At 42.6% G+C, this 144,179-nt stretch overlaps 1 protein-coding gene across 1 annotated transcript; it reads right to left on the reverse strand.

The window, feature by feature from the left end:
- Positions 1–4,532: 4,532 nt before the first annotated feature.
- On the reverse strand, positions 4,533–114,598 carry LOC147725571 (T-cell surface glycoprotein CD8 alpha chain-like). The gene is made up of 6 exons (XM_086964547.1): positions 114,528–114,598; positions 98,952–99,308; positions 70,711–70,809; positions 61,820–61,942; positions 59,067–59,109; positions 4,533–5,899 (listed from the first exon to the last, which is right to left on the reverse strand). The coding sequence occupies exons 1-6, from the start codon at positions 114,571–114,573 to the stop codon at positions 5,848–5,850; spliced, it is 720 nt and encodes a 239-aa protein (XP_086820673.1). The 5' UTR covers positions 114,574–114,598; the 3' UTR covers positions 4,533–5,847.
- Between the last annotated feature and the right edge of the window lie 29,581 nt (positions 114,599–144,179).

Below are 144,179 nucleotides of genomic sequence, written 5' to 3' on the forward strand. Positions count from 1 at the left end.
TTTTGAGATGATGCACCTCTTGTTTGTGTTGGGGTATGGTGTCTGTGCATTGGCCGTGAGTGACAATGTTTGTGTACTCCTGAACTGTCTGGGGTCTCATTGCCTTTCCACTGTTTGGCGGGCCATATGTGGGCGTGTTGTACTTCTGTGTATATTGTTTGTGTTTGGCTATAGATGTTGTGCCAGCATTGGTTCAGGCATCCCTGAATGTGTGTGTGTGTGTGATGTTTGTGGATGCACCCCAGGAAGTGTGATTGTTTGTCAGTGTACTCCCAGGACATGATTTGCACCATTCTGTGTGTTTAACACTGGTGTTGAGTGGTGCAGGTGTGAGGTGGGTGGAGGAGTGGTATGTGTGAAGGATCCCACTTGTGTTTGACAGTCATGGGTTGTGACAATGAGCATTGTGTGTTGTGCTGATGACATACACATATAAAGTAAGTTGAGACAGATGTGTGGCTGATCAGTGTTTGACTTCAGTCACTTCCTATCATCCCTGCACCTATGTATGGCTTGCTTTGCTGTCCCCCAGAGTTGTTGCACAGAGGTCACTGTTGTTAAATTTCACTCACTGTGCCAGCCATGTCTGATGTGATGGCTTTAGGATGTTGTGATATGTACCTTCTCTTGCATGTGTTGCACACATGCTTTGTGGCTTGCTCCATGGCTTTCCATTACTGTCCACCTCACTTTTGGCTATCCCATTTATTGTCCTCCATTGCTGCTGGCATCTGGTATGGGTATGTAGCTGTGTGTCAGTGTGGGGTGTGTCTGAGTGACTTGAAATGCAGTGTGGACATTTCAGTGCATGTTCGTATGCAGTGTGAGTGTTCATTTTGTGATTGGACTCAGTTTGCTTGACATAAGTGGAGGTTAGTTTGGGGAGGCGGGTTGCCCTGGCCATGAACTTCTGTCCGGGTGTTCCTCTTCAGCCCCACCTTCTTAGACAGGCTACCTGGTTGTTTGGTGTGTGGTGCAGTGTCTGGGTACACCTGGATGGTTAAATGTGCAGGAAGGACACACAGGAAGGACACACAGCATATTCCCTAATGGGTTTGGGGGGGTCTAGTGTGTGAAGGGCGGAGGTGTGGCCCTATGATCTTTGGGGACTGCCTATGCATGGCGCTGGATCTGCCTACTACATTGAGCACATGTTTTCCCACGTCTGCACCACTGCGGTGACGTGACCTGAGATTGCTGTGAATTCGTGGTTGATGGGTGACCAGGATGTGGAGGGGTTATTTTCTGACAGGTAGGACATGTGTGGGTACACTTGTGGATGTGTTCCTGTTCCCGCCAGTGTGTCTGGTGTGGACAGGAACCGTATTTCAGTCCATGTGTTGTGTGTTGTAGTTGTGTGCGGAGTTGTGTGATTGCGTAGCTGTGGCGTTGTCTGCGACGGTGTATTACTTGCTGGTAGTGGATTAGGTACAGTACCGGAAAGACGTGTAAGGCTGGATCCATTGCGGTCGGGACCGGGTGGAGGGGACCGGGAGTCTGGTTTGGCGCTCCGCCATCATGCTTCCGCCGTCTCCGGTTGGGTGGTTTCTCTTCTACGGTGTGACAGGCTGTTTGGGGCATCGTAATTTCTATGGCGGTCGGGACGTCATTCCGCATGCCAGTGGGTCTCTATTGGCTCCCACCGCCGTGGTGGCAGGCGCATTTTAATGGCGGTTCACGTCGCATTACGGCGGACAGGAAATGGGCTGTGTTTGCCCATTGTAATATGGTGGACGTGAGGACCGTTGCTGGCGTGCAGCAAATTACATTTTCCACTACCGCGAGGGGCTTCCGTCCGCAATCATAAAGTTTGGAATTAGGCCCTGCAGATATTGTTACAAAGATGCAGTATTGCATTTTTTTAGGCCCTCTTACAATTTATATGATTGAGGGGACGATGTATTAAAACACAGTGTGCTGGGTGAGCTTTCTAAAGATATTACCCACAATATTTATTTGAATTGATTGATGGCAGGATAAACCTAAAGAGAGAGGAACAACATTGTTCAGAGAATGGTTACAACTAGAGGTAGACAATGTTAAAAAAGAATAAAAAAGCAATTTTCCATTTATGCTATGCTGGTGCCTAAGGCCATTCGAATCCCTTTGGATTTTATATTAAAGGACAATCTAGGACAAAACGCATTTCTAAATTCTGATACCTGTGCAAATGTGTTTTTAGAGGGATCGGTATTGCGAGTTGTGTCACACCTCACAATTATCACACGCTCTCAGTTTTCCGACCTAATGAATTCTGGCAGGTCAATCCTGCCAAAATTTACAGGGATAACACCGGTGAAAACGGTGTGTTAAATAACAATTCCTCATGTTATACCTCGTTTTCCTCCACAAAAGTTTTTACTGCACGTGGTAAATACCTCACCCCAGGGTAATGGTATTTACCTCTCGTAGTAAATAGCCCACCTATTCCGAAAAAACTGTAATGAGGACCTAATCGAATAATTTTTGCATTCATTTGTAATCATTGATTCTTTTATGGGGGGGGGGTCAAAACTTTTAATATATATATGGTTCAGTTAACAATTCTTTTTGTATGATAACCCCACAGCAAATATGATACCTTATTGTGTATGCATTTTGTGAAATAACTAATTAAAATACTTGTTTAACTACAAAAAACTTGTATGTCGAGCTTACAACACTTATGAGAAGCAGAGTCTCTCTAAAGTTCATTCCCAGTATGACACATACCAGAACTACAATGTATATAGCTGTTTAGTTGTAGTACTACCTTACTGAAACACATAAATATAATTGTTAACATGGAGAAACACATTTGCACCTAAAGCATAACATTTGTACTCTTCAAGGAACACTAATAATTGGTTTGTGAATAACTTGGGAACATGTTTAGAGTTAGGACTTATATTATACTCCATCAAGTTTACAGCTCAGAGTATCTTTTCCCGGCTCCGCTCAGAATTGGTGGAACCACCAAGTTCCGGCCAGCAGAATCCTTTGAGAGAGCGCAGGACTAACATTGAGCCATCGATCAAAGGGGCTGATTACGATGGCGGGCGGACTTGGTCTGCCCGCCACCGTAGCAGTGATTTGGACCACCCGCCATACAAGCGGGGGTCCCTCCACTGCAATTAGGATGCGCCCGCCATACTGGCTGGCCCTTCCTGAGCTTTAGACATGTAAATGTAAATGTAAATTGATACTTGTATAGCGCACTACTCACCCGCAAGGGTCTCAAGGCGCTTGTACGAATACCGCTGTGGAACCCATCCTGGCTTTCCCTGTGAGGCGTCCACTCCTGGGCACCCCCAAGGTGGAGGCCAGGCATCCTTAGCGTTGTGGGGGCCGCTGTGGAGATTAAGCAAGCTATTGGCCAGAGTTGCAGAGTGGGACTCTATGATTAGAATTGGCACTGAGGCGAGAATTATCAGGTCTGTGGAATTTTGAGCCCAAGACCCGCCGAGGCGGGGAATTGAACCCTGGTCCCGGGCTAGACCTCAGCATCAGGGTCTGCCGCTCTAACCATTGAGCCACACTTCTCCACTGCAGGCGGTGCTGCTAGATGCAGCACCGTCCTCAATTTTGAAAGTGCTTGCACTGCATTTCCCTGCACCACGTGGAATGCACCACGCGGTGCCTGCCACTTGGTGCATGGAAATCCAAGGGGGTACCATGGGTACCCCCCAGTGCAGCAACACCCCCCCTCCCAAACAAGGGGGGCCCGCAACGGGCCTCCAAACCCAATACCCGCCAGCCTTTCCATGGCGGCATCGACGCCATGGCAAGGCACCTGGCCACACACATCCTAATTTGGCGGACAGTGCTTTCTAGGCTCCGCCACCATATTAGTGGCCCTGAACTGCCCGCCAGGCAATCGGTGCTATTGCCACCGGTGGAAAAGCGGTGGACAGATTTTGCGTCCGCCGCGATACCCACCGTCATCCTAATATGTCAGTGGGTAAATCGCAATGTGATGCGGAATGATGCGATCGTTCCGCCATTGTAATGAGCCCCCAAGTACCTCATACCATAAATGCGACAGATGTTCGGACCTAATTATTTCTTGCACTGGAACGCCAGGGAAAACCTTTCAGGGTGTCAGGGTTTGGGGGTTTTGATTTTGGTTTTGAAAAAAAAAAGGTTCACTTTTCAAGATGGTGTCCACATGCAAAGCTTCAATGCCATGAGAGCAGCTGCGGTCGCTCCTCTGTAGGTACAGGGATTTTCGCTTTCTTGGTGGAGAACTTCAAAGATGGAGAGCTGTAGTCCTCTAGGGCAGCGGAGTACCCCCCTCCTCTGACTTGTTGCAATGAAGTGTAGCCCAACACACACTTAATTAGTCCCTTCGTTTTTTAAACAAATCACTTTGCTCTACATTGTTTATATGTACAATCAGACATACATTTTAGATATTATTTCGCATTTACATATCAAGATAACTCATTACCCTTAACATGACTTTCCAATGGCAACTACAGTTTATATGCAGTGTCAAAGAAATTCATTCTCATAAAGTCAAAAGTTGAATGACGAGCCAGAGAAGACACAATGAGGTTATAATTTATTTGCCTCACACCACACAAAAAAAGCCAAAAGAACAGTGAACAAAAAACAAAAGAGTATTTAAAAAAAATCTGAAAAACTCGAGGTTGAAAACAGAAAAACAACGGCAAAAATCAGCAAGGCCATGGTGATGTGGGTTATAGAGCACTGAGCTAGTGGGGAGTTGGTTTGCGCTCCTCCGCTCTATCCATTGAGACTGAAACACGTGTCAGGGGTTGCGCTCTATCCATTGAGACTGAAACACGTGTCAGGAGTTGCGCTCTATCCATTGAGACTGAAACACGTGTCAGGAGTTGCTCTGGCAACGCAGGTTAGGATTGTCTTTGACCAGTCTTGAAGATGAAAATATGTTTCTTTGACTTGTATTTACTGAACTAATTTCTTTTTCAGTGACATTACCAGTATTTTACATATTTAAATGCTGAATATTAGCTTGAGGTAAAAGCTTTGTTGCCTTTATTCAAAGATAATTGGTTTTGATGAACTCCAACAAGAACAAAACACATGTCAAGTTTCTGTCTTCTTGGCAGGCATGGGAGGTATTTTGCCAGTATTTATACTGAAAATTGCTTTTCTGAATTTTTTGCAGCACCTTTCTGGTAAGTATGGGTAAAACTTAACTAATGCATATGTCTATGACTCAGCTAGAAAACATATTTGGTTTTACAATTTAGAGTGAGGCAGAGTCAATATTGGTGAACACTCTCTATCTAAATTGGGATTTTCACAGAGCTCAGTTCTCTGATTTATCCTAAGGTCGAAGGAGGCAAGCAATCCTTACTGAGAATATGTGTTGTGCTCCTTCCAGTTATCACTCATGCGAAGACTAGCTTATTTTGAAGCTTAGAACTTTACTTTACTGTGTCCCATCCCGTTTTGAAAGATTTGCTATGATCCTCTCCTCTTCGCCAAGATGTCAAATGTGCTGTTTTGTGAAGCTAATTCCGGAGCAGAGGCTGCACCAGCAGTGGTGGATGCATTCTCAGGAATGTGTTTGTTGTTCCCCTCTCAGTATTCCTATCAATGGCCTTACACACATCAGTGTCTTTATTTCTTGAGTTTAATGCAATCACCAAATGTCATGTGGTTTGTAATCGGATAATGAAACGGAATACCCAAATCACATTACATAAATATGTACATGCACATTATACAGCTGCAATGAGATTTACAATTGGTGGAATATTAAAGCTTTAAGACTTTGCGGCTGTCCTTGAAGAATATTGGATCTCTTCTTTGTTCCTTCTTTGCAGAAGGTCTACTGCTGTCGGACATCTCTGTCGCCTGCTGTCTTCATGATTATCACACATATCTGTTGGGGACGTTGGGCCTCGCGTTGTTCTCAATTATAGGTCTAAAATGCAGAACAGAGAAGAGTGCATGAAGTACCATGAAAAGAAACACAATCAATCAATCGTGTGATCCATGTAGAATTGAGTGGTGGCCAGGTCACAGTAGGAAACACAGGAAGCCCTGGAAACTCGCCACAGCAACCCCTATACTAAGATGAGGAAGCCTGACCACTGCGAGGGTAGTTCTGGGGTGGATCTTGACCCAAACAATGTTTTGACATTTTTTTTATAAATAGGTGCATTTTACATCACATTTTGCATGATAAACTGCCTTTTTCACATCTCCTTTCCTCATTTATTATGCTCCCTCTTCCTTTCTCTTGATTCCTCTACTCCTATATTCGCTGACCATAATATCACTACATTTGGTCTGGCTCATCTGTTGGCGTGGCCCTGTTGGACGCCGAAAAAGCGTTCGACAGGGTCACGTTGACCTTTTTGTGGTCTGTTTTGGCGATAAAAGGCCTCCCGGAAGAACTGGTTAAGGCTGTAAAGGCACTGTATTTACAGACATCTGCCGTGATTCGGATTGCAGGGAAGACCTCTGGTGGGGTGCGGATAGCAAGGGGGACGAGGCAGGGTTGCCCCTGCTCGCCCTTGCTGTTCGCACTGTACATTGACCCGTTCATTAACAAGTTGGAAATAAACCCGGCAATAAAACCAGTACAGATAAATAACTTGGATTTTAAAGCTTGCGCATATGCAGATGATATAGCCATAGTATCGTCGGAGATCGCTGGTGCATTACCCATCATAGTGGACTCTGCAGAGGAATTTGGCCAACATTCTGGATATAAATTAAATATCAATCAGACACAGCTTACCCATTCGGTGGCAGGCCGTCCAGAGAGTACAAAATTTGATAAAGAGGCCACCTATTTAGGTATTAAGATCACGGCAAATACGGAACATTTTATTCCTATTAATTTAGATCCTATAATAGACTCTTCTAATAAAATACTTGAACGGATCAACAACTTAAAGCTCTCCCTTTTAGGACGCAGTCATTTGTTAAAAATGCAAATTTTTCCCACATTTCTGTATATCTTTCGTGCTATTCCTTTTTTAATTTCTTCCGGTTATTTTGTTCGTATAGATAGAATGTGCTCAAGGTTTCTTTGGGGGTACCACCGGGCTAGAAGAGCACTTAAGTATTGTGCATTACCCAGAGAGAGAGGGAGATGGGGCATCCCATATTTCCAGTTTTACCATTGGAGTGCACTACTGCAGTATATGGGGTTCTTAATGTTTTCAGAAGACCCCACAGAGGATTTTATGAGGCCATCTATATATGAAATGCTCTTGAGCACTGAGGCAAAGCAGTGTCTAACCAGGTTATTGAACCTAGTTACTACAAAAAAAAATTAAGATTTTTGTAACGGTTTACTATATATGGAGAAATTTAAAAAAGAGGTTTTCTTTCGGCCCGAATATTAATATTTATACTCCGCTGAGGGGCTGCACTTTTTTACCGGAATTATTTCAAGATGGGGGGATGTTCAGATGGTATAACCTTGGGATTTGTAAGTTTCAGGATGTTTTTCAGGGGAATGAGTTTGTTTCCTTTAAGTATTTAATGAAAGAATATCAGGTACCCCCTATGGATTTTTTCAAGTATCTCCAGGTTCGAAGTTTCTGTATGCAGAAAATGTCAAAATCCATGATAGGATTAGAGAAGATTGGGTTGTTAGAAGCAGTTAAAAGCCAGCAGAAAATTGGGTCTCTATATCGATTATTTGTGCAGATGTTGGAAGACGATTTAGCAATTAGAGCTGTTAAGTAGCAAAACAAATTGGGTATAGAATGTGTTAATTTAGAGAAAAGCATTGAGATAGCTGGTAAAGCACTGCTGAATGGACCCCTGATAAGTTAGCATTTTATGCCACTATTTGAGCTTTACTATACACCTAGCAAGCTAGCAAAATGGAATTCTGGGCGGGGGATGATGTGCAACCGCTGTAGCCTCTATGTAGCTGATGCTGTTCACATGTTTTTCGTATGTCCTAAATTGGGTCAGTTTATTGCCGATATAGAATATTTTGTGTTGAGGAATATATGTATCCCAATTAAAATAACGACACCACTAGCTATCCTTGGTTATGATGAGGGGTTGAACCAGCAAAGATCTGAGGAAGAAGAAGGCTTTATCTTTATCTGCATGTCAACATATCGTTAATGTATTACATCTCACTGGCTTGACGTGGACTCACCCAACTTTATAATGTGGCAAACAAAGCTCTTATCTATGTTTTATTTAGAAACTGCATTATATAAAATGAAGGGCATAAGAAGGAAAACTTTTGGTCGAAAGCTCTGGTCTCCATTTGTCAGCTGGTTAGGTTTATGAGTTTTCATTCTAACAATTCGATTTGACAAGGACGGCTGGAACCGTAATCTTTTGTACAGTTTTTGTATATGCCTCTTTCTGATGTATGTTTGCATTTTGTCTGTCTGCTGCCAAGAAAAACTCAATAAATAAAAACAAAATAAAAAAACATTTTGGCTCTCTTCCCATCCAAATGATATATCTCTCCTGTTTTTTCCTGAGACTTACTCCCAATTCTCTATCCCAACTCTTTTCCCTTCACTTCCTTCCCTTTTCCTACCCTGTTTAGTTCTCTCTCCACCTTACTCTCATCCTGATGGCCATGGATGACAATCAGGCCACCATTCTGGACACCAGAGGTTAGTCCAGAGGATTTGGGGCTGGTTGATGAAGGGGCTATGATTTTGTGTGGCGTTTTAAGCTCCGAGTGAATTTTCCCGATTCATACCCTTGTATAGGTACAATTCACATTACCCCTATATAGGCATAGAAAACAAGCCCTTATTTAGGCATAACCCATGCTACCCAAATACAGGCATGGCTACTTCCACCCGTACCAAATTTCACAACGAATTCTTGGAAAACCAGCTTAAGCAGTCAGGGACTTCCCCTTGCTTGAATATTGATTCCTCCAAGAACTCAGTTACTTTACATTGAACAACTATTCCCCAGTGGTTCATTCATGACGTTCACATGCCCGACTTTACGTCAAACTATGGCATTCCTAAACACCTTCAAGGTATAAATATACCTTCTCTTACTCTAGCAGGATACGGTGGTTCGGAGCAGTTCGAAGACCTACTTGCCCGACCCATCTCGCTACAGCAAGTGCAGAAGGAAGCCAACTCTCCAGCTGACGCACTGATCAGGAAGCTGCCTTTCTCCTGCCGAGAATCCAGCTCCAGTGTTTCTGACTCCCTTTGTCGAGTGTTGGGAAATCGAGTCCCGAGACAGAGATACGAGACCTCTTCATTCTTATAAGGTATGAAGCTGATTAGAACCTAGAGAAACCTTTGGTAGATTCTTGGCACAAACTAAAACCTATGCTACACAATACTTACTCCTTCCCTCGTACTAGACTTAGGTTAGGTACATTGGGGTAGTTGTATTTTAGAAGCACTAGTTGAGCATTTTAGTCTATATTATTTATGTATGTATTTTTATGTGGCTTAGAAACCATACAATGCTCTTACAGTATTATTTTATAATACTATTCTCGCTGTACGCATTATACTTTGCATTCTGTCTAACGATTGTAGCAGTTCACCTCTCTTGCATGAGAAAGAAGACTGTTCAATAAACCTTTTATTGATAACGCCCATCTCACTATTTCTCTGCAACTCTGTAGAAACGAAGCATGCACGATTGACTGAGTGAAATACTTATCTATTGCTTTAGCGACTCCGAGAGATATATTCTTATTCTTGCGAAACAAAGTTGTCATGTTTATGCGGTTGTCAGAAATGAATCCCTTCTTGTGTATTCGAGAAAATTTCTAGTGACCTCTGAGTTAGTTGGCACACACACAATTAAGTTTAGTATATGGGGGCGTGGCTTGGCCGCTGAGCGGAATGGCTGCTTGATACTGCAGCTCTGCCGGCCGGGCCGTCTATCCTCGAAAATATCCGTTAAACACACGTTGCTCCTCGGCTCCACCAAAAGGATATAGATGTGGGCATCACCCGACGGCCTCCGACTGCTTCATCGGGGTGAAACGAGACGACCAGAGAGAGTGGCGGCGGATGTGACCCTGAGCTGAGAAGTTGGCCTGTGCACTCAGGTGCAGCCGGGGACTCGAGTTTCGGAGCCGGCGGATACTGAGAAGGGGCACGCCTCTGTCTGAGAGGGACCGAAGAAGCGTGGCTGCAGCGGGGAGTGAGGTGGTGCCCGCCGCAAACAACGCTGGCTAGCGGAGGGTCAGACGAATGCCAGAATATTGACGGGCCAGCTAGACTGACCAAAATAACGCCGGATTCTTCAACGCGGTAGGCAGACATGACGGGACACGAGGTGGGGTAATGGCGGCGCCGCGTGTCTGCATATAGATTGCCCAGACTACATGAGCTAAGTTGAGAGCTGATGTCATTAGCACTGTGCGGCAAAAGACCCGTGAGACTCGAGCTGTGAAGCCGGGGGACGAAGGGTACACATTAGAGGGTCCTGGATGCAATTTGTACAAGGAGCGGCCGCCATTTTGGGACCCCATCGAATTGGTATGACTGGGCCCTGCAGTAGCGGCTAGGAAGAATCTGTGAAGCGTGCATGGAGGAGAGGCATTTTGAGGCTGGCAGGTGCGAGTGTAATTGGAGGCACGTGAAAAGTGCTGGACTTGCACAGGCAAACTGCAAGCTGCGCTGGGGTGAACTGCTGCGAGGCGAGCTTGGAGAGGAGCCATTGGTCATTGCCTTCTGGACTGGCCGCGAAGTGGGGTTGATACTAGGCAGTATATTAAGCATTTTGTTAGGAGCCGACGCCTAGGTGGCCGGATAGTGCGCACTGCCCTTCGAGTGTGGTCGGCGTCAAAGGCAAATTGGGCAACGAGTGGTCTGAAGGCGCCACAATTTTTAGGCTGGCATGATCTGAGCTGAGTGGCTAAAGACGATTGTGGAAACATCGGCGAGGAGGAAAGGACACTGCCGTGCGCTGCTTTCAGTTTTTTGTGAACTATAGGGCTGGCCCCGAGATAGCCTTGATAGCAGTGTGACTTAGCTAGCCTGGTGGCTGTGTGGGAGAAGGCTGGTCTCTGGTCAAGATGGGGGAACCCGAAACCAGACAACCAAAGATTACATTTGAGAAGAAAACAAATAAGCAGCAAGATGGGGGAACATTGTAGCAGGAGCATGGAGATAATGGGGCTCGAGATCAATTGCCAGCTGACGATGTGAAGAACATGTTTCAGGAACTTAAGGTGGGCTGCAATGTATAGATGCTGAAAATGGACACCCTAGCTGACCGCATGGACAGGATCACACAGCGTAGGGACAAACAGGAAGGGAGAGTCAGTGTCCTGGAGACAAGAATCACTGAAACGGAAGAAGGTCAGACAGAGCTAGAGAGGAAGGTGAAAGGTATGGACAAAGTCCTGGCCCTGATCCAACAGAAGAATGAGGATTTTGAAGCCAGATTGAGGCGCAGCAATATTCGCATAACGGGGATTGCGGAGTCATCGGACATTCAGAATATGGCGCTCTACGTGGAGAACATGTTCAAAGCCCTGTTTGAAACTGATCTCTCGTCCATGTTTCTCATAGAAAGGGCACACAGATCACTGGGCCCGAGATCCAACCCTGGCACGCCGGCAAGGCCTGTACTGGCGCGGGTGCTCAACTACAGGGACCGTGACACGATATTGAGGCTCGCCAGAGAGAAAGGATCCATACAATACGAAGGCCATAATGTAGAGTTCTATCCAGATTTCACCCAACAGGTGCAAGCTGCTCGCAGAGAATTCATACCGGCGAAAAAGATTTTCCAACAGATAGGCACGAAATACGCCTTGATATACCCGGCCAAGCTGAGGGTTCAGGGTCCAGGCAAGCCAACCTTTTTTGTGGATCCTGGAGCTGCGCTTGCATACACCAAACAACAGACGAAAGAACACCGAAATCGGGCCCGCTCGGAAGAGGCCACTCCCGAAAACAGATTGAGTAATATTGAATAGCGCGCAGGGACCCAAATCATGCATCAAACCGTGAGTTTATATATACATTATGGCCGGAGAATAGGGTCGAGTCCAGTCTCACAATCAATACTTTATACTTGAGCTGGAGGGATTGTCGCTCACGATGGTCCAATATTCACTTGCTCTACTGGTAGATACAGGTGGAGACACTTATGATGTAGCTTTGAGGGGTATATGTGGTATTTGCAGCTCGGCCACCCCGTCAAGAGTACGGGGTAGTTAGGCGGTCATGCTGCATGCCCCAAGGGATGATTCCCATACACCGATGTCTGCTACTTTGGCATGTGTTAATTGGAATTGTCGGGGAGGGGACAACACAACCTGATTGGGGGGTTGGTGTGGGTGGGGGGGAAGGTCTGGGGGACATTGTTTTTTAGAGATGTTGGGAGTAGGGGGGGCATGCTCGGACTGGTTGGGAGGTTGGAGCGGGAGGGAGGGGTTCTAGATTGTTTGAGTTAAAATATTGCTCACAATTGTACTGCTCTCCTGTTCAAACTTGTTTCCTTTTCCAAATGTAATCTTCCTGAGAAGTGTATGCCCGCACTGGCCGAGGTTATGTGCTATAGCAAATGAATGCATGCAGCAGAGGAAGACTGGGATGAGAGGGTCAATTAGAGTCAGGCTTATGACGTAATGATGCCACCGGGTCAGACGGTGAACTGCTTATCTTGGAACATTTGTGGGTTAAACGATAGAAGAAAGTCGAGACTGATACATTCATATCTGGTACGCCATTCAATTGACATATGTTTATTGCAAGAGACTCACCTGGCAACTGCAAACACCCCTGCGATCAGACACCACAGATGGGGTGAGATTGTGGAGGCACCGTTTTCAAACTATGCTAGGGGGGTAGCTGTCCTTCTCCGCAGAGGCTTACAGTGGTCTACTCATAAACCATTATAGATAGGGAGGGTAAATATATCTTGCTGTCCGGGACACAGTGCGATGCGCAGATACTAATTGTAAATGTGTATGGTCCTAACGTAGATGACCCAAACTTCTTTGGTGAGTTATGGCAGAAAATCCAGTCATTTGACACAGCAGCGATATTGTGGGAGGGGGGGGACTTTAATGTTGCCCTATCCGCGGAAGCAGACAGGCAGGGGGCAGCGCGGGAACACCACTCCAGAGCTGCGGAATTCCTGAGAGATTTGATGCATAAAGAGTGCCTGGTTGATACTTGGAGGACTTTACACCTGGACAGCCGGGAAGGCACGTGCGTTACTACCCATAGAAATGCATGGTCTAGAATTGATTATTGGCTGTTGACAAGAGATATGCATGCACGTGTGAATGGTTCAGATCATTTACCACGCTCATTTTCGGATCATGCGCCTGTGTGTGTGCGATTGTCGATCCCACCTCAATACGTCCGTCCCTTCAGCTGGCGTTTTCCATCGAAGGCGCTTCTGGATCAAGTGTTTAAGGAAGAACTGAGATCATTGCTGTCCGAATATTTTGAACTAAATGAGGGCACGGTTGACTCGCTGGGTGTTTTGTGGGAAGCATTTAAGGTGGTGACACGCGGCAGCTGTTTATTCCTTACATTGGGTGTGCTGAGCTCCATCAGGAATACACTGAGAGGCCTTGAGCAGGACCTTGCGATTCTAGAGAGGAGAAATAGGGAATCACTGTCTCCGCAAAGTCAAGCAGAGATTCGGCCGAAGCTTACTGCCTTTCAGGAAGAAGCTGAAAGGGAAACGGCATACCTGGGCAAATATGCTCAAGCCAGGAGATACGGTGAGGGGGATAGAGCAGGTCGGACGTTAGCCTCACTACTAAGAGCACCACGAGGGGCAGACTACACACTGAGCTACAAGGACCAGATGGCGTGTTGGTGAGGGAACCGCAGGCCATATTACACACACTGACTGAATATTACACAGATCTATACACTATGTGCACGAACCCTAGAGAGAGGGACATAGAAGACTATCTGGACACGATTGCGCTGCCCTGGTTCAACGATGGCGCTAGACAATATATGGCATTACTGTTCACGGTAGGGGATATTAGGGAAGTGATTGCTAGTATGAAATTGGATAAAGCGCCAGGACCGGATGGGCTAACAGCTGCGTTCTACAAAGAATATCTAGATATAGTCGCCCCTAGGTTGCATCAGGTATATATGGAGGCGATGGAAACGGGTATTCTGCCTCCTACACTTAGAGAAGCTATGATTATCACCCTCCTAAAACCAGATAAAGATCCTCTGCACCCGGGGTCCTACCGGCCCCTTTCCTTGATAAACATGGATGCGAAAATATATGCTAAGCTGTTGGCGGAGAGATTACGGCCTATGCTTCTGCAGATAGCGCTTTCTGACCAGTCGGGATTTGTCCCCGGACGGTCAACGGCACATAACCTTAGAGTCCTGTTCGGTCTTCTACACTATCTAGACCCTAGTGTAAGTGCAGCTGCGGCCCTGTTGGATGCAACTAAAGCATTTGACTCCCTGGAGTGAAAATTCTTGTTTGCACTGTTCACCCGTATGGGGTTTAGCCCGTTCTTCATACAGCAGATCCAACTTCTATATGTGTCTCCTGTGGCTAGGTTGGCAGTCAATGGTCAAATCTCGGAACCGTTTGCAATAACGAGGGGTACTCGGCAGGGGTGCCCCCTCTCACCACTGCTGTTTGCCATAGAGACAGAGCCGCTAGCGGCGAGACTAAGACAACATCACACCCAGCGCAGTATAGGTTTCACCTCCAGAGGCCTGCTTGTCTCAATGTATGCAGACGACATGACCATCTATGTAATGAACCCGGAGGAGAATTTTGATCCCCTAATGCGTGAATTTGTACGTTATGGCGGTCTCACGGGCATACATGTAAATTGGGCCAAATCAGTGATGCTGCCCCTAACAGATGGCACAACTAGATGTGATACAGAATTCCCTATAGCCTGGACGGACGCTAATGTTAAATATTTAAATGTGTGGTTCAGTAGATCGGTGCAGGAGATATGGTTGGCGAATTATGGTAAGTTTGTGGATTGGATGGAGGGAAAGGTCCAGAAATGGAAGAGCCTGCCCTTTTCCCTGACAGGTCGCATAGCTATCAGTAAAATGGTCATTTTTCCCAAGTTGTTATATTTGTTTGCAAATATCCCTTTACCACTTAATACGCACTTCTTTAGAAGGATCCGTTCCGCATTCCTTGAGCTGGCCTGGGCGGGACGCCAACCTAGAGTTTCATGGAAATTCTTACTCTTCCCTTTATTCAGGGTGGCCTAGCGGAGACAGATTTCGAACTGTATGCGTACAGCGCCTAGGCGCAGTATCTTCACTATTGGCAACATCCCATCCCATACCAACCGCACGTGGCGATTGAAATTGATATAGCTTCCCCGACTCCACTCAACGTGACAATCTATCACCCCTAAAAACGACCTGTATCCAAAATTAACACAGTTGAAGCGACGAGATGGGCCTGGTCGCGGATTGCTCACAGAGCGGGGGTCTTGGAACTTTATGCGCCATCAATGCCACTGGGCGGTAATCCTTTGATAGGACCACTGGTAGATAGGGCAGTGACAGAGAGGGCACACAGTCACGGTTTGCGCATGGCAGGGGACCTATACCCAGAGGATGAATTCCTGACGTTGCAACAGATGTGTCCGGATACTGACCCGACGGCTTCAGACATGCTGCTGTACTATCAGTTGAGAGCTGCTTGGAAAGCTAGATACGCGGACTTTCCGAAGGCGCCTCCTCAATTGCAGGTGTTAGAAGACGTTCTGAATAATAGCTCTCCGCGCAAACTGATCACCCGAATCTATAGAAACACACAAGAGCATTCTCCGATACTTAAATGCTTGTCTAAGAACGAGTGGGAAAGAGAGTCAGGTATGACCATCAGCGACAAGCAGTGGACTTTTTGCTGCTCACAGCTTGAGAATCTATCCCCCAATTACAGGCTAAAGCTAATACACTTCAACTTCCTGCATAGGACGTATCGCACGCCTAAACAGCTTCATAGAATGGGACTACGGGCTGATGCTAGTTGTTGGAAGTGTTATGCTACTGAGGCAAGCTTCTTCCATCTGACTTGGGAGTGTGGTCAGATCGCGCGGTACTGGCAGGAGATATTTGATTGCATAGAACAGATTACAGAACTGGATCTGAGCCCAGACCCGATGCTGGCGCTGTTGGGTTTTGTCTTGGGGATCCCGAGCGGTATGCGTAAACTAATTGCTATGCTACTATTGGTAATCAGACAAAATATCGAAAAAAAAATATCGTAAAGACAAAATATCGAAGTAAAAATATCGAATGTCAAAAATATAGGGAATCAAAAATATCGGATACAAAAATATCGTAATAGGTAAGTAAGTGAAAATATCGAAAACAATAATATCGTATGACAAAATATCGACTATACAAAATATCGTGTAGTAATGTAAATAATCAATAGTATAGGAAAAAGTTAAATAATTGTACATAAAATGTTGTTAAAAAGGTGTCACCTTAAAAAAAAAAAAGTAAAAAAAAAAAATTATTTAAAAAACATATCTAGGTTTAGGATCGGGTAATTGGGTTTATAGGGGATAAGGGTGGGGAGTGTATTAAAACGTATGTAAAATAACCTAAAATATTAAAAATATGTTAAATAAATTATGTTAAAAAAATTTTTTAAAATAATATAAAAAAATAAATAATAGATATCTAGTTCTGGGAGCGGGTTATTGGGTTTATAGGGGATAAGGGTGGGAAGTAATTTAATAATAATTAATTAATATATGTTAGTCAATATTTCTAATGTATACCTAATTGGTAATTAAATAAAATTAATTAGTTAATTAATGAAGATCATATAGTACTTCTAATTAATTACTAATTAATTGGTAATTAATTAATATTAATTAGTTAATTATATTAATTAGGTTAATTTTTAAAAAATATATATTTTATTTTTGTGTTAATTAAATGGTTAAAATAATAATAATTATTTAAATTCTTTAATTTCAGCTAATGAGTTCATATAATAACGTTATTGTTAATTAATCATTAATTGGTAATTAAATAATAATAATTACATTTGGGAAAAGGATTTTTTTGAGGGTTCTTGGTCAGTTTTCAGTTTTTGGGTAAAGGGGTATTTGTTGGGTTCAGGGTCAGTTTTCAGTTTTTGGGTAAAGGAGTATTTTTTGGGTTCAGGGTCAGTTTTCAGTTTTTGGGTAAAGGGGTCTTTGTTGTGTTCAGGGTTAGTTTTCAGTTTTTAGGTAAAGGGGTATTTTTTGGGTTCAGGGTCAGTTTTCAGTTTTTGGGTAAAGGGGTATTTTTTGGGTTCAGGGTCAGTTTTCAGTTTTTGGGTAAAGGGGTATTTTTGGGGTTCAGGGTCAGTTTTCAGTTTTTGGGTAAAGCGGTATTTGTTGGGTTCAGGGTCAGTTTTCAGTTTTTGGGTAAAGGGGTATTTGTTGGGTTCAGGGTCAGTTTTCAGTTTTTGGGTAAAGGGGTATTTCTGGTGTTCAGGGTCAGTTTTCAGTTTTTGGGTAAAGGGGTATTTGTTGGGTTCAGGGTCAGTTTTCAGTTTTTGGGTAAAGGGGTATTTGTTGGGTTCAGGGTCAGTTTTCAGTTTTTGGGTAAAGGGGTCTTTGCTGTGTTCTGGGTCAGTTTTCAGTTTTTAGGTAAAGGGGTATTTTTTGGGTTCAGGGTCAGTTTTTAGTTTTTGGGTAAAGGGGTATTTCTCGGGTTCAGGGTCAGTTTTCAGTTTTTGGGTAAAGGGGTATTTGTTGGATTCAGGGTCAGTTTTCAGTTTTTGGGTAAAGGGGTATTTTTTGGGTTGAGGGTCAGTTTTCAGTTTTTGGGTAAAGGGGTATTTGTTGGGTTCAGGGTCAGTTTTCAGTTTTTGGGTAAAGGGGTATTTGTTGTGTTCAGGGTCAGTTTTCAGTTTTTGGGTAAAGGGGTATTTCTGGTGTTCAGGGTCAGTTTTCAGTTTTTGGGTAAAGGGGTATTTGTTGGGTTCAGGGTCAGTTTTCAGTTTTTGGGTAAAGGGGTATTTGTTGGGTTCATGGTCAGTTTTCAGTTTTTGGGTAAAGGGGTATTTGTTGGGTTCAGGGTCAGTTTTCAGTTTTTGGGTAAAGGGGTATTTTTTGGGTTAGGGTCAGTTTTCTGTTTTTGGGTAAAAGGGTTTTTCTGGGGTTCAGGGTCAGTTTTCAGTTTTTGGGTAAAGGGGTATTTGTTGGATTCAGGGTCAGTTTTCAGTTTTTGGGTAAAGGGGTATTTGTTGGGTCAGGGTAAGTTTTCAGTTTTTGGGTAAAGGGGTATTTTTAGTGCTCAGGGTCAGTTTTCAGTTTTTGGGTAAAGGGGTATTTGTAGGGTTCAGGGTCAGTTTTGGGTTTTTGGTGTACAGTTGTACAGGGTAAAAATATAATTAATTTACATTCAATTAATTAAAGGACATTACAAATATATAATATTACACCAACTCTAATTTACTGTAGACTGCAGTTGGAATATTATTTAATAATTAATTAGTGTCCAGCACATATTAAAATTTAATGTAGACTGGAGTAGGAATATTAATTTTTATATAATTAGTGTGCAGCACCTACTGTAATTTAATGTACACTGGATTTGGTATATGAATAATTACATTATTAGAGTCCAACATATACTCACATTTAATATACAGTGAAAAATTAATAATAAGATTGTTACTTTCTAGTAAGATAATGATACAAATAGTTCAACATGATTGTAGAAACATTTTTTTTATTTATGTTTCAAAAATAATATTTTTTTTCATACAATAAAATTTTTATTTACATTTGCTTTTACAAAAAATTATTATAAACACAATCATAAACAAATATACAGAAGCATTATTATTTTGTGAACGTTTTTTACAAAAATTAACATTCTTTATTATCTCTTTTACATATTGTTATTTCAGAAAAAAATGTAGAAATATAAGAAGTTTTTTTCTATTAAGCTTTTTTAAACTTCATTTGTGAAGAACAAATATTTATAACATAAGTCACAAATTTTTAACACTTTTTGACATTATTTTATTTTGTGACAATGTAGTTATATTTCTATACATTGTTAACATAAACATTATTGTTTTCATAATATTTAATTATTACATTCATGTACATATTTGTTAATGAAATAATTGTAGGATTAAATAAAATATTTTTTAACAATAATATAAACATACTTTTTTTTCCCCATTTTGTAAAGTATAGATATTATATTTTAAACTTGGGACTATTTTATTGAATTTGGGTGCTTTATTTTGTAACCGGGTTAGGTCGTTTTAGGTTATTTGGAAGAAGGGCTGATCGCGGTTGGGAGACACTTCACGTCGCTTGAGGTAAGGTTGATTTTATATGTTTTATGTGTATTTTTATGATGTTTTTTGACTAGTGACCTTATATTTAGTGTTGTTGAATGTGAGGGAGTTATGTTTTAGATTTTGAAAACAGATATTTACTTATGGTTTCTACACGTAGTGTTAGTTAGTTAACTATTTATTTATAGAGTGAATGTAAGTCTTTTAGGGTATATCTAAAAGTTAAATCATCTATGTTAATATGTTGGTATCTAATTACTAGCTAAGTAATGTGGGTGGGAATGTCTGTTTTCTATGTTTTTGTCGTAGGTGTACGCTACATCGGAAGTTCCGTTTTTTTTTCAAGGAAGTGTATGTTTGTTTAATTCAACACTGATTTACAAACACTTCTTTACATTTTTCGGGTTTCCAGGAGCGATTCTTTCTATTTTTCTAATTTTTCGGGTTTTTTATGGTTATTCGATGGCTCAGGACCACGGGGATTTCTTATTTGTGGAACAGTTGTATTTTTACATTTTTTTTTGGGTTAATTTTGCACTACATGGATTACTTTGGTGGAGAAGGACGTTATTGGATTGACAACATAATTGGTAAGTCATTGCTTTCTATTTTTGTGTGGGTGGGTAATGTCATATTTATTATGGAATTGTTTTTTACTTGTTATTTAGTTTTAATGTGTGCATATATTATAATAATATATTTATATATTGCATACATTAAATACTTTAGAAGCTCACGTTACATATTTTTGCATACTTAGGTGATACTTTTAGTGTTTTATAACAGTTTGAGAATTATTTACAGCAGTGTTTTGGCTATGATGTTTAGGTATTCTATGCCTTTTGTATTAGGGTACAGTTTGACTTGCTCTTCCAGGTACTTGTGCATTTGTTTATTTTGCTTGGATGTTTTTGGGACAAGTTCTGTTACAGATTGGTCCATTCTAAATTCTTGATAGCTCTGTTCTTTCTGTAGGCATTAATGAAATTTTCTAGAGTAGGTTTGGTTCTGCCAGTTGATTGTACAAATGCATTGTGCCAACCTTCCACTGCATTGTTTGTTTTTGATTCTCCGTTAAGGGTACTATTGTACACGTTCCACCAGGGTATGAGGAATTTTGGATTTCGTCTGTGGCCAGATCTGTGGAGTCTGCCTACCCAGGTGTCTTCAAAGTAATCGAGAAAAGGACTTAATCTAGCTTCATTTTGTTTGTAAAATGGACTGTCTATAATAATGTTGTAATGTTCAGCTACATCTGTTACAGGGACATAGGCAAGTGCAATGAGTTTTTTGATTTGGAAAGCAAATGATGAATTTGTAGCATATTCGACACTTAGGGTAGTTTTTTGAAGGTGTCTCCATAAACACTGGTTGAAATGATAATAGCAGCCTTGAATGGAGTTATGGGGGTGGATTTTGAGAATAGTTGAGAGCATTGCATGCTCAAAATCAAAAATGATTTTTTCTGGAGAAAAATCATTCGTTTTTTGTTTTATTATATTTAATAATTCCATATATGTTGAATTATTTTTGTTTGGCAATAGTGCATATAGCAAAGGGATGTTGCAGTTGTGGTAGAGGCCATGTATTGTGTATAATTGGAAAAATGGTTTGGGACAGATGTTAAATGTTCCATCCATCATCCAATATTGGCTTTGCTGCAGTTTAACTAAATTCATATTGGTACCAAAAATTATAAGCCTTTTGTCATTGTTTTCGTTGTCATAAACTATAAATGGTTGTTTATTTAAAGTTATTATTTGGTTTGCAGTTAAATTTATATCCTGATATGTTCTGGGAGATGGTGTTGTAGCAGTTGTAGCTTTTTTAGTGCGTGCTATAGTTCTTTTTAAGGATAGGATATTTGGCATTTGGGTTGTGGCTGTTTTTGGGATTTTAGGAATGGCTTCTTTTAAAATGACATTTGTTTGCTTTTGGGAACCTGTACTAGCTTCTTTTATATTTTCCAAAGCTGTTCTAACTTCTATTTCAGTAACATTAGGTGGATGATTGTGTTCCCTAGTATACAGTACTGTAGCTTCTCTAGTTGTTGCTCTTCCATAGCACTTGTTCGAATAATATTTACAACATTTCCAATTAACTTTCATGCCATATTGCTTTTCTGTGTATACGTGTAACCCATGTAGCATAGTAATAGTTTTCCTTTTTGGCTGGTCACAAATTCGGCTCCTTCGGTCATTTTGTACTTTGTATATCTATAAAATATATATATAATAGTTAATGTCAAATTAAATGTGATAAATAATCTATGTTAGTGATAAGTAGGAATGTTTATACTTACGTGTTTTAGAATTTACAGCTAAACTTAGGAGTTCCTTGCTTCTTGAGTTGGGGATAAATGGTTGTGATGTTGTTGTAGCTGTTATGAGAAACAGGAAAGTAGTATATTATTAATTAATGTTTAGGTACATTTGCAATGTTAGAGGTCATTTCTACTACAAAAGTGTATCTTCATGATTCATATTGTGAAGATACTTACATATTTGTTTAGGTTGGTATTTCGCAGTATAATTGGTTCTTCAGCTTCTGGAGAGTAGTTTGTAGTGTTATCTTAAAAAAATAAGGAACATATGTGTTAGAATAATCACCATGTTGGTACGTTTTTTAATACATTATCTGGTAATTATGTTCTTTAATATACTTACTTTGTGATTAGTATCAGTATTATTTAGAATGTGGAGTTCTGTATTATGTCTGTATATCTATTCGCCGTGTTTGCTCTGTAAATAAACAATATATATTAGAAAATAATTAGAACAGTTATAAATGTTTGTATGGTTTTTCCACATTTATTTCAGTTGCATAATACTTACTTAGTAAAATGTATTCTAGAAATAGTAGTGATGCCCTTTGTTCATTAGTAGTGCAGTTTTCAGTAGTAGAATCTACAGAAAAAAAGAAATATGTGGGGCACAACTGATTATTTCTGTGTGTTTAGATTTATGTGCACATAATGAAACAATGTGAAATTACTTACATAGTTTTTAGAATCTGTATTACTATGCTTTGTTCACAGTTAGTTTGAGTAGAATATTCAGTAGTCGTAGTATCTAAAAAAATAGTTTTATATAATTTTTTAGCATGTTAAGTAGTATGAATACCAAAGGGGCACTGGGTATTGAGCAGGTAAATAAGTAGTAGTAGCAAATAATGCAGTTTGTATTTTATGTACTTACTTAGGAAAAAGTATTGTAGAAATAGTTTTGATGTCCTTAGTTCAGTAGTAGTGCAGTTTTCAGTAGTAGAATCTACAGAAAAAAATAAATATGTGGGGCACAACTGATTATTTCTGTGTGTTTAGATTTATGTGCACATAATGAAACAATGTGAAATAACTTACATAGTTTTTGGAATCTGCATTCCTATGCTTTGTTCACAGTTATTTTGAGTAGAATATTCAGTAGTCGTAGTCTCTTAAAAAAATAGTTGTATATAATTATTTAGCATGTTAAGTACTATGAATAGCAAAGGGGTACTGGGTATTTAGCAGGTAATTAAGTAGTAGTAGCAAATAAAGCAGTTTCTGTTTTATTTACTTACTTAGTAAAAAGTATTGTAGAAATAGTACTGATGTCCTTAGTTCAGTAGTAGTGCAGTTTTCAGTAGTAGAATCTACAGAAAAATAGAAATATGGTGTGCAACAGTCATTATTTCTGTGTGTTTAGATTTATGTGCACATAATGAAACAATGTGAAATTACTTACATAGTTTTTAGAATCTGTATTCCTATGCTTTGTTCACAGTTATTTTGAGTAGAATATTCAGTAGTGGTAGTATCTAAAAAAAATATTTTTAGAGCATTATTTAGCATGTTAATTACTATGAATAACAAAGGGGCACTGGGTATTTAGCAGGTAAGTAAGTAGTATTGGCAAATAATGCAGTTTCTATTTTATTTACTTACTTAGAAGATGTAATAGTAGGTTGATAGTCTGGTTCTTCTAGTTGTTGTGCAGCAATTCGGATAGAGATGAATCTCCTTCAGTGACTTTTGGCAAGTAGTTTGTGCTTACATTTTCATTGCTTATATAGGGGAGTGTCAGTAGTAATTAGTTTGCTATTGGTTCATTTAAAAAATGAGGTTTGTGATTGGTTAGTTAGTATATTTGAATTTCAGTTGTGATTACTTTGTATTAGAACTGAAAAACCAAAAATAATTCTAAAAGTATACAAACTAGCATACAATATTTTTATATGTGTAGGTGATATAATTATACCAATAGGAAATATTTGATGAATTAATAGTGTGTCTATAGTATTAATGAAAGTATTGTATGTTTATTTTGATGTGAAAACATATAAAACGTTAATTAATTATGTTAACAGATGCTTATAAAAAGTCGATATAGTTTATAATCCGATATTTATGTGCACGATATTTTTGAAGTCGATAATATAGTTAATGTCATTATTTTTTGTAGAAAGCGATATTTTTGTATTCCGATATTAATGTAGTCGATATCACAGTAAACGATGTTTTTGTATATCGATATTAAAAAATCGATATTAGTGTATATATGTAGTTAAGTATAGGAAGCCGATATTTTTGATTTCGATAAATTTGTTCTGATATTTTTGTACATCGATATTGTGGATTTCGATATTTTGTCAGACATTCGCTACTATTGTTAGCTAAATAGCAGATAGCCTTACATTGGAAAAAGAACTCTCCTCCTACGGTGACGGGGTGGACACGTTCGGTGACATATTGTAAGGACCAACTGACTACCTATTGGGAACTTCTGCCGAGCGGGTCGAGGCCGGTGGATATCTGGGAATCATTCGTAATTTGGCTAGGCCGGGGAGGAGCGGAGCAGTGAGTGTGTTGCAAAGGAGGGATATACCTGAGGGTGCATGCTGATGACTGGAAAGGGCGGTAGAGATCTAACATTGGTAAGACAGATAAGGAGGTATTGTGGGTAGGGTATGGGCAGGAGAGAGTAGGGACTGGTGCTGTGGTATAGATTGAGTCAAGGACTTGTCTGGATAGAGGGGTAATCCATCGGGGCGGGAGGCGGGGAATGTTACACACAGGTCTGCATATGATGAATAGTGGCAATGCACTGCTTTGAACGTATAATATGGAATTAGGTCCGCACTTGATATGGAATCACTCATGGGTTCACCATTACATTCGCCACCGGACCGCACTGGTTGTCGGTATTATGGCTGTGTTAAAAATGACGAACTGCTATGGAGGTTTCCTGCTGCCGGCCTCCGGGTTGTAGGCATTGACAGCTGTGTAAATGAGATAATGGCAATAAAGGTGTTTTAAATTTAAAAAAAAGGTGGACAGCATGGAAGTCCAAAGAAAATGGACTCCCAAGCTGATCAGTGAATGAGTACTAGTGGCACAATTACATGTGGCGACTGAATCCATGGTTAGGTCAGGCATCGGAATGAACACGATCTCTTGTCCTTTTGATGCCTTGACAATGCCAATCCAACTACGAATTCCAGCGACTGGAAACGGATCTCAAACAAGACACTGGAGTAGAACTAGTGCCTTCTTTACAAAAGGTGAATTCAGGGGCGGATGTGTGTTCTTTAAATGCTACTGAACAGTCTTTTGTAAAGGCCTCGAGTCTCTGTGAACTTTCAGAAATTCAAAAATATGTAGCACTCAGGGTCAGTAGAGTAACAAGTGAAATCAACCATGCAAATCATGTTGAAGTGACGCGTGAAAGGATTAGAAACCAAACCAATGGTAGCGTGACTCTCCTTAAATAACCCACCTGTGGTCAACAGTAAACACTACACAGAGTGATCATTGGCATTTGGGGCGCATACATTTGTTTTGGAGTTTATGTTATGTAATGTTCGATGCCAGCCCCTGTATTTAACGTTTTTTCTAACAGATGAGCCCCTGAAGAAGGGTATAGTTCCTGAAATGTATTGGGCGTGATGATCAGTTATTGTTTTATGATCTAATATTGTATTTGCACAGAAAAAAGCAGAATATTTGTACTTGGTGCACACAGTTGGACTTACATCAGTGAATGTTAATATTGGTATTGTTTGTGAAAATTAAACACATGATGGTAAAAAAAATAAAAAATAAAAAATAAAAAAAAGTTTAGTATATTCAATAGAGACCTAGTTGACCTCAGTCCTACGTCAAATCTATAGGATATATTATACCAATACGCAGAGCCTATTGGGAATATAGGAACTACACTACAATGAGAGCACCGGTCGAGAAAGGGTGGCGCCTGTTTTTGCACTCCTCAGTAACTGCACGATTGCTATGGAGAGCTTCTAATAGACAGAGTACAGAAATGCCCCCATAACTGCAAATCCAGGATTTCCTTACTTCGACACCTAAAGTATTCACTGAGAGTGGGAAATTTCAGACCCGGAAGAAAACAGAGTTATTTTTAATGATATGATGAATGGGACGGAATAGGAAGCTAGATAATTTGTTTCTGCACAGGAATCATAATTTGCAAAAATCAAAGCTGGCATCAGGGATTTGGGAGTTAAGGAACATGACACCTGGACTGGAACAGTGAGGGAGACAAGACTAACCTAAGGGATATTTTTGTGGAGAGGCATGGCACAACTCATCAGATTATGTAATATTGAACCGATGCAATGTAATTTTGCACCAATAATATTTGTAGCAACCACTGCAAACACATTTTTTAGTACTGATCAGTCATTGAAAATATCATCTTTTTGTGTGGGCTGGTCATTGCAAATGTTACTTTTATACTGGTCGATCAGTGGAAAACTGTCCTGCAGCAATGCAAAAGTTCTGGTCATAGTCTGGAAGGATTGTTCAAGCAGAGGGGAGTATGGTGTAATCGTTGGTGATTTTTTCATCCTTTGCAGCTGGTCCCAGGGGGTAGGGGGGCCTCTAGCCTCTGGACGTAGAATATTCTGTCTGAAAAGCATCTCAGCCATTCTTATTTCTTTTTTGTGAAAGGAGATCAGATAATCTTGTCAGTCCTCCCCTGCTCCAGCTTTATAAAGACATTTTCAGGTCTCAGACTGCTGCCGCTTGTACCAGGTAAGTGCACAATTGCAGTGGGGGTGTTCCAGAGAAGATGGGGCCACTTTTTCAAAGGAGAGTAGCCTCCCTGTGAAGTGTAAGCTGTACATATAAAGAACAGAAAGGTGATGTGTCTAGGGGTCACCCAGAAACAATTAAATGCACTCCAAACACCAACTACAGCTCTAGCATACTCTGGCCAGATTTGCTAAGGCTGTGTGCTGTAGTAAAGTGATGCAGTTCAAACTATTGGTATTTACTGTCTAACACAAAAAGCTTTATGTGCTCTTTTGCAATAAGGAGGCATTGCTGGAGAGTCTCTTGAGAGGATCAGTGCAAAAACCCACAGCTTGTGATAAAATCCCGATCTACTTCCATGGCAAGACCAACCCTTGAATCAAAAACTATAACCTCCTAGAAGCAGTCATTAAGAAGGGGAAATGTTTTTTCAATTTTTTTTTCACTCGTTCCATGTGTGCTGTGGTGCATTGCACGCACTCATTGTGTGAGATCCTTCTCAAGTCTGTCTAGATGAAAGAGTGACAGCTCTGCACTATGCCAGAGGCGCGCCACAGGCAAGCCCGTCTGTGCCCGTCCGCGCCCCGGACGCGCTCAGCGCCAGCCATGCTGCCCTTTTTAATGGCGACCAAGGGCGCCTGACTTACTCCAGGGAACAGCTTATGAATCTTGATAAGACAGACCGCAAAGCTATTCACCCTACGGCTATTATGAGAACTGTGGAAAAGCCCCTCATTTGTGGACTGATCAACTGCCGGTTACTAGTTAAGCACTATGCGGAGGCTTCGGGTCTGATTGAAGATCTGAGGCTAGACGCACTGTTCTTGACAGAGACGTGGACCAGCGCTGAGTCGGTGGTGGAAATAGGACTTGCCTGCCCTAATGGTTACAAAATCCTTCATAAGCCTAGAGCAACAGGCAGAGGTGGAGGAGTGAGAGTGAGAGTGATTTTTAAGGAGGAGCTGAATTTTACGTCTCTGATGATAGATGAGGTGGTGGGGATAGAACTTATGGGTTTTTCTCTGCAGGCACCTAGAGGTAGCCTACTCACAGGATTGCTATGCTATAGGCCCCCAGGATGTACTACACAATACCAAACTCTCTTGGACACTATCACTAATTTAAATCTGGCACATTCCAGAATGATCATACTAGGAGATTTTAATCTTAGGGAGGATGGGAATTTTAGCAGCCATTTGAGAGATTTGAGGCACACATGCGCTAACTTAAATCTTTCACAGCTGGTGGAACATTCCACCTATCAAGGGGGGCACACTCTTGACTTACTGTGCGCCAACCAATCTATACCTTAGGTCCTAATTATAATACCTCAGAATTGGACTGACCATTATCTAATTCATTTTAATATTAGAGTGTCCTGTCCAGAGGACTGTACCAGTCAGCCAAGGATTTATTGGAGAGGCAGGGCAAAATTAGGCAAAACCAGAGCCAGAACCCATATGTCCGCCCCTGAGGCTAATCATTTCATTCCCACTGTGACAGTAGAGGAAAATTATAAAATCTATACTAGCTATATAACGGATATTTTGGATTAGGCAATTCCAGTAACAAAGCTGAAAACAGTAATAAAATCATGGCTCTCTGGTATAATGAAGATCTGAGACACCTGTGTATGATCCGTAAGAAGGCAGAAAGAGAAAGAGCTATCTTGAGGAAGATAAAAAAAGACTTGAGACCAGCACAGCTGAAATACAAAGAGCTCATCCTTAAGTCTAAGGCGGACTTCTAGGCCACATCGATTACACAAGCGCTGAATGAGACAAAAGCTCTCTTTAATATCGTTAAGGACCTTTCCTCCCCAACTTGTCTGAATAATAAAGTTGCAGCTTCACAAAAGCAATGTGATGAGATTGCCTCTCACTTTCAAGACAAGATTGCCAAAATTGTTGGTACTCTCCATCTTAATAATACCAATGATCAAGATAACTCAGATACAATGATAGAGGAAGACCCACAACAGCAAATGACCTTGGATAATTTTCAGACCTCACTGATGCTGCTTTTAATAGTCTGGCGCACAGTGTGTCCTCGGGCTCCCCTTTTGACCTCCTCCCCCATAAAATCTGGAAGTCATTTGGCCGAGAAACCTTTCCCTTGGCTGAGGCAGATTTGCAATAAGTTTTTAGAAGAATGAATTGTCCCGGAGTGCTGGAAGCAAGCGGGGGTGACTCTACTGATTAAAAAGCCCTCCCTGGACCCGTCAATCCCGGCAAGGTTTAGACCCATCTCTCTCCTGCCATATCCGGTTAAAATCTTGGAAAAAGCAGTGAGTAGGACACTATTGTGTTTTCTGGAGGATAATCACTTGCTTGATAGAGACCAATTTAGGTTCCGCCCAGGCCATGGTACTGAGACAGCTCTGGCCACCATGCTGGATAATTTGCGCATGCGAGCCGACAACGGGAATGCCACTGTCTTCGTGCTTCTCGATATGTTGGCCGTATTCGACATGGTGAGCCACTCCATCTTACTGGAGAGACTTAAGAAGATAGGATTTGGAGAACAGGCGTTGCAATGGCTTCAATCCTACCTAGCAGGGAGACAGCAGGTAGCAACCTTGGCACAGTTTTCTTCCAGCAAATTCCCTGTAGTCCATGGGGTGCCTCAGTGCTCTGCGATCAGTCCTATTCTTTTGTTGTCAATGTATCTAGGACCCTAATTAGATATTCCCGATTTATGCCCTTATGTGGTTATAACAAATCATATCCTTATAAAGGCATAAGAATCATATCCATATTAAGTCATAGCCAAAGCAGTCCAAATACGGCAAGGCTACTCCCATAGACTCCTAGAAAGTACAACACGTTCTTAAACAAACCAAGCCTCCAGCAGCCCGGGAATTCCCCCTGCTTCTGTTTTGATTTGTCCTAGAACTCCTGAGAGTCCTGAAAGAACAGCCAGTTCTTAGTGACATTTTATGTCCAACCTTATGTCAAACTCGGCACCTTCCAGGTATAAATATACCAACATCTGCCTTAAGCAACACACGGTGGTTTGGAGCAGATCGGCTATCTACTTGCCCGATGCCCAGCTGATACGAGTGCCGAAGGAAGCCGACCCTCCCTGCTGACGCACTGAGAGAGACGCTGTCTTTTCTCCTGCCGAGAAATCCAGCTCCAGTGTTTCCCTGCTACCCTCGCGGGTTACTGGGAGATCGAGTCCTGAGAGAGAGATACAAGACCTCCTTCATTCTATACCAAGGTACAGAGCTGATTAGACCCTTAGAGAATTCTTGATTCATATTCTTGGCAAAAACTGTAACTCATCTACTCCATCCCTGTACTAGGCTCAGGTTAGGTACATTGGGGTAGGCGTATCTTAGAAACACCAGTTGAGTATGTTTAGTCATCATTTTATCATTGTATGTATTTTATCCATTTTAAGTATCTTATGGCTTAGAAACCATATAAATGCTTTTACAGTATTATTTCATAATACTCATTTTACTGTACGCACTTTACTTTATGACAAGTATTGCAATTGTGGCAATCCACTTCTCTTGCATGAGAAAGAAGACTGCTCAATAAATAACCCTTTTATTGAAAACGCCCGTCTCTCTATTTCTCTGCATTTCTGGTGAAACGAAGCATGCACGATTGACTGAGTAAAATAGTTATCTATTGTTTCCGCGACTCTGGAGATATTCCTTATTTCAGGGGGAACAAAGTTGTCATGTTATATGGTTGTCAGAAGCTAATCCCTTCTTGTCTATTCAGGAAGTTGACACCTTCTTGTTTACTCGAGAAAGTTTCTAGTGACCTCTGAGCTAGCTGGCACACACAATTAAGTCTAACATATTCAATAGAGACCTAGTCGACCTCAGTCCAACGTCTAAATTATCATTTATGTTATTCCAATGCGCAGAGCCTATTGGGAATATAGGAACTACACTACATGGCGCCCAATGTTTGGTAAGGCGATTTTTTAATGCTAGATGCTAGAGTAACTCAGTCGTGCTTTTCACACAGACCCCTTTTCCCGTAAAAACTCCAATAGACGTCTGGAGTGGGTAAAAGGTTAATATCCACCAAAACTTAGTAGGAAGAGATTCCTATGTATTAGTTTTTGGTTTAGTCAACGTTGAAGGATACAGTGTTCCAAAATGTTGTGTACCTAATCTTTGTTTCCTTGAAACTTGCTCTGCAAACTTTCAGTCAGTAAAATGACGGAAAGTGACGAAGAAAGAGAAAGAGCTAGAACAGCAGCTCAAGTGGTCTTAGATGACACAGCACTCCAACAAATGACCCGGGTGCTATAATCATCCTGGTAAATGAAAGGAAAACCATAACTATAAAACTTATAGAAAATAGAGTATCATCAAGAGGTGGTACAGTCATATTTGTTGTTGAGGCACATGAATATCGGCAGACAGAGGTATTCTATTCATGGATAAATTTTCCAGCAGCGAATGCTGTGACACATGAGTTCCACTTCTACAAAATAGAGGAATCTCCAGAGGAATACGCCCCTTTCGAGGACGTTGAAATTCCACTAACTTACCTAGAGCATGAGCTCTGGTTTAATGGTGCCCTAAAACATCAAAATCACATTACCAGGCTCGGTCCACTAGGTAGACCAGGAGCCACATGGCCGGTTCTAGCCAGCTATACACCATATCCTGACATTGAAAAAATATCAGACAGAGAACTTCTAGTTCAACTAAAACAATTAATTAAAATACATAGTCATGTGGACTCTACCAGTCCAACCAGCAATAAAAATTCCACAACACACCCCTCACCAGTGGAACACAAATAAAATTACACCGCAGAATATACAATCATGCATTGGTAAAATACCTGCAAAACGGGAACAAATTCCATTCTGGTTAGCTCAAAAAATTACTCAGATAGAGGCAGTATTTCCTGATACTACCCCTCACGAAAAACACAGAATTCTGACAATCTGCCTACTAATGGGGTTTACACCACATGTGGAGGACTGTGACACTTGGGGAACAGTTTTTGCTTCAATCTACACAAAAACACATGGTGTTCCGTCTATGGCGGTTATACCAGACGTACTAAGACAGATTCAAAATGAATACGGTCCAGAGCCTGCTTTAACTCTAGGTATGAAATTACTGAAAGACTTTAAGCAAGTCTCGGCTATACTACTAGCCAACATAAAAGGAGAAGCAGCATACGTGGCGATCCACCAAAAATTGAAAGAAACAGAGATAGCAGAACAACCTTTTGAACTTGCCAGAATAATTGAAACATCCTATGAAGAATTAGGTAGAGATAGTTTGGGTGGGAAACCACTAAAACCCCAAATATCTGAAAATCCTGAAAAGACTTTTATTAAAAATAATCTCAATTCTCAAAAGAAGAAGTGGGAGGGTAATAAGCAAACCACTCCCAGAGAAAAACATTTTCAGACCAGAGGAAGGTCTCCCCAATGAAGAGATAGATCTCCAGAAAGGGGGGGCAAGTCTCCACAACGGGAGCCCTCTGAAAAAAGATATAACCTTAGAAATAGGGACAATTTGAGAAAACCTGACAGATATCAAGATATTGATACACGTCCCTCTCGATCTTTTCAGACTTCCTCACGGAAATCGGAAAGAAGAGGACGGTCAGAACATAAAGAAGAGCGCGTCAAGTCCAAAGAAAAAGAACCTGCTCATCAAAGTAAAAAATTACAATTTCCCAAAAAGAAGGTAGCCAGTATTAAAGTAAAACATGCTGAGGATCCTGAGGACACAACTCAAGAACGGAGAGTGGGCCCAAACAATGTTAGACAGCGCAGCAGAAGTGACCATAGCTCGCAAGATCCTGATGAATCTTCTGGAGACAGTGGACACGAATGAATACATTCAAGTGGAAACTGCAGACACCAGAGTTAGTGTGCCCCATAAATTATATGAAATAACATTGCGTATAGAGGGGGACTAAACTAGGAAAATAAGAGGTCTCTTTTGGGAGAATCTATCTAAAGGCTATGATATCCTTCTAGCAGAGAAAGACTGGCCACCAGAGTTTGTTAGGGAGTGCCCACATGGCGAAGAAATGATTATGCCTGCCTTCTCAAATCACATTCCAATTCATAAAAAAATACGCATATGCAAGAAAATGGGCAGTGGCCCAAGCCCCTGCATTATATAAAAACCATTTAGGATGGGATGAGGATTCTCCTCACCATAAAATCCAGCTAAAAAAACAACCTACTGCACAAAGACAGTATCCTGTTAAGCAAGAAGCTAAAAACAAGTCATAGAGATCTTAGATCAACTTGAATACCAGGGGGGGATTGAAATATGCACCTCACAAATGAACAATCCTTTGTTTCCTGTCTCCAAACAAGACAATTCATATTGTCTAGTATTGGACTACAGACACCTAAACACTTGTTGCAAAACATTTGCAGTACAAAACTCACTCAGTGCAGCACTAATGAATAATATTGTGCGCAAAAAATATAAAACGACATTAGATATTTCAAATGTTTTTTTCTGTCAAAACATTGCACCAGAAAGCAGGTATTTGACCGCTTTCTCCAGCAAGGGGGCCCAAAAGCAATTTTGTCGTCTCCCACAGGGATTCAAGAATAGCCCAGGATTATTTTCAGCCAGGGTAACAGAGTTACTACAAATGTATGATAATGAGGCATTCTCTTAGTCTTTTTTTTAATAAAGTTTTTATTGAACAGAAAGAGGTTAAGATACATTTCATGAATGAGGAGTTTTAAACAATGGAATTAAAACAGGTTTAGAAAAGATGCTTCTTCTATAAATTGAAATACATGAAGATAAAACATGATTCAGGAGTGGATTAAAAAAGGGGGTAAAAATGTAAAATATACAAAACCATAAAGCCGGCATTAATGTACTCCTTATTTCACAGCATATTGATTAATTTTCAAATACAGTCAGTGTTCAGCGATCGCAAACTTTGGTCATAAAGTGCAAGTGCAATACAGTACAGTCCAACATGATAGAATCAATGTGCAAAATCCGCAAATTTAAGTGTAAAGTGCAAATGCATAGATAGTGCAATCAGACCTGAAATAAAGTGCTTGAACAGAACAGTTTGCTTATTTAGTTTAGTCTGACAACATTTCATGCCTGCTTTTCAAATCATTTTGATCTACTTTTAGCATTCGATCTAGTTTTTAATTTAACCCCCTTTTTATCGTCTCCAAATTCTCGAAGTATTTCCATTTTTTTTTCAAAACTTCTGATTGCTCCCACTCTACAGGCATAAGCTTTTTCAAAGTTCCGGGACATCCTCATTTTCTTAAGCATTTTAAATGGGATGGAGGTTCCTTTGATTTCCAATTTTGGAGTATTAGGGAACGAGCAACTGTACATGAAATAAACAAAAAAATTTCCTCGTTTTCATTGAACGAACCTCTAACTTTAGATTTGCCGAAAAGGGCCAGTTCAGCTGAAGGTGTTAGTGTTTTCCCTGTTGCCTCCTTGATGTCTATGAATATAGCTTCCCAAAAGGATTTCAATTGAGGACAAGAGAAAAAGGTAAAGCCAACCTCCCTGTCCGGCTGCTAGACATCTAAAACATTTATTCTCAGTCTCCAGGAACCTTTTTTCAAGTGCTTCCGGAGTCCAGTATGCTAGCCAGCGGGACAAGAAGACCATCCTTTTAAAATTAGCGGCACGTAACGATTTATAGCCTAACAAGCTTATAGTTTCCCAATCCTTGTGTGTTATATTACATTGGGTTTGATCAAATATTTTCTCTAAATGGCTATACACCGTATTTAAATGACCACCACAATGGAGCATTTTGTACCAATTTCCTATGCCGATGATTTTGGCCTCATAAAGAAATGTAACTAGCTCACCCACTATGGGAAGATGTCCATCAATAGTTTTTCTTAAAAAGTGGGAAATTTGTAGATATTCAAAAAAAGTTGGTTGCATGGGAGTAGTTGTTCTAGCCTGGACTTCTTGCCAAAATATTATTCTGTTTTGGACAAAGAAGTGTCTGAATTCCCGAAATCCCAACTTCTCCCAATTTAAAATTCGGCTACTACTAATTTGGAGGCCCAAACAAGAGCACTCACGTAGACTTAAAAACTGGGAAGCTGAAGAGCTCTGATTTTTCTTAAAAAAGGACTGTAATCTAGATAAATGCTCTTTTATGGTCTTATATCTTGTCCTTTTGGGAAGTTTTGCGGTCTTTAAAAATACCTGAGTTTGGGAATCAGACTCTTGTACCATTTTTACTAAAAAGAAGCTATCTCGTTTGTTTTTTAATCCTATCAGACCTGCCATCGAATCCAGAAAGGCTGCCTCATAATATGTTTTTATGTGCGGGAGAGCCAATCCCCCCTGATCAACTGGGAGTGGAATCACAGAAAGCTTTACTCGGGGGGTTTTACCCCCCCAAACAAGGCCTCTGATCATAGATTCGATGTCTTTAAAAAAAGTAGAATTTAACTTAATAGGTATATTGCTAAATAAAAATATTAGTAAAGGTAAAATCGACATCTTGATCAGAGATACCCTACCAATCAAGGATAGAGGAATTAAAAGCCATTGAGAGAGAAGATTTTTTATTTTATTCTTCATTCTCGCATAGTTAAGGAGATAAAGCTGATGATAATCACAGGTCACATAGATGCCTAAGTATCTAATTGGGTCTCGACTTATGGCCTGGACATGCAAACAAGATGGAAGATGACTGAGACTTGTGTTTAGGGCTGGAACCTCTGTTTTTTTTTTATTGATTTTGTAGCCTCCTATTCGTTCATATGCATTGAATTCTTTTAATATGCTTTCAATATTCTCCTTGTTTGGCTTTGCGTAGAGGATAATATCATCGGCGAATAATTTAAACTTCGCCATCCCAGTAATAGGGGGGAGGATATCGGGATTGTTTCTAATTTTGATAGCCATGGGTTCAATAAAAAAAGTAAAAAGGAGGGGGGATAAAGGGCAGCCCTGCCTGGTCCCTCGTTTAATTGCGATTGAGCCAGCTTTTTCTGCATTTATTATAATCTGGGCAGAGGCACCTTGATAGATGTTCTGGAGCATTTTAATCACCTGTTCGGGGAACCCGAATTTATTAAGAGAGTAAAACAGGGTTGCCCAATTAACTAGGTCGAACGCTTTTTCAGCATCGACCATGAGGATACAGGCAGGGGTTGAATTCACATTAAAATAGCCTAAAGACTGTATTAAAAATTCAGTGTTAGAAGCCATAATACGACCTGCTATAAATCCTGACTAATCACTATGTATGACTTCTTGTGCCGCATGCATAAAACGCTGGGCCCAGATTTTCATAAGGATTTTATAGTCAGAATTTAAAAGACTTATTGGCCTATAAGAGTTGATATCTTCTGGGTTTTTGTCTTTTTTTTTACAAAAGATATTATTATTGCTTCTTTAAAAGACGCGGGTACCATTCCTCCTGCCTTGATGTCATTAAATACATTCATGAGTGGAGTGACTAGTTCTTTTAAGAAAGTTCTATAAAATTCAATTGGGAACCCGTCTTGCCCACAGGCTTTCGCCCCTGGTGTTGCCTTTATAGCTTCTACTATTTCTCCTGTATTAATTTCTAACCCTAGTTGTAAAACCAGATTGTTGGTGATCTTTGGGATATCTAAGTTCATAAAATATTCCTGAATCTGACCCTCCTCTCCTTGGTATTCGGTAGAATAGATGCGATTGAAATGCTCCAGAAAAGCCCTTTGAATTAACCTATTATCCATTATCTCTTGGTTGTTTAATGGATTTCTGATTTTAACTATTGTAGCAGATTCTTGTTTTTTCCTCACAGAATTAGCTAGGAGCTTTCCAGCCAGTTGGCTATCCTCATATATTCTTTGTTGGAAGGTTCTTGAACTGTTGATTTCTTCCAGAACAAAGAAATCCCTTAATTCTGCCTTTGCTTTCTCCAAGGTATTCGGGCAAGGAATGAGCTGTAGAGCATATTCTATATCTACGGCTTTTTGGAGCGTCACTATCTTTTCTCTCCTCTCCTTGGCCTGGGCGGAAGTAAAAGATAATATCTGTCCAAGTGCTGCCGCCTTAAATCCCTCCCAGACCGAGAATGGTTCTGCTAAATTATTATTAATAGTAAAGTATTCTGAGATCCATTCTCTGAAACCAGCAACCCAGTCGGGGTTCTGAAGCAGGGTCGGATCCAGCTGCCACCTGGACTGTTCCCTGCCCCCACCACCTAGATTAACTTTCAATTCTATTTTCCCTTGGTCGGAAAAGGGATTACACCCGATGGTTGAGGATAAAATCTGAATTGATCTTGATATCAAGAAGAAATCATTTCTTGACGCTGTCTGAAAACGGTGTGAAACGCAAGTGAAGGATACCACTTCTGGGTTTAATGTACGCCATGGATCTATAAGCTGGTATTCTGAGATAAGAGCATCCACAGCTTTTTTTGAGTTAGGTTTTAGTTGTTTCTTGTTTTTATTAGAGGTGTCTTTTTTTAAGTTTTGTAAGTAGTTGAAATCCCCTCCCATGATGATCTGTCCAGGAACCCCCCTAAGAAGATTGTTAATTTCTAAAATACTAGACACCTCATCAAATATTGCCCAAAATAATTTACAAAGTTCATTATTTTCCCTTGGATTTTGATTGCTACCCAAAGCCATCTCCCTTTAGGATCCCTTCTTATTTTTAGTTCTGTGCCACCCCTGCTGAAGCAAAAAACACATTGGAGAAATATTTTGGGATAGATAAATTGGGGGTGTTGGTTTTTAAATGGGTTTCTTGAAGAAATATCACGTGGGGACTTAGAGAGACTTCCCATTTTATGAGAGCGCCATATTTTTGTTTATTTAAAACTCCATTGGCGTTGACTGATAGGATATAACATTTATTCATTTCCATAGATAAGTTTTTACATCAATAATTCCCTCATTCAAATTTTGATATACGTCCTTCCTACAATTTCTGCTCTTTTTTACTGCTTTCAACCCTACCCTCCCTCTCCCTCTCCCTCTCCCTCTCCGTCTGAACTCCTCCCTACCCTGGGAAGTGGCCCCTTTCGTACCTCCCACGCTGACCACATTCCCCCTCCCTTCGGATGAACTGGGTGTCTTCTTGTTACACCCTTGGTGACCCTTTTAAGCCCGGTGCCCCCCCTCGACATCCAAAAGTTTGTATCCTATTCTATTTGTTACTGAGAAAAAAAAATGGAAAACTGGAGAAAAAAAAAGAGATATTTCCTTCAAGCTCTACCCTGATTACTCGGTGGGCTTGATTTAATTGCTCAAACATTTGTTTCTGGGGATATCTCTTTTAGTAGAGATTGAGCTTCTTCAAGATTGGAAAACATGTAGAACTTTCCTTTTACAAGAACTTTTAACTTTGACTGCTGAGCGATTGAGGCTTGGGCGCCGTTCATTTTAAACAAGTGGAGGATTTTAACAAATTCTTTCCTACGGCGTGCGGCTGCAGCAGTCATGTCTGAAAAAATTCTACATTTAGTTGTTTCGTTAACGGAAAATTGTCTTTGTTGAAAGGCTTTTGACAAGATCTCTTCCTTTATCCTAAAATCAGCAAAGTTCATTAGGATAGTTCTGGGGAAGGCTGAATTAGTGAACCTCTGAGCCGGGACCCGATGTGCTCTCATAATGGACAAATCACCTTCAAACTCAGGCAAAACGTTTTGATGAATAAAAGAGTTGACCCATTGGAGCACATTTGAGCCTTCCAATCCTTCAGGAACCCCCACTATCCTAAGACTGGATCTTCGGGAATGGTTTTCAAGCTCCTCGAGCATGTTCTCAAGTTTGCTTTCCATGAGGCTCTTCTTAGTTGCAGTCTTTTCAGTCTCTATTCTTGCCTTATTGATGAGGTCCTCGAGAGCCGAGATTCTTTCCTCCGCCTCGTTTAATCTTGTGGGGAGACCTTGCATTGATTCTTCAAATTTTTCCAATCTGAAATGTAAAGCAGCTATCTCCACTTGCTGATTCGATTTTATCTCTCGTATTTCATCTAAAATCAGGTTTAGCATCTCCCGGATGTCCATTTGATAGCTCACTTCCTTCTCGGGGCTGATCTTTTCCCCCTTTTGAAATAGTTGGGGTGCCGTGGTTGAAATTACTGATGTTAAACCTTTTGGGTTCTCTACTTGCTGTACTCCGACATAAGAGCAAGAAGGAGATTGAGGAGATTGAGGAGCTGTAACAGATGGTGAATTTTGCTCAGGGAGAGTCTCTAGATTAGAATCTTCGCTAATCAAAATCGGACTCACTTCCGTTTCACTTGTCATACTGTTTGTTTGAGGCTTTTCTGCCATCGTAGGGCTGCTTGACTTTGGTGGAGAAGGAGCCTCACATATTGTTGGTGGGACGATCTCGGGCAGTTGTGAGGGATATACATCCCCTGCCATTGTTACTGTAGTTGAGGCTAGAGTTTCAATTCCTGTTTCTGGATTTTTCTCAAGCGGAACAACTGAAGTTTGGGGAGTATGACCATTTCTCTTTTCAAATAAGGAAAAGTCTCTTTTCTTCTTCACTAGGTTTACAGTTTTCTCGCTAGAGGGAGACTCGACCCTTGTTCCATTTTTGGCTAGTGTTCCATTTTTATTTGATGCTGGAGTTTTCTCCATCACTTCCTCCATGAGGCTTTCTCCTCCATCTTTTCCTCCTGCTTCTCCTAATTCTCCTGAATTTTCGTTGGGAGGAGAGGCTAAAGTAATCTGGAGTTCGTCCTCAGAGCTATCAACCACAGAGTCTTTCCCTACCACGGGCGAGGTGGCGCTTCCCTCTTCTTTCCTAGCCTTTTCCTTTTCTTTGGCTGCAAGCCGAGCTGCTTTTCTAGCGAGGGCTAGACGTGTTTTACTTTTTAGACGAGCTGTTAGCTCCATTTTCGCATTTTTACTAGCTTCCTCGCTATCTTCATTATCTTTTAATTGTCTCCCCATGCTGCCCCACGGGGTCAAAAAAAGATTTTAAAGTAAAGCGGATACTGTGAATAGCAATTATTTCAGCATGCAGCAGGCAGCAAACAGTTCTTTCTATATAAACTTAATGTGCAGTCTTAAATTCTCCCCCTCCTTTTTTTTTCTTTTTCTTTTAAAACGCTACCCCTCACCTCACCTTTGACTTGAGGGGGGCGCGCAGGAGGTGTGGAGATCGTGATGCTGGTCACAGAAGGCAAAAATGAGGAAAGGCTGCCTCGCTGCTTGTCCTTCCAATGTGAGAAAGCCTTCCTCCTTCCCTCCTTCAGGTGGCTGCGCAGAAGTGAAGTGGTCCTCTCACCCTGCGTGGTTGCGTGGTTTCAATCCCCAATCCCAAATTCAGCAAGCGATACAACATGGCGTAGTTGCAGTCCCAAACTCAGCAAAACCCCACAGTGAGACTCCACAGCATTACAACAGGGGGAGAAATCCAACCGATGTTGGGAATGAGGCAAGGGAAGCGAGGGAAGCATCTCTCCTCCCAATACTTTTCTTACGATTTCCTGGAAGCTCTGGTCCGGTCCGAGAAAAGCCATGAACCGCGGTGCTCTAGCAGTTCAAAAACGCCGAATTGCCATTACCGCAGCTGCTGCAGCTGCTGTGATTCTCCGCCGTGCTGCCGAGGTGGGCGGGGCCAAGAGTCGTGACGGCTATCCGGAGGCGTGGAACTCCGGAGCCGTCCCCGCATTATCTTATGTCGATGACATCTATCTTACAGACAATGACCTGGAGACACACTTGAAAAGAGTGAACACCATCATACTTCGGTTCGCATCTGAAGGGTACAAATTTAACTTTAAAAATTCACAAATTGCCCACCAGACTGTCCTATTTTTAGGATATGAATTATCAAGTGAAGGCAAAAGCCTAGCAGACAACTTCTTAGAGAAGTGTGCAGTACTTCAAGCTCCAAAAACGCTGAAAAACTTACAATCAATTCTAGGTTTTCTGAACTTCGGAAGAACTTACATTCTAAATTATGCAGAGAGGGTTAAACCACTCTACGAATTAATTAAACCTGATTAAAAACCAATTAAATGGACTCAGAAACACACAGAAATTTTAAGATCATTACAAACAGATATGTTAACTAAAACAAAACTGCAAACACGCGCAAACGAACGCAACCTTGTAATCCGAGTCATCCCAGGAAGATGCGGATTTACATACCTGACCTCTAATGAGTGAGAAACGGTACCAATAGCTTACAAATCACACTTGTACACACAAGCTTACAGGAAATTCAGTTCTACTGAAAAAATTCTAACTGCGGTTCAAACGGCTGTAGCAAAAGAAAAAGCCCTAGCTCATGGAAGGAGGATATCTGTTTTAACAGCAGTATTAGCCCTTGAAGCAGTAACAAGACCAAGCATTACAAATGCAATGGCATTAGATCCAAAATGGATACAATGGGTTAATTCTCTTGATACAACTGACGTGATACACGCATTTGATCCCAAAATGAAAAAGCTAGAACATCTAGAATATGAAAAAGAATCTCCTCTGCCGATCGAAATTCTACCTCTTGAACAATACACCTGTGTAATCTACACAGACAGATTAGCACAACACTACGTTGTGGATAAAAAAGTTTACAATGCAGCGTGCGTGGTTGTAAAAGGTGGCTGGCGCTTAGGTAAATTCAGACCGATGGTCACTAAAACTGAATCACTCAAAAACGGTACAGCTCAGCTAGCTGAACTACAAAATTTGAAGATGGCGCTTGAAAATGCCGATCGCGAATTCCCCACACTAATAGTGTGCGATTCGCATTACTGCATCAAATCTTACAAGAATTCCATGCAGACCTGTATTGAAAACGGTTGCAAAGATGAGACAGGTGGCACAATAAAATATAAAAAACTATGGGAACAAGTAGTTCTTTTACAGAAAGAACTACGAAAGACTCACGTGATACATACGCAGAGTCTTCAAAGTGATGGCGTTCACGTTGCAGGGAATTCATTGGCTAACCGAGCCACAGCGGCAGATGGTCAACCGGCTTCCGTAGCTACAAAAAAGCGTTTTAAAAAACAAATAGATGGAGAAACGCTACTAGCAGTAAGAGCCTCAATGGAAGGCAATTATGCGGCGTTACCTCTAAACTATCCACTCGGAAATACATACATATTTGATGCGAACTCCGTTCCGTTTGCTCAAATCCCTGGAGTGGTGGACAGAGTAATTCCAAACACGAACCGGAGGGCTTTCTTGATTTAAGAAGCACACATGGGAATGGGTCTGAGGCACCAAGAGATCCTGAAATCTCTAAAAGAATTGCAATCAGAATACTGGTGGCTGGGAATGAGCGTGCAAGTTTATAACTTTGCAATGGATTGTCAGGACTGCAACAGAGATCGCAGTTATGAGCCAAACCAGATATCTGACCTTAGCACAATAAGACCTGCCCAGACACCTCTATTAGACAGCATTAGACTATCTACACGCAGGCATCCGATCGGACAAATGCGATCCCATAAATATTAAGACAATATTTATTTAGATGTGGCCCCAGCGCTCGGCTGATGCCAGAACTGTTATAAAAGATTTGCGAGTCTTTATCGGCACATACGCAATTGGCATGCTACACTCTGACCAGGGTCCTGCGTTTAGCTGTCGAGCTTACAAGGAGGCCAAGGCCAGCATGGGCATTGCATTGCGGTACTCTAGTCCATTCCATCCTGAGGGAAATGCGGTAGTGGAGAGAAAAAACTGTGACATAAAGCAATCTATAACAGCGAGGCTATTAGGTTCGGGTGATGGGTGGGTCAAACATCTAATAAGTGTCCAACGTAGTCTTAACAATCTGCCAAGAAATTCTCTGGGGAGAATCAGTCCGTATGAACATTTGTTTGGTACAAGAAGGATAATCGAAGATCTCGATTGTCCGACTTCCGTGGAGGAACAAAAAGCTTTTGATATCAAAGATCGTTTGGCTGTTTTACAGGACTTAAATGAAAAAAGAAGACATCTAAGTAACACAAAACAAAAGCCAACGGCCACTGAAGAAAAACCACCTGTCCCAGCAAGACCTGTCTGGATTCCAAAGATTGGGGATCTGGTCAGAGAAAATATCGTGGTAAAGAAGGAATTTGGGCCTTCTTACAGAAAAGCAGTACCTGTCTTAGCTATCAGTAGAACAAGATCAGTAGTACTACCGCCCCTTGCTGGTAAAAAGGAGAACCGAGTTGTGTCAATCGACCTGCTAAAACCACAACCATGTGGCCAATAATAAGTAGTAGGCCCAGTGGACTCCCAAGAAGAAGCAGAAGACCAAACCTTGCTACAATCAAAGAGGTTCAAACTGAAAGACTAATCACATTTGATAAACCTGCAGTGAATAAAAAAGGACTATGCAACAAAGCCATGGAACTTGTGCCTCTTGAAACCCAAATTGCAACAGTTCGTCAAGAACCACCTGTCTACAATGATGTAGCCTCAGACTATTGTAATAAAACAAAGGAAGAAGCAAACCCAAAGGTAATGAAAATTCCAACAATTGACAGAACTGCATCTGGCTACTTTATCAATTTCGATGACTTTTCTGATGATCCAAGTGAACACAGAGACAAGCCAGCAAACAAAAAAACTTTCAAAGACAAGATTACAGAACTCTTTCATCAACTTGGAGAAACATATCTAATTTCACCATGGATTTAACTGTGGATGGTGTTAGGTGTACTTTTCCTCCTGCTCTGGCTCATCTTAGTTTTAAGCTTGGGAAGAATGATTGATGGAAAATACAGTACAATGGACACAGCAAGTCAGAACATCAACTTGGTTCTAAAACCTCACAGATCCTCTCACGTTAAAAAAAGAGAACTTTCATCAGTGAACTTCACAGCCATTCCTATACCTGGTGGTGTAGCATGGGACAATACTGATTACGAAAACTATGGCCCAGTTGAGCTCTTGAAATATCCACATCAGTTCAAGATTTCTTTAAGTGACTTTATATCACCTAGTACTTTCTCTGATGATTGGGACTTTGAAAATAATAATATGATGTCAGATTTAGAAATGTCAGCAAAATTTACAGAACATGATTATTTACAGGGTTCATCGAAATATGAAGAAATGTATTGCTTCAATCATTTTGGGCATCATAAATTGCAGAAATCTGCTAAACCTAGAAATGTTTTCAGTTATAATCAGTGGGAACATATGATAGCGCTTTTTAGACACTTTTCATTTTAAACTACTTGTGCACGATTTTAGCGAGAGAGTGCAACTCTTAATTGTTTAATACTTTTTTAAAACATCCTAAATATCACCGGAGTGCTGGTCTCGATCACTGTGCCTGCCCGCCTCGGTCCGACTCGGTAATTCATTACCGTTGTGCGGAGGGCGGACAGGTGAGGGCCAGGCACTTCCAGGAGCGGTCAGCGCTCTAGCTCGCAACAGGGGGCTATTTAGGCGGAGCCTCTCGACAGCGCAGCTGCGGTAGAAGACGGTGGCAGTGTCTTCATACCGCTAGCTTGCTGTACGAGGAGAATTTCATTGAATGACTGGCTGAGCAGAGCGTTTTCATATGATAGCGCTTTTTAGACACTTTTCATTTTAAACTACTTGTGCACGATTTTAGCGAGAGAGTGCAACTCTTAATTGTTTAATACTTTTTTAAAACATCCTAAATATCACCGGAGTGCTGGTCTCGATCACTGTGCCTGCCCGCCTCGCTCCGACTCGGTAATTCATTACCGTTGTGCGGAGGGCGGACAGGTGAGGGCCAGGCACTTCCGGGAGCGGTCAGCGCTCTAGCTCGCAACAGGGGGCTATTTAGGCGGAGCCTCTCGACAGCGCAGCTGCGGTAGAAGATGGTGGCAGTGTCTTCATACCGCTAGCTTGCTGTACGAGGAGAATTTCATTGAATGACTGGCTGAGCAGAGCGTTTTCATATGATAGCGCTTTTTAGACACTTTTCATTTTAAACTATTTGTGCACGATTTTAGCGAGAGAGTGCAACTCTTAATTGTTTAATACTTTTTTAAAACATCCTAAATATCACCGGAGTGCTGGTCTCGATCACTGTGCCTGCCCGCCTCGGTCCGACTCGGTAATTCATTACCGTTGTGCGGAGGGCGGACAGGTGAGGGCCAGGCACTTCCGGGAGCGGTCAGCGCTCTAGCTCGCAACAGGGGGCTATTTAGGCGGAGCCTCTCGACAGCGCAGCTGCGGTAGAAGACGGTGGCAGTGTCTTCATACCGCTAGCTTGCTGTACGAGGAGAATTTCATTGAATGACTGGCTGAGCAGAGCGTTTTCATATGATAGCGCTTTTTAGACACTTTTCATTTTAAACTACTTGTGCACGATTTTAGCGAGAGAGTGCAACTCTTAATTGTTTAATACTTTTTTAAAACATCCTAAATATCACCGGAGTGCTGGTCTCGATCACTGTGCCTGCCCGCCTCGGTCCGACTCGGTAATTCATTACCGTTGTGCGGAGGGCGGACAGGTGAGGGCCAGGCACTTCCGGGAGCGGTCAGCGCTCTAGCTCGCAACAGGGGGCTATTTAGCCATCGCCTCACAGGAAGCGCGCAGCGATTGCGCGCAGCCTCATCACAACCGAAGAGCAGCCAAAGAGCTGCCCGTCTGCGCCCGTCCGCGACAGGACGCATCGACGTGGCGGCGGTTCTTGCACCATGCCGCCTATATGCGCCGCAACACGCATCAGGTATGAGGCTTCTTCCATATTACAATTAAGACAGCCCACTTCCCCTTGCTACACGGATGATAAGAGGCCCTGCTTTGACGGACCCTTCTCATGTCGAAAATGCCATTACTCCTCCATGAAACTCACTTACTCACACAAACCGAGTATGACTCCTGATGATCTGCATTGTATCCTCATTAATGTGCGATCTATGCCCAAACATCAAATAGAGATCTGGGATTTGATACACTCCCTGACTCCAGACATCTGTTTTATCACCGAAACCTGGCTAAAGCCCCACACGATATCCGCCATTTCCCTTGGAGTGCCAATGGGATATAAACTCCACCATTCAGACCGCCCTGATAAAACAGGCGGTGGTATCGCTATTATTTATAAAGACTACCTCAAATTGGATATCTTAGATAAACAATGCTGTAAAGACTTGGAAATAATGGTCTATAGAATCAATTTTCCTAACAGAAAAACCAGTAAGGGAGCACTTATATACAGACCTCCATTTACATGCCCTACATTTTCTATATCTCTTTTAGAGATTTTAGGCCCTCACATACGAGCCAACGAGGACTTTCTTCTCCTTGGAGATTTTAATATACACACAGACCAACCGGAATCCACGGGGGCCAAAAGTTTGTCTGTTGACCTGACAACCATTGGCCTCACACAAATGAACCAGGGTCCCACACATGAAGGTGGACACTGTATTGACCTGATATACACCAACTTTGACAATATATCCTGTCATGAACCTACCCAATTAGATTGGTCCGATCACTTTTTAATACAGTTCACCATTTTTAAAGTCAATAAAGGCCCCTATAAAAAATCCTCACCCCCTACTATGCGCAGACAGTGGCACAAGCTTACACTGGAGGCATTACAAAAGGTATGGGAAAAACCTAATATTAAAGACACTGAGGAAGTAGAACATAGTCTAACTATGTTCCAGCAATCTCTCACGGTAGCCATTGACAAAATTGCTCCTTTGAAAACTCTTAAACAATTCCCTGTAGCCAAGCAGGAAAAATGGTATACCGAGGCTCTCAGAAAAGAGAAGCAAGAATGTAGGAGGATAGAGAAGAGATGGAGAAAATTACACTCAGAGGATAACAAGAAGGCACACCGTGCAGCTCAAACAAATTACTACAAACATATCAAAGCTGCCCGCAAAAATAACATTGCCCAACAGCTCACGGAAGCCGGCAATTCCGCTAAGGAACTCTATAGGATCCTTGAAACATTTGTCAAGCCCACAGCTTGCGTAAGTCCAGATGACTTCTCACAAAGTCTATGCGAAGAAGTTTCTTTATACTTCGAAAATAAAATAGAGTCCATCTATGACAAAATCTTAGCATCCCAAATAGGCAATGATACTCTGACTGTTCTCCCCTCCACCAACAACACTAACCTCACGCTGACCACATTCCCTCCTATCAATAATGAAGAGCTATTCACACTAATGACCCATGTAAAATCCGGGTCCCCGGACAACCTCATCCCTGTTAAAACCCTAACCTCCCTCAGCACCCTGTTAGGTCCACACATCCAAGATGTAATTAATCAGTCTCTGAAGAAGGGACATGTTCCAACTGAATGGAAAAGAGCGGTGGTGAACCCCATCCGCAAGAACGCGGCTCTCCCTTGGACGGAGCTTTCCAACCTCCGGCCCATCTCCCTCCTACCATAGCTCAGCAAGCTGGCCGAGAAACATGTCAACTCACACCTGTCCAGCTACATCGAGGCAGCGGGCGGCCTAGACCACTCACAATCTGGTTTTAGGCCCAACCATAGCACCGAATCAGCCCTCTTGTCAGTGACAGATAACGTCAGAATGTCGCTTGACAAGGGGAGCTCAGTGATTCTGGTGCTATTGGATTTGTCCGCTGCCTTCGACACGGTGTCGCACAAAATTCTTCTCGACCGCTTGAAAGGAGTGGGAGTAAAAGGGACCGCCCTTGCGTGGCTTGAAAGCTTTCTTGCAGATAGACAACAGGGTGTCAAATTAGGCTCCCACAAATCTATCTGTAGGCAGCTCACTAAGGGTGTGCCACAAGGCTCATGCCTGAGCCCCACGTTATTCAACGTATATGTGGCCCCCTTAGCGGAGATTATAAGATCCTACGGGTTCTCCCCAATCTCCTACGCTGACGACACTCAGCTGTTATTTCCCTTCCAAACTATCACACCTGCAGTCATGCAATCCTTTCAAAATGGCATGAGAGCTGTGGCAGGTTGGATGGCCCAGAACTTCCTCCAATGCAACGTGACTAAAACCGAAGTCATGTTGTTTGGAGGGGCCACCCTGCTCTGGTCTCCGGATTGGTGGCCACTTGAGCTAGGACCTGTTCCTGCGTACAAACAAACCATCAAAAATCTGGGAGTACGCCTGGACCAAACACTGATTTTAAAAGACCATGTCAGTCAAGTCACGGGAACATGTTTCCGAATAATTGGTCTCCTACGGCGCATTTTCCCCTTCCTGCCAGACATCCACAGGAAAACGCTGGTACATGCACTCGTACTCGGGCGGGTAGACTATTGTAATGGTCTACTCATTTCCGCCAATCAAGAGCAACTATGCAGACTGCAGGTGGTGCAGAACACCGCTGCTAGACTCATCTTGAATGCCCCCTCCGTACCCCGTCACGCCCTTTCCCACCTTCACTGGCTTCCAGTGCAACAACGGGTAAATTTCAAACTTTGCTGCATAATGCATAAATGCATTTATGGGTCCGGTCCCAAATACCTAAAAGACATTTTTGTCCCCTACTCTCCTGGACGCACTTTACGCTCCAGCAACACCATGCTGTTGCATGTACCAAAAGTCACCAGAGCGAGACAGGGTGGCCGAGCACCCTCTCTCAAAGGCCCCCTGCTATGGAACTCCCTCCCACCTCAACTGAGACACATCTCCAATCTATGTTCTTTTAGGAAAAAATTAAAAACATACCTATTTACCCAAGACTAATTCACCTTGCTCCTACACTGCCATTCCCCTCAATAAGTAATTCGACTCACGCAGAAGCTACGCGCGGAGATACCCCTTCGGGGCTGATTCAGGCGCGCTACAAGCATATAAATAAATAAATAAATAAACATTGTCCAACTCCGCCAAAAGGCAGTTCGAGAACATTTTATGAGAAATTCCAATACTTCTCAGGGTTTAATATCACTGATCCAGAAACGTTTTATTTTTAAATTATGAGTGGAAAACATGTTGACAAATACTAAATTGATTTATTCCTGAACAAAATACAGGGGTTCAAACAGAATAGGTCAGACCCAAGATATTCCCAGAGACAACATCCAGGGATAATAACAACATTGTGTAGGAAAACTTTGCCTAGAATGGCTACAGAAATCCACACTACCTGAAAGTAAGCAACCCTTGACTTTGCTTAAAGAAGGTGCTGACTTGCAAGATTTCTTACTGGGACCTCGCAAACAGCGTCAAAAACGTTTCATATACACCGGTATATACGCAGCTTACAATGAAGCTTGGAAAATAACACAAATTGAAACTGCTGAAAAAATACGAGAAATTGATCCTATTAATTTGGAAAAATCACTGTCTGTAGTGGGCAATGGGTTGACGACTCTGTCCTCCAGAATTTATTCACTGGACAGCATTGTATCATCTGCTATTGATATAATAAAACAGGATATGCTAATGTTATAACATGGCCAATCCCAATTACGTTCTATTGTACAGTTAGGCTGGACGTTACAAAATCTGCGTTGAGGCAACGTGCCATGGCGTCTAATCAACACAACGTCATTATTTTCTATCTATAGCCTTACTGATAGACAAATCTCTTTGGCACAAAGAGGGACAGACTATACGGTGCTTAGCATTGAAAAACTAGAAAAATTACCATTGACAATGTCAGAACGACCGGTCATTGAATGGATAATACATGGCACCATTACAATCCCGATAACAACTTTTCAGTTTTAATACTGCCAAAAGTATATACCAGCAGGCCTGTATGAAAGGTTGGGTAAAGGATACATCAAGTCAACCTGGAATTTGCCTTATACACATAGATGTTGGAGTGGGGGCAAGAAAGAGGTATTTCTTAGTGGTAACAACTGTAAAAATTCACTAAGCGGTACACTTCTGTGTCAACGAATTAACTTGCATGGAGCCTGCGAAGGTTCATGTCACCAGCACGGCACCCCTGATACACAGATAGAGCCTTTTTTCAGACAACTTTCCAACAGCAGCTACGTTATAATAAGTGACCACAGCTGTTGTGGCATGGTGCCAGGAAAAGCCTATCTCGTGAGCGTTACTTCCATGGTCACTTGTTGTATACAAGTATTGTATCCAAACAGCAATACAGACATGGAGGCGGTAACATGGCCTTCTTTGAATATCTCTTCTATTCGAATTGATAATATAAGCAGAATGAAGTCTATTCTTTTACAAACAACTGTGCCTTTAAACTCGTCTAAAGAAACATATGCTCTGCAAGTTGCAAGGACAGCAGCAGAGATACATGCATTATTATCAACAAATTGCCCCGTACATTTCGTAGAAATGTTAAGTCAAATCTTAAACATGTCAGATACCAGTGGCATCGCACATGTATTTAAGACAATTTTTTCGGGACTGTTAGCACCCTTTGCAGCAGTTCTTGGCATCTTTCCGAATTTCGTGCATTCTGGGTTCGGTGGCCTGCCTCTGATCTTGGGACTCGTAGCAGGAATCTTATTTTTGTTCCTTCTGCTTCGATATGGCAAGTCAAGTCGCAGACAAAACTCAGGCTACAATGGAAGACACAATCCTAGCTATGCAATACCGAGAGCGGATTACTAAAGTCCTCGGCTTGGCTCGGCTAAGAGATCTGAATAAGACCTGGTTTCTTTCATTCAGACCAATCTGGCAAGATTGCATCCTACCTGTTCTACGATGCTTGCTTTGCGGAGAAGAATGCGTGTTAGACATCTGTCTCACACTCCCATCTCAGTACCTATGGATGTCGATACTTTGCTTGGTTTTGTAACGGCTCATGCAACGTGTTGTCCCCAGCGGCTACCCATTCTGATGAAGGCATTCATTGAGACCTCACCATTACGATTAGGTGGCGGTGAGGTACGAGATGAAAGCGGCACACAGGTGCAACCTTCCGTGACCATTGCTGATCAAAACACCGATGATGGCAATGCTACGCACATATGCACTATTTCTACTTTTTCGGACCTGGTCCAACTTTCACCTACTGTTGTAGACGAATTTTTTACCAGCCTATCTGAGTTAATGTTCTCTCCTAACAACGAGAATAACTTTTGAAATAGCGAGCACACAGCGTTCCCTGAACTTTGAATTCGCCCTTCAGTTTTGATAAAAAGAACTTCTAAAAAACATTGGAACTATTTTTTTTCTCTTCCCGAGAGCAAAATTATTTTTTCTCCAGTTCCCAAAATATTTACCCTTTTTTGGCACATGATACTCTGCTTAAAGTAGAACTATTCTTAGAGATCAAGATTTCTATTTTTAAAATATCTAGAGACAATATTTTGACTTAGCCTCTAGCACATGTACAGTCTTGTATAAATATGTGATGAAATGGTCTCGACCTTCTCTTCTGTATTAAGAGCCATTTCATAAATGTAAATTTCGTGATTCATTCAGTCAATATTCTAAATGTACAAAATATGCATTATCTGAATGACACCACTGCTTACAAAAATCGTACAGTATTATACTCATTTTCGTGTATACACCATTTCAAATGCTTACAATGTATTTTGGGGTGGACTGGAAAACACATGCACCGTTATATGTTTAGTATTGCTTAGTATTTAGTAATGATGGACATTATACGTGGAGTGGGTGTTGTGAATGTATCTAGGACCCTAATTAGATATTCCCTTATGTGGTTATAACAGATCATATCCTTATAAAGGCATAAGAATCATATCCATATTAAGTCATAGCCAATGCAGTCCAAATACGGCAAGGCTACTCCCATAGACTCCTAGAAAGTACAACGCGTTCTTAAACAAACCAAGCCTCCAGCAGCCCGGGAATTCCCCCTGCTTCTGTTTTGATTTGTCCTAGAACTCCTGAGAGCCCTGAAAGAACTGCCAGTTCTTAGTGACGTCTTATGTCCAACCTTACGTCAAACTCGGCACCTTCCAGTTATAAATATACCAACATCTGCCTTAAGCAACACACGGTGGTTTGGAGCAGATCGGCTATCTACTTGCCCGACGCCCAGCTGATACGAGTGCCGAAGGAAGCCGACCCTCCCTGCTGACGCACTGAGAGAGACGCTGTCTTTTCTCCTGCCGAGAAATCCAGTGTTTCCCTGCTACCCTCGCGGGTTACTGGGAGATCGAGTCCTGAGAGAGAGATACAAGACCTCATTCATTCTATACCAAGGTACGGAGCTGATTAGACCCTTAGAGAATTCTTGATTCAGATTCTTGGCAAAAACTGTAACTCATCTACTCCTTCCCTGTACTAGGCTTAGGTTAGGTACATTGGGGTAGGCATATCTTAGAAACACCAGTTGAGTACGTTTAGTCATCATTTTATCATTGTATGTATTTTATCCATTTTAAGTATCTTATGGCTTAGAAACCATATAAATGCTTTTACAATATTATTTCATAATACTCATTTTACTGTACGCACTTTACTTTATGACAAGTATTGCAATTGTGGCAATCCACTTCTCTTGCATGAGAAAGAAGACTGCTCGATAAATAACCCTTTTATTGAAAACGCCCGTCTCTCTATTTCTCTGCATTTCTGGTGAAACGAAGCATGCACGATTGACTGAGTAAAATAGTTATCTATTGTTTCCGCGACTCTGGAGATATTCCTTATTTCAGGGGGAACAAAGTTGTCATATTATATGGTTGTCAGAAGCTAATCCCTTCTTGTCTATTCAGGAAGTTAACACCTTCTTATTTACTCGAGAAAGTTTCTAGTGACCTCTGAGCTAACTGGCACAAACAATTAAGTCTAACATATTCAATGGAGACCTAGTCGACCTCAGTCCTACGTCTAAACTATTGTTTATGTTATTCCAATGCGCAGAGCCTATTGCGAATATAGGAACTACAGTACACTTTTTAATGTATATCTGCAGCCACTGCTCCCCATTATTAAATCTTTTGGAGTCAGCCTAGTCAATTACGCTGATGAAACACAATTGGCATTAGAAGGAGAACATGCAGTATCTCTGGACATGTTTCTGTATGCGTCGGAAGGCTGGCTGGCTCAGAAGAAACTCCCTACAATTTAACGCCGGGAAGACTGAGGGGGTGTACTGCTCCTCTGCCAGGATGTCTAAACATCTACCATTTGAGTTTAGACTTACTCCTGAGAAGGAACCACTGACTCCGATCAGCAAGGTATGCAATTTGGGGGTTCTGATCGACGATAACCTTCAGATGGAGTCACAGGCAAATAAGACCGCCAGTGTGTGCGTCTCCTTACTACCCATGTTACGTAAGATACTCCCACTACTACCAAAAGAGTCGCGCTCCTTGGTGGTAAGAAGTACAGTGATAAACAGGCTGGACTACTGCAATTCCCTGTATCTGGGGGCTCCACAATACATCATTCAGGAATTGCAGAGAGTCCAGTCTGCAGCAGCAAAACTGGTGCTTAATAGGCAGCGGCGCTCATCTACCACCCTGGCCCTGAGAGACCTACATTGGCTGCCTATTAAGGAAAGGGTCCACTTTAAGTCACTTTGCCTGGTATATTGAGAGGTGCACGAGCTGGGTCTAGTTCCACTGCAGGAAAAATGTACATGGTACCAGCACAAGAGGCTGCTTCGCTCCTCTAGTGAAAGCCTATTGACGGTTCCCAGGTTCAAATGCTCTAGGTCGGGAGGGAGGGCATTTGATGTGGCTGGTGCCCGCCTATCGAACAAGCTACCCCAGAATCTTAGACAAATTGATTCTTTGACTGAATTTTGAAAGAGTCTTAAAACCTGGCTCTTTCCCAGGGTTTAACCTATTCTCTCCCTGTTTTTCTGCCATGACCTATTCTATTCTGGTCAATTCTTCCTAGTCTGAAGCGCCAGGATACCCGTAGGGTGACAGCACGCGCTATATAAGTATTATATTCATTCATTCATATTAATTTGTTTGTAAGTCTGTAATAAATCAAATTAACCTTCTTGAGTAGTCCTGGATTTTTTGTTTGGCCAAAGGCGTTACACTGTTAATTGATATTGTAAATTGATGACTAACTCCCTCTTACCTCTTAAGCTATGACAAGATTGATCGACCAAAGAAGCATTAGTCATCCCGCGGGTGGATTATGGAAATATCTCTCTATGTGGCTTGCCTAAAGCAACAACAGCACCCCTTAGAGCCTCCATCAATGCAGCAGCGAGACTCATCACAGGCTCTAAAAGAAGGGCCCACATCTCACCAGACCTAAAATCCCAATCCCTGAACTGGCTACCATTTGAAGCCAGAATCCACCCGATAATTGCGTGCATGACGCATAAGGCTTTACACCACAATGCGCCAAAATACCTCTCACAGAAACTCACAATCTCTGGTGGCATAAGATCCACAAGAAGCGCAGAACATCTACTCCTGAAGCCACAAAGATTCAACAAGAAAAAAACATATACACGATCCTTCTCAGGGATGGCACCCAGGATTTGGAATGCTCTACCGCCGGAAACCAGACGCAATCCCTCCACTGTTTCTTTCAAAAAGGAAGTAAAATCGATCCTCATGGCTAAATTCACAGGAACATAGACATATGAATCTCTGATGTTCTTTCTTACCCTCACCGTATTCCTCCTACTACAAATGTCCATTCGACTACCTAGTGACTATATTATTCCTCCTTTGACATCTGTCATATGACATCCCCAATCGACTACCTAGTCATTATAGTTGCCTTGGCTTTGACTCAACGTAACCTTACTCGTTAGCATCTACTTTGCGCACCTTGCACAAGCTGTTTTGTATACCTGATTGATGTATTGTATGTAGTGGATAACCATCTACCTTGAAATAATTAACCTCACTTAGTTGTAAATCGCTCTGATATCCGCAAGGGTCTTGTTCGCGCTCTATAAAACGTTCAAAATAAATAAATAAATAAATAAACAGGAAGAAGAAACAGAGACAGGGTGAGGGAAAGGTAATAAAAAATGGAAGTGCTATGATGCGGGCAGCGTTGACTGCATCATAGCTCTTTTTTCAGAACAAATAGTACGTGAGCCACAGCACGAGCAGATTATGGCCAGCGGTGGAACACTAATCTTTCTAATCTGTGCTTGGTCAACGCACAACGGAAAGAAAAGAAAGTGATGTATTGAAAGCGCTTCCCAATTAGAAGGCGGCAAAGAAGAGTGGCAATGATGCAAACAAATGGTATGCAATGGGTGGGCTCTAACCCCAACACAAGAGTCTTGAAGCAAGTTAGCATGCACTAGCACATGCTTATGCAGGCAGGACTTAAAAATGGAGCAAATTCTGCTGGTGCTGGGACGCGTTTTTAAAGTTTTTACATGTGTGTACCTGCCTTGGGAAAATCTTAGAATTTCCAACGAGTCACACAATCCTGGTGTTATTTTTCTATGAACACCGGCAGATCAAGGTGCACAGCAACAGTAGACAAAAGTGAGGCAGTCCCAAGTCTAGTTTCCAGCAATGAAATGTGCGCATTGAATTGCGCTGCACCGTTTGACTTGCATCACCCTCCAGTGTTACAAGGATTGATCTGCTCAGTTCATGGTCGTCAGCACATGTACAGTGTTATTGACAGTGCGCGGGCAATTCAAACCCTGCGCCGTTCAATCTTGCTGCATCTGTGACACTCCCACTTTGTTTTTTTACTTTTGCCTGCGTTTCATCTGTCGGTATTAAGCTGTGTCCTGCTCAGCTTTAGACCCTCACACTCATAGGGAAATAAAGACAGCTAGTGCTTAATATTGAGGAGAGAAAAAAATAAGTGTCCGGCCCTTCATCAAGAGGTCATTGTAGCTGGCACTATCAACGGCCACTGTCAGCGCTGCCAATGAGAGTACCTATACAACTACTAACCATCACACTGCAACAAGTTTGACAATTCAGACTTTTCAAGGCCCCCAAAGCTATGAGAATGGCTTTGGCGGCATGTATTAGTTGTTTTTAATGTATATTGAATGAATACACACCTGTTGTTCTGTTCATCTCTAAACTATACAAACAGGGCCACCATTTGGCAGCTATCATAAGATCTGGTGTTTACAATTAAGTGCCGGTGCCGAGCACAGGAAATCACTGCTCAAATTAACCACTGGCCCCTGCAGCACTGGCTGCCACTGAGTGGCGTAGAGGCTAAAGAGAGTGACAACTGCCACAGGCATTTTAAACACCAGTGTTCAGTGCACCAGCTAGCTTGGAGAAATGCCAAATGTACATTATGGACATTCTGAGCTTGCCATAATTGTTGGGTTGTTTTAGGGTTCATATGGCAGCGGAGGTACACTAATCTCTAGAATCTGTGCTTGGTAAACGCACAACGGAAAGAAAAGGAACTGACGTATTGAAAGCACTTCCCAATTAGAAGGCAGCAGAGAAGAGTGGCAATGATGCGAACGAATGGTAAGCAATGGGTGGGTTCTGGCCCCAACACAAGAGTCTCGCAAGCAAGAGAGCATGCGCATGCTTATGCAGGCAAGTCCTATAAATGCGATAAAGCAGAAGGGTATGGCTGGTTGGGGGAGGGCGGGTGGGCGGGTCGGGGAGGAGTGGCTTGCCCAATGCTGTGGGCCCTGACTGTTTGGTCAGCCCTCTGGGGCCGACCAAACTAGTTTTGTGCATGCTGCATTTTCTCTATGTAGGCTGCATGCAGCTACATAGGGAAAACGGCCTATCCATAGTCGCCAGGCTGGGAGCTGTCTCTGCCAATCACAACGCTGCCATTGCAGTGTTGTGATTGGCTGAGGGGAGGGAGGCTGCCTGCTTCCTGTTCCTGCTGGAGGCAGGAGAGCAGGAAAGCAGCAGGAAAACTCCGGACCCTGCCAGGAGCGGGGGCGGTGTGGGATCCGGTTAGTTACTTTTTTAATCCCCCCGTGCGAACCCCTGCGCGTCTCCCGCCACCCACCTTCCCCCACCTGCCTTCCCACCCGTGAGTCATGCGAGCCATGACTGATATCCAGACCCTACTTAATGCAAGTTTTTTACATGACTGTCACATTCTCAGGAATAGTAAGGGGTATATAAATACAATGATAATTAAAAGCAAGCACTTAACAGCTCAGTAAACTCTGTGCACTAGCTCTGAAAAAGCTTATAGTGATTTGATCAATTAACTGCAACAGCACTCTCCTGTCCTGAGAAATCAAAGCCAGGCAGACAACTAAATACACCTTTCTGCCAGTGTGCTGCTAGCCTGAAAGAAATGCAAATATGAACAACGAGTTAATCTTTAAATCCTTTACAATTGCAGATTAACTCGATGTGCACATTTGCGTTTCTTTCATTCCAGAAACACACTAGTAGAAAGGCGTGGCTTCGATTTCCTAGCACAGGAGAGTCCCTGAATAACACCTCAGGGAAAGCATTTTAACTACCAGTGACCGTCTGGAACGTTTTCTTTTAGCAATTGAAGAGCGCGACCCCCTTCCCATGCCTCCTCGGTCCCCCTGTGGGTCGCCCCCCACAGATTAAAGACCTCTGGGCTAAAGAGAGAGACAACTGCCCTAGGCATTTTAAACACCAGTGTTCAGTGCACCCGCTAGCTAGAGGAAATGCCTAATGCCCGTTATGGAGTCTGCCCTTGCCATAATTGTTGGGTTGTGTTAGGGTTCTCAGAGCGGAACTACCATTTTCTCCAAACATAAGGAACTGCATTTTGGAGCTGTTAAACTGTGGCATCTCGTACTGTACCCTCAGCAGCAATTGTTTATGATCCTTAACGGCAGTCAGGACAGGGGACACTTTGATGTATACCTGTTATCAGCATATGATCAATCCATGAAAAGTGGACATAGGTGTTACTGGATCAGGCTTGTTAGAGCAAAGATGTAACATATTCCGCCTTTGTGGCAAAATATTTGAGAAATGTAACATAGTATCGTTAGTGTATGAGGTAATATTACAATTGCGTTCTGATAAGAATCTACCTTTCCCACAGTGATGTTACATTTAAACAGTGCTTAATTTGAGTGGGTGGTTTCCGATGTTCAGCACAGCACTTAATTATCAAAATCGACACATATGACGGTCTGCCACATGGTGGCGCTCCTTGTCTAATTTAGAGATAAGCACAAACATAATTGTTTATTGATTCAATTTACATTAAAAATGACTAATAACTGCAGCCACAGAGATCTGTATAGCTTTGGGGCCTGGGATAGTCAGAATTTAGGGGCCCAAAGCTGTACAAGCAGTTGTATTTTTACTGTAGTTGGCAGAGCTAGCAGCATAAATGGGTGGGTCAAGCAGAAGAGGCCTCCTAGTAGGACCCTGACGCTTATTTTTGGCAAATCAAGCACTGCATTCCTATCACATTGTGAAATTCATATTTCTCCGTCCTTATTGCGGTTTATCTTATTTATAAGACACCTTGGCTATGATTACTTCTTGTTCCCATGTGTCTTTTATTAAATTCTAAATATCATCTTAAAAGGTAACATCTCTGGCGACATATTTAAGCAGATTGTGTAGGACGCTTTGAAAAACATATACCAAAACCGTCAATCAAAAAAGGTAACTGAAAAGACTGAAACACACCATCAGGACTAACCAATGTTGTGATAGTGCAAAATTACGTCATCAATATTTTATAAAAGATGATAATCCACACAGAAAGCCTGGATTACATTTTAAAAGAAGGTTGACTGGGAGCATGTAGATGTTTTTGTTAATATTGATAAGCCCGATGTTGATATACGCCATTTCTGATAGATATTCATTGCTGAAATTTGTTGTTTAAGATTGGAATTCTGTTTTGGAATTGATTTTGAAATTATTGTTTGAAAAGAGGGAGATGTGTTGATGTCTCTGTCAAGTGGAATTTTGGGGGTTGTTGTCAGGCCGTTTATGCTATGTGGAACAGATGTAGGTGCACAACAACTGTTTAGATAGATCCCTTTCTTCGTCATTTACTGGTTTTACTCCCTTGCTTTCTGTGTGGCTCATTTCTCTTAAGGGAATAACCATTAACTTACTAGTACCACTTGAATGATCCATCATTTCAGGTTGGCTATAAGACAATTTTCACAGCACATCATGTAAAATATTCGAACACTACACATTTTTAAGGCAAAATTTAGAGGTATGTCCTTTGCAGAACCAGTGCTTCTAAAAGGCAGCATCATTACGTCAGACCTAGTGTTTTGTTACAGTTTGTTAGTAGTCAAGCACACATACTAAGCCCTACACAACACTGGACCAGAATACCTGAACAGCTGCATACACTTTCACCAACCCAACAGACACCTCTGCTCTGCTTTACTTTCATTTGCACACATTCCCCAAATCTGCACTGGAGGTCGCTCATTCTCCTACATCACATGGAACAACCTCCCTCAACACATCAGAGCCTCCTCCTCACTTGTTGAGTTCAGCGTAAAGCTGAAGACCTGGCTCTTCGTATTAACCACCTTGGGGACCACAAACCTGCCCAAGCGCCTGGATACACTCTTGAGTGATTAGTGCGCTATACAAATCAATGCAACATAACATAACATAGGGAGTGCTCTAGGGGTTGAATATTATTATGAATAAAGCACCCGACATCCTTGCACTGTTCATTGCCCTTGAAAAGTGTCTTCTTATTCGGTCAAATTTTTCAAGTGCTGCCCCTATGTTGAGAAACCTTCAAAAGGGCTTCTTTGAGATATATGGGGAGCTTGTTGACAGATAAATGTGATTTATTTATTTAACTGGGTGCCTTATTTCTAATTGCAGCCTAACTGGTAAGTACAATATGCAAAGCTGGTGAATTACTTACGTCCACACTTACGGAGTAGTGTTGCTGACCTTGTCTTGTACAAGACTTAGCATAAAAGGCCATACAAGTGTATTATGCAGCATGGGTTTTGCAAGTTTGTGTCTGGTGGGTAGTAGATCCTCTTTAAATAAAAAAAAAGCCTCACATAATCATCCTGTACATAAGGGGTTATTTCCCCTATAGCTATTTCAAAATGTAATGGATTAAGAAAAATATAATCCAAATTCTCCACAGCACCCGGCCATCTTATATAACCACTTAATAAAACAAAGGGGAAAAAAGTATTGTATACTGACCTCTTTGCATTGTGATGTTTGCACCGTTTTCTTCTTATTAAAACTAAATGAAAATCAAAAGAAAAAATCCAGTGAGTTACAAAATTAAATATTATGCAAACAGTGCTCACAAAGGGCCAAATGTACAAAGTGTTATAGCGTTTGCAAACCCTCTGACTTAGAAAAACAGAGGGTTTTCGAACCTTAAAGCCCTTTTTGAAATTATACTAAGCCCACGTTTTCTGAATGCGTTAAATGGGTTTAGGACAGCATACTAAATTGTTATATGGAAGGGGTGCATTAAAGATACTATACCGAATTGTTATTTGGAAAGGGCTTTTTAGGCACCCTTTCCAAATGTCGATTATTTATGGTATGTATAAATGTTTTGCAACTGAAATCTAGTTGCTAAGCATTCATATTTTACTGACAGATCACAATGGCTGATAACCCGTTCACAAATGGGAAGGGATTCCCAAGAAACCCCGGCCACCTGTGTGAAAGTTGAAAAAAACATGTTTAGGAGAATTGTGTTTATTCCAATAAAATTTATTTTTTAAAATGCACCCTTTTTTTATATAGAAATGGGGTACCATTAAAAGAATGTATAGCTTTATTTAAAACCAATCACATATCTGATGGTCTGCTACTCAGGAGGCCACCATCCCTATGATAGCAATGAATGGAAGAGGGCCTCAATGTATGCCCTGCCTCGTAAATATTTATGAGGTGTGTTGAATTGAGAACCACTAAAATTCGGTATTTTGTGAACCGACCTATTAGCACAGAGGTCGGTTAGAAACATATGGATGAGATTGGTAAAAGTTGACGAGCAAATTGTGACCACTTTTACCACATGCATTCTTAGTACAGAAGGCCCAACATTCTTTCTGTACTATATGGAACATTGTAGTCCAAGTGACATGCAACATGGCTATTGACATAAGTGCACGAAGTATTTTGTGAGGGGCTGAATTCCTGCAACTCACTCTTGCCAATCAATATTGACACCTTGATTCTTTAAGCGACTTCAGCTTATTGTCTCTGAATCAATCAAACACTCACACCCAGTCAAAAGATCTGGGTTTAATCCATCACCATTCTTTAGCCCACTCTGCCACCCCAGTTCAGATATGGCTATATGCAAATCAGTCTGACCCTGTGCCTCATGGGAACAGTCCAGCCTGAACTGCCACGCCGTGAGTCCCTTGCTCACTTTGCCACTGGATTCAAGCAAGCCGGGCTGAAGACGGCTGGAATGCCAGAAACCGGTACTCGGAAGCTTGTTTCCAGTCCAGGGAAGACATGGCTTGGCAGTTCGGGCTGGACTGTTCCCATGAGACACAGGGTCAGACTAATTTGCATATAGCCATGTCTGAACTGGGGTGGCAGAGTGGGCTAAAGAACGGTGATGGATTAAACCCAGATCTTTTGACTGGGTGTGAGTGTTTGATTGGTTCAGATGATCCGTCCATCACCACCCCCTTTTGTACCGAAACTGCAGCTAAAGCGGCAATAATGGGCTTGATAATACGCCGTAGAGAATTCCCATAGAAGCCCATGTTAACACCAGAACATGGGCTTCTATGGGAATTCACAAGGGCGTATTATCAAGCCCATTATCGCCACTTTAGCAGCAGTTTTCTGCCACTAAAGCAGCGATAATGTTAACGCTGTTTCTTGATAATATGCCCCATGGTGAATTGTCCACCCCATGTGTTGCACAAGTATTTTCTCAACCAGGCTAGTGGATTGCTATGTTGACGGCTAAACCTTAAATTAGGTAATTATTTTTTCTCCAACAGATTCTACGTTTAATATACTTTTACTGACATCAACAATTACATCTTTTAAAATTGCAAACGTTTTTTAACATTTACAAGCTACTTATAAAAAAAATTTAACATTTCACTCCCCTGGCGACCATTTTTTTTTTAAAGGAACAACAAAACAATGCTGACTAGGTCATATGCTGAATATGGTAATAACATCCTCAACATCAGGGTCAGTCTCTTTGGGTACTCTGGCATTTCCCTTGTGGGCTGTAGCACAGGGGGCTGATTTCAAGGCTGGATGGCCTGCCATGACAGTGCTTGGCTAATATTTTGAAAAACTAAGATTTCACCTCTTGCACCATTTTCCTTTAAATATGTTTTTCGGGAAGGAAAAATCACACAGACCGCCCATCCGAACCCCCACCCCACCCCACCCAACACCACAGACACAACTCATGCCGTCTCTCTCACCCCGACGCAATGTGAGGCAAATTTTGGTAGTGCTGAGTTGAGTTCCCAGTTTAGCTCCACTCAAAGTAGAGTGATAATTTAGATGGAGCAAAGCTACTCATTATGTAAATGTGTTCCTATTGGGAATTCTAGTTGACCGGTTGAGAACGGTTTCAATGATTCTTGTTGGTGGGATATAAGTTTTTAGCTAGCAGCTGAACTGCTATGGACAAAATTTCAGTTGCAACATGTATCTTGCTGCTAATGGTGTGTAGCTGTTGCTATTTTGTATTTAGGAAGTTGAGTTTTTTCTGTCCAACAACCCACATATACAGCTGGCTCTGCTAGAAACCGTTTGGAACTGGAATTTACCCAAAGGCCTGCATTGACTAAGGAAAGGACAACTGGGACACCAGAAATCGGATAGTTCAGATAGCACACTTATTTTAATTCAGCATAAATGCACACTCGGATGGATTCAGATCTTTGATTTTACCTCGTATCGCAACTGACTGTATTGAAATGAGGAAGTGAGCATGGATGTCTTACTTTTGCAGAGGCAGGTGATGGTGACCAAAAAGGCGATTAGAAAGATGAGGGCCACTGCTCCCAATGGAACCAAGATGTACAAGGAACAGGAGAAGTCCAATGATTCCTTCTTCTGGGTCTTATCTGCAAGATAAATGGCTCAGTTAGAGGCACAATCACTAGGCATTTCATCAGATAAGTCATGGCAATACACATAGCAGATGGTAGCTGTGCAACATATGGGCAATTTATTTAAATGAAATGTATATTAGATATATAATTCCGGTTGTTAAAAGTATTTGCATGAACAGGTTCCATTAACAAACCAAACGTCAGAAGAAAGGTACAGTGTTCAACAACCATTGCTGGCACGCAGTGAATGGTTTGATCCATCCATCATATGCCATTTGCTTCACAGTGATAGATAATAATTTTGAGTGTTAAATTATTTGACATTTTATAAACTGTATTGTTATTTTTTCTGTTGTTGTCTAACTTATTTTTGTCGCTGTTGGCATTGTAGGGTAATAGGATGGGAAGTATTTTAAATCTCTTTTTTATAACTTTTAATTGCTATATTTGTATATCCCCTTCCGTGCTCATGACGGAGCGGTTCCGTCATGAGCGCCGGTTGGGCTGTGCTTATGACGGAACCGTTCCGTCATGACCACGCCCCTTCTTAAGAACGTTCAGCACAGCGCGAAAATTTGCGCCGCGCTGAACGGGTTAAATAATTTTATGTATGATTATTTGTATTAATTTTCAGTTTTTAGTTACAAATATTGTCACAAATATTGTTTATTTGTTTATGGAAATATAATTTATGTTTATTTTTATTTATGTTTATTTGTTCATATTCAAATTATTTTGTATTACTTTAGGAATTGAATCATTAAATCTGAGCTTTTTAAAGTTTAATATTTTCCCTACTGTTGCTTACACTGAGGTGGGGAATAGTAAACCTGACCCGTCTAAAGTCTAACACTTTTACTACTGTTGAGTATGTTGGAGTGGAAATAGTAAATCTGACCCCTCCAAAGTCCAGCACTTTCTCTACTGTTGCTCAGGTGGAGTGGGAGTAGTAAATTTGATTTTTTTTAGCTGATTTTTTAAAAATAGTTTTCATATATTCTTTGTTTTTATTTTAAAAGTTAATTTAATAAAAAATATTTTTGTTATTTGTAGTCATATGTTTTTATTAACTTATTTTATGTTTCAAGGTTGTTATTGCATATTTTTGGCAAGCCTTTGTTGGCTAGTATGTAAATATCATTTATTTTTTATTATTCATGTTTAAAGAATTTTGTTTTACATTGTTTAATTTTTGCAATTTAAAGTTTATTTTACTATTTTATGTTTTTTATAATCTGTAAATATGTTTTTAAATTAGGAGTATATTAATGTAATATTATTTTTAAAGTGAATATATGTTTTAAAGTTAGTATAGTGTATAATAGTACAGATTAACTATATTTACTGATTTAATGACCATACTGCGGTCTTCTATATCTTTGTTGTTCATATTTTTTACTTCACATACACAGTAAGATAAATCGATAATTGTGTCATCAATATTTTTTTGACAATATATTTGATGCCAATATTTTTATCAGCGAAATTTTGTCATACATCCTGCAGCACAGTGGGGTCAGTTCGTGTTAGAAAACTTGCTGTTCTTACGTTATGCTGGTCGAAGGAGCTGAAGTACTTAAGGTACGATACTGATGAATACCAATCATAACTTTAGGACATTTTGTTTCCACAGGCATTTCGTCCGCTATGATACTTCCTGAATTATGCTAAAACATACATTATGCAAGAGCATATATAGCTAAATCTTTCTTCTGGCAGGTTTTTAAAAAAGTGACCCATAATACAGCTTCTGTGCCCAGGCTAGCACTGCAATTAGTGGTGCCTTCTCCAGAACCTTTCAATATTTCCACAGCATCTTTATGTAGAAATAGCGAATTCCTTGTTTAATTTGAAGTTATTGAAAAGATGCTAACTTTTCATGAGCCACGTTATTGTTAACAGCTAAATATTTAACCGGGATGGGCATCAAAAATATTAAGACACGTCAGGCTGTGAACTTTAGAATGTACATTAGTTGATTAGAGAAAGGGCGATTGAATCATTATAAGAATTGTTTTGATTGCCAACTGATGCTGGTGTATAACAAAATATTTGAAACTGCCTGGTAACCAAGGCAATCTGTTCCTATGGCTAATGGTTAAATAAAGCATGTCAAACAGGAACTATAACAACCAAAACAACATGAAGGCTATACAAAATGTGATATCTACAGAGCAAAGGTCACATTTCATTGCCAGAGTACAATATAATTGACATGGGAAAATCACTAATTACCTTTTAACTGTTAGAATATAAATATAGTTTTTTTTCTTCGGAGTTTTATATCGCTTGACCCAAAGGTTTCAGGTATCAGAGCGCTTTACATAAGCACCGGTTGCGTTACACAAGGACACATTCATTTTTTTAGGCACAAGGCGATTAAGTGAATTGCCCAGAATCACAGGCTGTTGAGCGTCGTTGCCAAGACTCAAACCCGATTCAGAGGTTGACCGCCTTAGCCGTTAGGCTACCTCCTCCCTATTACAATGGCAATACACGAAAAATGACTTATAATAGCCACAGTGTGATTTTACCGTGATGCACAAATCTAAATCTCTATAGCTATACTGCGGTTAAATAATTTTAAAAAAAAGTACATATGAAGAATGGAATACACCAAAGATGAAGATATACTGAGTGTAGTACGATATTTATTATTGTTGGTGTGGGGGTTTTTATTACGAGTAGGGTCACACTACACAGTGTTTGCATATATGCTGTATACAAATTGTCTGTGTAATAAAATATGTGAACACTTATAAAAAATCCATTATAAGTAACCTAATTTTTTATTCAGACAAGCAACATTGTGTCTTGATATGTGCATTGTCCATTTTTGCAAAGCTACTCTAAGAAGTGGAAGACCAAGACTTTTTAATAAAATATAGATAACTATGTACATGGGATTTCATGCTAGAAACTTTCCCGTCCTCTCTCCCTGCTCTTATAGGGCATAGTCATATGTGAGAGTCAGTGCCCAACTGAACGCAGCACCCTGAAAACCACTGTAGCCCAAAGAGGAAAACAAATCTTGGAACTTTGTTCAGCTGAAGTCTAAATACTCAAGATATTGATATCTTTTATTGGACTTAATGCATATATTATGTTAAAATGCTACTGTGCCTAAGCTTTTGGAGCCCTACAGAATTCTACTGGCAGTATCAAATTAGCTACCAGAATAATTATTATATTTAGATAGGGACACAGGAATTGTGCAATTCTACTGCTGTGGCATTTTCATAATAGGAATGGATGTACCACACTGGTCACATAATTCATCATCTGCTGCGTACTTTGCAGGTTTCAACAAAACGTTATGGCATTATTTATGAGAAGTGACGCATTGCTGCGTGAAAACAGCGATGCATCACTATTCAGTGCAACCTCTTTGCAACATGATGGATGCATCATATTTACTGTATAACGCATCATGTTGCAGGAATGACAGATATGTCAGTATTACTGAAGTATCTGCGCAAAACTGACGCATTGCTGGAGTTGTGTTAGAAGCGTGACGCAACTCCAGCAATGTTCCTTTCTCATGGGGCAAGCCCCATCTGAAAGGTCCTGTGCCAGTCTCAAGCGTAAGATATTGACGCATAAGTGTCCTAGAAGAGGCGCACAGAAATCTTAAAGATTTCAATGCACCACTTCTACGAGGCTTGGATGCAGGGGAACGCCCACCCTGCATACATTATACCTGACCCAGGTATAATGTGGTGCAGGGGTTTACAAAGTGGCGCATCTGCCTAGATGCGTCACTTTGTAAATAGGGTGTGACATGGCACATTTTTTACGGCGCCGGTGCATCACAAAAAGTGACGCACCCACTGTGTAAAAGTGACCCAAGGCCTCATAAATAAGGCCCTTACTTTCTAGCTCAAACGTTAGCTGGTCTCCTTTCAGTTTTTGTACTTCAGGTGTTCAACTTGTACCTTTGCCCAAACAGTATTTATTTGTGTTAAAAGTACTGAAATTGTACTACAACATAATGTGCTGCATTGTGCTGTACATTCGACCTTTTCTTGACCAATAATTTAGCCAGCTGTGCTATATAATTTGGCCCTCCATTGTGGCATAATCCCCGTAATCTTTTACTTATTTTTTTACAGGGTGTGTAAAAGTTGCAAAGATAATTTTGTCCACATTTGTCACAAAATGGTAAAAAAACGTAATCGACTTCTCAAAGTTGTCAGACTTTCTGCTTTTACTGCACCCAGTAAGACTGTGTGAAACGTTTGAACGTGCCGGTGTAACACTTAAAGCTCGAATACGGTGTTGGTCAGAAACATTCCAACCAAATCGATCTCGGAATGGTTTCCAACCGAATCGGATACAGGGATTCTGACGGACAGTGGTTCCAGATACCATTCGGTCTGACTCCCATTGACTTCAATGGGAGCCTGTCTTCCAACTGAATACTCAGGCTCCTATTGAAGAAAAGAGTGGCTATGGAAAATCGTGTACCCTGTGCATGATGAATGAATGAAACTGCACTTGTATAGCGCTATCTACCCGGAGGCCTCGTAGCGCTTATCTTATGATCTTCCCTTGGTTACCCCCCGGGGCCCAATTCGGAAGGCTCTGGGTGAAGGGGGCCTGCTAAGGGCCCCCAAAGTCAGATTCTGACAGCAGATCTGGGTCGGAATAACCGATTCCGAATGGCTGTCCCAATCCGTCATCGTAATCGCTTGGTCAGAAACCAGGTCTGTACACCTGTACGAGTAGGCTCCGAACAAATTGGTTCCTCCAAATGCCATTCGGAACTGACTCTGATAGTCTGAACACTTTACGAACATCACAACTGATCGTTTTGAAAGCTTTCTGAATCGGTCGGAAAGACGGGTTCCAAATTTGAGTCGGCACACTCGAATCCGATTCGGAGCCTTTCCGAACGACATCGTCATCAACCCCTTAGGGTTGAGCTGGACTTCAATTCTATTTATAAAGTTTTGCAAATGTGAGAAACTTCACAAAATTACTATATTACAAATCTTGTCATCTTTATAAAATTTCCTGCAAAGCAGTGCATTAGGTCGACAAATAAAATCGCAAACCCTACTTTTTAAAGTAAGAATTCTCCTTCTGTAAAACAATTTAAAACAATTTTTACAGGGAAGAATATTCAGCATAATATGTGTACATATGAACATGTTATGACCTGGCCACTATCCCACGGATGCGCAAGACACGGCTGGAGTAAGATCCTGCTCCGATCTCACAATGAAGATCTGGAACTGTCTTCCCCTGCTTCTCAGGCAAAATCACCCTCACTGCCTCAATTCAGGAAGGACTTGGCTCTTTGAGTGAACGGGCTCTGCGGCTGAACTGCAGACCCCCACCCAGCACCTTGAGATCCTAATTATATATATATATATATATATATATATATATATATATATATATATATATATATATATATATATATATATTCTTAAGACTGAAACGAATTTGCTGTACGGAAATAGAAATAGCTAAAAATATGGAGGAGGCCACTAGGAGATTCAAAGCAAGGGGTTACAACAACAAAGGTTTGAATGAGGCAGCCAACACGTCTAGAACAAGAGCAAGGAAATCAGTGTTACAACAGTACAATGAAGAGAATATGAGCATAACTGAGACATTGATAATAAATAAGGATGAGGATAATAATGCGGCAAGGCTTATCACCAGATTTAGTGGCCAACAAAGAAAAATTAAAGCCATTGTGAAGAAAAACTGTCCCATTGTATTGACGGACCAGGTACTGGCATAAAGATTACCTGTTGTTCTATCTATTACATTTAAAAGGGCCCCGTCTATGAGAACTCAGTTAGTAAAAGCCAGCCCTGAATTAAGTTCCACTACCACATGTCTCAAAACACGAAATGGTTTTTTCAAGTGCTCATCGTGTAGAGCCTGCAAATTTGGGGTCAACACTACACATTATGAAACAGCTTTTGACACCAAAAAGATAGCCATTCAAGGAAATTACAATTGCAGAACAGACTTTGCTGTGTATGTGCTCATGTGCACCTGCGGCTTGAATGATGTTGGAAGCACCAAGCTACAGGTGCTCGTGAGAGTTCTACAGCGTCTATGGGCTATTGTAAACAATGATGTTACATACCATGTGGCCAGACCCTTAAGGCTATACACAACAACAATCTTGAGGGTCTAAAATATTTTGTCATCAATGCAGTCCCAAGTTTAAGACGTGGAGGCAATAGAGAGAAACTCTTACACCAGCTTGAAACATGCTTGATACTTGAGCTGGACAGCAAGACTCCCAATGGCCTTAATAACAATGAAGATGTGCACAACTATTTATAATAAATCTTCCAAGTATTGCTAATTTGTTAACCCCTTCGATGCTCATGACTAGCTCAGCTCGTCATGAGGCACGGTTGAGCTGTGCTGATGACGAGCTGAGCTCGTCATGAACAATGGGAAATCTGGGAATGCAGCACCGGGGGAGAATACCTCTAGCAGCCAAGGTGTTAATACTGGGACAATATTTTGTGCTATCACTCCTCTGCCCATTTTTTAGTCTAAAAATATTTTTAAAACTTTTATAAACATTTTTTTAAAAAACATCAGGAAACTTTGGGGCATATTACCAAGGGCCTTAGCGCCTCTTTAGCGGGAATTTTTCCAGTTAAAGCGGCGATAATTTTTTGAATGGGGCAGGGTGTGGTCTTCGACCACTCCCTAGGCTCATCATCTGTAAAGCCCGCACCAATAGCGAATGTTAGGTGGTGCACAGCACGGCCTTGGTGCACATCCAACTCCAGGCACATTTGGACATTGCACAGTGGCGTCTGTGACTAGGTAGTGACTCACAGACACATTGGAGCATCAGAACCTGCAGCTACTGAACCATCCGCACTCTGCAGAAGGTCATGTCCGGTGGGCTCTGTGGATATACCTTTCCAGCACCCAAAACTCTGTTGGACTTAAAATGTAAAAAAAAAATTTTTTTGTACTGCCACCTTTTACTCTGATGAGTGGTGTACACACAACTTAATATAACTTGACGTAGCTTTAGATAATAGGGTTGAATGTGATATTTGTTAACTGAGGGGCATATTATCAAGGGGGTTTATCTCCGCTTTTTTGGCTTTAAAAGCCAAGAAAGCGGAGATAAAATTATCTCCCTATTACCTAGCTGTCGATAACACCAGTTAGCGACAGCTAGTAGGAGATAGCGACCATCTTGGGCCCCACTTTGCATGTCAGTGATATTTATTACTAATGACATGCAAAGTGGGCGTGCCAAGATGTTAGCAACTGAAAACAGTCGCTAACATCGCTATCTCCTATTACCAACTTTTGGAGATATTCGCGCTAAGCGCGAATATCTCCAAAAGCTAACACCTGCCCTGAGCAGATCTTAGCCATGTTATCCAATGGGAGGTGGATAACATGGCTAAGAGCATTAGCTCGGTAATGCATGAATATCGCTGACTTTTCAGCGATATTCATGCATTGCGGCCATTTTTATCGCATTTGCGATAAACCTTGGTAATACCAAGGTTTATCTGCGATAAAAATCGCCGCAGCTCAGCGGTAAATGTTTGTCTCTAACCAAGCAATAGCGATAATTATCGCTATTGCTTGGTAATATGCCCCTACATTTTGTCCAACTGTGCCAAAGGTAAGCTTTGTTTAACCCCTTCCCCTTATTTTGCTCTTCCTTGGCAGATGTGAAAAAAACTGACATACAGAAGTAACCTAGAGCTGCTGAAAGTCTGCTAAATCCAGACAGATTTATCAAACAAACCAAAGTTATGAAGAAAATACAAAAAGCACATTTACAGTCTAATCTGCCACACAATCATAACATCTGCATACATAAAGCCACGATTTCATTTTAATATCTTAATGTTAACATCTGAAAATCCCCATGTATTGTATTTTTATGTTACATGTTTATTTTGGGGCAGTTAGAATGAAGCATGTGATATTTTACAGCCACAAATAGTAAGTTTAATGCTGTAGTACATTGTTTGGTTGTCTGCATTAACAGAAAGAAACATGTTTATATATGTACAGGAATGACGATGGAATTTAGTGAACACACAATATTATTATTTGATATATTGAGAATCGCTTTTGTCTGTGGAAGAGACTTCGAGGCTGCACTTTGCAATAATCAGCCACAAAGTACTCAGAATGCAATTAGAATGTTAGAGTTGTATTTACCGTCTCTGGCCAGAATGCTGATTGGATAAAGGGCATTAAAGAGCCCAGCAGTGTGTGATGAAGCATCCTTTAATGCCCAGCATTGTGTGATGAAGCTTCATTTATCCAAGTTATCACATTCGGATAATAATTAGATGGTTAGAAGGAAATCAGAATGATACTAGACTTCTGGTTAAATTAAATCTACAATTCAGATACATTATGTAATATTAGCCATTCAGGAAACTATTTCACAGGTAGGACATCATTTTCATGTGAATTGGATTGTAGCCACTTCTGTTTCAGCAAGAAAAGGCGCAAAACACATTCATATGTATACATGTGCATACGTGTAGCATGGATGATATTTAATATATGACATCTTTTTTATTTTGAATGTGCATTTTTTTGCTGCTGATAAGCACACACATGCATGTATATAAATAATGTATGCATCTATTTCTTTACCGTATTGACCTTTGTTGGTCAATGGAATTTGGCACAGAGATAAAAGGGCGAACACACGTCAGTAAATTGATAAATTACGTCCCAAGAGAAGGAACCGCTGGCTAAGATGGCTCCAGTACTTAGCAGGAAGACGCGCTTTGGACATTTACCTGTGGTCGGGGCAGTGGGACAGGTACAGTTGTCTGAAGTCATCGAGGGCCTCCCAGCAGCATTGTGATTGGAAAGGGCTTTAGGAGCTGGCGTGGTGACTGCAAGTAGAGAAAAGGAAAACACGTGACTAAACTAATATCTACTGCTCTTACTTCTACTACCAGTGCTACTCCGGCCCTTCCACAACGAATAATATTAACTTCATTTTATGTAATCCCACATACGGCCATTTTGTATTTTTATAGTTCTCTAAATAGCATCTGTTATCATTTCTAGCAGTTACCATGACACCGTTTAAAAGTATTTAGGGGCGGATTTATATCTTGGCGGTAAGGATACTCCGTTGCAACGTCAACAGAATATACTTACCTCCACCATAATGGTCCGCCCGCCCAATTTATATGCAGGGGGGGGGGCATTGGTGTAACCATGCCGGAGACTACTCTGTCTCCACCATTGGATAGGACCCTCAGACGGCCAATGAAGAAAGAGTCGTAGAAAAATTGTCTCTCTGTCCAACTGCCAAATTAGGATGGGCAGACATATAGCCCTATTTTTACTGTCCGTCCGGAGAGTAAAAAATAAATAATGCCCTCTTTTTTTCTTTCCAAACAGAAAATCCTGTTACAAGATTTTCTTTTTGAAAATAAAAAAATCAAACAGTTTGGGGCAAGGCTTCGTCATGCTGACGGAGCCCTCCACCAAACAGCAAAATTCATTGACAGGAACCGCCATGATGGCGGTCCCTGGCTATGCTTTAAAAATAACCACCAGCTTGGCGGTCATTTATAATTCTGGCAGTCGGTCTTTCACTAGTTTAACACAAGAATTTTCTCTCTCGCCCTTGCAGAACAATAGCCTGCCTGCCAATAACTAAATTGGGAGATTAATTCCTTTATTGCCATATCAGTCATAATATTAACAACATTATTACTCCAAGTACTGCTAAATTTGTACAAAAACAACATAAAAATGATAATGCTACTAATAATAACTGAAACATTATTAGATTCAAGTTTATTGTAGTACAATTTAATATATGGTATAATTAAAAACATATTAAGCAGCAATCCGATCATCTATGGCAACTTGCCCATTAGGTCATTGTAGCTCCACACCAACTTTCCCCCCATCAATCTAATGTTCTGAAAGTATGGAGTGCACAGCTCGAGACCCTCGGATAGATGGGGGGACATAAGAGATGTGCACGGTGGATGGACCGGCAGGCTTCCTCCCCATCAGGCGTGCAGAGTTTGTATGGCTCTGATGCAGCTGCAAAGTATTCTGTGGGACTTAAATTCATGGTCTGCAAATAGTACTGACATACAGGGCTCACACTTACAATATCATGAACACTGCAGGAACCATCAGGCCCTGTGCTGTCATTCACACTCAAGAGCATTGCAGGAACTGCCAATGGTGTTGAACTAATAGCTGGTGGAGCTGTAGGAGCATGAAAAGGTGTAAGCCGCTTGAGGCGGGCAAGTTGGACCAGTCAGCACAACATAAGTATTACAAAAATGAAAGTCTTGAAAGTATGTGTGTGTGTTATGTGTACCTGTATATGTGTGTTTGTATGCGCATATGTGATTGTATCAATGTGAGACACCCTACTTGGTCTGCTGGTAAAGTGTTTGTGATTTGATGGTGTCCTGCTCATCCCTCGTAAAATGCAGCCCTTGATATAATGGGGTCATTTTGGGGAATATTGTAGTTAATTATGGCAAGATGGTGCTCTTTCCTGGCCAAACGTTGGCTCTGGCGTAATGATGGTAATTCTTGACATTTAGTGGCCATTCATGGCATAATAGGACACACCGCGGGTACTACTGGACCTGGCATAATGATGCCAATTACAGACACTTTGTTGGCATCCATGGTATGATGGTGTCCACATCCCCATTGAAATATTACTGACCCTTGCATAATAGTGATAACTTATTGTGGGTATACACTGCATAATATTGCCCATTCATGTTTTTATGCTGCCCATGGGATAATATTGGTAATTCCTTGCATACTGTGAACACCCATGGCATGCGATTGTGATACCTGGGCTCGGAATGCATACCCTGTCTATATGGCAGTGGTACAGGACATTATATGATGAAAATAAAAACGTAATGTTATTGATAAAATGGAGAGATGGCATTTTTTATTAAATTAAAAGCTTTTCTGTGGAGAAATTTAGTTTATTTTTACCAAAAATAAAAGATTGCATTTTATAGCAAAGTGTTGAAGTTCCATAACATGACAAACTGATGTTCGGTTACAAAAATAATGCATTGTGAAATATATAAATTTCAAGCTGCTATTTCAGTGATAGTTACTGCTACTGGCTGAAACCCTGGTGTGTAAAACTGGCATAGCCTATCTGCTGTTCGAACCTATATTATCTCCATAACCTGAGTGATAGCACTGCTGTATGAGCTAGTAGAACATATGTCTACCTCTTCTGTGTACTACTTGTGACTGCGGGATTTGTTAAATTTTCCACCATGCTTCTTCCAAGGAGATTGTCAGTCATGCATAAAATGACTATGAATTCAATAGATAAGACAGAATAGAAAAGTGAAATTTAAAATGTAGATACATGCTATGAACAAGTATTGGCTACACCAATAGGTCTGGTATTGGTTGTTTTGTTTTGCCATGGTTTTTATAAAACATTATTATTGGGGAAGCTGCTAAATCCTCTTCGAACAAGAAAAAGTATATTTTGGTCTCATAAAGCGTACATTGATTGCCATAGTAGCCGCTGCTATGAAAGGGAACTACTTTGTGTGTCAATGTGTTTCTTTAAGAAAGAACTGAGGGGCATATTAACAGGGAACAGGAAAAATTAACGCTAAGGGCGCTTAACGTTAATTTTTTGAACGCCCGCTATCGCTGGATAATATCGCCTGGTTATCGCTTTATTAACAACACTAACCGACTAGGCAATAAAAAAATCCAGCAATAGCTGCATTTTTGGAGGTTATCGCTGGTAATGCAGCGATAAAACTACAAGGATAGGGATATCCTTGTTGATAGCCCACAGTGGATTTAGCCTTGTAATCCAACTCCCATTGGATTCCATGGCTAAATCTGAAAATTAGCAGATGTAAAAAAGCAGCATTAACCGTTGTTAGGGCTGCTTTTTTTGTCTCTAACAGGGTTAGCGTGAAGCTTGATAATAGGAGAAATGTCGCTTAGCAATATTTCTCCTACTATTTTGCTCTGGAACGCCCACTTTGCATCTCATTAGAGATGCAAAGGGAAGCGTAGTGAAAAAATGGTGCTAACATGCGATTTTGCATGTTAGCACGCTGTTGTTGATAGGGCGATATTTTTATCTCCGCTTCTTTGGCTTTTAAAGCCAAAAAGGCAGAGACAAAGCCCTTGTTAATATGCCCCTGAATGTCATCAGTCACAGTGAAGCTAGTCAATGGCTAAAGTGGACTAACCCATTGCCCCATGCTCTATGCTGTAGCGGGTGGAAGAAAAGCGTGAATGACACAAAAGCTGACCAATGGATGAAGAGAACTGGCTCAAAGTCTCTATAAGTAACTACATTGTACATATACTTTTAGTAAAATCAAAAGGTCTTGGCTAATACCAAACCTGATGGGCTGTATGGAACTGCATGCAGCTTTTAAGACATTTTAAGTTAAATTGTACTTTGTGAACTCTGTACTTTGCATATCATGTCAATTATGCACAGTATGGTTGTTGAAAATGAAAGTAAAGTTTAAGAAATAGTTACATTGTACAGACAAATGCTTCTTTTTGCCACCATATGCTTTAAGTTTTATAAGAAAGGTAAAGTTCCATTACTCTTGAGGGGAGTCAGGCTTACCTGCTGCACTATGTAATATTCCAAGGGTGACATTTTGGAACACATGACTTAATGAGGATTCCGTGATCCCAAAAAATCTAATTCACCCATTTGTTTTTTTTTAGAATTTCCAAGTGAAGAATCACCCGTCCGGGGAAAGTTCATGGAGGAGTTGGGGGTGCACTTACTCACTCATTTTAATTTGGGATGGGATTTATGCCATGCCACATTCAAGGATCACCAGCCTTCACTGCCTGTTGCAGAGAAGGAAAATAATAAGAAATACAGATCACAAACTCTCCTAACTACATCTTCCAAATTCCTTTACATGCTCCTTGTTAAAGACTTTCCTAAGCACATTAAAATCGCAAACGCCATTTAAAAATGGTTTCCCTGGATTAAGACCACATAGTATACAAATGCTGAAATGTTTAAGTGTGATATATAAATAGTACAATATTTCACGTTATTATTCGAAAACATAATGCTGTAAAAAGGTTGTGAAAGGAAATGAAGAAGACCCATAAGATTGTAAAAAGTGGAAACGCAGCAAAAAAATAGAAAAGTAGGGTAAACAACAGATTTACACTATCAAAATACACTATGGCGACGGTTATAAGTGGGCTGCTTAGAAGGGTAATATTTACAGCATTTTGTGAGCACGATTACCCCAGGGTGAGGTATTTACCAGCTGCAGGTACTGGTGCAATAAGTACTTTTTATTCCATATCTTACACTTGTAAATGAGGCATAACACAGTCAATATTTAAAACACATTTGCCTCTTCTCTGGGGCCTTTCAATGACTATCCAGGCTAGAGCCATGGGCTTTATGTCCGGTTCCGCGGTTTTCCTTATGAAAAGGATTAAATCCTTGCTAAATTTCAGGTGTTTGTTGTCACTGTCAAGTGTTAGCATTAACAAGGATTGATCCAAGATTATACCAGCCAGTGCTTAATTTGAGCCAGTGGTTTCCGCTGCTCGGCACCGGCACTTAATTGTTAGCACCAGCTCTAGTGACAGCCCCAGCCGCTGTCTCTTTAATTTTGAGATGAGGACAACACATGTTAACTACTGCATTGAAAATAAATAATACCAGTCTACAACGCCATTATTACAGGCAGTATTGGCCTTTAATAGTCTGAATTGCCACTCTTGTAGAAATGCAAAGGTGTTATTTTGGTGCAGGAGGTTTGCAGAGCAAACTATTTACCAAACCTATGGCAAGGAATTCCCTGCTGCTTTTCAATAGCCACCATCCACGCTCCTTAAAAGAAAATCTTCCAGTAGGGCAATTCCTCAGAGTGAGGAGGAACTGTTCATCTCAGACATTGTTCAACAAACATGCTACCATCCTTTCCACCCAACTGCAGGAACGTAAATATCCCTCACACCTCTTGAAAAGAGCATGGAAACGTGCTTTGAACAACAATCGCGAGGCTCTGCTTGACAGGCGGCCACCTAAACCACCTCTCGAAAGGCTAACATTTGTCAGCACATTTAATGCACAGTCCAACAGAACCCAAAAATCTGTGCGTAAACACTGGGGTATTTTGAACACCACGGATGCCAATATCCCTTTACCCCTCTTCTCATTTAAAAGAGCACCCAGCTTGCGTGACACACTGGTCCATACTAGACCAAGGACACAGAACATTGAGAGATCAACAACTCTATGGGACCTACCTCCAGTTACTGGTCATCATCCATGCGGATCATGTAGTGTTTGCCCTCAGACTAGCAAAACCAACTTGATTGATCTAGGGGCAGGGAGGACCTGGGTCCTCAAAAAACAAACGAACTGCAACACAGAAAACGTCATATACATGATTACCTGTCCCTGCTCTCTCAGATATATCGGATACACCACTCGCAAAATCAAATTAAGAATTGGGGAACACAAAAGCACCATCAGGTGCCACAAACAGGCCACGAAACTTACGAGCCATTTTCTAAACTGTAAGCACACAGCGGATGAAATGAAATGGGTTGTCCTAGAACACCCATATATTCCCCCTCACATAAGTGATGTGTCGAAATTTCTATTCAAGAAAGAACAGAAGTGGGTTTTCCAGCTCCAAAGCGATTCTAAGGGGCTCAATGACGATATACCATGGGCGTCACTATGATTACTCTAATACGTTCTTAACCGCTTTTTAGGTTACTGTGCAACCTTTCCCCATTCTCTGGTGTACTCTTCCTATGGGCATTTAGACGACTCATCTGAATTTCCAACATTAAATGTATAATATCATTAATTATGTTTTCTCATTTAGAGAACATTATGTTTATTATATACAGCCGTCCATAGCGAAGTCAGGGCTCTTATCCACACCTAACACATGAGTCCCTATTTAATTTCTCATAGTGTAGTCAGGGCTCTAATCAACATCTATAACATGAGCTCTTACTCAATCTCTCATACCATGAATTTCTTGAGTAGAGACTACAGTCGAGGTAACCCAGCCTCCTTTTTAAACACCCGATCTCTATAACTTCCGATTTAATGTCAAACTATACTCGGAATCATGCAGTACAGGCTTTGCGCGGCACTCGTCACCTCACAAACACTAGTCCCGCCCGCATTTCGAATACGCATGCGCGAGCACTGTAGTTTCTTCGCGCATGCGCAATTCGAACACTACGACCAGTATAGCTTCCGCGCATGCGTAGGTTCCATTCACTATTCCCCCAGCCTCGCCTGCAATAGGTCACAATACCGGCGCGCGCGCATTAGGAAGCCTACAGCCATCTTCCTTAATGAAGCGCCGTATTAACGCACCCGGCCAGCTGCTCCTGATCATCCAATTAGATTGGGTATATAATGGCAAGGCGGGCGCAGTCCAAGCTACCTCCACTCCTGCTCGGACGCTGACCAAAGAGGTACCGACGGACAGGTAGGGTCCCTGCAGTATTTAGGACCTTACAACATGGGACTTCTGCATTAAGGGCCAGATGTAGGTAGCCCTTTACCGGTCGGAAACGGCCGAAAATACCGATTTTTGGCCGTTTCCGATCGGTAAAGGGCTATTGAGATGTAGGGGCACATTTTCGGAAATTTTACCGATTCGGTATCATTACCGAATCGGTAAATTTACCGATTCGGTATTATGTACCGAATCGGTAAAATAATTACAGATTCGGTAATATTTACCGATTCGGTAAAATTACCGAAAATGCAATGTAGGTAGGCAATGTACCTTCTGCACATGGCTTACAGAATCGGTATTTTACCATGGAATACAAATCCATGGTAAAATACCGATTCCGGTGTGCATGCACATGTGTGCATGCACACCTATGTCATGTGACAGGCAGACCTGCCCTTAGGGCAGGTATGCCTGCCACATGGCACCTGTGCCTGTTTTGGGAGTGCCAGAGGGTGTCAAAGTGACACCCCCTGCACCCTTGTGAATTCTTTAATTACCGATTCGGTAAATACCGAATCGGTAATGCCTAATCATTCCTATGGGCTTCAAAGCCCATAGGAATGAATGGCCATTACCGATTCGGTATTTACCGAATCGGTAATTAAAGAATTGTTAAGGATTCGGTAACGAATCCAGATGTTGGGACCTACATACCATTTACCGATTTTGAAATACCGAATCGGTAGGATTCGGTATTTTAAAATCGGTAAATGGCATTTACCTACATCGGGCCTTTAGTCCTTCTCTCTTGTGTTGCCTTAACTTAGAAACCTAGAACTTAGCTGATCTTTAGAAACTAGCCCATATGAGCTTACCAAGCTTGTTATGGAGTCCCTCTGTTTTTAATTAATATGTTCCTTGGTGAGATCTATGGAATGTTTTTCTGCCAAGTTTTTTGCCAAGTTGCATCTTGCAATCACTGCCACTCCATGCATGGTCACTTCCATGTTTTCTCTTTTTAAATCAACTGGTGTTTGTTAGTATATGTTTGGTATTAGTTGATTTTATACACTGTGTACCTTGAAAATGTACTTTGAGGTTCTTCACACTTTTCCATTTCTAACAGAGCGGGGCCTCCTTCTTCCCGAGTGGGTGCCGGGTGAGGGGAGGCGATCTCCCACAGAATGCTGGGTGAGTGACAATCTATAGCCTAATGTTTCAAAAATTCTGAAATTGGAAGGATTATAATCAGGAGAACTATACAGCTTCTGATGGGCGAAGAAAATTTTCTTGTCGCCTTGTTTGTCTTGTTGTGTTGTGTTTTAATTACCATAATACCATCATGCGCCTCTCACACTTTGTTGTCCTTTTTCTTTAGGAGAATAACGAATAGTTGGATAAACACCAGAGAACATTTGGGCTCAAAGTTTCTGGTGGGATTAATCCATATTGTCAATGCACTTAGTTTTCACAAATTGCAGTCGCTTAAATCATCTGGTCCTGAAGAAAGCTTGGACTCACTGTCCACATAAGCTGAAACATGTCGACCTTTATGCACTGCGCCGTTATATAGTCATTCTTTAAGACTATTAGGCGTTGTTTTTAACCTTTGACCCTGGGATAATATCTAATAAACATATTTTTTGTCTCAGGAGCCAATTTTATTTACACTTCACTTTCTTTTTCACTAGCACTGCACTCCATCAGTCCTACTCTTGAAATACTGTGGTTTGGAAAAGTATTTTCAAAATCCATCTCCGCATCATTACCAGGTGCTCTGGGAGAGATTTGGGTTTATGATATGTATCCCACATGACGACACTCCACCATAATGGTGGGCTGATGGGAATTTTTTCCAACCCAGCGTTATCATAGTGGTGACATGTTGGTCTAACGGTCTTTTTTGCGCGACACAACACACAAGCAATCATGTGGACCAGGCAACTCTTGTTTGTTTTTTCAATAGGCATAGGGGTTTGAGCTACCGTGGTCGTTAAATATTTCCCTTCGACCCCCCTCACTTGTTTTTTTCGGTTATTTTGGTGCCGTCATTGGCAGAGCTGGCATAAGCAATGGGTGGCACAGGCTGTAGTGGCCTTCCAAGAAGGGCCCTGGCATTTAATTTTTTTACAAATTAAGCACTGAACCAGATATTTGATGTCACTACTTGAGTTTTCTTTGATGAAGCTATATGGCTTCCACATACTACACAGCACCATGGGGAAGAAGAGGGGCTTGATGGGAGAAGCAGGAGCACAGAAGCTGGGAGTAGGAAGTTTGGGTCTGGTGTGCAGAAATTTGATAAAGTAAAAAAAGAGGGAAGCAGGATAAATCTGATTGCACAACATACATATTTTCTGTTCACACTGGTTGATACATTCAACGAGATGAGTGGGGTATGGGTGCACTCTGATATACTCTGTATGATGTCCAGGACAACATTGTGATGACTTTGTATCGATAAGCATGCATATCTATCAAACTGTCTATCTATCTATCTATCTATCTATCTATCTATCTATCTATCTATCTATCTATCTATCTATCTGTCTGTCTATTACAATAGAATACTAAATAAATTCAGCGTAAAACAAATTAAATTTGACCTACATTAAATATAATTGTATTGTCATTTTTAAAAAAAATGGAAAAGTAATTTTAAATTAATAATCAGATTAACTTTCAAAAAATTGACATACATGAAGCTAGAAATAATATTCACAAATTTTCCTGCAGAGTAAAGGCACCACAGGTGTAAAATATTGCAATGTACAATACGATACAATACAATCTATTTGTATAGCACAGAGCTACCTTTGGGGAGGAATCCCGCCGCCAGCGGAAAGGATCACCCAGACAAAGACAGCAGAAGAGAAGCTATCGGATACATGTACAGGAATCAAAAAGTAGAGTTTTTAACCCCTTCCACGCAGGGCTAATTCCCCCGCGGTGTGGGGGCGGGGGGAGAGTCCGTGTGCGGCGCCGCAGTGCTCATGACGAGTCCAGCTCGTCATGCTGCACAGTGGAGCTGTGCTCATGACGAGCTGGACTCATCATGACTCCGCCCACTCCTTTAGAACGCCCGCACAGGCGGGGAATTCAACGCGCGTGGGAGGCGCCGCAGCAGCATGACGAGTCCAGCTCGTCAACAGCACACGACCATCGTGCAGCATGACGAGATGGACTTGTCATGAGCACAGAAAGGGTTGAAGACTTTCTATAAGCAGTTTCAGACGGGTTGCTTCTCAGGTCAAGAGGAAGTGCCTTCCACAGCTTACTCGCCAGGAAGATGATCTATCTACCGCCTCTTCTGGCCTTCTGAATATGGGGGATTTTAAAAAGTTTGAGATTGTTGGATCTCAATGATCTCTCCTGGACATACAGTTTAAAATGGTGCACAACGTAAAGAGGCCTCTTGTGGTTGTAGGCCCTAAAGGCAGTGGCGGTGCGTCCATTGGGGGCGTTGGGGCATTGCCCCACTAGCCATGGACGACCGCCGCTCGTGCCAACAACATGCATAACATAATTCAAATGCATTTGTTTCAAATAAATCAGAGCGCACTGACTCAGCGCTAGCGGGCCGGGACGAGCCCGACAGAATCGGGCATTGGTTATGGACGTGGGCCGTGGGGGGCGGGGTTGGGAGAGAATGAGTGACAGCTCCAGAGAGTGTAAGCAGCTGCAGCGGGGTCGGGGTGACTGCGCATGTGACAGCCAGGAGTACTCTTAATTGAGACTAGCCTGCGCATGCGTTCAACTATTAGACCTCGACCCCCCCCTCCCTAAGCACTGAGACACTGGCAGGGCCCCGGTCTCATTATGGGCAGATTTTCTCCTGCTCGGGGGCCAATCCTGGCGCAGTGGCGCTGTTAAGGCTGCGCCAGGATTGGCTGAGTAGACAACAGCAGGGTCAGGATCATGGTGCCGCGCGTGGGTGTTTGCTGCTCTGTTCAGTATGGCCAATCACATATGGCTATACTATATAGCCATATGTGATTGGCCATACTAAACAGAGCATCAAGCCATGTCATGGTGATTGGCCATTTCTGTAAGCTGCGGTGACGTGCCGCGCGTGGCGCACCAGTGCCACAACTTAGTCAACAACAAGTAGTGATAGTGAAACTGAAAGTCAGTCGACCAGACCAGTACTGTGTAAGTCCAGTCGTCAGTCGATCCATCCGGAGAGCGCGTGACTCCTGACTCGTCGTCGTGATATGGTAGGTAATGTTATGCTGCTGCTTCTTTATTCTTTACACCCTCCTGTCGCACTGTAGAGGCCCATTTAGTAATCTTGATAGCAGTTACGAACGTACGTACGGTATGAGTGAGACGTGGGCTATACCTATGTGTACACAATCGGGTTGAGGGCATGCAGATCAAGAGTTAAATAACTTTGTTAAAGGGAGTGGTGTAATGTAACCAAGTGAGCGCCGCGGGAATGCAAACAGGCCAGACTCGAATGTATTCATTCATAAGTATGACACTAGGCCAGAAGTGCCATGGGCCGTGCCTTCGACTTCCGTCTTCTTTTAAGTTAACACGGTTTCTGTACCAAGAAGATAATCGATGAAGTTCCAGCTAGGCTCATCTGTTATATGCCAGAGTTAAATGTTGGTGTGGTAGACGAAATAGCCTGCAGTCACACTACTGTTTTGTGTGTTTTTTATGTGCATAGTTTTGCTGTGCCCTGTTCCGTGTATAGTATGTATGACTCACTCCACCAAGGAAAGTCGCACTGGAAAACTAATTTAATGCAAGCCACATATTGCAGGGAGCGAGCATTTCGAGTGAGATTGAAAGCACCAAAGAGCATTATTTCCCCCGACCCCTTGCAGCCACGATTGTGTTGCGATTTAAAAAAAAATCTTGTGCAGCTTTCATGTCTAGATATGCTGAGGCTTTCTTATTCGCCGTGGACTTTTTTTTAATGTATTGTATATATATGGAAGATTCAAACATCAAACTGGGTCAACAATGCACCAAAGGAGAAAGCCATTAGGGCGGGCGGATTGGCGCACAGTTTGAAAACCTAACTCTGGCATACTATACCTGAGCCCGACTAGCTGCACTGTATCGGACGGGAAGCTGTACATGATCAGTAGGGATGCCACCAGGAAGGAAACACTGCTGCATTGCCAAAGGCGTGCAAAATGTTTGCCTCACGGTTACACACCTTTTTACTTGGAACTGTTTGGCCACTTGATGTGAACGGGAACTAAAGTAACATAATGTGCCGCTTAAATGGAGAGAGAGACATTCGTCTTTCTCATGATATTCATCCGTTTTCCCTACACGAAATGGAGTGCATACCAATGGAAGCTACTGCTATGTATGCAGATGTAGCCACCGTACATTCACTTACACATCAGTCTCCGTGCATGTCTGCATTGTTTGGGGCAGTATAGATCTGGGGCTCCGTTGATTAGATTGTGAACTGGCCCCTGTCTCTTTTATCTTTTTACATAGGTTATTGCATTTGCAGGTCATTCCTTGTGCGCGGCCGCGGGTGCATAGTGACCTGTTGGTCTGTGCAAATCGTTTCCTTTAGGTTTGTGCCGCTGGTCTCATTCCGTGTGCGCGGGTGCATAGTGGCCTGGTGGTCAGTGCACATCGGTTCCTTTAGGTTTGTGCGTGTGTGCCTGTCGATCTTGTGGATCGACAGGCAGGGATGTGGGCCTGTCTATGAGTGTGGATGTAGGTGTCTATCTGTGCGTATGCACTAATCAAACTAATTCACATGTGTTGGGTTTGTCAACGCTTATTTCTTTCCGCCCTGACCCGACACGTCAGCCCTTCGACGACGTCATGTTTAGGCATCACTGTCACAAAGTATTTTCTTGCCTTTTTAACTCCGCAAGTTGCCTTCCAAATGCGTCTCTAATGAGACATAATCTCGTTTTTGTCCATTTTGTAGGCCATTTGTCCTCCTAATATAAACATTATTTTTAATTAGCAATGAATGTCACTCAGTACTGCAAACCCATCTGTTGTAGCGGGGCTGGGGAGCCTCGTGCACAGATCCTTATTGTTTTGCGTCTCTCACATTTGTTATCTGATTCATTTTAACATCTTCTAAATGCATTTGTGCCCAAGGCCTATTAAATTAGGTGATAACATTAAGGCTCTTGAACACCACCACTTAAATGATTCTGTTGTACTTTATCCCAGCAGATTTTAGAAACAAGAACATTGCTGTGTCATCTACATTCATAAATGTATGTATTAAAATTTGTAATAACAATGAATTGCGAAAGATTTGTCTTGCTTTGTTGAGTCCGTGCAGTTTAAATCAAGAATCCTGCAAGACATCACTTTCTATAGAAACGAGTAAAACTGATCTGCTTCTCGTTAACCAAAGATAAACTAAATAATTCGAAAGTCCATACACAAACATAGATGTCATCTAGTTTATTCTATAATTACTACTCACTAAAATAGTTCATGAATTTCTAAACGTACGCTACTGGAAATGTGGAGCAATAAAATGTTATTTACGTAGGGCTATCAAGCATAGGCATTTACAATTTCCTTACTCCAAGGCAAAGTTGTATTTTAAAAGTTTCCATGTACAATTTTTACAAACTCACAATAATAACTCTCAACGCAAATAAACAGATTATCATTAATTTATGCGTATATGTGTTTCATGAGTCGATTGATTTTTATAGAATAATGAATTATGAATTCATACAATTTGGGGGCATCCTTCCTGATTGACAGGAGTGGGCGGAGTTTCTCCGCACATGTCCAGTGGTTAGATGAGCTTCCTCTGCCCCTGAGGCAGCCCCAGCCAGCTCCACCGTTGGAAAATCATCATATAGCCTGATCAAGGCGCGTGGACTGGTGTGCAGGTGCAATAGAGTGACATGAAAGCACTCCTCCTCTGCACTGATTTGATTGACCCCCACGTTTGGGGGTGGGTAGGATTGGCGTAACTATCAATAGTGCAGCAGGTGCAGTGACATTAAGGTCCAGAAATCTCATGGGAACACTACATCCTTATTATAACGTTTTTTTTCTTATAGTAACCCGTGTTCTTTCCTGCATCACAGCTCTTGATACTCTTGCTACATCATTATCATCGCCCTCATTCATTCACGTGCAGCTCTAAAGGAGCTGGTGCAATAAACCCACGACATCTGGGCCACTGCACTAACCCCAACAGGTAAACCTCAATAGTGGGATCAATAGTGGGATCCGCAAAGTGACGTCTATGTGTGTATTCATGTATGTATTTTGGCCACATGTAGAGGACTGCCTTCTGTACTAGATGCGTCTTCTACGAGCTGCACTTAATAGCAATGACCAGGATTTTTGTTGGAGGGGCTAACATTACGGTAATGCCCAAGAGAAAGATTGTAGGCACATCCTGGACAAATAGCTTAGCACATTATGCTGCATCTTTTTTAACTGTTGCCTATGTGGAACCCTCAGAGAATAAACACCAGTGATTCCAAATAATAAAAGTCACACCAAACCGGGATTGCAGGGGGTCACGGAGTCTCCTTATGGACTTCAAAGTGGAGCGCGCTTTCCGAATTTAGAAACGCACCTTTCCTTGGGGCTCAAGGTGAGCTTACATTGGGCATTTACCATAAGAAGCATCCTTCTTTGGATTTAATTGACTACACGTCCCAGAATATCTTACGTACAGGCTCATAGAAGAGCAGATGCATATCAGAGTATGATGAGATTTAAATGAGGAGGTGTGGCCCGTATTGCTTCTTTCGACCGATGTGCCTCTATATATATTTACCGGAGAGAGCCCAGCAGGGATTAGGGCTGGTGAATCCGCCAGGCTTTTGATGTGAAACGCTGGGAAAGGGATAATTCCTGCAATGCGGGAAGCACCAGTCCCCTGGCAATTTGTTAAAACACCATAATCACTTTTAGGCGGCATCTGCTTGCACAAGTTCTGACACGTCTAACACTAGAAAACACCATTGGGATTTCAAAGCGTTTTTTAAAAATTATTATTATTGCTGCATTTTCGCTTCTTTTTAAGGATATATTGTTATAAAAACACGTGTAATTTCCCAGTAGGATGCACAAGCTTTTGAATTAGCTTTTGGGCACATCTAGATGGGAGCAAATGTTCTGAATACTGTTTAACATTTTTTTTTTAAAGTTGTGGGGTTGCGTGCCTTAAGAACAGCATCAGCGAGAATAAGCAATTTGAACTCCAAGCTATCGGAGCTTCCTGGAGGGTCTTTTGGTTATACACCACATTTCTACCCACATGTGCCTCCGTCATTGTTTTAAAGTGTGCACAGCTCTGCAAAATAAGACAGAGGTGGGCTAGCCTGTGGATGGGATGGTGGGGGTGGTGTCATCTCTAAGAGTAACTCTTATTCTGAAAGTGGGGCGGGCCCTTGGCAGAGTTGGATAGTTAGATGTGGCAAGGCTCCACATTTCATCCGTGTGAGGTTTATAACATAAATATAACTGGGTAAGACATATTAAAATGCATGGAGGGTTGCTGTGTGGGTTAATGAATGTGAGGTTAGAAAGTTAGCAAATTCCTGGCTCAAAATCCCATTTTACTGCGTTTGTTGACTAACAATTAACATAAATGTGGGAAATACTGAACTGTGGGGATCTAAAGCATGGCCTAAGAAAGGCCTGTGTGCCTGGGCAAAAGTCGAGGTGATCACGTTTAAAGTATGTATTTTAATCTTGTTTTAAAACAAAACACAGTGCACACCCTCTGGGAGAAACTGGACCAATACATGCTTAATATCTGCCCTGACCTTGCCCGTGAAAAGCTCCCACTGCTTCTCCTGGGTTGCTTCCAATTTAATTCCCACATTCAACAAGTGTTCCAGAGACCTAGGCTCACAGTAGAGTATTTATGTGGCCTGTTGGTGTCTCAGAAGGCTTTGCCGTATCTGTCCTCTATCTCGGTGGAGGGGATTGGGAAGGATAGGTAGGGAGGCTATCTCATACGGCGTGATAACAGGCTGGAATCGCCTCGAGGTGCCCCACTGCACTGCCCAGGGATGGGTGTTTCAAGCCATGACGCACTTTCGAATCAGAAAAACACAGTACTAGCCAGCAGCAGCAAATTTTTCCGCTTTTATTATTTACAATGCTTTCTGTGTAATTTAAGGTGCACAGAAAGGAACTGTTTTCTACACTACAAATTCTGATTAATAAAATTTGTTCTGACCAAGACTTCTTAAGGTCTAGTAAACAGTTACTTTTTGGTCCGTGGAATTTTAATGCGCATCAACTGTATCGTGTAAACACATTTGGATTTGCAATATTTAAATTCGCTTGCAGTGCAAATTGTTATAGTTATTTTTATGTGTCAGTAGTAATTGTGTGGTCCATTGTTAGGGCAAGGCCACATCCTATAAACCATGTTTTGGTCCACTTTCTAAAGCATTCGAATTTTCCAGCACTATTACCTGTGGCTTGTAAATAGATTTGGGCAGCCGCTATTCGAATTTGTCAGCCATAACAGCGGGTAGCAGCCAGTATTTTCATTGGCATAGCCTACAGGTCGCGCCTTTGGGACCTTATAAATGTTTAGCCATGCAACACTTGTTGTTGCACCAAGGATATTGTTAATGTTTTTCCTAGAGAGAGATCAGAGTTTTGTCTAATGGAAGTTTTGACTCATGGAAAGGTAGCAGAGAAGGTTAATGTGCCTGCTGCAAAGAACATGTACCTGATGCAGATCACAAAATGCTGTAAATAGGTCAGTGAGTCACTGCATTTCTCAGATAAAATGATCTTTTTCCACCTTAAAGAGGAATAAGACATTCCTGAGGAACACCATGCTTCAGGAAAGACTCAATGCGTTGGCAATGCTCTCTATAGAGAGCAAGCTTGTTCAAAATATTGCTGACTTTAACATTCAAGTAATTGAAAAATTTGCTGCGCTTAAAGACAGACGTGCTGAATTTAGATACAAAAAGTAAATATGTTGAACTTGAATGGTGATAGTTTGTGACCTGTTTAGTTGGTTCTTTTGTTGTTTGCAGTTTAAATCAAAAAAGTTGCTTGTTTTGTTGTTTGCCGTTTAAATAAAAACAATCTGTGGGGTTCTCAGCATTGTATCTTGAAGTCTGTTATGAAGCTCTGTGGTTATACTGAATAAGCAGCTACCTATGTTATATGACAGCTCTTTAATAATGTAATACCTGCACTTTCACAATTGCTTTATTAACCTTCCTGCTTTCTCAAATTTGCTTGAAAATGCGCCATTTTTCCACTATTTTTTCAAAAAATTTTCGGGGGAATTCCCCCCGAGCCCTCCCTAGGGAGTTCGGGCTCGCTCGCTACGGTGCAGTATGATTATCAGTCCCCGCCTCACCAATTTCAAATGTCACCAGCCGCCACTGCCTAAAGACCGGGGTAAGAGCTTTATCTGGATCCTGTGGGTGTAACCTGAAATAAACTTGTGCACATGAGTGTTCATGGGCCATTGAGAATTACTCATGAACCAGAAAGTACCTTGTATAAATTGTTAATTTTGTCTGCTCTGCGCAGTTCCTTGCTGTGTCACTTGTCACTTGCGCCGCTCACCGTATGTCCCACGAGCACAAGTTTTTTTTGGGTTACACCCACATTCTTTGTAAACAGGGCTGATACTGTTCTCCTGCTTATTTTAATTGAAAATACAGATTGCTCCTTGCATCTTTAGCCAAACCCTTGAGTCTCTTTTCCTTTTCTTTGCAACTTAATGTGCATGTTTTATTAACGGACTCCAAAATCTTACCTGTTGAGACATTGTTTTTGCTATACGCAAGATTAGGGAGGCAGGGGAGCAGGAGTCAAGAGGGGAGCCTGACTTGTAATTTGCGAGCTCAATTGCAGATTCCTCAACTGTAATTGGGGCAAAGCTAGACAACAACGGACCGAAAGAAGAGTGTAATGATGCTCCTTGATCAGAGGTGCTCCGTCTGGAAAATTGCTCGTATATGGCTTGAATATTCCTAAGAAAGAAGCCTGAGAGGCCCTTGCAAAGCTCCCTAAAAGGGAAGAGGATGTTTTTATTTGTCATGGGGAAAGAAAAGAATTGTCCACTTTGAGCTGTTCACAAGGAATGTGCACAACCTCTGAAATGGACTTGGTAATCAATGATTTTTGAGCCATCCGACTGTCCGCATGGTAGTTTTGGAGAGGGAACTGATAGATCACTTTTGCCTCCTTATCATAATTAGATCTTCATTGCCTTTCCAGTCTTTTACATGGGGATTTCTTCACCTTAAAGGCATAGGAGAACCAGGGTGCAGAGGGCTTAAGCCTCTGTGAGGAGTGGACTTTTCAAGGGGCAACGGTGTCACCAGCCTTCATAAGCCAACCATTGAAACAGGATGCAACCTGTTCTAGGTCCCCAGTATTCTGGCAGGTAAAGGTATGAAGCGAAGTGTGGCTCAAGTGGTTGGAGCGGCAGACCCTGATGCAGAGGTCTGGCCTGGACCAGGGTTCAATTCCCCGCCTCGGCGGGTCTTGGGCTCAAATTTCCCCGGACCTGACAATTCTCGCCTCGGTGCCTATTCCAACCATGGAGTCCCACTCTGTAACTCTGGGCAATAGATTGCTTAATCTCCACAACGGCCCCTCGCAGCGGGATGCCTGGCTTTCACCTTGGGGATACCCAGTAATGGGCTATCTCGCAGGGGAATACCAGGACGGGTTCCCTAAGCAAGCGCTGGGACGCTTTCGGGCAGCCATGCGCTCTACAAATCAAATTTCATTTCATTTCATTTCTACAGAAACGGCGACTCAAGCATTTTGTGCCAGGATCTGGACATCCTCTTTGTTAGTCTTTGCGGATGTAGGAAAGTCGGGGTTACAACATTAAAAGGGATCAGAACATGGCCCGACCAACTAAGATTGAGGACTGGCTTCACCTTAACTATCAGCGTATTATCCAAGTTCAGGTCAAGCGTGCGACCAGCGTTGTGAGTGGACACCTTCATTAGTTGCTTGACATTAAAGCCTTCCATAGAGCTAGGGGATTACTGAGCTGGTTCATTATTAAAGTAATCCATGTGCAGGTTAAAGCCGGCTAATACCGTGATATTGGCGCTGAGAGGGTAGAGTTTCAGCCAGGAGCTGCAAGGAGGCAGGTGCTAAATCAGGACGACGATAAATAAGCGCGCCTGATACTGCAAAGGTAAGGGATAGAATAATGGTGAACGACATGCCCTCAATGGGATTAATATTAGCTATTTTTAAAACAGAGCAGGAGTAAGCTGTATGGTGTAAAATAGCCACACTGCCTCGTTTTTGTCAGTTCTGTCGAAGTGTTTGACCAAAAAATCCTGTGGAATGACCGGAGTAATATCGACGTCAGAACCGTCCTTTAACCAAGTTTCAGTAAGGAATAGTAGATCCCATGTGTTATTGATTAATAGATTGAAAATAGCAACAGCATTTCAGTTAAGGAGCAACAACTGAAAAGGCCTGCCGTAAAGTTAGTCTCCAGGGGGGGGAAGAGGTAGGATCACCTGCTCCGCCCTGAGGCGGCAGTCCGTAGCCCTGGTTTTGTCAGGGGCTACAAAGTTTAGGGGCTTCAATTGAGAAGCCGCACCCAGGGCAATTGAGACCCACTCCTGGGTTACCGTTGGTAAACTCATCTGCATGATCACAGGATGAGGCGCGTAGAGCAGGCAGTTTAGCCTTAGTTTTACTACTATGGGGTGCATCATGGCAGGGATTACCAGTAGCATAGCTGGCGCTGGACGCGATCCGGACGCGAACGGGCACAGACAATGGCACATCTGTGGCAATGCAAGCTGGATATAGCAGCAGGCTACTAAAAGACTGGAGCACAGCCAAAACAAAATGGAGGCTCGACGTCAGAATTTAAAAGTAGTAAAACTAAAATGTCAAATGTGCTTCACAAATGTAAATTCAAGTATTTATCCCCCCAACAGTACAAATGTAAAGGTACTCCTGATGGGGGGAGGTCAGTCAGGAGGAATGCACTGCCGTGCTGCAGTCCCTGCCCCTCACAAGCCCATACCTAAAGGAGGAATTAGAAAGAAAACAAACTGCATTCACTGGAGGAGTTCCATGTTAAGGTATCTCTGAAGTTGATGAGGGAAAGGGAAGGGGTCGGCACCATGGCGCAAGGGTGCCTGCATTGGTGCTGGGCAGCATGCAGTGCAGCAATGCAATGAGGGAGCAGGAATGCTCCCTATCTTGGTAAATATGACACATTACTGCTCTCTTCATTTGACGCAGCACAGCTGGCTGTCTAGCTGCCTTGCGCTGCATCACATATTGATAAATCTGGGCCACAGTCTTTGCATTTTTCATGAGCAGAACCAATATATACAAAAAAGGTAAATGGTCAATTTATGCAGTGAACTCACAGTGCGCGAAAATGCATGCGGATGGTGCAGTGTAGTGAACAGAGAAAAAGGGAAAAACAATAAGAATGTAATAATTTTACAGCACACGCAGATCATTTCAGGATTCAACAGTTCGTAATTATTCCATTGCACAGCGTTCAATTAATGAAAGTCATATTTTCAGCTGAAGTAATGTTGACAGTGTTTTGGCCTTCCATGATTAAACAGGTCATCATCAGGACAAGAAAAATTATTGAGCACGAGAAGAAATAAAATGCTGAGAGGTGAGTTTCTAGGAAATTAAATGAATCTTGAGGAAGCCTAATCAGGATGAGATGAAGGTGTGAGAATCAATGGCGTCCCGAATATCCAGGGAAAACAGACACCAACACAATTGGAATTATCTGGGCGAGACCTAAAAAGCATAGGGAGGGAGAGTTTCTGCCTCTACAAAGTCCGGCATAGCGACGCAAAGTCTTGCCAGGGTACTTACTTTTTAGCACAAACGGTTTTTGGCGCTGGAAAGGTTCCCTTTTCTCAATGCAAATTGAACTTGATGCGGCTTGGCACCACTTTGTATCAAGGGGGCGTTATTTGTGTGTAACTTGGGTGGATCAGCACAGACAGCCATTGTTTGTGATGCAAAACCCAATCTACTAAGATAACCAGAGTTGGCTTTGCATCAATCTATAATACCTCCTTGAAGCAGGTGCAACCAAGGAGAAATCTTGATATTTCCAAAAATGTGACTCATTGCATGTGTGCTGCAGAGTACGCACACATAGAATGTGTGGAATGTTTCAGAATGTGTCTGGTCATATGATTTTGTACTGAAAGGGTCTGCTTCCGGTACAAATTCCATGGCTGACATCACACCCACACTTCTACACCCTGATGCATAGTTTGTGTGTGGCACTCGGCAGCCTTTAAGAGCTCCATGGCAGGTGATGTCATCAGGCCATTTTCAATAAACATGGCTCTGTGCTACTGTGATGGCTGCACTGCCTTAAAAAAGAAATTCTACTCCAAAGAGCTCTTGTCTGTCGAGGGAGCCACAAACAAGGGTCATTTAGACCAGCAAGGTAATGCTAACTACCAATCAGAGTCTCTGAAGCGAGTTGCATCGTAGGAGGAGAGCATTGTTGGGGTTGAAGAGCTAATAGTAGCTACACCAGACTGTTGTGCTTCATTAAATCATTTTGCTTGCATTGTTGTTAAGCTTGGTGCATTTGGAGATAAACCAAGGGCGAAATAATGTACACTTTTAGGTACTGATGAATGCTGTCGTAGGGCACAGAAATGAAAGTTTTTGTAGTAAAGCTCTTCAGCAAAGTATTTTGAACCTTACAGAATGGAATTTCCAGACGGCTAGGATTCAACTGGCTCACAGATTCCCATTAAAACCGTCCTCAGTACATTTTTCAATTGCTCTCCCCTGTGCAATCCTGATATTCTTATGAAACTTTAATCTTCACCAGTTTTATTTCAACCGAGCACCTCCCTCCAGGTCAGGCCAGTATAAGTGGCATACATTTGTATCTCCCTCTGGTGTTTGTACAGTGGCTGTTGCCAGACGATGGAGGCTTCTTCAGTCTATCCACACTCTCAAAGCAACAGGTTCACAAGTCTTTTCTGAAGAGCCTTCAAGGTTTAAAGTAATCAGGAATACTCAGATTACTTATTTATTTCATATGTCCAAGTGGTGTCTGGAAAAGCAAAGGTCTGAACTGATGTTGAGAAAGGGTGGGGGTATGGGCTGATGAGCCAGTCACAGCAATCTCTATACAGTGGGTGATCACATGCATATCAAATCTTTCCACAGGGAGACAGAGGCACAAATACTTGGAGGATGGCACAAATGCTCTTGTCTGGATGTTGTTAGCATCAGTGCAGGTAGCGGGGAGGGATGCACAGACTGGCAGCCCCTGAGTTTGCCATGATGCTCCTATCAATGAGTTTCCCTCACAAGAGCAAATCCTCCTCCTTGTCCATCCCATATTCCCATACCACACTATTGGGTGACTTTGAGCTCACAGACAATACAAGCTTAAAAAAACAAGAGACACTCTCTTGAACCTCATCAATACACTCAATGAGGTACAGCATGTTACACAACCAACACACGCCACGATCACATCCTCTAACCTTGTCTTCCCAAATCACCAACAATACAGGACGAACCACCCATACGCCTGGACTGTACGACCACTTTACCATCCCGATCTCTATGCTTAGCAAGCTACCAACAACCAAGGTCAACACAAAAGAGAAGACCAAGCCTTCAGATCCTTCAAAGACTTCTCCATAGACAACCATATGCCTGAACTCATTTCTCATTCTATCAATTCCTTGTCCGATGCCAACTACCTGGTAAACAACTTCAACAATTTTGTTGTACAGTTGTGTGAACATCTACACCCCAATGAAAACATCCAAGTACAAGTCAGAACCCTGGTATTTGCTGATTATAAATGATCCATCCACAGACAGGAAAGAAAATGGAACCAAAACAGGATCTCTTGATAGTAAAGACCCTAAACTCAACATGCAGACAGTTCATAATATCAGCCAGCACCATCAGTAAAGCCACCAACAGAAGCAGAACGTGGTTCAAGACAATCAAGCACTGCATTAACTCCCTACCGGACCCACATATTCCTCACTCCACAGAAAAGTGCAATGCCATCAACCTCTTCTTCAGTGAATAAATACAGAAAGTTCCAACAGCACACGCCTGTTTCAATTCTTACAACTGCTACTTCCAGTAGCATCCTGCAATTGTCAAACTTCAAAGCCCTATATCTCCTAGATCTCGCTGACATACACAACTCCCTCAAAGCCACTTTTTATAATGATGATGTCTTACCATTGTCCTTAATCAAAGCTCTCTCTGGGGATGCACTCTTATCACTGCTTACCATTGTCAATATCCCTCACTCAAGGTGTCATCCCAGAAGCTCTCAAGCAGGCCAGATCTTCTCACTCTACACTAGACCCTGATGAAATCACCAACTATCAGTCTTTACACAGTACCTATGCATGACATGTACCTTTATAGCTTTGAAACATAACTTACACAGAGTGCCAAGTTACTTAGCGGCAATACAATGCCCTACTGAATGGCTTTTCAGATGCCACACTGGCACCCTTCATTCTGCATGCCTTAGTACGTCTCACCCAGGGCCTGAAGAAATATGATCACATCACCCTAATCCTGATGGAAGACCACTGACTCCCTTTGCCGGTCCGCACCATCTTCAAAACTAGCAGCATCATCTAGAAAGCTATAACAACCAGCACCCTTGCTTATCTTGCAAACAAGCTCACTATCTCTGGTGTATCGCAGGACACTCACATCCAGGGCATCCCCTGACTACACACTAAGATGTTTAAAAAAAGGAAAAAAGGAATGCAGGTCTTTTCAATCTATACACCCAGGATCTGGAACAACATTCACGTATCCATCAGGACCACCCAAAAACTGCTCCAATCTAGTAAAGAGTTGAAGACTTACCTTTATAAAGAACACAACCTAGTCCACAACTCAGCTTCCTATCCTCTTACTTGCTAAATGTATGCTTGTCTTTGACCATGTACAGTGCTCCGCTGCCGTTTGGCTAGGTTTGCGCTGAAGAAATTCCATATACATACATACAATGCAGCTGGGCGGGCAGACCACAATGGGATGGAGTAGCACTTGTGTTAGTGGGCCTGGGGTGGTGCATGGAAACAAACATCTCAAGTGAGTTGGGCCTTGGCAAATTATGTAAAAAGGTATACAAAAAAATATGAGAATAGACCTGTGCGGTAAATGACCAAACACCTATCAACAATAGGTATTTTTGTTTATATCATCACTTGTAATGGGCTTAACACTTTTAGTAAGCTTCTGGTGTTAAGTAAGATCTATCCTAGATCAATGCAGATGTGATGTACCTGCAAGAGCCCTATCTTACTGGGTAGAATAATTGTTTGCTTCAGTCACTAGGCTTCAGTTTAGGCACAAATGCTATCCAGGACCACTGAAATCTGAGGTGCTTCTCTCCTTGTGAAAGCCACATAATGGAATATAACCAAGAGCTTGGAGAGATTTAGAGTTGGGGGATTATACAACTAGAAACTAAAAGTAGGCATTGTCCTGCTGGCTGCCGTGTACTCAGCCCAAACGCGAATGATTCATCATTGTTTTACCTGAGTACCCCAATGAGATGGCTGTATACTCTGAGGACATTTTAATGTCTTAATACATCCTATTCAAGGCTGAAAGGCACTCATTGATCTTACAGTGCACTTCAGAGTGATTGACAGTTGGAGATTTATAAATCTCCAGAGTCAGAGATATAGGGGCAGATTTATGATGCCCTTGCGCCGCAATTGCGTCACTTTATTTGACGCAACTGCGGCGCAAACAATGCGCCATATTTACAACGTGACGCATCTAGGATATGCGTCACGTTGTGAAGCCCTGCGCCATAAGGAGGCGTTCCTGCGCAAAGGGGGGAGGGGCGTTCCTGCGCAGGAACGCCTCCTGAAAGTGGCTGAGTGAAATCTATGAGATTTCACTCAGTCACTTTCAGGCCAATGCTGCGTCAAAACCCTGCGCCTGCTTGAAGCAGGCGTAGGTCTTGATGCAGCATTGTGTAGATGGGGCACCCCCGAGCCTTGCTGGAGCTGCGTCGCGCTTGCGACGCAACTCCAGCAATGCGCCACATTTCCGGCACAGATGCGTCACGCATCTGTGCCCTTTTTGCACCATGGTGCGCCGCATTCTAAATGCGGCGCACCATGGGTGGCGGAGCTGTGGCGCACTGTGGCGCACGTTAACTGCCGCATCCCTGGGGATGCGCCAGTTAACATAAATCTGCCCCCAAGTTTCTATTTCTGTCCTCAAGGACCTTACTGGGATGGACATGATCTTAGCACCTCCAAGACTGTTAATAAGAACTAGAGTTAAAATGTATTCTATACTCCTACAAGATACTTCAAAGTTAGCCACTCCATTCCATAGGGCTCAGCCTCAGACTAAAAGTGCTGACAAGTGCAGACAAAAGGTTACTTTCTTCATTTCAAGGCTTCTAGATTTTTCATATGACGACCGTATCATTTTAAATAAGTGTACGAATCATAAAAACTTGTCCTCACGCCCAACAAATAATATGCGTTCCAAGCCATATTTATATCCATGTTTAATATTAGTAGTTTAAATATACAACATGTTTCAGCAGGCTTAATTTCACAGACTAAAATCACATGATTGAGTTCCCTACAGTGCAGAGAGGGCAGATTATTTCTCGAACCTCAATGCTCTTTCCACTCCCACAATTTGGTGGAACCTAACTAAAAGAAAGAGTCTAGGCAATTCAGGATCAATAATTTCTCTTAAGTACCTTTGCACAAGTTGTTGAGTCATAGTATCCATTATCATATGTAAAGATAGGGCCAAATTTATAATCTTGCAGACAGCCCGTTTCTCTGCCAGGGCGACGGAATAAATTGCTCAGACAGATTTAAAAAATGACCGCCAAGTAGGCAGTCATTTCTCAAAGCCTTGCAAGAAACCACCGCCACGACAGGTCCTGTCATTGCTTTTTGCAGTTTGGTACACAAAATCACAGAAGTACCTGCCTGAACAATTTATTAATGCTCGCTTCTTGGTTTGTGAGACGCCGGAATGTTGCAGGACGCTCGTTGAACCAGACCTGTGTAGATATCTTCTGGACTCGGTCTGCGAGAGTTGAAAACTTCTCCACGGACCTTTTTAAGGCCGCGCCGGGACAACATCTCTTTCTCTACTGTTTGGTTTCGTCGGACCTGCTCGACGTGGGAGAGAATAAATATATATATATATATATATATATATATATATATATATATATATATATATAAATATATATATATATATATATATAAAACTTGTTTTCCTCTCAACACAACACCGGAGAGCTACTAAAGCGAATGCTGGAAACCGGTTGAAGCGTCGTTTTAGGGAGTCGGTCACCATTTGGCTCTATGAGAATATCGCTTTCCATAGGAATCTGATGTTGATTTACCTCCATGTTGGATTTGCTATCCACTTAGATGAATGTGTCCCAGTGTGATCTGTACCTCTCAGCCCTGATGAAGGTGTAGCCCCCTGGGGGGCTTTACACCGAAACGCGCGTCACCGTGATCATTCGGGGATATATGTGCTGATCCTTTTTCCATCTCCCCGATGATTTATATCCATCTATAACATCCTGATCAGCCTGTGGCTGTCCTGTAGTTTAGATTGATTGTTTGTATGTGAATATGGCATGTTTGCTGGTTTGGAAGTTTATGTATGAGATTGATATGTGGGACTTTTGAAGGAATACAATGTGTTTGATTTGTGTATCTATATATATAAAAAAATGATTAAATGTGTTTGATATTTGTATAATCTGAAAACATTTATTATGTAATAAAATGTTCATATTTTTGTAATTCTTTGTTTCATGCCTGTTCCATGGGGCTTCGTTGCTAATATTAAATGACCTCCTATTTAGGCATTAATTAAATTGTTCTGGCAGGTACTTCTGTGATTTTGTGTACTGTTATTTCCCCCACCACCTGTCTTTATCTCTTCAGGGGGACCCCCTTCTATTTGGTTTTTGCAGTTTGGTGCAAGGCTTTGTCAATACAAAGGAACCCTGCACCAAGATGTTGTTTTTATTATCCATAAATGGGATTTTCTTTTTTAAAATACAAAAAAATACTCTCCTCACCATGGGAGTCTTCTCCTGTGACAAGGGGAGAATTTAGCAGTTTTCAATACCCATTATAGCCAGAGATTTCCTGTTGGTGACGGGCAGTGAAAATGGACCTCTAATTCAGCCCATTTAGATCAGGTGATCGGAATTAGGGGTTGGCCTCTGACGGCCCAAACTCCACAGGGCCGTCGGAGGTGTCTACTCACAGCGTAGACAGAGTAGTCTCTGCTGTGATTAAACCAAAGGTTCACCTGCATCTAAATTCAGCAGTCAGACCATTATGTTGACAGTAAGCATACTCCGTCACCGCTGCAATGGAGTATGATTACCACCAATATATAAATTGGTTGTTATTGTTTTGAAAAACATTGCCTGTTTTACTTTCTTCTGTCATATCCTATTTGAGAATTGTTTACAAATGGAGATTTTCCTATTTTTCATTTCTAGAAAATCTTGGGGCATATTATCAAGGGATTTATCTCCGCTTTTTTGGCTTTAAAAGCCAAGAAAGCGGAGATAAAATTATCTCCTTATCAGCAACAGGGTACTAACACGCAAATTCGCATGTTAGCACCCTTTTTCTCTACACTTCCCCTTGCATCTCTAATGAGATGCAAAGGCGGCGTTCCAGAGAAAAATAATAGGAGAAATGTTGTTAAGCGACATTTCTCCTATTATCAAGGATTATATCTATCATTTACTTCCCAAAAGGGGTATAGGGGCCCATTTCCCTTGCTTGTATTAGGCACATGGCAACCTTGTTTCACCACTGGGACAGTTACAGTAATCAATTAAACTTAATTCACCTACAGAAATAATCAGGGCTCTCCACTGTCTTTTCTCTCTACACTATGGCCCTCATTCTGAGTCACGTGCAAAATACAATATTGGGAACAAATGGCGCATATGCCTGATTTTGGATCTCGAGTTGCGTGCCTAGGATATTTCCCAACACATTCTTACTTCCAGGAGAAACCAGGAGGATTTTGCGTCAGGAAAATAGGATGGTAATAGGGAAAATGCTTGGATTTCAGGTTCAGTGAAAATGTATCCGCACCCTAATCTCCATTCCAACTCAGAAAATCTCAGAATCTGGCAATACCATAACCCAAACTAAAAATCACAAAGCAAGAATTCCGTTGGTCTCAGCTTTCCCAAATGCCGTCTACATGCATTGCATGCACAAATATTCTTTACGTGTATTCCATGCACAACCGCTGTTTATCACATTAAAGTTAACCTTATTGGCTTTGCGCCTGCTGGGAAAAAGTAGCAAAAAAAGGTTGCTTTCAGATATAAAATAGTGTCTCATTACTTTTAATGGAAGTACTTCCTAGAAGGTGGAATGATACTCCCGGCAGACAATAGCATGAAGTGAGAGAGCATTTTGTAACAAATGGTTGTGTAGACAGATACGCTTTCAATCCAGACCTACAAAGAAGAGCAAATTGAGCGAGGAGCCGGAGAGGCACATGTCGACACAAGTACACACACTGGCCCATGGAAGCCTTACCTTGTGGGTAGTACAGCGGGACCCAGGTGCTAAAGTACAGTACCATGTTTTTGCTAATGAGGCAGTAGTAATCTCCCTGGTCCTCCTCACCAAAGTTTTTGATTTCGAGGGTGAAGCTCGAAAAATCCTTGTTAACCTTGAACTTGTCCTCGCCAAAGCCATCGGCCCATTTGGGTTTGACATGGAAATGCAGAAAGAACTGGGGTGCTTTCATGGTTGCCAGTTGACGGAACCAGTAGACCCCGTGATCCACCAACTCCTTATTTGATGGGACGCACTGGAGTCTGAGGGAAGCGGCGCTTCCCCTCGTAGGGGGGGACGAGATCAACTTCAGCTCAAGCTTCTCCTGGGTAGAGTCTGCAGAAGAAACAAACACAAGGTGCATTATCATTCATGCTCAGGGAAGAATAGACTTCAGCCAAAACAGCACACTTTTTAAACCCTCAAGAGGTAACCACGCACATGACAACACAATATAAACAGTTTATATTAAATAAAGGAAATGCAATCTTTAAATATACACCCAGAAACATTACTACTTTCTAAATTTGAGGGCGTTCACAAGCAGAAAGGATAGCTCCAATGGTTAATGCCCCTGCGGCTGCACTAACATGTCTTTTTATGTAGCTCCTCATGCAATATCTCCCCTACTTCTAAGTCTCATAATAACAAATATTCCTATTAGCCAGTATAAATATGCTTAATTTAGCAACCACGAAAGAATGGTAGGTTGAGTCAGCCCTACCAGGATCCTAACCTATAATGAGCAGGTTACGCACAAATATGGACCGCACACACTCAACTCACTGTTCTTAATATCTGATTTGTAAAACCTTGCCACTTCCAACTGCTTTTGTACTCTGTTGATCAGATGTTTGACTCAGCCTTTTATCCGTCTGAGGTTGAAAAGTACCATTGAGTTGGGAACTTTAGCGTATGATGATACAGCACCTAGATATCCCCAGTAGGAACGGAACACTACACAAATTCAAGTGCATGACGATAGTGCTCTCCCTGGAATGCTGAGAGTGGGAGTGAGTTATGAGTAAGTATCAAGGACCCCCTGAGGAACTAAATGCTATAAGTCCTAGGTCAGGGATTAAACAGCAATTGAAACAAAACAACCTAGGCACTTAAATGTAACACTTGTCAAACCTAATATTGCACAGAAGGAGAGGTTACAAAAAGTATATACTCAATACTTATTGAATTCTTCATGAAAAACAAATATCACATATTGTCAGTCACAAGTTAAAATTTATCATAATTCATATTAAAAACATAAAAAGCAAATGACAACAATAAAAAGTGGCAAAAGGAATAAAGAAAAAATATAGAACAGGAATAACAACATTAAAATCCTCATATACTAGTGAAAAAATACATACACAATGTCTAAACAATCGGACCCACGGAGCAGGTACATGGGGTTCGGGAGGGTCCCGAACCCCATGTACCTGCTCCCCACGTAATGCATATTTGCACAATTGTTTTCCAAATTAGCCCTTTCTGTGAATTATTAATTATCGGTCTAATAAAATCCGTGGGTCCGATGGTCCTCTAAAGTGTACAAGGAAATGAAAGCCCGTAACAGGGGCGCATAATACAATTTGTAAACTTGTCAAAATTGAGAGGCTATAAATAGGTTTTAGATTAATTGTTTAGACATTGTGTATGTATTTTTTCACTAGTATATGAGGATTTTAATATTGTTATCCCTGTTCTATATTTTTTCTTTATTGTATAGGATATACGTGGCTGCTCCAGATGAAGGCGCTGGTCGCCGAAACGCGCCTCGAGATTTATTCCTTTTGCCACTTTTTATTGTTGTGTCATTTTCTTTTTATGTTTTAATATGAATTATGATAAATTTTAACTTGTGACTGACAATATGTGATATTTGTTTTTTCATGAAGAATTCAATAAATATTGAGTATATACTTTTTGTAACGTCTCCTTCTGTGCAATATTAGGTTTGACAAGTGTTACATTTAAGTGCCTAGGTTGTTTTGTTTCAATTGCTGAGAGTGGGAGTGAGAACCAATCAGCTCTCTGGGAAAGCAGTCGACACCTACAACTGGCGGGCATCCCCCAGCTTCAGCTCTTTCGGCAGAAATCTGGCTTCGGAGAGGGGCTGGATATGGTGGTAGAGGCAGATCTGGCACATACAAGCGTTAATAAACCCAGAGCCTGCAGATAAGCCAGCTCATCGACTTCAACCCTTCATCTGCTGCTCAGGAGTGGGATGAGGACCAACACCCTGCATAATAATGCAGACACTGTGATCAATAATGCTGTAGGTTGACATAGTTGTTTTTTATGGGGTATCCAATAAACAGTTACCAAAGTATAGAGGGAGGTAGAGGCTAGGTTTATCCTCCTGACAGTTACGTAGTTAGACAAAATCGTGTATATCGTAGAAAACCTGTCCTTAGGGAATTAGATAGGATACAGCAAGAATTTGTTGTAATCCCTTGTCTAGAAAAAGTATTTTTTTCTTGACAAGGAATTACAACAAATTATTGCTGTATCCTATCTAATTCCCTAAGGGCAAGTGTCCAATAAACAGTCAAAAATGTCAAAATAGAAAAGTTCTGTCAGATGTAGAGTGCTTGTCAAATGCCCCACATTTGTGAAGGCTAAGAGGATTTTTAAATTTTCAATGTGTATTTTACAAAAGATATCCAAAATACTGAATGGAGGGAGCTGGTAGAGGGGGAGGCGGGAAATGGATGTTTCGAATTTATGCTCTCCAAAGTTATGGAGTACAGCATGAAAAGTGGATTTAATGATGTAATAAACAAATAGTTAAACTGTAACAGAAGTTGTGGTACACAGACTAATCGGAATATGATTGTAAATGACTGCTGTTTATTTACTGAAAACAATAATAAAAAAAACTTAAGGATTTGTGGGGCCCTGAGCCAAACATATTTTGGGGGCCCCTATTCGGAACAGCTTGGAATGTATGATCCAATATCAGCTCTTTCTTGCCTTCTTTGGCCGGGTCACTGGCAGTGCACAGGCACATTAGTGCAAATTCTAAATGTCTTTACATTTAATATTCAGGGATAGTGCTGTTTGTTTTCCATATTTTTTAATTTTTTTTTGCAAATTTTTTATTAGCGACACAGGAAACAAAAAATAAACAGACAAATCAAAGCAAGCAGCATGAGGAAAGAGACAATACATAGAAAAAGGAATAATTTCATCATATACCGAATTGACATTAAATGATTTGACATGTTCTGATTGTATCCAGGCAAATTAAATACAATGTCGTTGCTGGTAAACATCAAGAAAAGAAAAAAAAAACTGTTAACAAAATGAAAGAATAATTTTCACATAGAATAGGAGAGACCCCCAGATCTTATCAAATTTGGCTAGAGATTTAGTGCCCCTGAGCCTGGCCAACGCTAGTTCCATACTATGAATTTCATTAAGTAGTGCCCACCATTCCATAATATGTGGGGAGTTAGGGGAGATCCAAGCGCATGCAATTATAAGTTTGGCACATGACACCGAAATGGTGACTAGAGATCTTTGTGAAGTACTCCTGCCATTACTATCTAACAAAACTAAAGCAGGATCTAAAGAAAATAAGACCCCTGGCTTCAATGACATTACGTTCTCAAATGATGCCCAATATTCTGATATCTTGGGACAAGTGTATAGCATATGCACAAGATCTGCTGCAGCTAACGCACATTTAGGACATTTAGTTCGTTCACTATAAATACTGTTAGAAGCCCACTTAGATATTCTTTCTGGAGTGTGGTAAAGCATACAAGTTGTTTTAAATTGCAGCAATCTTAAACTTGACGAAGAAACCACATTGTTAATATTGCGTAGAGATGAATTAATCAAAGCCGGAGTAATATTAACATCCTACTCCACTTCTCTGCAAGAGTACTGCAGTCTGTATTCTTATAAGTATTGAAACACTTATAGCAGGCACTGATTAATGACTTGTGTTTCTGCGAATACAAGCAATCTTATATACTAGAATCAGTAATATTCTTTAATTTCATCTTACGAATAAAGAAGTCATATATCTGCAAGTACTTAAATCTAGTAGAGTCTGGGGTATTATAGAGTGTCCTAAGTGTTTCAAAGCTCATGAAGCCTTGTGCGCTATACAGATACCCCAGACTTTTAATTCCATGCGTCAACCATGTATTAATTAATCCATCACTAAATATACCCGGTAGACCAGGATTTCCCCATAAAGTCAATTTGGGATGGAAAAAGGTCACCTTACAAAAAGCCTGAATATTACGCCAGATTTTAACTAAGTCTCTAGCTATCTTAAAACGCACCCTTTTGTAGTAATTGGGATCATTAATCCTCCACAAAAACATATTCACATCAGACTTAAACATACAAGTAAGATAATAAGGTCGATTATCTACATCTTCAGAATTGATGAAATGTCGTAAGCGTCCCACAAATGTTGCCCAAAAATATAGCTTAAAATCTGGAAAGTTCAGCCCTCCTGAGTCGGAGGCCCCTTTTAAAAGAGTGATTGATCTACGAACTTCATGATACTCCCAAATAAAACTACTAAAGACCCCATCCAATTTTTTAAAGAAAGAATTACATAATACCAAGGGGATAGAGCGGAAAAGATAAAGAAATTTAGGTAAAATTATCATACGAATCAAATTAATTCTACCAATAATATATATATATTATTTTTTTTGAAAACCTTTATTACAAGAAAGTAATACAAATACAGACCTACAACCACAGGGGCTGGTCAGCAACAGTAAATATCAAAATCAAAAATAGTACACAGCTCATCAGCCGACAACCCGTGGGTCCGGCAGCGATATTATATGCCAATGCGATGATCTTGTGATGGTAAGAGGATAAATGAAAGGTTTCACATTTTACATTTAAAAAAAAAAAAAGGAACAAACATACAAACATAAATCCGAGGTAATGACTATAGTATATGTGCCTGTCTCAGATAGCAGGGGGAGTGACCCAGCTAAAGAAGCTGATGTGAGAAAGGATGAAGAGTCTCGAGGAAGGAGGTGGGGTCGAGAGTAAGCAAGCAAGCCATATACAATAGGATATGAATGTGTGGAATGCACGGTCACTGGGACAGAGGAATATCAGTGGTTTCTACGAAAGGGGGCGTTCAGATCTCTCCACGGTACGAATTCCATTGACCCCATATCCTCCCCCATCCTCCACCACGGGCGATGTATACAGTTTTTTCTCTGAACATGCACCAGCCCATGTTTTCCTTCCATGTTGAAACCAGAGGTGCCCTTTGAGACCCTCACAGCTGGGCTATGTCCCTTTTCGCTATCATGTTGCCGAGGGTGGCCCATTGAGTCTGCGCAACGCTGTAACCATTCAGCTCCCAAACGGTCAACAGGCACCTTCTGGCCTCAGGCAATAATAAAACACCCGTCACCTCTTCCATAACAGCATGCACACGTCTCCAGTATACCACAACATCCGGACATTCCCATAAAATATGGAGAAAAGTAGCAAGCATACCGCAGCCGCGTCTACACAACCCATCCATAGAGTAACCCATACTCATCAGGCGTGGACCCGTGACATATACGCTGTGTAAAATCTTCAATTGCACCAGCCGGAGACGCGCCGGAATCGCGACTTCCTTAGGGAATGATATCGCGGCCTGCCAATCTTCATCATCCAACTCCAGCCCATCACCGGTCCAGGCCCCACGAAGCTATACAAGAAGATCCGTGCGGTCATTGATAAGCTTTCTATAGATGAGAGAGATGGTACTATCAGGCTACCAATAATATTTAAAGGGAGTTTGTGCCACTTTTTTAACAGAGTTATAGTGTTTTTGACTAACTCATCATAATTTATTTTAATTAAGTCCTTAATATTTGCAGATAGCTTAACCCCTAGATATGTTGCTGTTTGGCAGAGTCCAACGAGGCCCCCTGGTTTATAATTCGCAATTATTTGTGTCTTGTTTAGATTTAATTTGTAGCCAGAGACGTCCCCGAATCTACTAGCTTCTACTGTAATGCCCTGCATCGCCTTAACAATATCAGTTGAGAAAATGGCGATATCGTCAGCATATGCTGTGAACTTCAGTAAATGAGGACCAAATTTAAAAGGCGCAATGGCAGGTTGTAATTGTAGTGCATGCAGAAATAGTTCTATTGATAATGCAAATAAAAGAGGTGAAAGAGGGCACCCCTAGCGAGTTCCTCGGGCTATGGTAAAAGAGGTGGAAAGTAAACCAGCATAACTGATTTTGGCCTCAGGGTTATCATATAATGACTGTATCCAATTCAAAAAGTTTTCCTTAAAACCCAGGACAATCATAACTCGCCACCAGTAATCCCACCCCACTCGGTCAAAAGCTTTTTCAGCATTAAGCATGATCATACCGAGTGGGGTGGATTCCTTTTCTGCATTGTCAAAAGCTGTCACAGCCATATTAATATGTGCTGTGGTATCCCTACCTATTACGAACTCGTGTTGATTTGGGCTAACTATTTTTGGTATAATAGATGCTAAGCGGTTAGCTATCACTTTTGCAAATATTTTAGCATCCGCATTAATTAGCGAGATGGGGCGGTAAGAACCGCACTCATCAGGTGATTTCCCCTTCTTCAAAAAAAATACCAGTTTAATCTTATTCTAAGACCTCGGGTCTTCCTTGCTTTCTCCAACGAATTTAATGACCTGATAAAGGAGAAGTGTAAGCTCATCAGCACATAACTTATATATTTCTAATGGAATCGCATCTTCTCCCGATGCTTTCCCAGATGGCAAGAGGGAGATTGCCTCCTTAATTTCAGATATACTAATAGGATCAGATAATTGTTCCATCTCCGGAAGGTCAGGCTTTACTAGAAGATTATCCAGATAATTCTGGATAGCCGCTACTGTAGGATAATTTTCTGGGGTATATCATTTTTTGTAAAATGTAGCAAAGGGGCATATTATCAAGGACAGGCGATACATTATTGCCGCTTTTATCGGCAGAAAAGCCCGAAGTGAACACATCTAACATGGGCTTCGATTGGAATTCATAGAGCATATTATCACGGCCATTTTCGCTGCTTTATCAGCAGTTTTCTGCCAATAAAAGCGGCGATAATGTATCGCCTGTTCTTGATAATATGCCCCAAAGTGTTCTAAAATTTTAGTTGGTCGGTCAATTATAGTATTATTAGGGCCCCTTACATTTTTAATCAAAGTATTAGCTCGATCATCAACTATTTTATAAGCTAATAGTTTTCCAACTTTATCTCCGCTCTCGTACTGTGTCACTTGGAATTTATGTAATTTTATACTACTCTTGTCCCAGAAGGTCGTTTTTAGGGCAGACTTCAGCCGTCCTAATTGTAATTCCAATTCTATTGCATTTGTGGCCTGTCGACTCAAAGCCTCTGCCAGTAGTAATTCAACCGAGAGTATATTATTAACCAGGACTTTGTTTTTTTTACGGAGTTCAGAGTTTTGGTGATACAGAAATTGTTGGGTAAAGCCCCGAATACTGGCTTTGCAAGAGTCCCATACCATAAGGCATGTCGTAGAATTAAGATTGAGCTTGATAAAATCTACAATATGTAACTTAAGTTGTGAAATAAATAATGTGTTGGTGAATAAATGCCTGGGAAAAGAGAAAATACGGGGTGTTATATGGTTCTTTTCAGTGTTAAAAGTTAATAATATGGGATTATGATCGGAGTTAATTCTAGGGCAGAGTTCGATAATACTAATGCTCAATACCCTGTCAGATGCCCAGACCATATCAATACGTGAACAGAGCCTATGAGGGGCAGAGTAATATGTGTAGCCAGGCATAGTGGGGAAAATGGATCTCCAAGCATCTTTAATATTGTGAATACGGCTACACCCTAGCTCTAGAATGGCTGCCCTGGTTCTCCTCATTCGATAAAGGGTGTTTCTCCTCGTAGTGTCAATCTTGTAGTCCATTGTGCAATTGAAATCACCCATTATAATTAATTCGCCTACCCACTGCAACAGTTCTACATTCAACTCATCAAAAATATAAGCATCATCAAAATTAGATCCATAAACAACATAAAAAACATATTTACTTTTTTCAATCAATAATTGAACAATGGCCCACCTCCCTTTCTTATCGCATTTGCTCTTTCCAACTTGAACCTTAAAACGTTTATCTTCTAGAATGGCAACCCCCCTTATTGATGCATTAAATGTCGAGCAAATTATTACCTCATACCTCAAGAGAGCCAAAATGTTTCTATATGCATAGGCAACATGTGTCTCGGATAAAAAAACAAAGTTGGGCATATACATAGCTATTTCTTCCCAAACCAAACGTCTTTTCTTCTTACTATTCAAACCAGCAACGTTCCAGGCTAGACATTTTATTCGAGGCATTTGAGATAAAAAAAAGATTGCATGTATCCTGTCAATCCTATCAATCTGTAATATTATAATACCTAGTGCTTTTCTCTCCAGCTGCTCTGGTTTTTAATTTTCCTGTGAAGCTTTTTTCAGACAAACCCCCCTCCACCTACCCTCCCCACCCTTCATCCCCAGCCCTCCTGCCCCCTCCCTCCTCCGACGAGAGGGCACCCCCCCAAATACATCTTTCTGCCGTTTTAGTGGCAGCTACCCCAAGAAGAAGCCTGTGGCTTCACCTACTACTTGCCAAACCAGGAAAAGAAACAAAGTTTTACTCCAAATAATATCTCTCTCAGTTACGAGAATGAGGCTAAGAAATCCTCAGCTTCCCTTACATCTGTAAAAAAATGAATGTGGCCTCCCTTAATAACTTTTAACCTAGCCGGTTCCTGCAGATATGCTTGTCCCCCTAGGGCCTTAAATGGATCAATTAACTTGCGTAATTGCCATCTTCTGTCCATTGTGACCTTACTAAGGTCCGACTTAACGAAAAAGGAAAGTTCTCCTACCGTGACTGGTAGATTTGGCCTTGCTTTTAAGGAAACAGCCTGCCTTAGCAGATGGATCCCGAAGTGGATTAAGAAAGGGCGTGGGAATTTATTTTGTTTATTTCTCTGGGTTATTGGTAACCTATGGACTCTCTGTAACTGAGAGTGCCTATCCCAATCTGAAAGATCTGTGAAGGCCTTCTGCAATAACCCTACCATAAATGCTCTCGGGTCCCCCCCCCCCTCAACCCCTTCGGGAATACCAAAAAGCCTAAGATTGGACCGCCTTTGGCGGTTTTCAAGATCCTCAACTTTTAACTGCAGTGCTAAAAGCTTGTCATCATGTTGGCTAACCACAGTGCTCATTCCTGCCGCTCCTTCCTCTATCCTAACCACACGCTGTTGTAGATCCCCAATTTCCTGGGTCATCCCGCCCACCTTTACATCGATGGCCCTGCGGAAAGAATCCAATCTAGTGCGTTTCCGCAAGGCATTGAAAACTTATCTCTTCCCCCTTTAGGCTTTCGTTTCTGTTGTATTTGGGTGGTGGTCCTGTGTTTGGTTTCAGCGCTGGGACGCTCAAGGGCAGCCATGCGCTTTACAAATCTCTTTTCATTTCATTTCATTTCATATCCTGTAGGGAGTTCTGCAATTTGGTATTGTCCTCCCTTAATTTTAAGAAATGTTCCTGCGCCTCCTTCCGATTGCTAGCCAAAATCTGTAAAAAAGTATCAAAGGGCGAGTTCGTATTTCCCATATCTTCCTCCACAATTCCGCTGATGCTAGTGTTGCTAGTATTGTTAATATTGTCCACTCCTTCCAATAGGGTTAGCGGGCTAGTACCAGCAGAAGAGGTGATATCTTCTACGTCCTCCAACACCGTTGGGCTATTAGGGAGAATTTTCTTAGTAGTTGGTTCCAGTAGGATGGCAGCATTTTCTCGGGCATCAGAGGCTCTTGAAATGTTAGCCAAGTGGTTAGATATTGCAGTCTTTTGCAATGCTGTGGTAACCAAATCCGATACGGGCTGCTTTAAAGTATCCTTTACTATAGAAACATCCTCGGTAGGTGTTGCAGAGACTGGAGCAATCTCTTGTTCAGGTGAGCTTACCCCAGAAAGCCGAAGTGTCATGCTCTTTACCAACCCTTTGGCTTGAATCCACTTCCTAAGGGGGCTTTTTTTCAACAAGAAGCGGTTTCTTTACTGCCGGCAATTGGATCGGTACTGATGAATTCTGTAGACCCAGTAATTTCCCTGGCAGTGCACAGGCACATTCGTGCAAATTCTGAATGTGTTTACATTTAATATTCAGGGATAGTGCTGTTTGTTTTCCATATTTTAACACAGCAGCAGGTCACTAATATTACTGCAGATAATCTCTGTGGCATCCTCTCATTTTTCGTATCTGGGGTCCTGTCAAAGAAACCTTTGTTGTGGATGTTGCATGAAACACAAACACACTCTGCCTGAAAAAATGTATGTAATAGACTATCACAAGTCATCCACATTAAATATAAATTAAAGCAAAACCATAGTTAAAACAATGTATTTAAAAAAAAGGATGGGCCCTGGGCCAGAGCCAACTTTGCCTATACCTTAAAACGTCTCTGATTCTTAAGGATTTCTTTTTATTAAATTGGAGGACTGATTCACAGATGTTTTGCTGTTGTAGGTGTGCATTACTGTTGTGGTTCCGCTGGCTTTATACTAAATTCCAGGAGTAACATAGGAGTAATCTAGTTGAACTCCTGCTTTTTCTCCTGGAATTCAGTATTTATTCAGTGGTGCTACAGAATTAGGTGACACCTATTCACAACCACGTCTTTGTTAATAGGATCCTGGGAGTTTAAAGGCGATTCAGCACAAGAGTGTGCAGCGCGGTGCAAGGGTGCCTGGAATGTACGCAGGATTGTTTTGTGTAGAAAGGGACACCTTCCTGCACAAAAACAATCCCACGAGGCGTTTTCCTCTTTCTACATGTGATGCAAAATGCAACACACATCGAAAGAGGAAAAAACGGGGAGAAATGAAGATATTTCTCCTCCTTACGCCTCCCCTAGGGATGCATCGCATTTTTACACATTCCCAAGTCCACCAGTAATGGTAAATCTGGGAATGCGTCAAAATCCATTGATGTTGCGTGGGAACACCCACTCTCCGCCCATGGAATGCCTCCCTGGGGCTGAGTAACGCAACGCAGTGATTTGCGCTGCATTGCACTACTCTAGATTTATCCAGCCACGCAGAGTCACGCAAGTGGGTCTTGTATGGTTTGATAAATCTTACTTATGAGTTGCATCACTCTTGTGCCCTGTTGCGAGTCGCAAGGGCGATGCAACTCATCGGTAAATATGGCACTCAATTTCTCCATGTTTTACGATACCCCAACGAGAACAACCTTTACAACGCAGTCAATACATCGCAGCCATTACATTGCATGTCACTACAACGCATGACACTACAATGCATGTCACCACATCGCAGGCATTACATTGCATGTCATTACAACGCATTCCATTGCAACGCATAGTACCCCTACACTATCCAACACTTACCCTACTGTTGCACCCCCTGGAGTTAGAATAGTAATTTTTACCCCTACACTATCCAACACTTACCATACTGTTGCACCCCCTGGAGTTAGAATAGTAATTTTTAACCCCCACATTATCCTACACTTACTCTACTGTTGCACCCCCTGGAGTTAGAATAGTAATTTTTACCCCTACACTATCCAGCACTTACCTTAAATGCAATGTAATGGTATGCGTTGTAATGGTATACATTGTAATGGTATGCTATGTAAAGGTATAATGCAATGTAATGGAATGCATTGTAAATGTAGTTTTAAAAAATGTGTTGTAATGGCATGCAATGTAAATGTATTTGTTGTAAAGGATGTTGCGATGCAAAAACTGCGTTGTAAAGGCATGCGTTGTAAATATAGCGTTGTAACGTCATACATTTGCCCCAACACGTGGCACATAGAGGAGCATAACAGGAGAACCAGCAGTGATACTAGGAGAGGAGCACACATTTATGATCACACACATTGCCTCATAGACCAGCAGACATTCTAAATCGACACCTTTTTCCAGCCCAAATGTTACAAATACATTAATGGAGAAAAACGTGTTCACAGGTTACAAATGGCTCCTACGCACATCTCGTTGTGGCAGTTTTCAGAGATTGGACTATGGACTGCAAGTGGGCAAAACAAACAAAACTTTACTGATTAACTAAAAACATCAACTCAAAGGAATCTCAAATAGCGCAGGCCAATAAATTGGAGGCAAGAGGTCAGTGTCCAGGCGCAAATGGAGGCAACCAGAATGGAATCCATGGAGGTTTACTACATGTCCAAAGTGTTATATTCCAGCAACTGGAAAAAGTATAGACCATTTGTGATTGCTTATTTTTTTTCCATCATGCACAGTAACATTCTCTCTCATACGCCTGTAAAGACAGCAACACAACAACCAGACACTAGCAGATACTGAATAACTAGCTGGCACCGACACAGAGAGGACTGAGTTTGTTGTGCCAGCGATTGTGCTTTAGCAAAAAGTCATAATTGTTTTATTCAGAGCCTTATATGATGATTTTTGCAAAGTTATTACAAAAATCCGTAGTTTGTCATCGAAATTGTATATTTCTGTGGTTATGGTAAATTATCCGACAACGGAAAATCTGCAAATTTTCTTCAAGTGCACCTTTTTTTCTCCTCTAAATTGTAAATTTTATTCCATGTAGTGCAACACCATCTCCTGCATTCCCTGAAAGAAAGGAGTGAAAGGAAATTTTCTAGACTCAATTTGCTCCTTTTAATTCAGCAGAAGTGTATTATGAAGCGCAAGTGCGCAAACTGGGTGCAAAATGCTATATAGAACACTTATTAATGCTGATAAAATTACAACTATGTGGGTGTTCACCACATTTCCAATGCCCCCCTCATGCACTTCTCCTGGAAACACCAATAGTCCCAACTCTAACTCTAACCCTACATTTAAGACAGAAGAACCGCAACCTACTTGTGCATATTCTGTGCAGCGGAGTAATGCAAAATGATGGGGTCCCCCGCAGAATGTAATGAGGAGCTCCTGAATCTTCCATATCTCACAGATATTCATTGGCCCTGGGCTGAATGGAGGCCCCATGAAATGTTAGGGCCCCCCTCCGCCACCACAGCGACTAGACTCCGGTGTTATGCTCTTGATTCTGGGATCATCTAATCCCATTGGTGGCTAAAGATATGCACCGTTCTGGAAGCTGATTGGTATTTGTGCCTAAGATGGCAGTTTTTGCGTCTAGCTGAAAACCTTGGGGGCGCAAGATTTTTAGGGTCCCCCTTCACCTCCCCAGGGGCGGGAGGGGCCTGTGTTATGTCCTTGATTACGTGGCCATCTATCCCACCTGCGTGGCAAATATGCACAGATGGTGGAAACTGGTTGTGACAAAGAAAGAAAGCAGGGATGAAAAAGAACATGAAAGAGTGAGATAAATGCGCAGGGAGTGTCTGGTGGTGGATACAAGAGGCATCGGGTGGATTCAAGACAACGGAGCTTTGGGGTTTGACGCCCTCGACGTCGATAGCGCCGGTCGCGGGCTTCTGAGCAAACCTTTGACCATGGCTCTTATCCGGTCACAAACTAAGCACTGTGCTGCAATGTCTTAACTGATTAGGTTAAAAGGTAAATAACACAGAATTGTTAAATTGTCGTAGAAGATCATTTTAACTTTTGACCTCTCATCGCACAGATATCTGTAGTAATTAATACAATGTCCAATCGATTTGCAAGTAAAACCTTTGCTATCTTTGTCATAAAAGAACTTAACTTACACCTTTATTACAGTGAACTACATGACACTTTCAGGGTGATGTACTGCCACATGAAATTAACACTGAAAGACACATCTCACCACATACTCACATTTTAGGAGTATTTCTGTACTCACTTGGAATAGATTAAATCTATGGTCTTAGTGGGACGCCACAAAAAATAGAGGCATGTACAGGACACAGCAGTAACAGTTGTCATAGTTATAGAAATAAATATTTTGGGGCCATATTATCAAGAACGGCGTTCAAATTATCGCTGCATAATGTTATCGCCGTTCTTGATAATATGGCCCTTGGTTCTTTTATGCTTTTGTTACACATAATCCATTGTCATATAAAGGGGAGTAGGCAATATGGAAGATATTTAATAGTTGCTGTGAAATATAGCTTTTATCCTCTTAATGTCAGTACCAACAGTCCCTGTACCATTGTCAATTGTATAATTAACATTCTATTCATGACAGGTAAACACAATCTGTATATTTCACATCAAATTGTCTTCTTAACAAAGCAAAGGGTGTCTTTTCCAAAATTCTACATTCTTAACTACATAATTAAGTATATTTTTCATCTTTTACGATTATAGCAACTAGAATATAGTTGTACATTTAAAACTGGTCCTTAAATTAAACAACAATGTGTAAGATTCTGTATAAGCACACTATGCTGGTAATTATAAGTAAGTAAATGGTGTTCTACTCTCCGTGCATAGGTGTACTTGGAGCGGCTGCAAAAACACTCATTCATTACATATGAACAGGGTGAAGAGACGACTCATACAAAGTATATTACGCCTACTCCAAGACGAGTTTTAACAAGCTGCATAGGGCCTTATTCTTTGAATTATTGATATTACAATGTTATAATCCACATCATGGTTCCATCGGAACAACAGTCCAGGAACAATCACAAGTCTACACTAAACGGACTTGCGGAACGTAGCAGGCACTTAAATACGTAATTTACTTTCATACACGTAAAGGCGTTTTGTATCCTGCTTATTACACCACCGTCCTGTTCACACTTTTTGTGTAAACTTACTCTCTGTTTTCGCATTTGGGCTACTTGGGAATCTTTATCTCAAAAACATCACTTCTTTAGCTCTCGGTGCATTAGTACTAATAAACTTTCTTAGACCTGATATGATCTTTGACAATCTCATATGCTTAATAGATAACATGACTTTGATTGATAAATGGTGACATCTGTTTTTACAACCTTGAAAAAGTCCAGTGGATGAAACACGTGTTGTCTATTTGGGAGCTGCCATCACACATTCATATTTTTCTTATAACTTCCAACAGCGAAACAGCATACCACATGTTTTCAATAAACATATCTTTTTTTTTTAAACACCCATTTCAAGCTTAAAGCTCTCCAATATAACAGGTAATATACAAAATACACAAAGGGTAACATATTTTCCGTGTCAGAGCAAAAGTGCCCTGGGCCCTAATGCAAGCAAGGAAATTGACCCTTCCCCTGGCTTGATAATAAAAAAATGACCAATTGGGGCAAAGTGGGACCTGGTGGCAACGAACATGCTACACTATTGATATATACGCCCCATATGTAACATGGTCCTAAACTGGTTTAACAAGGTTTTATAAAGCACTCGGGTTGGTTATTTTGTGGCTAGAACCCCTCGGTGGTAGTATAAAACAATATGTGCCATTATGATTGTGGATCTACATGCGTGTGTGTCTGTTATGTATGTATGTGTTCATGCGTGTGTTCCTGTTATGTATGTATGTGTACATGCGCGTGTGCTTGTATTCTCTCCAACTGTTTTTACGCACACATGCCCCCACCACCCCACTCCAGAGCTCCACACTTACTCGCGGCCAGGCTCAGGAGCAGGGCTCCCAGGAGCAGTCTTCCCATGTCTGCAGAGATGGCTTCTCGTGCCTTACCACAGGAGGTGCAGCGAGAGATGAGAGGGCTGCAGGCACGCGGCCTCAGCCCCCCGAGGCTTGGAGGGAGGATGTGACGTCAGCAGAGCCTTCAGGGGGACCAGGGCTACAAGATCAAAGGCGGTGCTCAAGAAGCGGCAACAAACATTTTACTTATAACTGGCAATAAAATGGCTTTATTTTTGTAGGAACTTCTATTAATGCGTTCTTTTGGAAACTACATAGTCATTCAAACAGCTGGACCTTGACATTTATTGGCAGACATCAACCTCATTAATCCTATTCATTTTGATAGCGCTTAAGAATATGGTAAGCAGCATCTATTACGCCAGATAGGAGAACTGAGGTGCCTACACACGGTTTTATCAAGCGAGGAAGCTGGGACCAAAACTCTGGCCCTCTAGCACCAAACAGAAGAAATGTAATCACAAGAATATGGTACAGTGCCCCCCTACCCCACAAAAAAATGGCATTGTCTTCACTATCAGGGGGCACCTTTTGCGATGATGACAAAACTGCTGTCAGTCTCCCAACATTCACGAAATGTTACACTTACTTAGTATATACAATAAATGTCTTGACCAATAGTTCGAAAAAGTTCCATTTGTTTTTTAGATTAACTTTAGGAAAAAATGTGTCAATGAGATCAACTGTGACCTTGATTAAACAAGTGCTATTAACATGTGGATCATTAGTAACACAGGTTATCTACAGAACCATATAAAACTGGCAGCAAGCGAGGCGTGAAAAGGAGATTGTCAGTGTAATAATATATAAAATAAGCACCACCCTTGCCTTCTGTTAGACCCACCAGAATACCTCTTTTTAACCTACTAAAGAATAAAAAACCTCCCAACAGCTGCCCTGCGTCACAGTGCAGTCTGTGCACAGGTGAGGGATGCGCAGTTGCCAGCACGCAGGCAGGGGCTTTGTTCCTTTGCACCAGCTCTGGTGAACCACCTGGGGAGTCTACGAGGGGCCCACCAGGGTGGGGGTCCTGCGGCCCAGAGACCACAGGCACGTTCTGTATAGTTTGTGCGCTCCTTTCCTAACCGCAGGGTGACTTCCTCCCTCTGAATGTTGTCAGAGGCAGGAGCGGATGCTACAGCAGGGCCTTACTGTCTACAGCACTATCAAAGATACAGCGGATGCATTATGAGATAGGATGATTCAGTGTCTAACCCCTGGCTGAGCCGTCATTTGCCCTTATTAAATTGATTTCCAACATATGACCCGTATAGAATGTCTGCGCCTGTTGATGCTCACCGCGCCTGCTCCCCTGCATAGACCAGGCACTGAAATCCACCAAAGATTGACTAGCGGCAGAAGAGCAGCAGGCCAAACACAGGGGCATATTATCAAGGTGGTTTATCTCCGCTTTTTTGGCTTTAAAAGCCAAGAAAGCGGAGATAAAATTATCTCCCTATTACCTAGCTATCGCTAACACCAGTTAGCGACAGCTAGTAGGAGATAGCGACCATCTTGGGTCCCACTTTCCATGTCAGTGATATTTATCACTAATGACATGCAAAGTGGGCGTGCCAAGATGTTAGCGACAGGAAACAGTCGCTAACATCGCTATCTCCTATTACCAACATTTTTAGATATTCGCGCTAAGCGCGAATATCTCCAAAAGCTAACACCTGCCCTGAGCAGTTCTTAGCCATGTTATCCAATGGGAGGTGGATAACATGGCTAAGAGCAATAGCTCGCTAATACATGAATATCGCTGACTTTTTAGCGATATTCATGAATTGCGACCGGTTTTTATCGCATTTGCGATAAACCTTGGTAATACCAAGGTTTATCTGCGATAAAAATCGCCGCAGCTCGGCGATAATTTTTTCACGCTAACCAAGCAATAGCGATAATTATCGCTATTGCTTGGTAATATGCCCCACAATCCTTCCTTTCAGAGGCTATGGCCAAACTGAGCGTTCCCACCATGTCCAACACATTCATGTGGTACCTCCCTGGTACTGTTGTGAGAAAGCACTAGATGCTTCAATGGCGGACCCAAGCAATGCCATGGACCACTCTCCATCCTCGCCTTGGGTCAGTTCTGTTTGTCCATTCATGAGTGACCTTGGACCTGGATGGGTAACTACCACTGTCCACCTGGGTTTATGATGTTCTGTCTGGTGATTGTTTTAGTCTGACAAGGTCTGACACTTCCCCTATTGATTGGACTCTATCAGGCTGACAATGAAGGCAATCTGGCATATATCTACTCTTCTTTAAGCACAGGACTGGTGCTTGAAATAAAGCAGCACTGTGTTGTGGCAACAATAGATTTCTGCAGAGCACCAGATGTACAGAATTGTCTGCTGATTGCGTCATCAGTGGTGCCCATGCGAAAAATGGTTGTTTAGCCCAATTCGTAGCCTTGGGCTTTGGTGCAAAGACAAGCCAGCAGTACAACTTTCTACGCTTCACAAGGGCATGCCACTTTAAATGTGTGCTCACATATAAAGCACACATCTTAAAATGCCTAGGTATCCTACAAAAACAATCAGTTGCTCTATTGTTTGTGCCTGTTTTTTGTTTTGACGCAACGCCAGGTCAAGCTATCTAGATTGAGTGGCCTTTCATCAAAACGTTTGCCGTTTGTGCTGTTTTTGACCCAAACATGGACCCTTTGCATTAATTACTAGTGAGTTAATACTGTAGAATGGTTAACTTGGCATGCGAAAAAACATTGCTCACAAAACTTGATTGGCGCTGCGATTTCATTGCTTTGCCTTGCACACATCCACTCACTCACTCACTCACTCACTCATATTAAATCTATCTCTGAAATATATTCCTGCAGATTTACAGAGGGAGTGAACATTCTTGTATGTAGCAGATATAGGAAGACCGTACTGTGATTTGGTCTGTATTTTAGTGTTTTTTTTAAGTTACTGAAAATAGAAGAAAAGACAACTAAGTGATAAGACATTTCCCCAAAGAAGCTGGAAATCTAGCTTGGTCTATATCTACCATGCATCATCAGGACCATGCTGCAGATCATTTCAACATCTGATGTCTGGAAATATTAATATTCTGTTGCCTGAGGTTTCCTTCTAGCGGTATTTGGCTTCCTGATATGCTGATGTCAGTAGGGTACTCTTTTGGCAAGCGTTCAATGGTGCTGAGCTGTGCCCTTCTGGTTAGACTGCGTTGGCATGAGCTGTTCCCCAAGAAAACTCAGCCTGCCCCCCTGCCTTTGCTACTGCAATACTGAAATTTGAAATGAAATACCCACCAAAAGCAGGGTGAAAACAAACCTGCAATCAACAGTTTTCCGCTCGAATCTGGTTTGGTCAGAAACAAACCAGTCAGGGTGGAGTAGAATTATATGATATAGTTGCTATACCCAGTTTACCATGTGGTAGAAAACAAATTTTGACAACCCTCAAGTGAAGTATTTATTATGTTATCAGACCCTTAAGTCCCAGCCTAAGACTGTAAGATACGCGCATGGCTGTATCACTAGTAAACACATGGAGAACGATTACGATGTCATTTGGAAACTTTCCGCCCGACTCCTTGTCAGATCCGGTTTCCGACCGACGCGCGGTCGGCGGTTCTAGACAGCCGATTACGATGCTTCCGAACACCGTTGGGAAGGTCTCCTATTGACTTCAATGGGAGCTTGTGTTCCAAATGACAACACAGGCTCTCATTGCGAAAATGGGTGGTTCCGGCAAACCTTGCATCCTGATGCAGGCACCCTCTGGTGCCTGCCACACTGTGCATGGTTTTACAGGGGGGTCCCTTAGGTACCTCCATGGCCCCCAAAGGGAGGCCTCAGGGCTGCTTGGTTCCGACACGTCTAGGGGAATCTGATGGCCGTTCGAAGGCTTTCCATACAACAGCGTAATCGGTCCTATGTTTTGAGGATGAAGTATATTTTATTTATTTATTTTATTTAATGCATTTTTATAAAGCGCAGACTTTACCTGAAGGTGTCGGAGCACTGTACAATAGAACCAGTTACGTTACATGAGAGAACTGTTACAGGAATGGAACAAACAAAAATAGCATGCCTTAGAATCAGAGTGACGCAGGCACAAGGCACACAATCTCAAGCATAGCAAGCACAGACAGGACAAGCAAAAATATGAATATAAATGACAAATTTTACAATGACTAAAGAACTTCCTGGTGAAAAATAGCAGGCCATAGAATCAAAACAACGCAGGCAAAAGGAACACAATATCAAATGCAGCAAGCACAGGATGTACAAACAAAAATATAAATATATGTGACAAATTTACAATAACTAAAGAACTTCCTGGCGGGGTCTGAGAAGGAGGGAATTAGTTCTGAAAGTGTCTTTGGAATAAAAGAGATTTTAGGTCCGCTTTGAAGATCTGGATGGTGGTGATGGCATGGAGCGAAGGAGGAAGCAAGTTCCAGATTCCCACCGCATTACCTGAGAACGAATGTGCCATCAATTTTTCTCTTTTGAAGGAGGGGGGCTCAAGAAGGAACTTTTCTGCATTCCGAGAAGGTCTTGAGCCTCCAGACAATTTCAGTTTATTCGCCAGATAGCGAGGGGAGGAAGAGTGCAAAGCCTTGTGGGTGATGCATGCCATTTTGTTGATAGCTCTACCCTCGATGGGAAGCCATCGGAGAGGAGAAAGGATAGGAGTGATGTGGTCACTTCGTTTAGACCCTGAAATGAAGCGAGCTGCTGAATGGAGGACGGATTTGAAGGGGGAGAGGTGAGATTTGGGAAGGCCAGTCAGAAGAGAATTACAATAATCCAGTCTAGAGAGAAATAGCGATTGGGTCAAGGTTTTTTAGGTCATTCTCCGGGAATAACCGACAAATCCCCCATAAAAGGCGCAGCTGATAATGTGTGCTCTTGGACATGGAATTGATGTGTGAGATTAGGTTGAGTCTTTTGTCAAGCATGACACCTAAGGATTTAGCGCACTCCACAATGATGGGTTTACTGTTGAGTAGATTCAACTGATCCATCCAGGATTAAACAGGAGGCGGGGAGAGAGAGCTAGATAAGAGGAGGAATTCCGTTTTGGAGGGATTGAGAATGAGTTGGTGCACTAACATCCAGTTGTGAATAGCGTTGCGAGTAGAGCTGAATACTGAGAGATCATGAGGGGAAGACACCTTGAGGTAGATTTGGGTGTCATCCGCATAGAGATGGTAGAGGATTCCAGATTTGCTTAGGAGGTTCCCTAATGGTTCCAGATAGAGATTAAACAGAGTGGGAGCAAGGATAGAACCTTGAGGGACGCCTTGACCAACCACCAGTGGAGACGAGAGACTGTTCGCAATCTTAATCATTTGGGATCTGTCTGAGAGGAAAGAGGCAAACCATTTGAGTACTCTGCCTTCCACGCCCATTCTCTGTTGAAGAATGTTAAGGAAGGTGTTGTGATTAAGAGTGTCAAAAGCTGCAGAGAGGTCAAGAAGAATCAGAAGGCACGATTCCCCCGAATTGAGAATATGCTGCGCATCATTAATCACTTGCAGCAGGGCTGTTTCAGTGCTGCAATTTTGAATAAAGCCCGACTGGAACATGTTGAGGAGATTATTGTCCTTAATGTGTTGGGAAAGTTGTTTTGCAACACATTTTTCTGTGATCCTTGAAAGAAAAGGGAGATTGGTGATGGGGCGGAAGTTATTGAGGTTATTTGCATCTGCAGAGGTTTTTTTAGAAGGGGGGTAACCTGTCCTTTTTTGAGGACAACTGGGAGGGATCCTTGACTGAGGAAGAGATTGAGTAGCCTGGTGCAGTAGGAGAGGGTGTTAGCATAGAAATCAAGGGCGATGCCACTGGGTATGGGGTCAGAAGAATGGTTGGAGGGTTTGGTTTCGCGGATGCATTTGAGGAGATCATACTCCGAAATGGCGGCAAAGTTCTGCCAAGTGACTAAGGATTTTTGCCTCTCGATGGGGGTGGGGTGGGTGACCTGTTCCACCAGAGATTTTACCTTTTGATCGAAGAATATAGAGAACTCAGTTGCTATCTTTGAAGCATCCTCAGGCTCGCTTGTTTGGGGAGAACAATTTGGGTTTTTGATGAGGTCGAAAAGTTTTTTGGGTCTGTTTTTAGCTGAATCGAGGAGGGTTCTAAAATGTGATGTTTTTTTCCTGGAAGATGTGCTTGTGGTATTTGGATCTTGCTGAACGTAAAAGAGAGAGTTTGGGGGTGGATGGAGATTGTCTCCAGTGCTTCTCCAAGATTCTAAGGTTTTTCCTTTTGTCATAGAGAGCTTTGTTGAACCAAGGAGCTGATGGGGTGGGTATTTTCCTTATGCTTTGAAGTGAAGCAACCTTGTCGATTTCGACTGCAAGGATTGAAAGGCAATGGGGGTTGAGATCGTTGACATCCGTATTGGGGTCTAGACTAGGAAGTGAACGCATAGCAGAATCACATAGAGTCTCAATATCAATGTTTTTTGTGATGGGGAACCACGTAGAGGCTCTTTTAGGTTGGCTGAGGGTTAAAATGTGAGAGAGGTGAAAACAGAAGGGAATGACAAAATGGTCAGACCAGTCAACACAGATGGGTGAAGCAGTGGTAATCTGGTCTGATTTGGATATCACAAGGTCCAGAATTGAGCCCTTGGCGTGTGTAATTTCCGAGCAGTGTTGGGCAAGATCGTTAGCTGAGAGAAAGTTTGCAAGCTTGTTGGCAGCCGAGTCTACCACGGAGCCCCAGTGAAGACTGAAATCACCCAGGAAGATCTGCTTGTCGCTTTGTGAATATTGGTCACTATTGAAGTCGATGAATTCCTCCATGAAGGAAGAGCAATTACCAGGTGGGTGGTAGATGGTATGGAACCTGAAGGGTGAGCCATGATAAACTTGGAGTTCTAGGGAAAGGCATTCAAAGGTGGAAAAGAGGGTGGTGGGAAAGGTTTTCATTTGAAGAGCGTTTCTGAAGATAATCGCAACACCTCCCCTGTTCTTGCCTGTTCTGTCGTTTCTGAGGATAGAGTAGTCCGTAGGTAACAAAATATCAAATGAAGTGTGAGAGGAGTCATTAAACGAGGTCTCAATGAGAAAGAGAATGTTGAGATTGTGGTGAGTGATAGTGTCAGAGATTTCCAGTTTGTGTTTGGTTGCAGATCTGCAGTTATGGAGCATACAGTGTAGCTCTGACGCAACTGTTTTGGTGATGTGATTGTCTGGACTAATGAGGGGGATAGGAATTAGATTCTTGAATGAGGGTGCCCCTTGAGGTGGAGGCTGGTAAGTTCTGACGGAAGAGATGGTCTGAATGGCAAATTGAGTAGAGTTGTTAGGAGAGGCGAGTGGAGGGGAATTGACATTGATGGTCTTGTAGGTAGCCAATAAGTTGGTGATGTCTGTGGAGGACAGACTGTGGTTGGTTCTATTGGGGCGCAGGAGCAAGAAATTCTTCAGGAGATTATTCGGGGAGGAGGATATCTTAACACAAATCCTTAAGGGCTGTAAAAGTATTTCAGGATAACGTTTAAAGGCATGGGCAAAGTGAGCAATTGTCTTGGCATCCCACTTTACAAATTCCCCTGGGAAAGCGAAAATTCTCTCTCCTTGACTTCTGTTTATTCTATTTCTGTCTCTAAACCTCTCTCCCTTCCTACCTACCTCTGTCTCTGACTCAGTCTCTCTACTCAGTATCCTGGGCAAGACATTTTTCAATTGTTGTTTTGTGACCTCGTTAACGTTTAACATATAATTTAGTATTGTTTGGCAACATGCAGGCTTGAATTAACAGGAAATGAGTAAAACAATTCAAATTCACTCCATACAGGGGCCTAAAATATGACTTGTCAGAAGCCCGCAAAATCTTTAAGATGACACTGTAACCACTGACTATGTAAAGGAATTCTATGTAGACTTGTTGTATGTACATTTAACTTATGGGTATATCCTAAACATCTGGGCCTCCTATAGCCCCCACTAGATCTATTCTGGACAGATTTGTTTCTTAGGAAAGCCATAGAATGAGCTATTTTACAAAATAAAACACTGATCTGATCAGTTGGGTTGAAGGTCATAAATATTGGTTTGCTAATCAATATTGGTTTGTGGTACAATCTAAATGAAAGCCGATATAGAATCCTTCCTGACAGAAGTTTATCAACCAATCTCAGGTCTTGGGAATTACTTACTATTTGCTTTATTTTTCAACCTTTATGGGTAGATGAGTACTTTTTTTATCTGTGGATATCTTGCTGGCTAACTGATTTGAAGACAGTATCTCAGAAGCTCTGGAATTTTCTAATTTCCAGAACCTTTAATCAAATTCTGGCAGAAATCGGAGGCTTTTTAAGTTAGGGGAAGAGCACTTATAAGCAAACTAGTCACTGCCTTTGTTGCTGAAATATGCAAATCCTGTAACTTATTCAAAATAAATTTAGAAGTGCCAACAAAAAAGATTCTCCATAGACTAGTTTTGTTCCAACAATCACCCTTGCATATTTATTTTGATAAGTCTTCTACAATAAAGAATGTCATAGCTTCAATAATTTAAGATGGTGGTTTGAGGAGGGTACAATACTGTAAACATGATCAGCCATGGGAAAACAGGAGCCCCAATTTCATTCCAAGAGGTTTTTTAACTTTAACTTTTAGCAGGATTTCAGAATGTCCCATTCTCAATGAGCTATGGGCCGACCTTCCCTCTTTTAGCCAAGCATCAAAAGTCAGTATTAAAACCTCAGTCTTGAATTAATTTCAAACCAAATTATGCTATCGCGTGCCTGGATTATTAAAAATGCTTCCCCTTTCTATATAATAAAGGCCTCTCTCTCTATCTGCCTAAAGGAATTATGCAACCAATGAAAAAACACTTGCATGATGGCTCTCTAGTTATGAACGTGTTCCCCGGGGTGCATCAAAATATTGTGGAGGGCTTCCATCCACATATTAAATAGGTGAAGAGAACGTTAAGCGACGTGATGGAACACGCAACTCCCCGTCATATCAGGAGCTTATCTTTTCCAGTAATAACCCTAGCTTTATGATATATCAGGCTCGCAATCAACTTCAACATTGGTTTGTTGACATGTCACTCAAATTATACTTACTCCCACCCCAGCTAAAGGTATAGATCAACAGAGCAGCCCTCCCCAAACCATTAGGTGCTTTCACATTGAGTGACTGCATTTTATCCTTACACATACAACTAAAAAATAGTTCCCAAAAAATAGAAATTGTTAGACGTTTGCACTTCCCAATGACTGACAGTCCCCATGTATAGTAGGGTTACATCACCTATTTTCATGACGCTTAAGACATTAATTGTAAATTACAATGTTCATTCCGTACTATAAACTATCTCAAATAATTAATCATATATAAAACAAGCACAACTGGTAAACGTGTGTATGCAAATTCATAAATTGGAGCCACACCCCCTTGTAGTATCGTTTGTATTATAGAGTGGGGGACCTCTCTATTCCCTAATAGACTCCGTAGTCTAGTGACATAAGTGATAGGGTGTGGTTAATAAAATTCATTATGCACAACATGTCAGTTAACAGTAACACTCTAGAGAATAAAGACGTGTAACACCTAACTATGGGCTCCATCGTAAATCGGGACCGCCCGCCTAAAGGGCAGGGGTCCCGACATTGGCATTAGGATGCGCCCACCACAGTGGCCGGCGCATTACTCAAATCAACATTGTGGCGGGCGGTGCTCACTGCACCGCCCGCCACAATGTTAATAACAAATGCACGCATTTGCATAATCGAAGCGGCAGGCACCGCGCGGTGCCTGCCGCTGCGATTATGCAAATGCAGGGGGGTACCACAGGTACCCCCCGTGTGCCACCCCCCTTTGGCCGTCACTCTGGGGGCCCACAGGGGCCCCCCAGAGTGAACACTGCATGCCTTTCCGTGGCGGCATTGCCGCCACGGACAGGCATTGAAAAATGCCTATTCTAATATGGCTGGCGGTGTCTGATAGACACCGCCACCATGTTATCCCTTTTCCGCCCCGGCCGCAAGGCGACCGGGGCGGAAAACAGACGGGCGGTGTTTCCCACCGCTGCAGTCCCCTCCGCCATCGTAATATGGCGGGGGGGAATGCAGGGAAGGATGTCGGGCGGATTGCCTCCGCCAGGGTGGCGGTGGCCACCGCTACCCTGGCGGAGGAAATCCGCCCGACATCCTAATGGAACCCTATGTGTGTAGTGAGTTTTATTTCTGTACTACCGGGATAGGGAGAACGCTACACCCCTCAGCTTGGTGCAGGTCATTTTTCACAAGGCTGCAGTAACCCTATTGGACCCTAGAGGGATCTTCAAAAGGCTGCAGTAAGGAAGCTCACCAAGGCTGTAATAAAGTTTCCGAAAGAGGTTCCTTTAAGGAGTGTCAATAAGGCTGCATTAACACCACTGGAACATGCAAGATGGTACTGTCACCAAAACATAAACATAAAAAATTGAAAAAAATTGTTAGTTAATTGCGTTGTACTTACCAGTGGAGTTGCTATAAATAGTAGGGTGTAGTCACACACTTTAAAAAAATCAAGAAATATATTTCATTTCATTTTTCAATCTTTATTTCGACCATTTGGTCATAAAAGATACACATAAATTTAAAAATCACATAATTGTATCAGATTTGATAAAACATTAGTACATGATTTAAAATCCACATCAAACGTTATTAACACTGTTAAAAATAAAGGAATTCAACAATCTACCCCGCATCTTTTTAAAAGGCGATTACGTGTATACCACACATTTGTAAAAAATTTGGCAAGCGCAAAAACAATTGGGCCGGAAACATCACATTTTAGAATCCTATACATAGGCATGTATTCCCTGCCACCCAAGTTCTTGATCAAAGGCAGTAGCCAGTACTTTCTGGCTGCCATATATGCTGGGCAGAAAAAAATCACATGCAAGTCATTTTCCTCTTTGTCAGCACAAAGGGGACAATACTTAGTGGAAGGGACTTGCGACCAGGTACTAGAAAAGGAGCGTAAGGGCAGTGTGCCGTATCTCCACTGGAGAAATAACTTTCTAGTGAGAACGGGGTATATAGGGTCAAAGGCCTTTTCAAATGCGTAAAGGTCCTTGTTTTGCAGGAATTTAGAGGAAAGAGACCCCTCTGTCTGGGTAGCTAGAGCCCTTCCCCTTTTGTGTTCATGATACAGATTCGCCAGAGATCTCTTAGAGATTCTGGGTGCTGTATCTGCTGGTTTATTCCACAATTCGGGGAGCCCCATATCTGTGCACACTGACTGGATATTTTGGACCCAGGGGATACTAAGCGCCTTGGGGTGTTTTAATATTTCGGCCAGTTCTGCCCTATAGTCGGCGAGATCGTCACTGCTCCAAAGCCTGCGCCAGAAGGCTATGGGTCTTAGACTTATCTCGTCGGCAAGAGGCCGTAGCCCTAGATCAAGCCTCAAAGGTAGAAGTGGGGTGCTGGGTGGAAGTGCGGTAATTTGCCTTACGAATCTGTTTTCCGTGACTGACAGATTCTGACATGGAGTATGGCCCCACAATTCAGCCCCGTACAAGATCGCCCCCCTGGCTTGTGCTTTATATATCTGAATTAGGGCCCCCAATGGGCGATAAGTCGAGCCAGTCATCATCCGGGAGATACCCCCGGTGATTTGTACTAATTTAAGGTTGGCCCTAGTTTGATGGGTCCCCCAGGTCATATTTTCATTGAGTGTCACGCCGAGATATTCAAACGTGGCTACTCTTTCCAGCCGTGCTGCTCCCAGCACTGGATTCGGGCGCTGTTTGGGGCTTGGATTCAATACCATGTATTTGGTTTTCATGGCATTGATTTCCAATCCTCTGTCCTGACAGAAGGCCACAAAGGCATCAAGTATCCTTTGGATGCCCATGGGAGTTTTGGATACCAACAGCGTGTCGTCCGCAAACATTATTGCGGGCACACTGTTGCCATTTAATTTGGGGGCATCTGTGTAGTCAGTGGCGTTCAGATGAGCGACTACCCCGTTGACAAAGAGGCAAAACAGGGTCGGCGCCAGCACACAACCCTGTCTTACCCCCCTGCCAACGGGGAATCTCTCAGTCAGCTCCCCCGACCTCCCACACCTTACCTGGGCATAATTGTTGTGATGCAGCCTCTGTAAGGTCAGTAAGATGTCTGGTGGTACGCCCATCCCTGCTAGAATGACCCATAGTTTTCCCCTGGGCACGAGGTCGAAGGCGGCTCGTAGGTCCACGAAAATCGTGTAGAGACTGCCACCCTCGAACCTCACTGTCTTCCAGTAGACCAGGTTCAATCTGAAAACCTGGTCCACAGTCGATACCCCTTTCCTAAAGCCTGCCTGATATGGACTGAGGGCACCTGCCTCCTCGATCCATTCCTGAAGCCTATTCAGGAGGACCCTGCCAAACAACTTCTGCGCTACGTCGATCAAGCTAATTGGTCTGTAGTTGGCTGGGAGGAGGGGGGATCCCTTTTTGTAGATCGGGACCACCTCAGCCCCCAGCCAAGTACTAGGGATTTCCATCCCACCAAGAATGCCATTAAAGAGAGCAGCGAGGTAGGGCGCCCAGACAGTGGGCTCCTGCTTGTACAGGTCTCCCGGTAGCCCGTCCAGCCCAGGTGCCTTCCCCGAAGCCAGGCCTGAAATGGCAGCAGTGACCTCACTCAGTGTTATTTGATCCGCCTTAGAGCCCTGCCTCTCTGGTTCGGTCACCGCAGGGAGTTCTCCGGGCTCAGTGCTATATAAAGACTGGAAGTGGGCCTGCCACACTCCAGGAGCTATGTTAGGCTCCACAGCCGTATGTAAGCTCCCTGATCCCCCGTTCACCATTCTCCAAAACAGGCGTTGGTCTTGCACTGCTAGGGCCTTGGTGAGTTCTTCCCACTGGCTTTCCTCCCATTCTATTTTAGCCTGGGCGAGAAGTTTCTTGTATGCATACCTGCATTGCTTAAGGCGTTCCCCTCCTTTGCCCTCCTTTATTACTCCAAGGAGTTCTGTTTTGGCCCGTCTACAGGCCACATTGTACCATTGAGTTCTGCCATGGCACCTCTCTATTGTCTTACGGACTTTACAAGTGAAGTGGGGTGCCGCGATTTTTATAAGCTCATTGTGGGCATCAGACAGTTTACTCCTTATGTCTGTTTCACTTGCCACGCTATCAAGGTCCCCCACAATTGCCAGGATAGGGGTAATCTCTGCATAGAGCCTTGGGAGTTTGTCCTTTTTAGTGACCATTTGCTCCCACCTGAGTCTTCTCCTGCTGCTATCTATGAGAAGCGTGGGGTGGTTCCCTTCTTCATGGGTCGCTAAGCCCTGGGGTGCTGGATGAACAAGGTCTAACTCAAGGGAATTATGATCACTGTCCAGCCTGTCTATTACCCTAAAATCTTGTATAGTAGACCACCTTGCTAGTTGGACCAGAACATAGTCCAGGTGTGACTCTCTTCCCCGGCGGTTATAGGTATTTTTGCCAGGTGTGTCCGAGTTGACTCTCCCATTACATGCTCTAAGTCCATACCTTAGGGTAAGGGCAGTGATTTGCAGCGCCAATGGGGTCCAGGCCTTCGGGGGTGGAACATCAACCCCTGGTACTGCCCACCTAGCTTCTTCATCCGATAAAAACCCTTCTTGGAGGCCGGGGAGTGGCTCATAGTGAGAATTAAAGTCCCCACCCACCACATAGTATGAATCAGTCGACAGTTCAGATAAAAAATTCGAAAGTTCATTAAAAGTCGGTGATTCTTTTGCCTTTCCCATCGGCCGTGAATAGATGTTAACCAGCAAGAGGTTTGCTTTGTTTGGCCATGTCAGTGAGACCACCAGGATGTCATCGGAGTTGCATGGGAGCCGTGATGCCACACAGCCCAGATGAGCTGCAACCCATATCACGAGTCCCCCTGAGGGGCGGCCTTTGCCTTCCCATCTGGCTGGAATAAAGAATGATGTGTAGCCTTGGTGTCCGAAGTCCTCTCTAGCCCAAGTTTCCTGAAACATGCATATGTCGCCAGTTTCTATATAGTTTACCCAGGTCGGCTCTTCCAGTTTGTTTGCTAGTCCCGCGATGTTCCAGGAGATTATCCTCAGATGTTCAAGAGTGGGTGATGTCAAAGTGCAAAGATTGGAAGAAGTCGGCCCTGGCTCCTCCTGTGTTGCAGGGCCTAAAGCTGGGGCAACATAGGTTACATGCGGCACCATAGAACCCCTGTTCCCCTCGCCCGCATGGAGGGGAGCCAAAGTTACCCCCTCAGCAAGAACTTCTCCATCAGTGTCTGGGTGAGAGCATTCAATTCTGCCGTGATCTATTGCAGATAGGTCGTTCAGTGGGCCAGAGCTAGGGCCGGGGGAAGAAGTAGAATGCTCTAACGACCCAGAGGGGATCGAAGCCCCTGCCGCTGTCTTACAAGCAGAAAGTCAGTCGACCCCATCCAAGCCGTCCAGGCAGTTGAAGCGATTGAAATCACAGAAGGGTGTATCTGGTGGCTGAAAATAAGGGCGTTGTACAGGGCCATTGTGATTGCGACTATGTTCCACCCTTGTCCAGTCATCATACATTGGGGCCTGGCGTTTAGGAATCGGGGGGAAGAAGAATGAAACTGGGAGGGTCTGTATGGTGGAATCTAGGGAACGGTTCCTTCCTCTGCAAATGTGTCGGACCGTACCCGGGTCCTTGAAGGTTACCATAATACAGTCCCCCACTATAGTTTTCCTAGTCTTCCCTAACCATGGAACCCTTCTTACCATGATGATTTCGTTGTTATATTGGGGAGGCAGGGGTCGGTTCCAATTGAGCCATTTGATTACCTTTTTCTTGAGAGACTGGTAATCCTCATTTTCCCCTGATCTTAGGTGAGGGGCTCCCGCTAAGACCACCATTAATCTATTGGCCTCTGGTGGAAGATCTGGCCTCCGTGGTCTAGGAATTGGACAAACGGGCGTGGGTGTGGGAACATTGGCCTGGCCTTGATGCGTTCCAGAAGGCTCTATTTGTGAGCTATGTGGGGTTGAGTCCACTAGATGGGTGGGTCTGGTGCTTTGATTGTTGTGCCGCACCTGGGTTTGAATGGCCATAAGGGGTTGGAGCGGGGGGGCAGATGGCATGCTTCTAGGGGGGGCTCTGCTGGCAATATTTGCCAAGTCTTCTTTGGAAGGTTCCGCAGTCAGGGGAGAGATTTCCACTGGCTTGGTCTGCTTACTTACTAGAGTGCTCAGGGTGGTAAGAGAGGTTTCTAGTAAGGTGAGCCTGATCTCGACTTTTTTTAAGCTGTCGGTGATTGGCTGTAAAAGGGAGCGGAGTAGGAATTCAATGTTCCCCTTGGCAGAGAATGGATTAATTGGATTTGGCGTAGTGCCCTCTTGATCTTTGGTGGTGGCATTAGTTCCGGTATTTGAGAGCTTGGAAGGAGGCACCATCTCTGTGTGCTTCTCCGGTTGGGCAATATTTGGCCGTTTCTTGCCAAAATCCAAATGGGTTATTTTGGGTTTCCCCCGCCCTCCCGTTGTTTTCCGAGCACGTTTGCTAGGAGGGGGCCTATGTAGCTCCACCGCTACCTTTATTTTGGGCTTGCTCTTATTGGCCACTTGAATAGATGGAGTTTGAGTTACCACGGTGACAGGTGATTGGAAAATCTCTAGGGGGACTGATTCTATGTTTTGTACAAGCGCTAACCCTGAAGTGGCGGGAATTTCCCTTAACAAGAGAGGAAAATCCTCTAGTGACAAAATGTTTGGACTGCTGGGTAGCGCTCCTCCCTCTTGGGTAGTAGGGCATGGGCTAATGTCAATCAAGGGCCTGTTTTTCATAGATTCGATGGAGCGCCTCCGCTCCGCCCTGCGTTTCTCAAGAGAACCGTCCGTGTCCACCTCGCCTTTGTTGGACTTGAAATAATTATCCAGAGTCCCGGAGCTAGATGCTCCCTCCCTCGAGGGGGTATCCCGGTGTATGGGCGAGGGCATTACCTTGGTTGTGGCACGAAAAAAAATCAAGAGAGGGGGCCCAGCCCGGCCTCCCTCGGCCACTGACGGCCTAAGACGGTCCCGCCCTTGTCCCGGGCTTCTCCCGGCGCCCTCCCGCGCGCTCCCGCGCAGCGGTGGCCGGTGTTGGTGTTATAAGGGAGGTGACTCGCTGGTGGGCGGGGCTTGCAGGGAGAGCGGGCCAGGTGTAGACTATTGGCCGTGCAGGGACTCCTGGTAGTTAGAGTCCCTGCTTGCTCGCAGCCCTGCAGCTCTCCGCCTCTGCTCCTCACCAGCACCCAAAGCAGACAGCAGTTGAATCCAGCACTCCTCCCAGCGAAGCGGGACCCGCGCAGCGGGTCCGGCGAGGAAGAGCACACGAGTCAGGCACAGCAGCAGGCTCTCAGCCCGGGATTCCTCAGTTAACGCAGGATACAGGGCAGTACAGACCCGGAAAGCGTCCCACAGAAGCAAGAAGCAGGTACGATTATGAAGGTCCGTTCGCTGGTGGGCGGGGCTTGCAGGGAGAGCGGGCCAGGTGTAGACTATTGGCCGTGCAGGGACTCCTGGTAGTTAGAGTCCCTGCTTGCTCGCAGCCCTGCAGCTCTCCGCCTCTGCTCCTCACCAGCACCCAAAGCAGACAGCAGTTGAATCCAGCACTCCTCCCAGCGAAGCGGGACCCGCGCAGCGGGTCCGGCGAGGAAGAGCACACGAGTCAGGCACAGCAGCAGGCTCTCAGCCCGGGATTCCTCAGTTAACGCAGGATACAGGGCAGTACAGACCCGGAAAGCGTCCCACAGAAGCAAGAAGCAGGTACGATTATGAAGGTCCGTTCGCTGGTGGGCGGGGCTTGCAGGGAGAGCGGGCCAGGTGTAGACTATTGGCCGTGCAGGGACTCCTGGTAGTTAGAGTCCCTGCTTGCTCGCAGCCCTGCAGCTCTCCGCCTCTGCTCCTCACCAGCACCCAAAGCAGACAGCAGTTGAATCCAGCACTCCTCCCAGCGAAGCGGGACCCGCGCAGCGGGTCCGGCGAGGAAGAGCACACGAGTCAGGCACAGCAGCAGGCTCTCAGCCCGGGATTCCTCAGTTAACGCAGGATACAGGGCAGTACAGACCCGGAAAGCGTCCCCCTTTAATTTTGACTCAATATTATGAACCAGCTTTTTCAAATAATGAATCCTATGGAAAACTAGAACAACTGGCTAAAATAGAATAAAGTGCGTATGCAAATGTACATACTAAAACCAAACACCCCCAGCTTGGCACAGGTCATTCGAAACAGTTTCTTCTGACTTGAGCTGGACTGAGCGAACCCTGACCCACCTTCAGGCAGGTCGCTCCCCACGCCGCGCAGCTCCACCAGACTGCACCCGTGTCCCTGTGCTACCTGCTGCTGACTCATTCTGTGGGTGTCGAGGCCCGCCTCCACCCGCAGGCTACCACCTGCGCCTCATCCCTGGTGAACAGTGGGCCTAGGTTTGTTGTCGCCTGTGTATTTGATCTGTTTTCTGTGCCCTCAGTGCCCCCTTTTCGTGACCACCTGTATTTGTGCCCCATTGTACTGTGACCGCCTGCTTTGTGATCATATTGTCCCGCTTCTGCTGTTTTCCTGCTGTCTTGCCTTAGGCTTGTATCCCCTCCCGCTCGTTCGCGCCGCTGCGTCCCTGCGGCCCCGCCCCAATTGTTGCTACCACTTGTGTTGCCTCAGTATCCTTCGTGACTACCTGTATTTGTGCCCCATTGTACTGTAACCATCTGCATTGGTGATTGTATTGCCTCCGTTTTTCAGCTGTTTCTGCTGCCTTGCCTTAGGCTTATCTTCCTTTCCACCCGCTCCTGCTGCTGCATCCCTGTGGCCCCCCGCCCCATTGGCTCACTCCCCCCTCCCAGATGCTCCTCCCTCCCACGCCCCTTCTTATGGCGGCCGCTGTGCGGCAGTGAGAGCGACCCCTGACCCACCTTCAGGCCGGAATGCTGTCGACAACAACAGTGAGTGCCGACTCGGTGCTGTGTGCCTTTCGGAAGCCATGCTGAGAGGCGTCCAGAGAGCTGGAACTGTCGAGGAAGGCACTCAAGTGGTGGTTAAGGTAATGAATCTAGCCATTTCTGAAGGGGTTTATCCCTCGACGTGGAAAACGGCCATTGTCAAACCCCTTCTGAAAAAGACCACACTAGACCCGGGGATTTTAAAAAACTTCCGTCCCATCTCCCTTCTCCCTGCCCCCGCTAAACTCCTGGAGGCACACCTTAACCACCTCGACAGTTCCAGCTCTCTGGACCCCTCTCAGCATGGCTTCCGAAAGGCACACAGCACCGAGTCGGCACTCACTGTTGTTGTCGACAGCATTCGGGCCAAGGTTGATAGTGGCCGAACGACTTTACTGGTGCTGCTTGACTTAACGGCGGCTTTTGACACCCTTTCCCCATCTATCCTTGCTAGTCGTCTTAGCAGCATGGGTGTAGATGGCCCCGCTCTCAGCCTCCTCACATCCTTCCTTGACCAACGGCAGCAAAGGGTAAAACTTGGTGACTTCATCTCTCCCATCAAGCCTGTGAAGTGTGGGGTCCCCCAGGGCTCTTCTTTGAGCCCTACGCTTTTTAACATTTATGTGGCCCCACTCGCCAGGCTTGTGAGGTCCTTTGGCCTACAAGTTCTTTCCTACGCCGACGACACGCAGATCATGTAGTTGAACGCAGTCGCGCTGTGGAGAAGAGTCTTGCCGGTGGCAGTGGCAGGCTCTATCGGCTTGCGCTGTGTTCTACTATCTCTTCACACTGTTAGCGCTGATCTATAGCGTGTTTTTTTAATTGTAGCGAGTGATTGCTAACTTTTAAAATTTGTGTGCATAATAATTTTTGTCACTTTCCTGACTTTACCTCACCTCCAGGCTGATTGCTAAGCCTGCTGACTCACATTTTCGCCGACTCCCGCCCCGGTCCGCCGCGTCCATTTCTGGGCATTTGATGCGGAGGGTGAGGAGGAGCCTAGCACTTCCGGGCTCCGGGCTGCCAGGTCAGCGTTCTAGTTGCCCCTACTGCCTATAAATGTGTTTTGGCCAGCGACCGCGCAGCGGACGCGTGCAGCGGGCGTGCCGGAAGCGCGCCGAAGTCGAGCCAAAGTCCAGCCCATCTGCGCCCGTCCGCGGCCGGACGGGGCGCGGGGCCATACCCCCTGGTCAACCGAAGCCCCTACACATACGGTATGTTAAACAATCCCTGTTGAAACTCCGTCCCGCTACAACTCTACCATGTTTACACTCTATGGAGGCTCTATCGTTACACAATTGTCCTATGTGTCCTTTTACTCAAGAGATAGGTTAAATGAAAGAGCCCCCTAAAAGCCAGATAAAGGCTGCGCTGTTAAACTGCAGATCCCTCAGTAAACACTGCATCCAAATTTACCACCTACTCGAGGATGAAGCACTCGATATTCTGCTACTAACTGAGACCTGGCTAGGCGAACAGTCAGACCCAGACATTATAGAGGCGATGCCTCCTGGCTACTCCCTCTCCAGACTTGACAGGCAGGACGGTAGGGGCGGAGGGATAGCTATCGCCATTAGAGCTCCGCTGGAATGCTCCATGTCTCCCCTGACAATTGACCACTGTGAAGCTGCTTCCTTCACTATTTTACTTGGGCCTCAACACTCCCTATCAGGTATTCTTATATACAGACCCCCAGGCAGACTGTTTGATTTTACGGCTAGCCTAGTAGAAGCTGCAGCACACCTCGCTCTGAGGAAATCCAGACTCTTAGTGCTTGGAGACATGAACATTCATTTTGATGATGTCCTGGACAAAGACGCCTCTTTCATAAAATCTGCATTACTTTCCCTGCAGCTAGTTCTTAAAAACCAGGACCCTACTCATAGACAAGGTCACCTGCTCGACCCCGTATTTGGTAATTGGAGTGGAGTGGAAGCGCTTCCTCCAATACCTGTCCCTTGGTCTGACCACTTTGTAATTCCTTTACAGATATGGGTGTCTGAGTCTGAAATTAGGAAAGATAGCACGTAGATCTACCGCTGTCGAAAATGGAAACATTTTTGCTTAGATACTTTCATCGACAAACTTGAATCGGTAGGACCTCCAGGAGGGTCGGACTTCGAGACTGCCTATACACGTCTACAGAACTGTGTTCTAACTGCCTTAGACAGTACTGCTCCTGTCCGTAAGTCGGTAATTAACAAGAAGATGAGAAAACCCTCCCCGTGGTTTACATCGGAGCTTCAGATTGCCAAATCTACCTGCAAAAAACGGGAACGCGAATGGCGTACCAACTTTTGCCCAACAGCTAAAAACCATTATAAAAAAGAGCAAATGAATTACAACAAACTAATTCGTGCCGCTAAAGCTCTTCACTATAAGAATCGCATTGGAGAGGCTGAGAACTCTTCAAAAGAGCTTTTTAAAATTTTTAAAGAAATCTCTGTGGTAACTAATGATAACATGTCCCAGAATGATTCTGTAGAAACGTGCAATGATATTGCTAAATACTTTGCCGGTAAAATTACGAACATCTACACAAACTTCTCTAATGATCTGCCCTCAGGCTCTGACTTTGTAGAGAACATGGAGATCACTCATGCTGAGACATGCCTAAGTTGCTTTTCAGTTCCTTCACCTTCAACATTAACAAGCATCTGTAAAGGCATCAAATCAGGCTCCCCTCGGGATCCTGCCCCCCCTAAGATATTAGCAGCTAGTCTTAAAGTCTTAGAACCGTACTTCAGACACATTCTCCAACTTTCCTTTGCTACGGCCACCCTCCCCGCGGAGTGGAAGAAAGCCATTGTACTTCCAATAAAGAAGAAACCGAACGTAAGCCAGGACATCCTAGAAAACTTGCGGCCCATCTCGCTGTTGCCCTATCTGGCGAAGGTGGCTGAAAAAATAGTAAATAGTCAACTCATGGCCCACCTGGAGTCCAATAATGCCTTTCACAGTTCACAATCAGGGTTTAGGTCGGGATACTCCACTGAGACCGCCCTTCTGAGAGCGACCGAAACCTTACGGGCAGGCGCTGACGAGGGCCAGACCATGGCACTGATAATGCTTGACCTTAGTGCTGCGTTCGACACTGTAGCACATTCCATCTTGCTGCAGTGTCTGAACAAAGCCGGGGTCATCAAGGAAGCACTCGGCTGGTTGAAAGCATTTCTTACCAACCGATGCTTCCAGGTCCAGAGAGGCACGTACCTCTCTGACAGCATAGCCTTAGAACAGGGGGTACCTCAGGGCTCTGCCCTGAGCCCCACCCTGTTCAACCTTTATATGGCCCCTCTGGCAGGAGTGGTTCAATCGCTCGGCATTGAATTAGTTTCATAAAAAACCGAGTTAATCGTGTTGGGCAAAAATAAAGAACTTTGGGGACCCCAACATTGGCCAACTGAAATGGGCACCCCCCCTACCCCGGTTACTCATGCTCGCAACCTGGGCGTCATTATTGACGACTCACTCAGTTTACATCAGCAAGCGGTAAAGACTTCAGCCACCTGCTTTGCCATATTAAAATGGCAAAAAAAGATCTGTTGGATGCTGCCTGAAAACACCAAGAAAACAGTTGTCAATGCCCTAATAACATCTAGGCTAGATTATGGCAACGTTTTGTACCTGGGGGCGAACAAAGCTACTGTCCGCAGGTTGCAATCAGTGCAAAATGCAGCAGCCAGACTACTCTGTAAAATTCCCATCTCTACTCCAACCACTAAATACATCAGGAAGTTACACTGGCTAAAAATTGAAAACCGAGTTAAATTCAAATCTCTATGTTTTATGCACAGGATTTCCACCAACACCGCTCCTAAATATCTGCAAAACCTGGTGCGCCCCTACCGTCCTTCCAGATCTCTTCGGTCTTCCACGGCAAATCATTTTGAAATTCCAAGGACCAGGCTGTCACGCATGGGTGGCAAGTCCTTCTCATTCCTAGGACCTTCGCTCTGGAATTCAATGCCACATACATTGCGGTCTGAGTCGAATTACATCAAATTCAGAAAAGCCTTAAAAACATGGCTCTTTAACATCTAGTTTTCTGTAACCGCATTGCTATTGGGATCTGCCGCGCCGGGAAACCCTTTGTTGGGTAGCTGTGCGCATTACAAATGTAAACAAATAAATAAATAAATATGCCGACGATACCCAACTCCTCATCTCCCTGTCCGAATCCCCCTCCATAGCTGCGGACAACTTTAAAACTTGTATGCAGGCTCTTGCAGGATGGATGACCCAACACTGCCTGAAGCTAAATGGATCAAAAACGGAGGTTTTGGTAATTGGAGGCAGGGACACGAGCTGGACCAAGGAGTGGTGGCCATCATGTCTGGGACCGGTACCCACTCCCTGTAAAGCAGCTAAGAACCTGGGGATCTGGGTGGATCCCAGACTTTCCTATGACAGCCATGTGCACAAACTGGTAGGGAAATGCTTCGGGGTTATGAAGACCCTTAACCGCACCTTAGACCTTCTCCCTCTTGAAGCCAGGCGCATTATGACCCAAGCTCTAGTAACCTCGCGAATTGACTATGGCAATGTGCTTCTCCTCGGAACAACGCAAAAAACATCAGGAGACTCCAAGTACTTCAAAACACGGCAGCACGCCTAGTCCTTAGACTCCCAAAAAGAGCAGCCTCTAAACCAGCCCTAGCCACTCTGCATTGGCTACCCATAAAAAAGAGAGTCCTATTTAAAGCACTTCTTATGTGCTACAGGATCGTCTCGCATAAAGCTCCCCCTTATATGACCGATCTGGCTATCCCCTATGAGCCCAACAGAACTCTTCGCTCTGGAGGAACAGGACTGCTTAAAATTCCCCGAATCAAGAAAGCCAGAATGGGGGGACGCTCCTTTCGTTTAGTGGCTGCTAAGGAATGGAACTCTCTCCCCATGAGCATCAGACTAGCGGATACAGAGACTAATTTCAGAAAACGTCTGAAAACTCACCTGTTTTCTTTATAATCTCTTTCACTTGGCCCTGACCTTTCTCCACAGCGCGGGGACACGCCGGGATGGGGTCACCATGCGCTTTACAAACCCCTTTATTATTATTATTATTATTATTATGGTCTCCATTACACAATCTTTGGAAATTACGGCTCTTAACTTCAAAAACTGTATGGAGGCGGTCGCTGACTGGATGGTCAAGAGCTTCCTCAAATTAAATGGGGAAAAAACCGAGGTCCTCATCTTTGGAACCAAACATTAGATCTGGTCAACGGACTGGTGGCCCCCTGCCCTTGGCACCTGCCCCACGCCCTCCTCCTCCGCCCATAATTTGGGTGTTATCCTGGACACCACTCTTTCCCTTGAGAAACAGGTCAGCAGGACAGTCTCCACCTGCTGTGGTGCCCTGAGGATTTTGAGAAAAATCACCCACTACCTTTCCCTGGAAGCCCGCAAATAGGTCGCAGTGGCTCTTATAGCCTCCAGGCTGGACTACTGCAATGCACTTTATCTAGGCATTAACATCGGCTTGGTCCAATGCCTTCAGATTGTGCAAAACGCAGTGGCCCGGTTTGTCATGGATGCCCCGAAACACTCTTCGGGTTCGGCCATTAAGAAGAACCTGCATTGGCTTCCCATGCAGGCTAGGATAAACTTTAAAGCCCTTTCCCTTACGTTCTGCGCCTTGAATGGCACTGGGCCCAAAGGAATTCGGTCACTTGTGTCCCCTTATGTCCCGGGAAGGGCACTTCGCTCCTCCAACAAAAATCTGCTTGTTGTGCCTCGAGTATCTAAGGCCAGATGGGGCGGAAGGGCCTTTCGAGCTCTCGCCCCCAGACTCTGGAACACTCTACCTGATGACCTCAAGAAGCTTACTTCCCATGCCCTTTTTCGCAAAGCACTTAAGACCTGGCTCTTTCAGGAAGCTTACCAATAACCTGCTCCCACTCCTTCTGACCAAACAGTTTTACCATCTTTAGCGCCTTTATGCCTTTGGGTTTAGTTGCGCTCAATAAATTCATTTTAAGATTAAGGCAGGTCGCTCCCCACGCCACGCAGCTCCACCAGACTGCGCCCGTGTCCCTGTGCTTCCTGATGCTGACTTGTTCTGTGGGTGTCGAGGCCCGCCTCCACCCACAGGCTACCACCTGCCCCTCATCCCTGGTGGCCAGTGGGCCTAGGTTTGTTGTCGCCTGTGTTTTTTATCTGTTTTCTGTGCCCCCAATGCCCCCTTTTCGTGACCACCTATATTTGTGCCCCATTGTACTGTGACCGCCTGCTTTGTGATCATATTGCCCCGCTTCTGCTGTTTTCCTGCTGCCTTGCCTTAGGCTTGTTTCCCCTCCCGCTCGTTCGCGCCGCTGCGTCCCTGCGGCCCCGCCCCCATTGTTGCTACCACTTGTGTTGCCCTCGTATCCTTCGTGACTACCTGTATTTGTGCCCCATTGTACTGTAACCATCTGCGGGTTGTGTGTTTATAGGGGAATAGGGTGGGAAGTAATTTAAATATACTAAATTAATTATTAATTTATAGGAATTATAAACTATTTTTTATTAATTTTGTTTCTATTTCTGTAGTGGGTTGTGTGTTTATAGGGGAATTGGGTGGTAAGTAATTTAATTGTAATTAATTATTGATTTATAATTTTTTGTTATGGATAAATAATTTAGTTTAAATTAGTTATTAATTGACAAATAATTATATTAATTAATATTTATTTTTTTAATTGCTAATTAATGTTTTTAATTGTTAACGAATTTTTTTAATTGGTAATTCATGTTTGTAATTGGGAAATAATTTTTTACATTGGTAATTCATTTTTTAATAGGTAAATAATTGTGTTAATTGGAATTAATATTTTTAATTGGCAATTATTTCTTATTAATTGGAAAATATTTGTAATTAGATGGTAATCAATATTTTATAAAAAAGTATTATTTGGTATATTGTTTAATAATTATTAATTGTGAATTAATTTTAAATCATATTTTTATGTAATGAAATGTTTTTAATTCTTTAATATTTATTATTTGGTGAGTAATATTTAATCATTAATATTAATTGGTATGTGTTGATAATTTATTGTTAATTAATTATTCAAGTGTAATTGCTTTTAATAATTATTAATTGTTTGTAAATGATGTAGATTTATTTAAAAATGTAATTATACATTATTTTAAATATAAAAATTATTTATAAGTATATTACATTTAAATTCTACGCTATGAATGCTTTCCCTACTGTTGCACCCTTTGGAGTTGGAATAGTAATTTTTCCCCTACGCTATCCAATGCTTTCCCTACTGTTGCACCCTCTGGAGTTGGAATAGTAATTTTTACCCCTAAGCTATCCAACGTTTTCTGTACTGTTACACCCTCTGGAGTTGGAATAATAATTTTTATCCCTACGCTATCCAACGCTTTCCCTAGTGTTGCACCCTTTGGAGTTGGAATAGTAATTTTTACCCTTTCGCTATCCAATGCTTTCTTAATCTTGCACCCTCTGTAGTTGGAATAGTAATTTTTACCCTTACGCTATCCAACGCTTTCCCTACTGCTGCACTTACTAGAGTGGCAATAGTAATTTTTACCCACCCGCTATGCAACGTTTTCCCTACTGTTGCACTCTTGGGAGTGGGAATAGTAATTTTTCCCCCTACGCTATCCAACGATTTCCCTACTGTTGCACCCTCTGGAGTTTGAATAGTAATTTTTACCCTTACGCTATCCAATGCATTCCCTACTGTTGCACCCTCTGGAGTGGGAATACTCATTTTTACCCACCCGCTATCCAACGCTTTCCCTACTATTGCACTCACTGGAGCTGGAATAGTCATTTTTACTCTTACACTATCCAACGCTTTCCCTACTGTTGCACTCACTGGAGTGGGAATAGTAATTTTTACCCACCCGCTATCCAACACTTTCCCTAATGTTGCACTCTCTGGAGTGGGAATAGTAATTTTTACCCCTATGCTATATAATGCTTTCCCTACTGTTTAATTTTCTGGAGTGGGAACAGTAATTTTACATTCTACGCTATCCAATGTTTTCATTAATGTAATTTTTTGGGGACTTTAAATAGTATTTTTATTTCTTTATGTATTTAATATTTTTTGTATTATTTTAGATAATGTTGTATTTATTTAACTTTTAATATATTTATTTAATAAATATAATTAATAATTTTTATTTATGTTATTATTTTATGTGTGTAGATGTATTTGTAATTTATGGTATTTGTTATTAATTTATAATTAATTAAAATAATTAATAAATATTGTTATTAAGTAAGTATATATTATATATTGTATGTTTATTTTTAATTAACGTTTTATTATTAAATATGTATTATTTATTAATTTTAAACATTATTAAATATGTTTAAATATGTTTAATTTATTTATAAGTATTATTTACTTTATTTAACTTTTTTTTTTTACAGAAAAACCCCCGATATTTTTAACATCGATATTTTAGTTTCGATATTTTTGTAGTTGCCATGTTGTAGATAGGGTGTCGATATACTTGCCTTCGATATTCCAGCGTCGAGGTTCTGTAGGTCGATATTCTGTCCGTCGATATTCAGTCAGAGATTCTGTTCTTAGTTCCAATCCTGCTGGCAGGCCTGTTTTTCAGGATGTGAATGATCCCTAGCGCCCCCCAAAAAAAGAAACCCAGAAATTGTAGGTATGTACTAAATAGATTGCATAGCTTCAGATCAGTCCGATCAGAACGGTGATCCTGTACCTCCCCTTACCCATGGATGTGTTGTTTTCCAATTTGGGAGACAGATTAACAACATAATAACCCACAGCAGGCAATTATATTGTGGTCTTGTGTTGTATTGTACAATGTATAGCACTTCATATCACTGAAGAGGGCATGAAGTGCTCCTAGTCGCATTGGTTCCAGGGGCCCTTTTGTATTGCATGGTTTATTTGGTATATCTTGTCGCTTGGTATACATGGGTGATGTTCGATGAGATGCATAAGGATCAGAGAAATGCTTCAATCGTGGTGTGGTGAACTGGTAGTTGATTAAAAGCATGAGGTGTTGCAAGTGCCTACCATCTTTTTATGATTGGTGTGTCATATAATTAAGCAAGAAAAGAAAGCCAGGATTTCAACACTTTCCAGAATTTAATGTTGTCACCACTTTTATTCCTGTTTTTGCAGTAATTGAGTACCAGAGCTTGGCCATCAGGCCTGAGAAATAGCTTCCAGCAGTGCAAGACATTTGAAGGAAGGTATATGTAGAGTGATGCCAGCCTAGAGCACTGCAATCTAATTTGGCAAAAGATGTGAAGTTTATGTTGAAGGACCAGTCGTCCAGTGCTGCAGATGGGTCAAAGCGAGATGCTAATTTCTTTGAAGGTAATACTACTACCAAGCAGCAGCAGTGCAACGAATGGAGGACTGAGTCAAGTCTGGATATGCAGATTAAAGAGTTGTCTTGCAACTGAATTGTGTATTCTCTGCAGGGGATCCGATGTATACACCATTGCTATGCTATAGATAAGAATTTGTTATGGCAATGGTGACTTGTACACTTTGAGGGAAACCTAGGTAAATTAGATTTTGCACAGGGTTTGTATTTTGTAAAAAGATACTTAGGTAACTTGATTAATGTGTGTCTTAGAGGGGAGGTGAAATTGATAATCACTTAAATTACTTAGTTCATTTAAATGGTTTGGTGGTGAATCACGTTCATAAGGCCAGATGTTTGATGCTGGGCTGAGAATTTAGACTGCACTATATTACCTGGTTACAACTCATTAACACCTTCGCAGCGGGGGCAATTCTCCCGCAGTGCTGGCGGGAGGGGGGTCGCGCACAGCACCCTGGTGCTCGTGACGAGCTCAGCTAGTCACGCAGCACGTTGGCCGTGTGCTCATGACGAGCTGAGCTTGTCACGGCCACGCCTGTTTCCGTAGAACGCTCGCACAGCGGGGGAATTAGCCCCGCGTGCAAGCGTTGTGGCCGTCATGACGAGCTCAGCTCGTCATGAGCACACGGCCACCATGCCTCATGAGGAGCTGAGTTCGTCATGAGCACCCATGTGGATAAAGAGTGATCTCAGCTGTAGCTTATCTCCTATCCTGATATTGATTTTGGTCCACCACACATGGCAGTCACACATGTGTGCTGAGGCTTAAGATTTTCATCATGGGTCTGAGACCCAGAGCCTACGGTGCACAAAAAATGTTCTGTAGTCAATATAGAGTGAATTTGTAGAGCGTAGCTAATCACTGGTGAGGGTATCCAGGCGCTGAGTAGGGCAGGCCTGAGGGGGGAGGAGGAGATCATGCCTGTTTTGTCTGAAAGAGCCATGTCTTGAGGTTCCTTAGGAAAGCCATGAGGGAGTGGGTGGTTCTGAGATATTCCAGGAGGTCATTCCAGGTCATGTCTGTGAGGTATGAGAAGGAGCGTCCTTAGCTTCTGGTCTCCTTGATGAGCGGGAGGTGTGCTTTTGCCTGGGACACAGATCAAAGGAGTCTGATGGGTTGGTAGAAGTTGGGGCGGTGGTTGAGGTACACTGGAATGGTGTTGTGAAGAGCTTTGTAGGCATGTGTGAGTAGCTTGAACTTACATCTGTCCTAGACTGGGAGCCAGTGGAGATTGGAGAGATGTGGGGGCATATTAGCAAGGGCAATATTGCTGCTTTAGCAGGACTTTTTTCCGTTAAAGCAGCGATATTTTTATCGCCCTTTCAGCTAGCTGTCGCTAACAGCAGTTAGCGACAGCTTTTAGGCGATAGCGACCGGTTTTGGGCCCGCTTTGCATGTCAGCGATATTTATCGCTAATGAAATGCAAAGTGGGCGTACCCAAACTGTTAGCGACTGAAAGCAGTCTCTAACACAGCTATCGACTATTAGCAATGCAGGCTTAGTGATTAAAAAAGTTGCGCAAAGCACGATTATCGCTAGAATCTAATGCCTGCTAATAGGATGACTTACCTGTGTATTCAATGGGGGGTGGATTGTCAGGTTAAGCCCCCATTGGCGTTAATGCGTGAATATCGCTGGATTTCCAGTGGATTACCAGTGGTATTCATGCATTTTGCCACTATCAGTCGATATTGTTTAGCACAATGGAGAAAAACGTTGCCAATAGCATGTTTTCTCCGCTAACATAACATATCCAGCGATAGGCAGCGATAAAAAAAATATGCTAAGCGCGTTTTGCTATAAATATCGCAATTCCTTTTTTTTATTTTTTATTTATTGAGTGTTTTCCATATCACAAACCATACACTTCTCCAAAAAAGCACAATGCATTGGCATGTATCACTCATGAATCATAAAAAACACAGTACGGGAAATATAACAGCGAAGACCTATATCCTCTACAGGGACACAAGAACAAAACACAGGTACTCTTATTATCAGTGGATAACATGCACATCTAGAGCTCGATCCCACCTAGTCCCCCCTATGCATTGACCGCAAGCATTGATGTGCAGTCCGCTGGTCAAAGTACCAAATTACTCATCTGTTTGTTCATCAATGGCCAATAAATATTCCCGCAGGGGAGCCCAGATAACTTTGGGGCGGGAAGACACAGGTAGTTCTTCAGCGTATAATTCAAGTTGTGCCCGGCAGTGGACCATGTCCTGTAAATATCGCAATTCCTTGCTAATATGCCCCGCAATTCCTTGCTAATATGCCCCGTGGTTATTTTGCAGAATGTTCAGGATGAGTCTGGCGAAGGCATTCTGGGTGGTTTGGAGTCGGCGTAGGAGATGGGCTGG

This window comes from Lissotriton vulgaris, chromosome 3_2, assembly GCF_964263255.1.
Source record: "Lissotriton vulgaris chromosome 3_2, aLisVul1.2, whole genome shotgun sequence".
Taxonomy (NCBI): domain Eukaryota; kingdom Metazoa; phylum Chordata; class Amphibia; order Caudata; family Salamandridae; genus Lissotriton; species Lissotriton vulgaris.

Bases quoted from the DNA above. Each gene is read 5' to 3' on its own strand.
- LOC147725571 (XM_086964547.1), bottom strand. From the start codon at position 114,573: ATGGGAAGACTGCTCCTGGGAGCCCTGCTCCTGAGCCTGGCCGCGA. The intron at 99,309-114,527 runs GTAAGTGTGGAG...TTTCTTCTGCAG, and splicing joins GCTCCTGAGCCTGGCCGCGA to ACTCTACCCAGGAGAAGCTT. The intron at 59,110-61,819 runs GTAAGACATCCA...ATTTTCATTTAG, and splicing joins CATCACCTGCCTCTGCAAAA to TTTTAATAAGAAGAAAACGG.